General features: G+C 36.7%; 2 protein-coding genes, 1 long non-coding RNA gene and 1 pseudogene across 3 annotated transcripts; 1 reads left to right on the top strand and 3 right to left on the bottom strand.

The window, feature by feature from the left end:
* Positions 1–4,290, bottom strand: part of LOC119537233 — a 9,437-nt pseudogene extending 5,147 nt beyond the window's left edge.
* Positions 4,291–7,024: 2,734 nt separating this feature from the next.
* On the bottom strand, positions 7,025–14,063 carry LOC119537436 (tripartite motif-containing protein 43-like). The gene is made up of 7 exons (XM_037839878.1): positions 13,881–14,063; positions 11,854–12,268; positions 11,106–11,201; positions 9,948–10,178; positions 9,265–9,287; positions 8,723–8,820; positions 7,025–7,617 (listed from the first exon to the last, which is right to left on the bottom strand). Exons 2-7 carry the CDS (start codon positions 12,262–12,264, stop codon positions 7,124–7,126), a joined length of 1,353 nt encoding a protein of 450 aa, XP_037695806.1. The 5' UTR covers positions 12,265–12,268; positions 13,881–14,063; the 3' UTR covers positions 7,025–7,123.
* A 12,995-nt stretch (positions 14,064–27,058) lies between these two features.
* On the bottom strand, positions 27,059–68,061 carry FOLH1B (folate hydrolase 1B). Its single transcript, XM_037841031.1, has 19 exons — positions 67,749–68,061; positions 65,387–65,495; positions 63,651–63,837; positions 61,445–61,546; positions 54,820–54,945; positions 53,875–54,061; positions 50,928–51,021; positions 47,943–48,041; positions 47,588–47,673; positions 45,956–46,075; positions 43,689–43,771; positions 42,541–42,604; positions 38,671–38,738; positions 36,566–36,657; positions 35,649–35,739; positions 33,103–33,367; positions 32,715–32,796; positions 28,919–29,011; positions 27,059–28,007 (listed from the first exon to the last, which is right to left on the bottom strand). The coding sequence occupies exons 1-19, from the start codon at positions 67,864–67,866 to the stop codon at positions 27,818–27,820; spliced, it is 2,256 nt and encodes a 751-aa protein (XP_037696959.1). The 5' UTR covers positions 67,867–68,061; the 3' UTR covers positions 27,059–27,817.
* Positions 67,267–141,089, top strand: LOC119538211. Its single transcript, XR_005217527.1, has 3 exons — positions 67,267–67,373; positions 140,797–140,879; positions 140,962–141,089. It is a non-coding gene; the product is annotated as an uncharacterized LOC119538211 (long non-coding RNA).
* The last annotated feature ends 3,090 nt before the right edge of the window (positions 141,090–144,179 follow it).

The following is a 144,179-nucleotide window of genomic DNA, read 5'->3' as shown; positions in this document are numbered from 1 at the left end:
TTCTAAGTCTCTGATGGTTATTGACTTCTAATTGTATTCCATTGTGGTCAGAGAATGTGCTTTGAATAATTTCAATCTTTTTAAATTTATTGAGGCTTGTTTTATGTCCCAGCATATGATCTATTCTGGAGAAAGTTCCGTGAGCACTAGAAAAGTATGTGTATCCTGTTGATTTGGGATGTAATGTCCTGTAGATGTCTGTTAAATCTAATTCATTTATCAGATTGTTTAGGTTTTCAATTTCCTTATTGGTCTTCTGTCTGGTTGATCTATCTATAGGAGAGAGTGATGTGTTGAAGTCTCCCACAATTATTGTGGAAACATCAATTGCTTCCTTTAGTTTTGCCAATGTTTCTCTCATGTATTTTGTGGCACCTTGATTGGGTGCATAGACATTTACGATTGTTATTTCTTCTTGCTGAATTGCCCCTTTTATTAGTATGTAGTGGCCTTCTTTGTCTCTCAAAACATCCCTGCATTTGAAGTCTATTTTATCTGAGATTAATATTGCTACACCTGCTTTCTTTTGGCTGTAGCTTGCATGAAATATTTTTTTCCATCCTTTCACTTTCAGTTTCTTTGTGTCCCTGTGTCTAAGATGAGTCTCTTGTATGCAACATATTGATGGTTCATTTTTTTTGATCCATTCTGCGAATCTATATCTTTAATTGGGGAGTTTAATCCATTTACATTCAACGTTAAAACCGTGAAGGCATTTCTTGAATCGGCCATCTTATCCTTTGGATTATGTTTGCGATATTTTTCCCTCTCTCTATTAATATCCTTTATTGTACCCATACCGAATCTCTTTAGTACTGAACCTTTCTCCAAGTCTCTCTGTCCTGTCTTTGTTTCTCTGTCTGTAGGGCTCCCTTTAGTATCTCCAGTAGGGCAGGTCTCTTGTTAGCAAATTCTCTCAGCATTTCTTTGTCTGTGAAAAATTTAAGCTCTCCCTCAAATTTGAAGGAGAGCTTTGCTGGATAAAGTATTCTTGGCTGGAAATTCCTCTCACTCAGAATTTTAAATATATCGTGCCACTGCCTTCTTGCCTCCATGGTGGCTGCTGAGTAGTCACTACTTAGTCTTATGCTGTTTCCTTTGTATGTGGTGAATTGCTTTTCTCTTGCTGCTTTCAGAACTTGCTCCTTCTCTTCTATGTTTGACAGTGTGATCAGTATATGTCTCGGAGTGGGTTTTTTTGGATTTATTCTATTTGGAGTTCGCTGAGCATTTATGATTTGTGTATTTATGTTGTTTAGAAGATTTGGGAAGTTTTCCCCAACAATTTCTTTGAATACTCTTCCTAGACCTTTACCCTTTTCTTCCCCTTCTGGGACACCAATGAGTCTTATATTCGGACGTTTCATATTATCTATCATATCCCTGAGGTCCATTTCGAGTTTTTCAATTTTTTTCCCCATTCTTTCTTTTATGTTTTCATTTTCCATTCTGTCATCTTCCAGGTCACTGATTCGTTGTTCAACTTCCTCTAGTCTTGTACTATGAGTGTCCAGAATCTTTTTAATTTGGTCAACAGTTTCTTTAATTTCCATAAGATCATCCATTTTTTTATTTAGTCTTGCAATGTCTTCTTTATGCTCTTCTAGGGTCTTCTTGATTTCCTTCATATCCCGTACTAGGGTCTCATTGTTCATCTTTAGTTCTTTGAGTAGCTGCTCTAGGTGTGTCTCTTCTGGTCTTTTGATTTGGGTGCTTGGGCTTGGGTTATCCATATCGTCTGGTTTTTTCATATGCTTTATAATTTTCTGTTGTTTTTGGCCTCGTGGCATTTGCTGACCTTGATAGGGTTCTTTTAGGGTTTGTAGACCAGTTGAAGTCCTTATCTCTAATTTATCAGATCTACAGCTTCGTGGAGTACACTTTCTCTAACTAACCAGCAGGTGGCGTCCACGAGCCACCTGTTCTCCACAAGCCAGATCTCCCCTGCTTATCCTTTTTGGTGAGTGGGGGAGTGAGCCTTGTGGGGCCCAATTGGTGTCCCAAGCTTGCGTGTGTAGTTGGTGTTGCCTGCCCTGTATGTGGGGCGTGTTTCTGGGCAGTCGGGGAGGGGGGGTGGCCCTAACAATCAAATCTCCCTGATGATCCTAGAGTTTTAAAGCTACTGCAATAGTCTAATCCTTCAGTTCAGTCCTGCCACAGTTTGTCTCTGCCACTGACCCACAAGTCTTTGGTATTGGCGTATGGCTCCTGAGACTTGCAAGTGGGCCCCTCTTCCAGGCTGTGCACCCTGGGTCCTCTGTTGAGGGATGACTGTGCTATGTCGCAGGTGAGTGCCGTCCCCCCAGGGCAGTTCTGGGCTGCTGGGCTGTGTTGGGAGGCTCCCAGTCTGCTCAAATGATGGCTGAATGGGGCTCTGTTAATTCACACTGCTCCCCCTTCCCAGCTCTGGGACATTCAGCTGAGGTTGCAGGGAAGGCTAATGTCCACGCCCAGTTTTGTGGTGTGTGCCTGTTATTTGAAGCACTTCCGTCACACTGGGTTGTCTGGGGCAGCTCTGGGCTATGGGGCTGGCGATGGGCAGGAGTGTTTCCTGTCCACCAGGATGGTGGCTGTGAGCGGACACCCCCCTTTTCTTGGGATGTTGTGTTGTTTAGTGAATTTTCTCAGCCACTGGATTATTGCCTTTTGTCTCAGAGCTCTCTTAGTTCTGCTCTTGACTTGATGTGCCCAAATTTCAATTCTTTGAAGCTTTCTGTATTGAGCTTCTTAGAGTAATTGTTTTAGAAAAAGCAAAAAGGATTTAAAAAAAAAAAAAAAAAAAAAAAAAAAAAACGGCCCTCCTCAGAGATCTAATGGGTTATTGAAATGCTAATAGACAAAGCAACCAGGGCCATTAAGGAAAAGTGCCCAGGGCAGAGAGATCAGCCTTGCTTCGGGATTTGCATATGCGCCTCAAGGCCTGATCTCCGCCCTTCCCCTTTCTGTGTTCACCAGAACTCCAAAAATCCTCTGCTTTTATTTTGGAGTTTTTCGTGTTGTTTTTTTTCTATGCCTGTCTCCTCTCTGCTGGGCTGGCTGCTCTCAGAGTCTCTGGTGTCTGGCCTCAGTCTATCTATGGTTGGAGTTTGAATCAGTAGAATGAGTTTCCGGTAAGAGCAGCCACTGCAATTCTCCCTTCTCCTTCCTGGAGCTGACAGCCCCTCCTCCCCCGGGACTGAGCCTGGCAGGGAGGGGCGCGGGTCCCCTGGCCGCAAAAACTTACAGATTTCGCTGATCTCAGCAGTTCCACGTTTTCATGAGTGTTGTATGAAGTATGCCCAAAGACAGATTGCTCTGTGGTGTCCAGTCCACGCAGTTCCTGGCTTTTTACCTACTTTCCTGGAGGAGTAACTAAAACATACAGCTCACCAGTCTGCCATCTTGCCCCGCCTCCCGCTGTAGCTTCTTGTAGTCTGTTGTGGGGAGAAGAGAGTGGTGGGAAACTGAGCCCCTTTTGTCCTTAGAGTGACCGTGCGATTAGGGTGGCAGTGGGTGACTACTGTGCAACACCTTCTGTTTCTGGGGCGCTGGAGATAAAGACGAAGGAAAGAGATACAGGCAGGTGTACAGGGGCCCAGAACACCACACCTTGAGGCATCCCCTTCCGTCCCCAACCCCACAGGGTGATCAGGGAATGGATCCTCATGGCAGGGGTTCTCAAAGTGTGGTCCTGAGACCCGGGGGGGGGCGGTCCATGAGATCAAACAATTTTTATCACAATACTTAGATGTTACTTGCGTTTGCACTGTTACTTCCTCATGAATGTACAATAAAGGTTTACAGGGGCTGCATGCCAGGTAAAATTACAAAAGATTGAACCGAGAAGCACGTGCAAGAATGTATTCTCTTCAGCCAGGTATTAAGTGTTTGAAAAAAACATAAAGCACTGCCACTCTTCTAGCTTATTTATTGTTGTAGTTTTGGAAAATATATTTATGTTACATGTTAGGGTTTTATAATTATTTTTAATGATTTAATAAGTAAATACTTCAATATTTTTGAGTTTTAATTTTTAAGATGGTACTTATGATATTAAAAACCCACATAGAAAGAACTCTTTGGGGCCCTGAGAATTTTTTGTCACTTTAATTAACGTGTAATTTACATATAAAATTCTCCCAGTTAATGTGTAATTAATTTTGTTTTGTTTTTGTTTTAATTAGTTATTTGTTTTTAATTATCGTAGACTATAATTAACAAAAACCATTTTAGCCATCTTACATGGACAATTCTTTGATGTTAAGTACATTGACCGTACGAAGTAACTTCCACCATTATAAGAGAAATCATACAATCTTTGTCCTTTCGTACCTGGCTTATTTCACTCAACATGATTCTTCAAGTTTCCTCCATGTTGTAGAATATACCAGGACTTCTTTTTATGGCTAAATAATATTCCATTGTATGTATATAACAATTTTGTTTATCTATTCTTCTGTTGGTGGACACTTGGGTTGCTTCCATCTTTTGGCAATTGTGAATAAAGCTGTAATGAGCACTGGTATGCAAATATCTGTCCAAGTCACTATTTTCAATTCTTTGGGGTATATACTTAGGCGTGAAATTACCAGGTGGTATGGTAATCCTGTTTAACTTTCTGAGGAACCACCAAACTGTTTTCCACAGTGGCTGTATCATTTTGCATCGCTACCAACAGTGAATGAATATTCCAATTTCTCCACATCCTTGCCAACACTTTTTATTTTCAGGTTTTCTAATAGTCATCCAGTAGGGTGTGAAGTAGTATTTCATAGTTTAAATTCCATTTCTCCAATGGCTAATGATACTGAGCAACTTTTCACAAGTTTATTGGACATTTGAATATCATCTTTGGAGAATTGCCTATTTAAACTCTTGGCTCATTTTAAAATTGGGTTGTTTGTACTTTTGTTGTTGAATTGTAGGAGTTCTTATTATACTCTCGATATTAAACCCTTATCAGTTATATGGTTTCCAAATCTTTTCCCCATTCTGCAGGTAAAGATTTGATACTCAGAGCTTATAAAGAACTGCTATAACAAAACAACAAAAACACAAACAGCCTAATTTTAAAAATGGGCAAGTAACTTGAATAGATATTTTACCAAAGATATACAAATGGTCAAAATGTACATGAAATGATGTTCAATATCATTACTCTTCAGGGAAATGTAAATCAGAACCACAATGAACTACTACTTCACCCCACTACGATGGCTATTTAAAAAATGGAAAACAAGTGTGGGCAAGAATTCAGAGAAATCGGAACCCTTGAATATTGTTGGCAGGAGTGTAAAATGGGTAGTCACTGTGGAAAACAGTCTGGTGGTGCCTCAGAAAATTAAACATAGAATTACTATTTGACCTGGCAATTCCATTCATAGGTATACACCCAAAGGAATTAGAAAACAGGGAGTCTAATGATATTTGTACACCAATGTTCATAGAAGCATTACTAACAATAGCCAAAAGCTGGAAACTATCCAAGTGTCCACAGACAGATATATGAATAAGCAAAATGTGGTATAAACATACAGTGCAATATTATTCAGCTGATAAAAGAAATGAAATTCTGATACATGCTACAACATCAGGGAATCTTGAAAGCATTACATTGAGTGAAATAAGTCAGATGCAAAAGGACAAATATTGTATGATTCCGCTTATATAAAATATCTAAAATAAGCTAACCAAGGGACAGAAAGAAGATTAGAGACAACAAGGGGCTGAAGAAAGAAATGGAGAATTATTGCTTAATAGGTACAGAGATTCTGCCTGGAGTCATGAAAAAGTCTTGATAAAGGACAGTGGTGATGATAACACGACATTGGGATTGATTATAACAGATTCCAGTGGAATGTGCACTTCAGACTGGTTAAGATGGGAAATTTTGTGCAAATATATATATTTATACAATAAAAGAAATAAAGAATAAATGTATAATTATTTAATATTCCTGAAAGATATATTAAATTTATGATCAGAGTGCTAAAAGCATAGTTTGTTAATCAGATTTGGAGGATTATACTGGACACTATAAATGAATACACTATTTACTTTAAATGCAATTGCAAGTAAAATTGAACACATTCATGCAAAAAATAAATGTGCAGTATATAAATGTAAAAGGTCTTAACTGACTTAAAAGAAAAATATTTCCTTGTAGGCTCAATATATAAGCCCCAACTATGTCCTGTACAGAAGACACACATCGAAAACAATATGATTTATACATGCAAGAAATGAAAGGAAGGGCAAAGTTAAACAGGAAGTTGAAAGCATTAAGAGAGCAGGATCTGTGATATTGGTATTAAACTAGGTAGAATTTAAGCCAGCAAGATTAAATGTGACAAGGAAGCTCACTATTAATTCTGTCATAATTCACAATTAAAAATTTTTAATATGAATATCTATACACTAAAAAATACAGCAACAAAATTTATAAAGCAAAAAGTTGCAAGATATACTAGGACATTTAGCTAGAAACACAGTGGAAACAAGAGACTTTTATACAGCACTGTAAGGATCTGACAGATGAAAAAAAAAATAGACTAAGAATATGGAAGACCTAAAGAATATAACATAGATTGGTTCTGTGTGAATGTTTATCTGTGTGTAATTATTCGACTTAATGATAGAGAATACACATATAAAGAAAGGCCAAATCTGGTCCTGCATCAGGGGAGATTTCCCTTTAAAAGAGATGATTTTTTTTTTCCCTGAGATTTGATGAGTAGGATTTTACTTGTTCAAGATGAGGGAAGAGTATATTTCAGATAGATGTGTACGCTGTAGATAACTGGGTTTGTTTATGATGTGAAAACTATGTTCCTGCGTTAGACTATTAAGATGGAATCACACACCCATACAATCTTGTAGTTCCACAAGCTCACAAGGCAGGTGATCAACCACATCCTCTATTCTAGGTAATAGGCACCAAGAGACGATTTTCATTTAAAAACAACTGAAAAAAAACACAAAATTTTGCATTTCACATCATCTTCATATTTAATAATAAAGTGATGTTACATTAAAGTGCTACAAGCTTAAAAGACAATAATACATGTTATGGATTTGCATCAGTTGAGAGGGGCACCCTCAGATATGGAGTCCCCAGGCACACAGTTTCCTAACTTAGCACTGATCATGTGTGGCCAGTGAAAATGAAAGGCCTGAGAGGGAAATTGAAGGAATCAGGGGGGTAGCGCCATATGAGGGAGTTTTTGGTGACATTAAAAAAACTCACACTTCCACTCTCATAATCAACAAACACACCAACCCGGCCATGAGGTTTCTGGATATACTGACGCCGCATTGGGGTGGTGGTGAAGAGCCTGTATCGATCATACTCCTTCACACATAAAAGAAGGAATATCTCATCAGAGTTAACCAGTGTGCCATTCTTCATTATCCAGGAATCCCTGCAGACTCCTAGAGCCCAGTCCCAAGAGTCATCCACGTCCAGCTCCCAGTAATATTTCCCAGAGGTGAAGGCCTTGGTCCCCCATGCAGCAAAATAGTTAGATCTTTCAGATCTAAAAGATGCATCTTGATGGCCATGTCTAACTCTCCAATGTTTCACATCATCAAACAGCTTGATATTGTGATTGGTAACTTCATCACTGAAGGAAATTTCCACTGTGGAAAAAAGAATATTCCATTCACAATCAGTTTAAAAATTCCTATGAAGGGAGATAATTTGCCTTGAGTCTTGTTGGAAATAATAAGCCAAGACTTCAAGGGCAGTTCTGGCTGGATAATATCAGATTCAAAGGCTACGCGTATAACACAGAAGAAACAAATACCAAACTACAATGGAAAACATTTCTAAAATTTCAGGATTATAAAGAGGAGGAATATATTGCCAACTTCTGGCTGGTTACTACTCATGATAAACTGGATGCCTGCACATGAATGCCAAGCCCACCACAAGATAAGATAAAACACCTCCACTGTCCCTTCCCAGGTTAAAAAGACAAACAAACAAAAAAACTAGACTAAGTAAATGTTGATAATGTTGCCAAAGATAATATGGTACTCCAGTAAAGCAAGCAAATTTGCACTTAAGAGGAAAATCTAAATATGCCTTCTTAGAAGCAATTTCCTACTAAGAATTTTCTGCCTTTTATGCCTGGTTCCATCTCAGTCCAAATCTTTGTGCAAGGCTAATTCCTCTAGGTTTAGGTCTGCCCTGAAGCTGCATATATGGCCTCAGCTACCATCAGAAAGCTTTATTGTTGTTTGTAAATTCTTGTTAGCTTTATTTAGTTAGTTTATGCTTACTCACATGTTTTTTTTTTCAAATTGTGTCAATTAAAAAGCACAGTATTGAAATTCAATTACTAAGAAACTTTCAGGAGAAATATTTAAAAATAAAACACCACCAATTTATCACCATAATTAACTCGACTTAATTTGAAATTGGGATGCCCTTACTTAAAACAGTTCTGTATTGAACAAACTGACATATATAAGAATGGTTCCTCTGGGTTTCAAGAAGCCCTATTTCCAAATGTTTCCTTTTCTCATTTTTTAAGGAATATACTGCAGTCCTGAATCATATTTATCCTGCCACCATCTTTTATTTCTTTTTTCCACACTATGACAGTGCATTTAGGGCCGTAATGCCTCTTCTCAGGCTGCTCTCCTCTGCTAAATGAAACGCTAATAAAAAGGGAAAGAGTGCCATGGGAAACCATTGCTGAGAGACACCATGTGGTCCCACTGATGGGCTGACACTCACCTCGGTAGCGGTTGAACCTGTGTATCAGTCCAGTGATGGGCCCTGCACTGAGCTCTGGGTTCAGAGGCTGGGGCATGTGCAACTGCACCAACTCACTCCTGCAGGGGGAACATTCAGTTAATCTTTAGGTGCAAAGACTTCATCACGGTGGATAAGAAAAGGCATAAGACTTTAACGGAAAATGTTCTGGTGGCTGCTTGCACTCCCTGCTTCTCAGAGGTGCTTTCCTCTCTCACCTGCCACCTGGGAAAAAACAGTCCGTGTACCTCAATATTTACAATCTTGAAATCTAAAATCATAGACAGCTCTAGTGTAGCAAATTCTGCTTTGACTGCTTCAACACAACCTATCTGAGTCAGAGTGGATGATAAAACAATGCTAACTTCTGATAAAGGGAGACAGGGAATCATATTCAGTAAAACACATAAGTATGCAAACATAAACAATATAATTGGATTGATTAGGTCTCTGCTTGGTTAGAAACTACTTGATCCTTTCATAGCCCTCATAGTACCTCAGTTTGATTTGAAGGTCAAACTTACCTTGTCAGGATATCTCCCAAATCCTGTAAACAGAAAAAGAAAAGACGGAGTTCTTAAAATTGTCTATTCATGCACTCTTGGGTTTGAGAAATATTGAAAAAAGTAACAGCCACCATCTCCCTCCACCCTTCTGGAAAATTCATTTTTCCTTTTCTTCTCTAAAGGATAATACCAGTACAACAGAATGATAGGATCTGAATCTTGATAAATGCTGAACCCCAAGGGGGAATGAAGAGAGATAAGTCCCTGGGTGGTTAAACACGACAACAGGCATGGCTGTCTGCAAAGCGGTTTTCCCAGGGTTTGTCCCTGTGAGGTACTGTGCCCGATTAAGGGTAATTCAAATCAAAGACTTCCAAAGATAAGGACTTAAATGTTAGCTTTTCCCAGATTTCTCCTTATTGGCAATTGGGAGACAAAAAAAAGGAATGCCCATATATACATTGTTTCTTCTGTTTTTTAGGAGCATTTTAGAGAATGTTCCCTAAGGAATCCACTCCCACAATCCACTCATGGTGAGGAGAGGAGCTGCAGACCATCTCTGTCTTTCCCAGTTAGGAATTAGCCTCCTCCCCAGATGTAGGATATGAATAAATATTCAGTTGATAGCAAATAATTAAAGGAAGTCAAAGATGGGACTTTAGCTAATAAACATGTATTCCAGGCATGTCCTCAGTTCTCACCTGGAGCATCTCCACATCTGGTTTCTGACACATTTTCATCAGGTCCTCATACATATCTCTTAGGTGTTTTCCCTTTAGAATCATTTCGACTTTACTGTTCTTGAGTTGCCATAAAATCTTCATGCATTCATTTTTCTGTTTCTTCAAATGTTGTTTTTCTTCCCTGAGGAGAACTGGATGCAAATCCTGATACTCGGCTCTGATAAAACATCTCTGTAAGTATGCGTAAACCTGCAGGAACAGGATTTCCTAGATCACAAACCCAGGCTGACTTGATCAACCTCCACTCAAACCTCACATTGTAAACCCTCTACTCTGCAGCCTGACCAGTCACTCATAGCACAAATGTTGCATTTTCCCCTCAGGATTAGAAAGCATCAGAGAGGATCCTCCAAAAATTCATAACCATAGGTCCTCAAACTAATTTCTATTCTCATAGCCCTTTCTCTGCCCTCCTATGAGTGGATTTCCTTCCTCTACCTAAGGTCACAGGCTCCCATATTGTTCTGCCAATTTAAAGACATTAATCCTCATTCTATTTCATATCCCTTCCCAAAATGTACATATTGAACCCATCCCCCATCATTTTCTTTAAGCCTTTCCACAACTTTTCAAAATGTTCTGTATTTTCCTACTTGGTTCAATAGTAATCTCTAGCCACTACACTGTCCATTTTCACTATTACAGGCATGATTCTTAAACTCCTGTTCACACCTCCTTTTACTAGCTATAGGCTTACCGAACTACTCATTATAAAATACCTGCAGCTCCCAATTAGAAATGCTTTAATGTCTAGAATTCATCTCGTACAGAAATTTCAGCTGGAATTACAAATGGATTCCTAATACCTACTCGTCTTTCAGAACTTAATGATTTTGAAACTGAGAAACTTCCTGACTTACGGAACAATTATTACTGAACTCCAAATCCCTGGATATGCCACCATTTAAGCCAGTTGCACTTAATTTTGATGGCCCTTTTTTCAGTTACAGAAATCCTAATCCCAAGTACCCTACTTTGAAAAGGTGGATTCTTTTCCTATTGTCCACCCACTCACAGAATCTCATGGAACTGGAAACTTCAGCTCAAATCCTCCATGTATAAGTTTCCAGCATGTCTGCCTCAAACTGGTTCTGAAGGAAACAGTCTCATACTCACCATCCATTCAGCGGTTATTCTGTTTTCTTCATTTAGATTCCTCTGATTTTCTTGGATCTTTTCCCATAGAGATCCCATCTTCTTTAAGAGCTTCTCCTGTAAAAATAATGATGAATTTGAGCACCAGAGAAGCAAATTTTACACATTTCAGTCTCTAGCTGATAGAGCTAGGGAGAGTATAAGGATGATAATTTTTCCTGTTTATCCTCCATAACCGTCAATGCTGGGAGATTTCAGACTATAGAACCACAAAATTTAATGTAATTATTTGCTTAAGGAAACTGTTGGACAAGGGTTTCATATAATGTGTCTAATTTTCAGAGAAGCATCTTGCCTCAGAATTTAAGTCTACTGATGCTAATCTACTGCTTTTTCTAATGTACCACTATCCTGCTTATTTGCCCAGTATTACTAAATTTATTTCCAATATAAAAGCCTCTTTATCCTTGTAGTTTTGGTCACCAGCTGCTATTTCTGAAAACGAAAACTTTACAGTGACCTGAGCATTATACTGCATAATCAAAATAATCATCCTTAACGTAATCACCCTCCTACAGGAATGCAAGCTCAGGGAAGGCAGGTATATCGGTGTATTTTACCTCAGCTTTATCTCTGGTGCCTAGAAGAGCACCTGGCACATATTAGGTATTCTGTAAAGACAGGATTAGTCATCATCATGTCATTTTCCTTATATTCTCTTAGCTCTACTATCCCCATCTCTCAAAGTGCTCTCAGAGGCCTCACTTACCCGATAATCCTCAGCTGCCCATTCTATGGGAGAGTGTTTGTGAGCTTCGTGCTCCTGAGTCTTTGAGCAGAGCAAACACAGCAGGTTCTTGTCCTCTTCACAGAAGATCTTCCTAGCTTCTTTGTGTGTCCCACACATATGCTCTTCAGAGCTCAGAAATCGGCAGAGATTCGCTTGTCTAATACGGGACACCAGATTCTTCACAAGAATATTGGTTTTGAAGTCTGTGCACTGTGAGGTTTCCCTGCATGTGGGGCATTTGGCAGGAGTTTGGGCTGCTTCCCAGCAAAGATAGAGACAGGGCCTGCAAAAGCTGTGCCCACAGCCTATGGTGACTGGGTCTGTAAGGTACGTCAGGCAGATGGAGCAGGTGAGCTCTCTCTGGAAGTCTTGAGAGATGTCTGAATCCATTTTACTGAAGGAAGAAAATGAGAAAGTTTATTGTTCTGTTCTGGAGAGATACAGCTGAAGCCAAATTTTACTCATCCTGTGATTCAATAATACATTTGTGTCTACTGAAAGATAGGCTTTATCTCAAGCTCTGTATAAAACTTTGTTTATTGTCAGTGCAACACACATTTGCCTTGCCAACCTCTTTCTTACTTTCCTCCATTAGCTTTTGGGCTAGGACTTTGATGATCTCCAGGGGTTAGTCCTGATTGTTCTGAAAACCAATCATTTTGCTCCTTGCCAGTGATTGGTTTATCAAAGGGCATTGGACTAAGCTCTTTTACCTTTAGTAATTAATTCAAATGTCATAATTTTCTCCTTTGATATAAGAATTAATAATAATTAAACTAAACATTATAAAATTGGATCAGATTTCAATCAGAATCTCCTTATACGATTTGAAGATTTGAAAAGCTGCTGAATTTGCCCTGCTGTTTTTCTAATATGAATCCTTGCCTTCAAACAAACCAAAAATTAAGAGAATAGCAAAATCTTCTAAGACCTTTCCTACTACTATCTAGTACCCCCTTTCACATTGTGAAATGATATAATTATCTTGCAATACTAACAATCACTGTTAGAAAATAGGTCTTCCTTTTAAAAATTGATTCTCAAAAAAATTAAGTCTTTATTTACACACTAGGTGAGTAAAGATGGCCCTCCAATTTCTGATGTTCTGCATGGTCACCAGTATCAATTTTCTGCAAGCCCAAACATTTCCAGACGTCTTTAAAATTAAATCAGAAAACTAATGCTACTTAAATAACTCAAATACTTATTTTTCTCAAATAATTAATGCATTATGCATTTATATATTGTAAAACATTCTTTGTCTTTTGTATATATGTATCCCCACTTGTAGAGTTTAATACATCATATTTGGAAAATAAAATATCACTAAACTATTTTAGGATCTATACCAGATACAAATTTACAATATATCTTGTAACTACTTTCTGACTTTTTCAATCCCTATAACAACCAAGGAATAGATAAAATAACAGAACAAAAACTAATCATCATATGAATTCCAAAAATATATAGCAAGAAAAGGTTACCAAAGAGTTTAAACAAATAGGTTAAAGGAATGGAGTCATTTTTACTAACTAGGCCAACAATATCAATTCAAAGAAACTACCTCAGTTAGCTGATGGTTAAATTAAAATTATGCTTTTTTTTTTTTTTTTACAGTTTTTGGGTTCAGGGAAACAACAGGAACTCATCTCTAAACTGATTACTCACTTAAGAACTATGCCAATGGTTTCCCCAATTCTTGCTTTAGCTATCTGGGAGTACTTTCTGAATTCTTATAATCCATGTGAACCAACAACCAAGAAATATATAAAATAACATGCCAAATATTGTCATATTATTTCAAAATATATAACAAGACAAAATGACAAAAAGCTTAATTCATGAACAGTTTAAAGAATTGGGATCATATTTACTAACTAGGCAAATGACATTATTTGATAGAAACAACCTGGGTTTGCTGATTTATAAATTAAAATGAATTTTTGGTTTCTTTTGCTTTGGGAAAGTAGCAGGAACTCATCTGCTCTAAATTGTGTACTCACCCAAGGAATCTTTCAAAGGTTTCACCAATTCTTGCTGTTGAAATACAACTATGAATTCAATTCAAGGATCAGGTCCTCACAACGTGTCCACTTGCAGAAGTGTCCGCAGCCTGGAGAGTTCCAAATGCACTCGGTCTCTTCCTGAGAAGAATGAGTTTGGCTCCTTGGACGCGCGCGCTTTTATTGAATTCAGGAGACCACGCCCACTTCTCGGTGATTACATTTTATGGGTGTTAACGTGGATAATTAGGTTTCTTCAAAACTGTGAAAGGATTGCTTGAACACCTTTTCTAGTCTCCATAAACAGCCTCTACAAACATGATTTTATCAAGAGGCACTGGTTTTTCAACAAGTGAACTACCAACTTGTGACTTTATATCTACTTTTTTCTTCATTGAGGACTTTTATTTTTAATTTATAAATAGCCAGATAGGAGGATGTCATCAGTTAATCTTTTCAGCCAATGTGTTGGAAATTTTGGAAATATTTTACCTGAAGTTAGCTTTAATTATATTTTGTCATGTAGAATGTGTTTTACTGTAGACATTATTTTTGTATTCTATAGCAAGAACTTAATGTAAGAACAGTTTTGGCCACCACTCCAGAATGGAAATTTCTCCTGCTGTCACATTCTACTTCAAGCCTCCCAAGGTGTCTTCCAGCAGCACTCATGGTTCTCTGCTTGGCACTTCCCACCCCAGTTTAGGAAGCTTCAGTTTAGAGACCCCTGGGTTATATCAGAGTCAGAAGGCTTGTAACCAGGTAGATTGCAATTAATTTCTCCTTGAGAAGGTAATGGTGCTGGGGTTATATCTCCAATACGTTTAGTCAGTCCGCTACCTGTGGAGTAGTGTGAGATTTCAACATCTGTCATTGAGAAATCCTCCCTTCTAGTTACAATGACCCCATATATGACCCCATGGAAAGCCAGGCCTTAGATCTGGAGTAGAGGCTCAGTCCTTATCACAAATGCCTAGAGCTTCCATTTCTTGGCACAGAGAGCTTGGGTATCAGGGATGGAGTTTGTTGAGAGGTGGAGGGTGGTTCTGAGGAGCAAAAGAAAGTGTCAAGATGAGAGAAGGGAAGGAGGGAGGCCCGGTTTCCAGGATGCTCCTTTTGTGCTTGTAAGAAGCTGGGTGAGCAGCCATGTGGTCCCCAAACCTTGGGCTGATACCTCTAAGATCTTGGAGTTTCACTGGATTGAGCCTCCAGGGACAGGGCAAGAGGTAAGGTCTGGTTATGTGGTCAAGGGTCAGGGACTTAACAGGGAAAGTGTCATTAAGGGTAGGGTCCCTGCTTAATTGGTGCGTGGCTGCATGTGATGGAGGTGCAGGGTAAGGTGGGAAGTAAACTTTTAGAAACTATAAGCTCCAGAAATCTCCTCCCCCCACCAGTAGATGGAAGCAGTCGGTGAGTGGTGAACAAAAGGAAATATGAGAGGTTAGAAGTGACAGTCTAGAAGTTTTTAGGAAGGCACTTTATCTATTGAAACCAGTGGACAGAACATCCAAACCTCTCAGCCTAAGAAACAAGCAACAGCTCTACTAAGAGGGTGAAAATGTCATTCTGGCCTTGGGTACTTATCTCTGAACCCTTCCATACAAGCCCAGCCCAGCACCACAGTGAGGGAGTTCTGAGCAGTTTCCTGCCTCCTAATGGCCTTCCCATAATATATGCATAGTTGGAGTGAGAGAGAGATAGTGTGCCGGTTTGAATGTATTATGTCCCCCAAACACCATTATCTTTGATGTAATCTTGTGTGGGCAGATGTATCAGTGTTGATTAGATTGTAATTCTTTGAGTGTTTCTGTGGAGATGCGCCCCACCCAGCTGTGGGTGATGACTCTGATTGGATAATTTCCATGGAGGTGTGACCCCACCCATTTAGGGTGGGTCTAAATTAAATCACTGGAGCCATATAAATGAGCTGACAAACAGAACAGCTGCAGCTGTGAGTGACATTTTGAAGAGGAGCTACAGCCAAGAGGGACATTTTGAAGAATGCACAAAAGCTGAGAACCTATCTGCAGATGAGAGACAGTTTAAAGACAGCTGTTGAAAGCGGACTCTTGCTCCGGAGAAGCTAAGAGAGGACAAATGCTCCAAGAGCAACTGAGAGTGACATTTTTGAGGAACTGCAGCCTAGAGAGGAATGTCCTGGGAGAAAGCCATTTTGAAATCAGAACTTTGGAGCAGCTGCCAGCCACATGCCCTCCCAGCTAGCAGAGGTTTTCCTGATGCCGTTGACCATCCTCCAGTGAAGGTACCCAATTGCTGATGTGTTACCTTGGACACATTATGGCCTTCAGACTGTAACTTTGTAACCAAATAAACCCCCATTATAAAAGCCAATCCATTTCTGGTATTTTGCATTCTGGCAGCATTAGCAAACTAGAACAGATAGGTAGGTAGGTAGGTAGGTAGACATATCATCAAGTTGATGATGCTAGTAAGTTTCTACAATTGTTTTTCAAAATGACGTTGAATTCCAAAAGCATAAACACTCTCTTTGAAGGCTCACAGTTACTTAAAAGGCCCCCAAGAACTTTGTTTTTTTTTTTTTTCTATTTATTTTAATTGATTGCCCCCACACCATCCTTTCCTCAGCAAAGTACAGAAATATGTTTATTAATAAAATAATATATGATTACAAAATATTTACAAACACCCTGTAAGAATAAAGAGATTAAAGTGATTTAATTTAATTTTATATTTTGCTTTTCTGTGTTTTACAAAATGTCAGTGAATAGTATGTGGTCCCTGTGTAAGCAGAAAATACAATTTAAACATGACTTTATTTTTGGAGAAAAAGAGGATGGCTAATCCTCACCATGTTCACCATCCTCTGGTTAAACCTCTAGTTCTGCAGAGAAACAAGTACCATCAACTTCACAGTGAAAAATCTACAACAAGAATCTCAGAAAAGAATGGCTCTGGGAGGCAATCTCAAGGTGAGGAGAAAATTTCAGTTCTGCATTTCTCTTTTCTCTGAATTCTTTGCTGGTAACTACAGTCACCATCGAACTGAAAATCAGATGGGCCTATTTGACAGTAAAGTCGAGATTGGTCCCAGATCCGGTATCATTTCCAGTAAAGCTGAGACTGGAAACCCTGAAACCAAGGACTGATAAAGATTCAGGGAAAACTACACGGGTGAGGGTGGGGAGGGGTTGGGGGAAAGAGACTATTCAATGGAGAGTATCACAATAATCTACTTAATAAAGCTCTGTTTTCTCACCTCCAGCTTGTGCCTTTCCGAAACAAACCCAGAGTCCTAATTTGGAGGCCGCTGCTCAAGGAACGTCCCACTTTCAGCATCAGCCTTGGAGACACAGACCTCAAATTTCCACTACAAGTACCCCGCAGTGGCGGTGATGGGGGAGGACGCGTTGGGAAATGCGACCTGCGCTCTCCAGGGCTTCTCAAACCCTCCAGAGGACTGGGAGGCCCTGTGGCTCCCACAGGTTGGAAGAGCACGACATGAAGAAGACACCTGGTATCCAGGGACAGCCCTTCACGTTTACGAACACTTTTATCCAAAAACAGTGTAACAGAGCGCCAGCAAATATAATTATAGTTACTGAATCATTTTCTAAATCCTTTCTCACTTTCTGATGTATTGTATTATAATTTCATCCAGAGGCAAGTATCTGTAACTGTCAAGTAACTCACTGAACTGTAACTCAGATGCCGTGTTTCTTCAATGCCGAAAGCATGCACCAAAACAAGCCTGATCTTAAAACGACCCCAGGACATAAAATACCCGTCCAGCGAAATCAAAGGAGGCAGAAACCGCGGGAAAGAGGAATACCAGACCCGAAAGAAAGAGGTCCACCATCAGAAATTCCGGCAAAACCACAAGCCCACTCCTCCAGATAACAGGACCCATCAATCACTGATAATAAGCAACTTCCAATACTAAATTTGAATATTTTTACTAGTCAATCCCTATCTCCACCTCCCTTTGTTTAATCCAATAAATATCCCTCGCTTTTCCAGCCCGGAAAGACAGACCTGAGGAAAACACTACCCTCCTGTCTTCGCGAGGCTAGCTTTCGCTAAGTAAACCTTTTCTCTTCTCAAAACCCCTGTGTCTACTGATTGGATCTGCGCGCAGTGTGGGAAGACTCGCTTCTGAGCAGCAGCAACAGGTGAGAGGCTCCCACCCCGCAGAGCCGAGTTGGGGCAACAAAAGGGCTCCTCTGACAGATGCACAGCAGACACGGAGGTTCCTGGGCAGGGACCCATACTTTTAAGCAGGAGTTTTGAGGCAGAGCTATTGCTCCTAGAAAGTTAGCCAAGGGCTTGACTTCCACGCAGGGACCAGCCAGACAGCCCGCTCCGTGTGGGTGTGATATGGGAGTGGGGGGGGGGGGCGTGATGGGAAGGGGTTAGGGGACAAGGGGAGTCTAGAATCAGCCTAAGGGCAGACTCAGAACCCTGGGGCTCTGATACAAAAGAGCCTCAAACCCTGAGCACCAGGTTCTAGTTAGAGGGTCCTAAATCCCCCAGACCCTCCTGTATATGGGGCCCCTGTCAGCCCTCAGCCTTCTCACCAGCTACCTGAACCTCTGTACAGACCTCAGTCTTTCTCCTTTCCATACAGGATTTTTTAGGTAAGTACACTTTTTATCATTAGCTTAAGTTTCTTAAAACATCATTTGCCTTTTAAAAAGGACATTGAAAAATAAGCAGAAAACTGCAAAATTTTAAATAACTAAAATACAAAACAATTATGTACAAAAAAATTAACCTGATTTATTTACAAAAACACATTCCAGAAAATAATTTCCTCAAGGGGAACCAGAAACTGTATATAGTCCATAAAAAATAAAATGATTTTTTCTCCACCTATTCTTTAAAACGCATAACTAAACTTTTTTTGTGACAAAAGGGTCATCTAGATATAAGCTCTTGTTAAAATAATAAAATATTTGGAAGATTGTATGTTATGTGAATATATCTCAATAAAATTGCATTAAAAATACTAAAATATTGTCCATCTAATTCACACTTGTGAATCTTGATTTAATATTTCCTTAGAGCTCTTAGCCTAAACCAAGGAATCAAAGGTATTTTCATTTGCAATAGCAATTGAGAAGGAAATAGGTCATTTAAAAAGTATTAAACACAATTGCAGAAATAAAATCTTAGAACATCTTCTTTTCCTTTTTTTAAAATAATATATAAAGATGAAATTCATATAATATAAAATTAACCAATTTATACTGAACAATTCTGTGGCCACATATAATCTACATACACACAGAGGAAGAACTTTGGATTTTCTATTTTGTTTTTTTTTTTATTAAAAACAACCCTCAGGATTTCAGGACAACCCTATTTCATTCTGTTGGATTGTGACTTATACTGAGAGTGGCCAACTCTTAATTTTCTCTGCCTTATTTCCTGTGCTTCCAATTTCTACACTCAGCACCCCAAAGATAGGAAAGCAATAAGGATAAGAAGAATAGCAACTGACATTTATGAATTATTTAGTGCAATGTTAACTCATTCCCCTTCTACACATTTTTATCTGCATTGGGAAGTTTCTCTGCTAGTAGAGAAGATGATAATATAAACAAATGCTGTATATTTAAATGATAAAATCTTGACTTGCCACTCTATGGAAAATGCCACCAGTGAAACCACTATTTGAAATAAACTGAGGATTACAGGGGACTACATATCCACCTATGTTTTCCCTGTGATTTCTATTTGGATTCCATGGGGAAATAAACCCTTGTCAATTCCTTTCTGAAATGCAGGATAATAGAATTTGGTTTAAACTGATGTTTTTATAACTTCATCAGCATATTTCAATCATATCTTTTATAAATGGATTATATAAAACTATTGAATCGGACCTTCCATCTTCGAGTCCTCCATCATAGAAGGTAAAACGTAGAGTATCTTTTAAGATCTGTATTGCAAAATATTATTGGCAAATTCAAATTCACTGTGCATAGTAGCAAGACACCTTCATGTTTTGAAAGGATGAAAAATCTAGCCAGCACTTGTTAATATTTTTTAAAATAAATAAAGTTAAACAATATGATAACACAGAGGGAAAAAAAATCAGGAAATTCCATATGCATATAGTCCTCTGGGTTTCTTTTCAGATCTTGGGCTTTAGTAAAAATTGTAATCTCTTAGCATTCTTTTCAGATACATTTTAAATTTTAACCTCATTTATAGGTAGAAAATTAAGCAGGACAGAACATGCAACAATAAGCAACTTTTGTGGTTAAAAAGAGGATAGTTCTCATAAGTTATAAAAAATAAAACAATGCAATGCCTCTACCCTCCTCTTCAAGACCTCCCAACTCAGTAGAGCAAATAGAACATAGATTGGAGAGGTTTACAACCACTTGGTTCATACATTTTTTTGATAGTAAGGAACTGAATTTTCTGTTTTGTCAACTTTTTTTTAAATTTAAAAATATTTCACAAAATAAAGAAGAGTTTGAATAACTGGAGTTAAATTTATAGGTGGTCAGCTATGGAAACTGTTGCACAAACAAATTTGCAACTAGCGGCTATGTTTCATTAGATCCAACTAATGAAGCACAAATTAGTTGGGGCAACCTAAAAAGATTCCCAAATCACTGAGCACTGCAATGAATTTAAAGATCAAAAGTTTGTAGAGGACTAATTCACTTCTATGAAACACTGTCTAAACCTCCACTAACCAAGAAAAACAACAAAGATTTGAATCAATTTGATCAAATGGGTCAGTCTGGAATGTATCTAGTTAGTATGTGGGTGCTTTTAAGTTTGGCTCAATAAATTATAGAAATGAACTTTTTCTGTGACACTCCTCATCCTTGTTCACTAATCCTCTTGACTCTGCATTTAAGCTTGTCATCATTTGACCCTATGTAAATTTAGTAACACAGAACATTAATTAATTAGCCAATAATATTTATTTAGCATTCATTCACTCTTTTCCATATGCAAATCACTGTTTGGGCTCTTCAGATATCATGGTATCTATCCCAGAACTTAAAATGTTTCAGCATAATAAGTGCAATATTATATATTTGTTATTTAGGTTAAGATACTGCCAGAATTCTAATCAAGAATGCATTGTCCAGTGAATAGATAAGACAGCATTTAATCAGGCAACTCAAGCTTTACAAGCTACTGTTACCAGTCATCTTGTTAGCCAATACTTCATAAATAGTATGGTGACTGTCAGGTAGTAGGTGTTAATTGGTGAAAATATTTTCCTGTTAACTGGAATAATGAATGTCAAAAGTGGGTTTTCACTGGTAAAATTAAAGGCATTCAAATACATGGTTGAACTAAAATACTTTAGAGATACTCCTCTCCTTTAGATGCACAGGGATTAACATCTGCTATAAGCTGTAGCCTTCACATTTTCTAGTGATGCCTTAGTTAAATCCATTAACAATGGGGGATTCTGATTGCTTGATGTTGACTATAAAGGAGGCAGAATTCTGCCTCAGTAATCTTAGTGAGGTGATGGTTGAAGAATTTAAAAGTTCAAGGAACTAAATTTTCTCAAAATCACAGAAGAGTTTGGATGAATTGTTTTAATACTTTGGAGCCTGCTTTTATTATAATCTGACACTGAGTTTGGGGATGGGATGGAGAAAGTGGTTAAATGCCACTCACTTTGAATTTCTTTGGCATCTCTCCTAAATTTCAAGTTTTGCAACCACTACCAAACTTGCTCAGAGTTGGCCTTACCAAACTCTTCAGCAGGAAAGTTTAGGTGAATGACATTGCCTGATGAGTTTATGTCCAAGTTCTGCACTACTGCTTAATCTAGAACCACTAATATTCATTATATTAATACTTCCATAGGACTGAGTATTACAGAAACCATTTTTCTTTCAAATGGAGCTAGCCTAACAAGGTTGCCCATGTGCAAAAGGGCAGTCTCTTGTATTTCTTTTACTAATTTTTGCTTTGATGTGTTGGCATCATCCTGCTTTGAATGGCACTGTAAAAATTAGACCCGTGAAACTCGGAGTTTAGCTAATCTAAAGGTACACGGTTTGAGATTATTTTTCATTGTTTTATACAAGCTCTAGTTTTAAAAAACACAAAACAAACTTTACTTTGGCCTTAGTGTCAAGGTGGTTTTGGTTCTCCTGGGAAATTGATTTATATTTATCTCAAGATGGTCACTCGTTCAAGAGTAGTGGTCTTTACAGCATGCGTTTTCGTACCATACTTCTTTGTGGCTTAGTCTGATGTCCTTATCCTTATTCCCTTCATTTCCGCTCTCCTAATCTGAATGCACAGACACACAGACACAAACACTCAAACATGCACAAACTCCTAAAGGGAGGAAGGTGGAGATTAATTATTAATATTGAACTTAGTGATTTAAAAGAGTTTTTAAGTTACAGTGACACTCTGTCAAATATTTCCCCCAGAATGGTGTTTTTGCTTTACTTACAGATCATTGACTTTGTTATTTCTTCCATTTTTTTTAGACTTAGTAGGTCCTAATTCATCCAGACTGATTAAAACACAACCTCATTTCCTTCTGATTTTATGTTTGTATTCTTCACAGTTAAATGTTTATTTCATTTGGAATTTATTTTGGCATTTGAATTGAATTTTGTGTTATTTGAAAATTTTATTTATTTGGCATTTGGATGTGATTCCTTTCCAAATAAACCCAAATAATTTATTGAAATACCCAGGAGGGTTTGATTTACTCAAGTAAATAAAATGCAAGACAGAATATGCATTGAAACTTGAAAAATCATAATGATAGAGATAATAATTAAAGATAAAATTCAACTTTTTTTTGGATTTTATAACCATTTCAGTTTTCCAAAGCTTCATATGTGCTATAACCTTTCCTATGAGATTAGTAAAACCTGAAGATTAATGAGTGATAGAACTAGATGTGCTGTTCCTTGAGGCTATAAAAGCAACTTTAGTATGTATATATATATATATATATATATACATATATGTATGCAAATATATTTACATATGTGTACCATATGTACACACAATTATCTTTCCATTTATTTTTCTTTATATATAAGATTGCTGTTTGGTAATTAATTTGGGCTATAAACCATCCTATGCTTACTTACCCACATATATTTCTCCTCTAATTACTACTATCTTCAACAATATGGCACAAATTGTAGTTCTGGAATTATCAAAAGAGATTAATGGGAAATAAATATCTATATTGAGGATGTCTGCCAGTATATGGCTCATCTTTAAAGTTCATGCATTTCTTTCCAATTTCACAAACCAAGACTAGCTAACCTTAACTTTAGTACAATCCTTCATGAAATTGCTTTTCAAAATGTAAATAGTATCATTATCCTTTTCCTGTCATTACAGCTTGTTAAATGATTTTTATTAATCACTATCAAATATTCAGATCAATTTATCTGGCACATCCCCTTTGTATGAGATTAATTAGTTAACATCATTGTTAATCAACAAAAAAATTGAAGCTCAAATATAGAGAAAGACATCCTACAACAACATCAACAATAAACAATAAACATGATAGTTATAAAAGAATAAAAATATTTCATAATTTTAGGGCTGGAAGCAATAATAGTTACCTATCTAATCTGTATCTTCGTACAGAAGAAGAGAAAGAAAAAGTGATATTTCATCATTATACTAAGAAATACCGCACATTGAAATGACACTATCAAATACACATTGATTATTAATTAAATGGTAGGCAGTATTCTAAGTGCTTTACATGTACTAACTCATTTAATCCTCACAACAATCATATGAAATAGGTACTATATTTATACACATTTTACAGAATAAGACACTTAAGCACAAAGAGGTTTAATAATTTGCCCACTAAGTGCCCAGTAATTTGCTGCACTAAGTAACTGGGAGAACCAGGGTTTGAACCAAGCAGTCTGGCTCCCAAAACTGTGCTCCTAACTACCAGCATACTACCTCTTGTGAATGAGTTGCGTTAAATGTGTTGCCAAAGTATGACAAGTCAGTCCTTAAGCCATAGAATTCTATAAAATGTTTTTGGGGAAGTTTATTGCATGCTTGCAGAATTGACTGAAAGTTTGCCAACTTTCAAGTATTCTGTGGGGTTTTGTCCAGCTTTTAGAATGGTGAAGTTCACCTCATCCTAAGTCCAATGTATCATCTACAATATTGTTCAACTCTCTATCAACAGCCTCACAAAAGCATGGTCAAACAAATCCCTTTACAAAGGCATTGCTGAAATCCTAGTGCTGAGCACAGTTCTTCTTTGCCAACTACAGTATTTCCCAGTCATAGTCCGATATGCATGCTATACTGACTATTCACAAATATGAGTGCCTACTAGGTAATCTAAATATCTCTAGGGGCTATGGTTCCAATAATAAACAAGATTTAGTTCCTGAATCTAAGGAGTTTTTAATTCAGTGGTCATACCAGGGAAAGGGATGTTATTCTGGAGGTATTCCCAGAAGAGATGAACTCTAATTTGAAATCCAAAGGATAAGTAGGGAATTATTTTCTTTGCTAAAGTGAAGATCACATGACACAACTGCTCTATTGAGAAGAAAATTCAAGTTTGGATCTCTTGCTGGGTTAGTGATCTTCCAATCCATCTATGCTTAGGCCGGAATGCTTAATAAAATGCAAATCTGACCATATTTCTACTTAACCTTACATGAGCAGAAAAATAATTTGATATATACCAGTTACCAGATTACTACTTCTCAGCTCCAAATATATTCTTCATTGCCTGCTCTATAAAATATGGATCTGGGCTTTTCAAATATTTTTTTTCTTTGCCACCTGGCACAATGTTAAGTTTTGTGAGTAGGGGACACAACCAGGAGTTTTCCTTCCTGGTTCCTATGTGCTCCCTTGGCAGGCTCCTACAGTGCAAAGGCTTCTTCAGAATCTGCTCCTGTGGCATGCATGACTTCACCAATGCCCAGTTCCTGTCGTGTGGTCTGCTGCTGTAGCACCTGGTTCTTGCAGTGCATGGTGGCCAGCGGTGCCCAGCAGCCAAGAGCCTTTTCTGACACTCTCTCGGCAATTTTTAAAGCAGAGTGTCTCAGACAAGACACTTCCTCACAAGCAGCTTTCCACAGTGGCCTAGAAGGCAATTTTCTGGGGACCTGTGGAGAGAGGATTCATGGTAGGTTCTGCTAGCATAGCACCACAATAACTTCTCTGCCATTCATTGAGGCCTGGGTGATGGGGGTTACGGGGACTCCCTTCCTCAGCTACTCTATCTCAGCCCTAAGGTTAGTGGTTTCTGTTTATATCTGCCATTCTTACATCCTTTGGAGTTTGATTCACATATTACTAGATAATCTCCCATTGTGCCAATTCTGCTGTAATAATTCTTTATATTAACTTCCCGTTTGTGGCCAGTTTGGATATATCATGTCCCTCAAGGAAAAGCCATGATCTTTTAAGCCAATCTTGTGGGATATTGGGATTAGGTTGTTTCCATGGAGATGTGACTCACCAACTGTGACACCTTTGATTAGGGTGTGACCTCTTGATTGAATGTTTCCATGGAAGTGTGGCCCCGCCCATTCAGCCTGGGTCTTAATTAATTTACCTGAGTACTATAAGAGTCAGACAGAAGGAGCTAAGAGGAGCTGCAGCTAAGAGAGGACAAAATGCCCCAAGAGCAACATTTTGGAGAATGCCATTTTGAAATGCAACCTGAGAGCAAGCAGACATGTCAGCCATGTGCCTTCTGGGCTAACAGAAGCCATCCTTCTGTGAAGGTACCCCTATTGTTGATGCCTTACCTTGAACATTTATGGCCTTAAGACTGTAACTTTGTAACCAAATAAACCCCCTTTATAAAAGCCAATCCATTTCTGGTGTTTGGCATAAGGGCAGCATTAGCAAACCAGAACACTGTTCAAGTTGGTGTGAGTTCTCTCTCTTGAATGGAGCCTGACTGATAAATCCTATATTTATGTAAGTGAATTCTCTGTGTCAGTGAAATGGAGTGAACTATAGCCACAATGTGACATGGGTGAACATTCAATAATAAGTAAAACAAAAATCAAGTATTGGAAAAATGCATATGGTAGGATTTTATTTTTAAAAAGTTCAAAAAACAAACAAAACCAAAACCATGTATGGCATTATGTCTTAGTTTCTTGGTAGCCAAAGCAAATACCAAACAATGGGTTGGCTTAAATATGGGCTCATGGTTTTGAGCCTAGAAGAAGTCCAAAATCAAGGTGTCAGCAAGGCAATGCTTTCTCCCTGAAGTATTTGACCTTCTGGGGCTGGCTGCTGGTGACCTTGGTCCTTGTCTTTCTGATATATGGAAGTGTCTTCTCTTTTCTCCTCTGAGGTTCACTGACTTCACACATCTTCACATAGCTCTCTCTCTGTCTCAATTTCATACTGCTTATAAAGGACTCTGGTAATCTGGATTAAAGCCCAAATCAATTCAGTTCGCTATACCTAAACTAAAAATAACATCTTCAGAAGGTCCTATTTACAATGGGTTCACACACAGAGGGACTGAGAACATGTTTTTCTGGGGTACATAATTCAACTCCAACAGCACGCATGTGGTTGGAAAGATAAATATAAAATTCAAGAAAGTGATTATCTCTGGGAGGAGAGACAGGTACAACTGGTCAGCAATACATGGGGGATTTAAATATATTGGTAATGTTCCATTTCTTAAGTTGGTTATTGGGTTCATGAAAGTTCATTTCATTATTATTTTTCACTGTGTATGCATGTTATATATACCTTTCAATATTTTTAATTATAAAATGCAATTATCGGCTGGAAGCCACAAGTCAGCAGGAACCCAGAAGAGAAAGGAAAGAACCTCACCATGTGAGGAAAGGCAGGGATGCAAGCCGAGGAAGCAGAGTATTTAACTAGGTTGAACTTAAACATTTGGAAATGGATAGAGGTGACAGTAGCACATTTTTGTGAGAATGATTAACAGTACTGACTGGTATGTGAATGCAGTGGAAAGAGGAAGTTTAAGTGTTGTTTGTCACCAGAAGGAAAGTTGGAGGTTAAAACACAGGAATGTATAACACTGTGAATCTTGTGGTGGACGAGAACTGTGATTAATTGTACAAATATGAAAGATATTAAAAAGTTCTTCCATGAACTAGAACAAATATATGACACTATTACAAGGAGTTAACGGAGGGGTATATGTGAAAAAATTGCAAACTATGGACTACAGTTAGTAGTATTTTAATATTCTTTCACTGACAGTAACAAATGTACCACAGCAATACTATAGGTCAACAGTAAGAGGGGATAAGACTTAAGGGAGGATTTGTGTTTTATTTTTTATTCTTATTTCTTTTCTGGAGTAATGCAAATGTTCTAAAATTGATCATGGGGATGTATTATCAACTTTGTGATAATACTGTGAGCCACTGATTGTATACTTTGGATTATTTATATGGTGTATGAATATATCTCAGTAAAATTGCAAAAAAAAAAACCTTAATTATTCCTTAAGGTATAGTGATTCTAATTACTGAAAAATGTAATTAGACCAGGGCTTCCCAACCAGCAAGCTAAGATATTGACCCTCTCAGCCTTGGGACGCCAGGTAGGGCCAGGAGCCCCTGGCTTGGAGCAGGCTTTTCCCCAGTGTGCTCTATCACATACTGATATTTGCTACATGTGAAATGACATGAATAAGTTTGGAAGGATTTTATTCCAATTGATTCCTTCATATACCAGATAAGAATTTTATTATATTAGGCTGTTCTCCTTAGTTTTAACACCTAGTTCAATTTCAGAATAGCCTTCTATAAATATAGAATAAAAACTGTCCATTGTTTTGATCCATAGGGAGAAGAAAAATAAATGCTAAGATTAATGTATATATATCCATCTTCATTTTTAGTTTATTAATGCATCCAGGATGGCTTTTTCTGAATAATTCATCAATTCGATATGGGATCTCTGAAGAACCCACCCTCTTAGGCCACTTCTCTCAGCGTCTCTGCTGCAGCCTGCACCGTGAAGGCTGCAATAGAAATCTGTCTCTTCACTTCTCCCCAGGCCTTAGGAGGGTCCACTTTGTTTTCAATATCAAACAGAGCATCATCAATTCCTGGGAATGACATCCCTGAGTACTTGTTGTGGCTGCTTGGAGCATAGATGACATGCCTGTTAATAGAAATAGTTTGCGGTCTATCAGTTGCCCACATGATATACGGGAGAAAAACAGGAACACTCCGATTCCTCTGCATATTCCTTAGACGTATGATTTGAACAAGCCACTTGTCAACTAAGCTTCTAAGATCTTCTCCAAAGACTTGTCTATGAAACATATATTTATTAATTATATCTTGCATTACAAAAGATGACAAAGTAGTTCAGAGCAACAAAAATAAAAACAATGACAGGAACAATAGCTGATCACTTAATATGGATTATGGACGGTAGTAAAAGACTTTATAATTTCTCTAATCCTTAAAAACAAATTCTGCGAAGTTTCTCATAGTATTTCACAGAGGAGAAAACGGAGGCCTAGAGAGTAAATGAGTTTTCTCGACATACTGAAGTTAAGTGACTGGCTTTTCATTATATCCTGCTACTTGCTAAAATATAGCACAATTTTGATTATTAAAGTCCTGTTTGTGACCAGTCCACCTACTATTGTGCTTCTCTCCTCTTTAAAAAAAAAGTCATACTGATATGTTAGAATACTTAGCTTGAAGTATGAAGAATCATTAAAAACAACAGCGCAGTGTTCAACATAACCTAGGCAGAAAACTGTTGAAGGGGCTAAGCCAGTTCATGCACAGCCCTGGAAGAAAAGGGCAAGTTCAGAAATAAAGAGATAAAAAAGTAAAGAGGCTCAATTAGGCTTCCAACCCTGATTTTTTGATACTTCCTAAAGATAGGGGTCCTTCTAGCTGGTCCATTATCTAACTCATTTTGCAATACTTAGTAAGATGAACCTACATATATTTTGAAATTTCCTACTGGCTTTCAAGAAATCAAGTGTGATATTTTAACCACAATGCTGAAAAACAAGAAAAAATAATGTATTAAGAAGTAATAATTTTTCTTACCTATAGAAAGGTCTGCCTGGTAATCCTAAAGGATCAATGAATGCTCTTTCCAGAAACATTAGCTGATCATTCATAATTCTCAATAAAATTGGACTAAAAAGGGAAATAAATACAATTTCAAGTTCATGAAAATATGCACGCTACCCAAAAAAAATAAAAGTTCATAACAAATTAAGCATAGCTAAATACTTTAAATTTCTGCAGCATGAAAATTAAGAACAAAAGTCACATAGATTTTTTAAAATCCTATAAAATGTTATCCTGTTAAGCACATAAAGCCACAGAAAGTTATATGTGCCAATGAGAAGTTAAAAATAATAGTAATTTTTATTTCCTTTGAAATAATAATTAATTGATAAGCCTAGATGTTTTAAATATAGCCAAATCTTTTTGACCTTAAGTATACTAATGATCTCCTAGGAGTTATCTCAATATTGAAATGAGATGATGCATTAATAGTTGGTAGGATCCCTGGCAAACTATAAATATTTACTAAAGGACAGTTAATAGTACTCTTATTATTATTGAACAAAGCTCTCTCATTAAGTCAAGAGATGGTGTGAACTATGTACTTTCAACAACATTTGAATGTCCTGTATGTATCAGACACTCCCTACTCTAACAGAAAGGTGCAGAATGCTATTGTAATAAGAACGGTTCACTATAATTGAAGATTTATCAAGAAACCTTGAATAGTTCAACAATGAATTATTGAATTCAGCATACTAATTAACTAATGAGGAATAATCATTCCAACAAGGAATAATAAATTGGTTTATTTATTATTTTAATTACTCAATCTATAAAATAATTAAATAATTAATTGGATTATTATTTTGTGATTTAGTTTTAATAGTAACAATTAACATTTACTGATTCTTTCCTACATACCAACACTGTTCTGGATGTTTACCCAGTATGTTATTTTTTAATCTTTAGAGCAATCCTTCAAGCTTGGCAGCATAACACTACCATTTCATAGATCAGATAACCAACATTCAGTAGTCAAATAACTTGCAGGGTGACAACTAGAAAGTTGTGAGTCAGAATAGGAGATCAAAGTGTTCTTTCCCTACTCCATGTTGCCAAAAGGAAAACAGGAACAACTAAAACCTCTGTGATTTGGATTTGAGGTATTTTCAACATTCATTTATTTGGCCCCGTGAACTCAGGTTTTAAGGCACTATAGAGATGAACCAGGCACGGACTTCATCTGTGAGCAGCTCAGATAAACAAGAGAGAAAATTGAATGAAATATAATTTCAGTAAGATTCTACAGGATTCTGAACCAAATTCACAGCACATTGCTACAAATTAAAAAAAGTCATGCAGTTATATATGTGCATATACAAACTCATGTTCATATGCACACACACACATTTCTCTCTGTCTCTCACGGTGGATAGCTGATCTTGTGGCTACCACTGGAAACCCTTGGATGTCCCTCATACATAGAGTTCATATTTGACATAACTCTGGGAGGTAAAGGTTCAGAGGGCAGAGTTAAATAAATCAGATCTCTTCACCGCAGACACAAGCTGGCTTTCCTAGGGATGACTGGGGAACAACAGATCTTCAGATTGAATACTGTGTGAACATGAAGGTAAAGTTCCTGTGCCAAGGAATCAATACCCTGTATCCTTTAATGGGTCAAGGGACTCATCCAAGAAAAGCAGGGTTGGAGAAGTGTCTCTTTCTCAAGTTTCAGTTTGCTTAAGAAATTCAACATTCTATCTAATTTACTTTAGCTAGTATTTACTCCTGCAGCAATGAACTTCTCTGGGTGTTTCCAGGATTGTACATATAATATAGAGGGGCAGATGGTATTTTAACTATCATTTGGAGAGGATAAAGCAAATATGGAAATAAGGAAGGCAAGTCCGAGTGACCTAAGAAAAGCATAACTCAAGCTATGAGGGAATTTTCCAGAGGTAGCAACTTTATCATGTTTTAAAAATGAAGCATTAATTTCATAAAATATATAATTTTTGGAATCTCCTTGAAGTTTATCTATGTTAATTTTTTTGACCTACAGAAAAAAATTGCAAGGAATAAGAAAACAAGCTCCCATATTTACTCCAGAACAACACAATTATTATACTAATTGTTCTTATTCCCTTTAAGTTTTTTCTATGTTTATTTAACATGAATGTAATCAACTATATTTAAAATTTTGCATCATTTTTGTTCACATAAAATTTTAAGTATATTAATTACATTATCTATATAACCATCAAATTTAATGGATACAAAATGTTCAAATGGGCGATATCTAATTTGTACTCATTTCTCTCCTGTTAGGCATTAAGGTTGTTTTGAATTTTTTGGTACTACAATTAAAATCTTTCTCCTCCCAAATAATAGACTCTTTACTTGAGAAAGAATCCAAGAAATGGAAATACTAGGTCACTGAAGTATAAGAATTCTGCTATGTAACTTCGAACTCTTTCAGTATGTATATGCGCTTTTCAAAATTCACAATGCTGCAAGAAAAGTGTGAGAGAACCAGCTTCAGTATATCACCTGTAGCAATGGGTACAACTGAGTTTTACATCATTATTAATTTGGTATGAAAATTGTATAGCATTATTTTCATTGTACTTTTAGATTAATAATGAATTTGGATATTTTTCTGTATGTTTCTTTACAAGTTGCATTTTCTCTTTGTGACTTCTTGGTTGTGTCTATTGTCCATATTTCCAACTTCGTTTGTATGGCTTTTCTTATCAATTTTCATAAAAGCTTTTCATAATGACAATATTTTTCTGCTTTCCATTTTGCTGGAAATAGGTTTTCTGGTTTTTCTTTGTTTTTGATTATTAATTTTAATGTTCTCAAATTTAATTGCATTGTCATTCTCTGTTTTTTCTAACTTAGAGTCTCTCTTTGAATATATTTCCATTTTTCCTAAATAATTATTCCAGCATCTGTAGATTATTTTTGCATACAATGTGAACTGAGATTCTGAATTTACTTCTTTATCTGTTGTTAAAAGAGCTTATGTAATATTATTATTGAATACATCTTTATTTCCCCAATGATTTTTTGATGTATTCTTTATTATAAATACATCCTTATATTTCACTAAGTCTTTTTCTGAACAGTCTATTTTTATATTTATATTTATCCTTTCATCAATTGAAAATAATTTGATATTTGTAGTATCATAATATGTTTACTCTATAGTTCATGTTTGCCCTTAAAATTCAACTTGAAAAGTATTCCATGATAGTCTCACATTTTAAAAATCTCATTTAATTTTTTTCAAGCTCTGTTTTTGCTTTGATATTTTACACAAAATTAATCTAAATGCTTAATATCTGAAGAAAAATAATATCTTTATTTAGTGTTCTGGATAAATAGAATTTTGCCAACTTGAAGTGGAAGTGAGGAACTTGAAGAAGAGTCAATGACATCAACAAGAGGTAGAAAAGAAGGTATGCTTTGGGAATAGGAGAATTTGGTTGAAGTATGATGTACAGCTACTCAAAGAAAAAAAAGATAAAACTCCAAAAAGCTTAGGCTGCATGGTAAAGGACCTTCAGTGCTAAAGTGAGAATTCTGAAATTAATTCATTTGGCAATAAGAAGGTATTGACATTTCTGAATATCACAGTTCCTCTTGAATGTCAGAAATAGGCTTTTAGGAGAGAAGGCAGTCCTGTATAGGATGCATTGGAGTGGAGATACACAAAGCAGCAAGAATTTTCCAAAGGCCTGTCAGCAATAAAGATGTCAATTAGTATTCCCTTTTAATCATATACATTATATGCATAACTTATGAATGTAGAACATACTTGGTTTTGTCCATACGTAGGAGTTTCTCACTGAACTTAGTAGCAATTTCTGTAAAATTATTTATGGCAGAGAAGAGTGAATCTGAAATAGAAAATAGGCCCGTCAAAAGCTCAAGAATATAATTTCCAATGATATTGTTCTACAGATTAAGCAAAGGGAACTATATGGAAAACCATTGTCTACCCTTCTGTATTTTATAAGCTATTTATATTTGTAGATTACAAGATATGAACACCAATAGAAAACAATACTTTAATAGACATAAACTTCTGTTTTGTCCATATGGAATAGCAATAACTAATAAATGAACTAAAGATAGGTCATTATGTTTTAGAGATTAATAAAGGCATATACATAATGAATTTTGAAAAGGGAATTGTAACATACCAAATGATACACTGTACATATGCATTTCTTGAGGATGTTTCAATGAAATATTGTATATTTGGTCAGCATGCTTTCTTAAAAGTATAGCATAATCTCTACAATCAAAAGGAAGCACAATGGAATTGGCTAGTTCAAACACCATTCCTCCTCGAAACTTTGCCACAGTGAGGTGATACTTAAACGTTGGATCATAAAACTTTTCCACCAATTCATATGTTTCATAGATACTGTGATACAGTGGATAGCCACTTAATGTGCTTGTTGCCTACAAAAAAAAAAAATCTTTTATAAGCCAGCCTATAATAAATGTATAATACCGCATTTACTATTAATATGAGTAAGAATGTTTTGGTCAGTAATGAATAAAGGAAAGTACATAAGTGCCTCAATAAGCCACTTACTAAAGGGCTAGTATTATAGCATTTAAACACACTCCAGGTTCGTAGCAATTAAAATGTCTATATATACAATATGAATGATATCATTTTAAAAATTCTCATAAAGACCTAACAGGCTTCCCCTTAAGTACACAAGAGATGTGGAATTGTTTTAAGAGTCTGAAACAAAGACAATGTTGCATTTCAGTAAAAATAATTTAAGAAGACAGAGAATTGTTAGATGCAAACAGGTAAACATTTCATAATATTACATAGGGTAATATAACAAATTCTTCAATCAGTGAAACTCCACGTATGAACAATGCTCCAACAAGCAGTGTGCTGAAGAGTGGAGAATCTGAGGGGTGAAGGTTCAGTGGTGGATACCAAACCTCACAAAGGAGAGAGAGGGAAAGCTCATGCAGGTATAAAGACAACCAAGAGAATACACAAAAAGCAAGAGGGAAGGGCTTTTCAGATCGTGAACTGTTGATTTGCCCATTGTTTGAGGCGCTTACTTTTTTCTTACTGATGTGAAAGATCACTTTATATAGTGGTGTGTTGAAGAGACTGGGTCTCTGGAATTAGCCTGCCAGGGTTTGAATCTAGGGCTCAGGATTTACTAACCAAATAACTTTTGGGGAAGCTTCCCAGGCAAGTGGAAAAAAGCCTTCAAATTTAAAGATGGAGGCCAAATGAACTAACTACAGTAAAGTAAATTAAATTTGGAGTAAAGAGGTACTGTAGGGAACAGAAGAAGACCTAGTAAAAATAATTCAGTAGAAAAATGAATGATTAAGTTGAGAGAAATATTCCAGGAAGTAGAAAAAGACATGGATTAAAACAAATAAAAGACAAAAATATCAGAAGATAATCCCCAGATGCTAAACAAATTAATAATACTTCACAAAAGAGAAAAGAAGGAAGAAATAATCAAAGTGGGGAAAAGTTCCCTAGGATTGAAAAATATTGGATTCCAGACCACTTTGGGCTGAATCCAGTGGGTGAAAAATGACAGTAAACCAAGGTAAACTTATACACCAGGGCACAATACTGGTCATGAAGGGAAGATACGGAATTGGCTTTAAAATCTTTTTTTAAAAATCGGAGACAATGCATCAGGAGTCAAATAGTATTAGATTTCTCAGCAACCCTGAATGCTGGAGAAGAGCCCTAAGGAGGGGGCAGGGGTATGAAATTTGCCAGATGACCTGGTGTGTTTGAATATACTAGGGTTTTATGTAAATTAGTTATCGATACATAGAGAATTAAACATGGTGTTCCAATCAACAAGTGCAGTGCAAACTATAAACTGAGAAAATGCCATGACGGAATGTATTTGGGGTTGGAGGAGAAGGTGACATAAAGATCTGAATGTCTGTCTTCTTTAGTAAGGGGTAAATGGATAATGCATACACTGAAAAATAAAAAGCAGCATAAGCATATTATTTATAAACATGGAGATAGGTATCAGAAGAAACCAATAATAATGCTGAAAAAGTTTTCATCTGATGAATGGAATCAGGGGTGGGATAAGCATGAAGTGGGATCAGGAACCACTGGTTTCCATTATAAACTCTTGTAGAACTATTTGACATTCTATAAACTACATGCCTGTGTTACTGTGATAAAAATGATAAAAGCTAGAAAATCATCAGCATGAACAATAAAAAGGAAAGGATTCATGATGTGTATATGTTTACTATGTATTGTACCCTTTGTTATTTTAAAATGGCCCTCCTTTTCACATTTAATATTGGAGATACAATAAGAGATAAAAATCCAAATATATGCAGGTCTTGATATGGATTAAATTTCAGTGATAATGGGCAGAGAGGAATCAAAGACCTTACATTTCAAAACTTAAATGACTAGTGGAATGAAGGGCCATCAAATGCAACAGAAAATGTGTTTAAGCACGTACATGGAAGTTCAAATTTGCAGACACAGTGAACTGGTGCCAACCGACACTTGAATCCAGGGCACAGGATACCAGATAAGAAATAACCCCGGTAGTAGTAGCATGATCTTAACCATCCAGACTTCTCTCTCTGCTCTCAAACTCCTCTATTCCTTTAGTGCTTGAGTCATTTTATTTTTTTAAGCCAGAATTATTTGCTTAGCTGAAATACATTCATAATCTTAAAGAATTTAGTGATACAGACTTACCCAATGTTTGGTGTAACGTACTCTGCCTGAAGCTATGCCAAGTCTTTGGAAAAAAACTTCAAAATCATTACCAGATCCCAACTTGTTAATCCTTTTAGGGACAAGATAACAGAATTATTTTGGAGTAATCTCATCAGGCACAGATTAAAGGTTTAATTAAACTAAACTCCATTATTATTGCTATATAGTTGTTCAGATATATAGCTTTAGATGTGCAGTGAAAAATTTGAAAGGAATATTAATTCTGATTATAAAATATCAATTTCCATAAGACTTTTTGTGCAGTGGTGACCATTTTATGTCATATTATTTTTAAGATGCATGAACTTGGACAATATTTTCCACTAGATTACTTCATTCAATTTACTTTATTGTCTATAATTGTTATATATGATAAAGGAAAAAAAGAGGCAATAGCTCAGATAAAAAATTTCAGACATAAATCCTGCCCTTAATAATTTAAATTATTCACTATCCTGGTATGAATCTCAAACTCTTGAGATATTGATTCCTCTTCACTTACTTCAAACAATATTCAACTAATTATGCAATGAAAAATATACCTTTATTGGAGTAATCAAAAATATTTCTTAACTGTAAAATAATTACAGTATGATTAGGAGACAAAAATCTGAGGGGGATTGCTTTTCACCATTAATACATATAACCTTGGACTTTCGTATCATGTGTGTATATTACCTATTCAAAAAAGAACCATTTTTTGATGACATACAGATTTAACTTCAAAACCAAGTCACATTTTATTTATGAACCTAAGTATGGGTTTTCTTTATCAGATTTTGGAGCATTTTGAAGAGTTAAATTTTTATTATGAAATACTGAAAGAAAATACCTTTTGAATATCAACACGATCCTATACGGAATTTAGCAGAGTTTTTCTGTTTTGTTTTGTTTACCTGGGCCTGTTATCAAACTCCTGTGAAGGACTCTTTTCCTTCCAGCTCTCATAAAGAGATTTGCCTTCAAAGTCTTTATCCGGGCTTTGGAGCTACATGAATTGAAAAGAAAAAAAGAGAATACTTATAAATCAGATATACTGATACCTAATGTTCATTAACCAGGGAGCAAATAGCTAAATTATGATTCAGAGAAACAAGGGACAGAATCTAAACATTAGCAGGTATTATAAATTATAATACTGAGTTTCTAACAACATGGGCAAATGCTCATGTTATTATGTATGGATACAACTACATTATTTTAAAAACACATCAAGTGTATAGAAAAGAAGGCTACACTGAGTTATTGTCTTTAGATGAATAACAAGTTATTGTCTTTAGATGAATGGTCAAATTAGATGATTTTTTTTTTTTTGGTCTATTTTTCTGAAGTCAGAACGACTACTCTCAAAAACGTGTATTCTTCTTCCTTCCTTATTAAAAGAAACAAGTTGGTTAAGAGAAAATATTCCTTTTAATATTGTTTCTTGCCAGTAAGGCTACCAAGGCCATTAAATAATAAAACACAATTAATATTTTATTTAATTGAGTATTTATTTTTATTGTGTTAAACATACAGTTTTAAATATATTTTGATATTACAGATGAAAAAAATAAGGGACCTGTCATTGAATTCTAGACTCAGAGCATGAGGTACCATGCCAAAAACACTTAGCAAACTATACTTTAATTCATGTTCTATAGTTACTTTCAGATAATTGAATAATATACGATAAAATTTTTATTTTATTAAATAAAAATATTTTATTTTCCAAAAAATTCAATTAAAAATGGTAATAGAAGATCTAAGCCATTCAAGACTTTATGTTGTTGCCAGAGATACAGAGATCAATAAGACATATGGCACATTCTCTACTAGTGGGATCTCTAAAAAAATTTTGGAATTCAGTGTGCTGGGTGCTATAGTAGAGGTCTGAACAAAAGTCTATGGCTATACAAATTTGCATATAGGTGGGGAGTAAGAAGTTATGTCAATATCTTAACTTGAAAAACATGAATAAATAAAGCAACAAAATAATTCCATTCTAGTTTATAAATTGTACATAAAACTTTGATATGAAGGATAGTACAGCTCCATTAATTCCAAAAAAATGCAAATTTGAAATTCTGTGATATAAAAATATAATACTAAATTCCCACTTTATCAATAAATTTTGAAATAATATAAATCATTCTCCCCAAACAAATCAAAATAAAACAAAACAAAAAACTGCCAATCATCATAATTTCAAACTTGACCAAGAGAGTAGTTTTTGCTATTGTGATAGGGTAGCACCAATTGAGCTAGTATACAAAAATAATACTCAAGCTTCCTTAGCATTCATTTATCTTAAATTACATGAATGATAGGAATTATTTGAAATACCATGTTTCAGATATTTAAACTTTTCTATACTATATGTGGGCAAATAATGGAGTCTTAAGTAACTACACAAATGGAATTTTTTTTTCAAATTAATTCTTCTCTTTCTATAGGAGAAGTTAAATTTTAAGACATTGTGATGGTTGGGTTCATGTGTCAACTTGTGTCAACCTGGCCAGGTGATGGTACCCAGCTGTCTGGTCAGGCAAGCACTGGCCTAACTGTTGTTACTGCAATGACAGGACATTTCATGGCTGTCAAATAAACCAGAGGCCGATTTATTAAATCATCAGTCACTTGATTGCAACTGTGGCTGATTACATCTACAATCAACTAAATTCTGCATTGACAGAATCCAATCAGCTGAAGTTAATCCAATCAGTTGAAGACTTTTAAGGGAGAAGAGAGAACGTTCATTTTTAATTCAGCCAGCCAGCCTCTCCAGGGAGTTCATCAAAGATATTCATCAGAGTTGCCAGTTCGTTGCCTATGCTATGGAATTTGGACTTGTGTATCCCCACAGTTGTGTGAGACACTTTTATAAATTCCCATAATTACAGACATCTCCTGTTGGCTCTGTTTCCCTAGAAATCCCTGAGTAATACAGGAGTGAACTACATAAAGGTAAACGATGCAATATATATTAAAAGAATAACTATGTTGAAAAATAATTTTTTACCTCTTTTGCTATGTTGTATACCAATCTATGCATGAGTGGTGTACAGTCAACTCTCAAAGTATAGTTTCCTGAAAGATAAGGAGAGGGCTGATTGTATTTTATTTCATTTGTTTCTTCCATGCTTTCATTCAAAGACTATTGCAACTCCCAAGTCAGACTGGCCCTTTTAAAACAGAAGGCAGATAAAAACTCACCAGTGGTTTTCCATATCACTCAGAATAAAATTCAGCATCCTCACCGTGGCACATAGAAACTTACATGAAACAATCTCAGGCCACCTCTCCAACATCTCCTCCCACTCTGCCCCAAGCATTCTCCCACCTCAGGGTCTTTGCACATACTGTTCCCTCAGCATGGAACAGTGTTCTGCCCTGTGCCTGCATGTCTTACTCCTGCCCTTCATTTAGACATGTGGTCAAATGTCATATTTTCTGAGAAGTGCTGATCAACCTGACTAAAAAAGCACATTCTCCCCACCTCTTATCCTTGCCACTCTCTTTCTCTCCTAATCTTGCTTTATTTTTCTCCGTATCACTTATCTACTTAACACTGTTACATATTTGCTTTTTCATTACCCACCTTCCCCATTAGACTATAAGATGCATGGGAGCAGGTACTCTCCTTTATTCACTTCCATATCTACACAACCTACAACAGTCCAGGCATACAACATTTACCCAATAAACATTTGTAATAAAAATGAATCTGTTAGCAGGCACTCTCTGGATGTTTCTGAATAGACAGCAGAGATGGAGCCCCCATTCCTCAGGAGTTCCCATTGTGGTGGGTGTGAAAGTCAGGCAGACAAGCCTTTGGGGTGCCCTTGGGGAGGAGTGGTAGCACAGAGAGGGACAGCTAACTCAGGATGGGTGCCAGGGGAGGATCGTTAAAATGACTTTAGCAAGGGGATTACTCTTAAACTGAGTCTTCTAGAACTAGAAGGAGTTAGCTGGGCCAAAAAAGAAATGACATTTGCAGCTAAGGGAATAATCTTTACAAATGTCCAAAAATGTAAAAGTGCATGATGCATTTAGAGAATGGAAAGTAGCTTTTATCCTAAAAAATTTGGGCCTTAAAAATAAATAGTGGCGCCTCCACAGAATTGTTCATAGAACTTGAAAAGCTAATTCTAAAATTCTAAAATTCATCTGGAAGAATGAATATGTACAAATAGCCAACGCAATTTTAGAAACAAATATAAATGTAAATTGGCTCAGCTACTTTGGGGGTGGGAGAGATTTGGCAGCATTTATTCCAATTTAAATGCAAATATCCCATGACTAAGCAATTATATTTGTAGCTCTCTACACAACCCTGAACTTATGTAGAAGAAGGCATGTATATGTAGCTATGGCTACTTACTGCAACAAAGAAAGCAATTTGACCAACAATTAGAGAATTGATACATAAATTGTCCTATTGAACATATTTCAGAGTTTCATTTTTAAATGAGGTAGATCTGTACCAACTAACATGGAAAGTAATCCGTAACATGTTGCTGAGTGAAAAGGGCAAGTTGCAGAATGGTTTAGCTAAAATGTGATGCCAAAAGCCTATAAAATACAGTGAGAGATGAGAGTATGAGAGGAGATGAGAGATGAGAGGAGTAAAGTTAAAATAGTCCAGCCCGATTTGAGTTCCATCTCAACCCTTTACTAGCTGTATGACCTTAGGGAACTATTTTACCCCTTTCAGACTCAGTTCATTCTTTTATACAACAGAAATAATAAAAGTATATACCTTACAGGGTTGTTTTGAGGATTAAATACATTTTTAGCTCTGTGTGAGCTATATTATTTATATGAATGTCAATGTGACGGAAATACTCCAAACTGAGGACAGTAGTAGAACATACTAAATTTGAGAGTGATTTTAGTGTCATTTTAGCTTTATTTGTAAATTTTGTATTTTAACATGAGAAATGCAAGAATATATGGCTTCTTGTATTATTTAGGAAATTAAAAATAAACAAAATTTTAAATATACAATAAAGTGAGGAATGTGGTGTCCCAATCTTAGAGAGTACCCTGTTTATCTCTTGTCCTTGATCCAGAAAATTATGCAGAGACAATGGAGCATTTTAACCTGGAGAATGACATAATCAGAAAAACCTAAAGATTAAAAAAAGATTATATTAAAAAATCTAACCCTAAAAAAACTAGCAGTAAAGAGAACAATATATTTTACTTTTGAAGAACATATGTATGAGGTGTTTATGCCATGTGGCATAGGTATTTCATCTTAATACGTATTTCTAAGTGAGAGTAGTAATAAATAAAGCTAACATTTTTAAGCACTTAAGCTGTGCCAGGCATGTGTCTGAGAGCTTTACAAAAATAAACTCCTTTTCTCCTTCTAAGAGCCTTTTTGAGACAGGCTCTCTTAGTAACCCGAGTTAGAAGTGAGGAAATTGAGAAAGTAAGTAACAACGTGAAGTCACACAGCTAGCAATTGGCAGGGGTAAGTGTAAATCAAGGCAGCCTGACATCAAAAGCCAAGCCCTGAGCTACCAACCTAAGAGAAGGAGGAAAAGATCACTGAAACACACTGAAAACACACATAATTTTCCAGACCAAGGACAAGAGACAAACAGGGTACTCTCCAAGATTGGGATACCACATTCCTCACTTTATTATATATTTAAAATTTTGTTTATTTTTAATTTCCCAATCTCTCACATGGAAAATTTACTACTATTCAAAAGAAAATATTCTAAAAGTCTACTCTTCATTCATTTATTCCTTCAGGTAGCCATTTATCCATCCATGCAACAAATGTAATGAAATATTAAGAATCCACTAGTGAACAAGCAACATCGTGTCCATTCCTTGCTAAAGAATACAGTCTAGTAAGGGAGGCAGTTTGTAAAACAAATAATTATTTGCTAATGACAGTGATGAGGACTACACAGACATGGCTTTCCTGAAAAAGTAACATTTCAGAGGAAATTGTAAGGTTGAGAATTAAAGAAGTGGAGAGTGTGCTGAACAGCAATTCAAATTGCAATGGCTGGGAAGTTGCATATGGTGGAAGAAGAGAGAGAAGAGTAGTGTGAAAGGAGTGTAATGACAATGGACTGTGATTTTCCTGGTTATCAACCTGGGAACCTCTTCTAGTGTGGATCTCTGCTTATGGAAACATACCCATTCTTCAGGCCTATCTCAAATGCCTATGTCATTTCAAGCTTTCCTTGAAGTTTGTGATTTCTCTCTCTTCTGAACCCTTACAGCATTTTGATGGTATCTTTCTTAGAGTATCTGCATTTATTATAATTCCAGACTGATTTATTTTATCATCTATACTGGCCTGGCTTGTATACTCCTTAATATAAGCTGTCTAAACTCTGACTCCTTTGACCCCTTGGCAATGTGTACTGTATACAGCAGACATTCAGTAAGTATTTATTCAACTGCAAAAAACTAAAACAAAAAAAATAAAAAAAACTGGGGAAAGATGAAATTTTGGTAATTAGTACCTTGTCAAAATTTTTATGGATTATATGATGATGAAACTGGGGATTTTAAATCTAAGTTTTATATACATATATTTTATCCCATGATTTGCTTATTCATTCAACAGGTATAAACTGAATTCCTACCATAAACAAGTAATCTGCCAGCTGAAGCAAATCACAGTGTGCTGCTCTCCTGAAATAGCACTCTATGATGCAAAGCAAATAAAAAAAAAAAAATCTCTCAACTTGTTTTCAAGTGAGTATGAGTCAGTAATAGTAGCCTGACAAATCAGGGGCAGATTCTCTAGTAACATGTTAATGCATTTTCCTCCTTTTTTAATGCATAAATTATGAAGTAAACTGCTGTTGCTACTAGCGTAACCAACTTCTTTTCCTATGAGACCAATAAAATTCACCTTCTATAGAAGAATCAGCATTAATATAGGCCACAGCACGCTCTTGCAGGAGTTTGGAATTCTCCTATAATAAAGAAGAAAGAAAAACAAAAACATATAGCCATACACTCCCCCCCAAATCCCCTTCATATTAAATTTACTGTACGTAGATATTTAAATTAGACCAGCCAAAATATACCATAAATTTGACACATAAAATTCCCAAAAGAAATGTTTGAAAGAGTTTCAGTAGAAGTTATTGGCAAGGAACAACAAGTAAAACTTGTCTAAGACTAAAATCTAAGATGAAACTAAAATCTAAGATGAAACGACATACTTTTCATATACTTAATTTGCTAAATGGAAAACGTTAATTTCTTAACCATACTATAGTTTACCCTTGCAAACGTGAATGACCCTAGACTTTGCAGTGGAAGTTTTCCCATGAACATCTCATTGTTTAAGTACAGAACCTTGCCTGATTCATAGGGAATGAACTATTTAATGTTTATAGTGTTGACAAATGTATGAAGTTAAATCATGTCTCGAAACCCTGATACCTGAAGTCCAATTCAGTTCAGAGGCTATCTCCTGTAAGATGGTACCACCTAATGGTCAAGATACATAATTGCACATTTTTAGAACTGACAAAAAGAAGTATAGCAAGTTTGAGTATTGATGTGGATTCTGAGTCTCCAAAACATACCATTTCCTAAGCTTTCTGACCATAAGAAAGAAAATGGGAAAAAAATGTGTAACACTAAGTCATGAAAATAAATTGAAATAGAAAATCACACTGTCAAAGTATTTAGGCTCTTCCTGACACCAGCCTGTTGGAGCACTATTTTTTTTTCCCTCAAAGAAAACCAAAGTTTACAAGACTTCTCATAATCCCTGAAGTATAATAGGAGCCAAATAAATATTTACAGCATAACAAAGTTAATGGAACAAATATTAACTTTGCATATATTTATTTTACAGATAATGCTTTTATTATACAAGCCAACAATACATGAAGCTAAAATTACTTTCTGCCTCACTTTTAGCATGATTTAATTTAGATTAGAGCATTATGATATAAGGAAAATAAGTGTGAAAAGTATACCTTTCCATACAAGTTCCACGGGTATTTAAATAAATTTATATTTTGTAGCAAATTATCAACTAACCTCTGCCCACTCAGTAGAACCAAGAAGACCAAATTCTTCTGCATCCCAGCTTGCAAATAAAATTGTTCTTCTAGGCTTCCATCCTAAAATATACATGTGTGTGTATACATATATGTCTCAGAAAATGCATAATATTGTCAAGACATTATTAAGCTTCAAGGAAAAAAATACTTCATTAATTGTGTTAGTTGAATATTGTGGTTAGAATCTTACATAATTTCTCTTTGTAAGAATTTAAATTTTTTATTTTTTAATACAAAAATAGCACAATTGTATTGAAAACAGGAAAAAATATATACAGACATAGGAAAAATCCTGGTAGGTCAAAAAATATTCTAATAGGTTTATAATGATAGGCTATGCATAGGAAGGCATGAGTAGCTAACAGCTGCCTAGAGTGAAAGAAGAAAATGCTAGATGTGATCAGTGTTCTGAGAGCAGCTAAAACTGAGAGAAAATCCTTTAGAACTCTGCCCTGTTACTCCTGCATCATGTAAACAGCTGTTCAGTGTCAGCTGGTTGTGTGATTTCACTCTATTCTCTGCCAGAATTAGTCAACAGGGGCTCAGTTAGCAATATCAGTGTCTGCTGCTGCTGAAAAACTACATCAGCCCAAGTCATATGACTTGGAGGTTACAAACACTGACCTTGCAGTTCAAGAAAGCTCTTGTTTCCAACCCGGATTTTCTCGCATACTAGCAGTGTGACCAAGGGAAAATTATTCAAACTTACTAAGCCTCAGTTTCCTCTCTGTACACCAGGAATTAACACAATGTAATGATGAGTACACTATTTGATTGTTGGAAGGATTAAATGGAATAATGTTCATAAAAGTCTCAATACAGAACTTAATAAATGCTCTAAAAAATGAAAGTTGTCATTATTTAATAAATATTTCAGGTATGCTTTTTAAGAATGTATGCCCTACAGCTGTTGAGCCCAGTGTTTTATTTTTGTATTTTGCTTATAATATTGTTCAAATTTCCTATTGTTATTATTCCTCATCATTTCATTCTTTCAGCATACTCTGTAACTGTTACAGGGATGCTATGTATTTATCACAGATATCTTGCAAAATGATGAAATCTTTTGTAATAAGTTTAAACAGTACCTATTCATGAACTATGTAAACTCAGCTCTCCATAAACCTTTTTTCTTATAATATAAGATGCCTGCGTAAAAAAAGAATTGAGCACCTTTGTATTTTATTTTAAAGAGAGGCATCATGGTTTAGTGGACTGGTAGGCAGAAGTCCAAGATTGAGCCCAGGCTCTGTGACTCTGCCATGCACTAGCTACGTAACCTTGAACAAATACTTTATTCCATAAATTTTGGTTAACTTATCTGTAAAATGAGAAAGGAAATAATAAGGTAAACTTCTCCCTAGTTGCTATGAGTTCAAAATAAGATAACATGTGAAAACACTTTGTTTCACTGAGAAAATAAGCACTGTGCAAACATTTTCTTGTCATTTTTATTGTTACTAAAAAAATATGGATCATGTTTTACGGCCCTTAGACATCATGTTTGCAGGGTCAGTAAACAGAGTGGAGTTTCTGCTATCAATGGATAATGATTATTTTTTAAAGCACCCATTTGAATTAAATTTTATTTTTGTTTTCATAAGAAAATTCTCAAATGACTGAAGTATTTGTGCTAAGAGAATAATCCTCATTTCTGGAACAGCAAACCAGGGCTGTGTGCCTGAGAATGCAGATATCAAACTATTGACAAAACCCTCCATGCAGCTGCACTGGTCTTTTCCTGACTAGCATCCTTACCTCCTCAGTTACTTAGTACATTTGACTTGAAATAAGAGGCTGGAAGAGCCCAAGGAACCAACACTCACAGTTCTCTGACCAGGAAGCTTTGACTTGATAACCCACTTCTGCTGTGCCCTCTACAGTGAAGAAATTCATCATCGCCTTCTCAGTTGCCAAGGCCAACCACTAGCATATAATCCCTTTACTTGAGATGATAATTCAATATATAAATATCAAATCAATAATGTAAATATTATATAAATAATAAAAATAAAAACTATAATTAACCAACCAACATAAATAATCTAACTGCTATTTATTGAAAGTTACCCTATACCACTAAGTACTAGTAAGTCCTCTATGCTACTAAGATGATCTACTTTATATATACCACTTCAATTTACTCTTCACACAAACCTATGAGGCAGTATTATTATACTCACTTTTCAGAAGTCTAAACTGAAATTCAGAGAGATTGATCTTTTTACTCTTTGCTTATATTACCTTTTTTGCTCAGTTTTCCAAAACTCCTCACAATTTCATGAACAACAGAGGCTCCACTCTGAGGGTCAATGCCACCAAACCCCCAGGAGTCACGGTGACCTCCAAGAATGACATATCTGTCTAGAAAGCATCATTACAAGATTACTAGTCATTTTAGGTCAATAATAGAGCAAATTGCAAATGACTCAATATCATCTAAACACAGAACACTCACAATTCAAAAAAAGAAAGCAAGGTTCCCAAAGACTTGTGTAAGTATATGATTTGTCCTGAACTTGATGTATTTTTCCTCTATCTAAAGAAAGTGTGGCTCAAGCCAAGATGCAAACATGTACTTCAATGTATTACAGTAATCACAGTAGCAATTTATTCAAACCTTAGCCCAATAATTATCCTTATCCATATCTTTATATAATACTCTAATACTCTGACTTTACCTTACTTACTACTTTCTGTTTTCCATATCTTCAGAGTAAGACAACATGGTGACAGCATAGTAAGTTCTCTATTTTCATTCCTTCCACTCAGTTTTCAAAGTACAGCTCAAAGATATTCCTGTTTATGAATCCTTCCTAGTTTCTACAGGAAGAGGGAATTACTTTGCCCACCCAGCCCTCAGGGCAACTTTTTCATATCTGATGTATCCTTTAGCAAACTTAAATGTCTGGTTTTGCTCCCTGTGAGCTCTTTGTGCTGATCTGTATCTATTTTATCTCTCCATCCCCAATGCCAAGCACAGAGTTGGCACAAAATAAGTGCCCAGTAAGATTCAATTAATAGTCAGTTATGTATTGTTTAGTACTCGGTGGAAGCATATCAATCACCTGGATCCCTGAAAGAAAGCACTGGCTACTTTAAGAAAGATATGCAATTTAATTGTTTCTGATTTTGTGAGAAGTATGCAAACAAATAGTTCCTAAGGAACTGAAAAACAATGAACTAAGACTTTAATTGGAATATATAAAATGAGCTCTCATTTCAAATATCTTATGAAAAGGATGTGTAGTTTGGGGGAAATCTCTTTATAATTCCCATTTCTTGCCTACAGTTTGGCATTGTGAAAGAGTAGTTGGAATGATAGTATACCTTGTGATATTTAGAGGAAGAGTATTGGTATGTATAACATAACATGAAAAAATATGTGTGTATGTGTGTATCTATTAATCAGCAGGTCATCTGAAATCCCCTGTGGAATCATGTGCCTATATAATTTCATCAATGACTTAGGGTGTGGAAAAGAAAAACTGTACAATATGCAGTAATTCAATGTCAACTTAATTGTCTCAGAGTGTTCTTTTATATAGATATTTATGGTTATATATGTCTCCCTACAAAACATGTGGAGAGTAAATTCAGAAGACTCAGAGAAAACAATTCAAAACAATTTCTCTCTGCCCTTCCTCCCTTGATTCAATTTAAGCATGCACAGTTCACCATTTATCTGGTCAGCTGACCAACCTGACGCCAACATTTAGTTTTTCTTTTCTTCACAAAATTATCTCATATTTATGTATTCTATCCTATAAGGGCAAAGAGTTGCTTTGCCTTGTTCACCTACTCTCCCAGAGCTTGGAGCATGGCTGGTACATACAGTTGCTCAATCAATATTTGTAGAGTGGTTGATTTATTTACCTGGTTCCACTGATCCTTTGAGAGTTCCAATCACATTGTATATTCTTGTCACTTTATTATAAGTATGGATATGCATCTTGACTCGTCTAATGCAAAAATAAAGGACACAGACTCAAAACATTGGTTAACAGATTACCCCCCACAAAGATTGCAAAATCTTACACCTTCTAAAAAGATTTCTAAATTTACACAGACCACAATTATGTTGGCCAATTGTAATGATCTTAGATCTACTCTAATTGGTGGCTTTGTTTCCGCTGGTACTAGAGAGGTTTTACTTTTTCTGTCATCCTCTGTAACTTATTTTTTAAAAAGTTCCCCCTAAAAGCAGTTAAAATTTTAAAAGCCTCTTAGCTGTGTTGAAAAGTTCCCAACAAAACCAGGTCCAACATTGTAGGGCACGCTGAGACTTCCTCTCCAGCTGCTGTCTGGTGGCGCTGATCCGCCCATTTTTCTGTCGGACACAAAATTTATTATTAGATGAGGGAAATCTTTGAAGTCTGCTCCTAACAATTTCTATGGGCCAAGGATAGTGCTAAATGTTTTGCATATATTATGGTATTTAATTCCTTTTATGAGGTAGTTTCTATTATTATTACACATAAGGAGCCTGCAGTTTAGAGAGATTAGGAAACATGCCCAAAGTCACACAGCTAGTCCATGGTAGAGCTGAGATGCAAATCACTGATAAGAAATAGGACTCTGCAGTATCAGTTTTCAGTAGTAATCCATGTTAAAAGTGTTCTCCAGAGCATGAGCTGAAGCAACATCTTGTTGTGTACCTGTGGAAATATCCATTACATTATTTCTACCACTGATAAATACATTTCTGGATATATGGGGGGGGTGTTACCATTTACAAAATACTTTCACACACATTTTGTTAGGGATGAGGAAGAGCAGGGGAAAGGAGTTCAGTTCAACCTGCAACCCCAAATGCTTCATGCCTTTCTTTTATTCACAACGGTAAAATGATCCAGGCAGATCAGTCAGTGCATGTCACTAGCCCCTGTTCATCTCTCAGCAGGTGGCTGAGAAAGAGGATATGATAATGTTTATGGAATGGTGGGATATTTGCACATAAAAGATATCCTTTCCCACACGATATCTTTTACCCAATCTACCTTCAGAATTTGAATCGCCAATTTACAAATTTGCATTTGTGGTTTCACTTCAACATAGCGGCCTTTACTATATATATTGAGCATAAATTGACTTATCCTTGATTGAACTTGGAAACAAGTATAGCTTCACTAAATAGCAGCAGATGGATGAGTGGGGTTCCAAACAAATGTAAGAGACTGGAGCCTCAAAGTGAATAATTTCTACATTAAATACAACTAAATTTTGATGAAAATCCAGCTGTAAGCCAGATACAGACTTATTTGGGCCCACCAGAGCCATTTTGTTCCTGTTACATGAAAATTCCAAACCTTAAATGTGGGTCCAGTTAAAGCCTGTTAAATGTCACTCTTTGAAATTATACTAAGATATTTAAGTATGAAATGTAAAGTGATAAACATCACTCTGTTTTTTACAGTTTTATCTCTGGTCACATATTCCCATGCACCCTTGGTTTTGATGCTTAGCGCACTCTGCAGTTTCCTACTTCTTTTTGTGCCTGGACATGGGATGCTCTTCCCCTGCCTACCTAGTTGAGGAAATATGAATAGCCCAACTTGTCCTAGAATTAACTATACACTCAACACTAAAACATGCCATAAGGTTATCTTCTAATGGCAATATAGCTATTTAAAATATTATACTTTAAAATGCTGTACCATAGACTAAATGGTTATTCTCTTTTTCTTATCTCTCTAGGGAGTTCAGCTTGTAATTTTAAGCAATAGGCTATAAGGTTAATGTTACTTACATTAAAACACACAAATTGGCAAAAAGCATAATCAATAGTCAAAACAGCAGAGTATTAAATATTTAAGCAAAAGAAGTTGCAGAAGGCAAGTGAAGAAGAATATATATATATATACTTAAATATGCATAAAGCATTTCCACAACAATACGCTTAAACTAATAATTGTAAACTAATAATTGATTGTCTTTGGGGTGGAAATAAGAGGGAAAACTTTTACTGTATACTCCTTTGAATTTTGAACTATGTAAATATATTTCCTTTTCAAAATGAAAATGTTAAAATAAAGTAAATTTATCAGAAAGAATACGTAGGCAACTACATATTACAACATAAAAAGGTGATGAATAGTCCATATTCCAACAAAATATTAAAATATGAGTCCTAGTTTGTAGCACTCCCACAAGGACAAGTAAACACATGACTGGAGCCCAACCTAATAAGAACAATTGTATGTAAGAATTTAATATACTGAAGAAGGAACTATCACAAATCTATAGAGAATGGAGGTTTTATTCAATAAATATAATTGAGATAATTTTTCAGGGATATAAATGTCTTTAGGTCCTTCTCTCTAAAATAAAAAAAAATGTGGGAAGATAAATAAATTGAATATTAAAATTTCAAGCTGTAAAAATAACAGAAAATATAAGTAAATGATTTTCAGCAGGAAATGCCCGAGAGGATTTGATAGATGGGAGTTGTTCAATAAATACATATAAACAGTAATGAATTTAAAAATCTTTAATCTGGAGCATATTAATGTAAATTTCACCATTTGGCAAACATTTATTGAGTATCTATTATGTTCATGTCACTGAAATATTCACTAAGGAATAAAAATTGAACTAGACATGATCCTTCCACCAAATAGTTTGTGATGCGCAAGAGACTTATTAGGAGAAAGTCCTCTGCGGGAAATGAAGATAGAGCTAACGAAGGCTGAGAAAGCCATCAGACTTCAATGCAATTCTCACACTAGGTGAAGGGGAAAGGGAAGGAAGAAAAGAAATAAAGAGTGTTGAGCAGATGCATGTAGTTCAGCAAAGCTGTCAGGGAGTCCAGGAGCCAAATTCTCTCATAGAATTGCCCTGTGTCTCCCAGGAATGAACCTGTCTTATATCCCTGCCACATTCAGTCCCTGACTAGAGCAGCCTGAGAGAAGTGTTGCCTTGACACAAACATGCTGATGGATTGTAAAGCACAGTGGCTGAAGCCATTAATCAGTTATGCTTCCTGCTGTCAGAGATATAAGAGACAAATTCACGGCAGCCACACACACAGGATACCAGTATATAAAGTTAAATTTCAGAATTGAACCACTGTTCTATAAAATGGAGATAAAATTACATGCTCCATCCATCTCAAAGAATTTCAGTATCAAGTGATGAAGATGAAAATACAGAAGGTGAAGACTGCTTGTCTAGAGAATAAGCCAAATGGTGATCCCTGTTTTCCTTACAAACTTACTGCAGGAGCTCCTGTGCATCATGGTATCCAATTGGATGAACAGGAATAGTTGGAAGACCAACAGCCTCTGCAATTCCAAATCTGTAAGCATATTCTGAAAAAAAATTGAAAATATTTTCAACAAAAATTCACTCCCTTTAAAAAGCACCTCTGTGAAATACACTAAACATATTCTCATTTCATACCTACTAGAATAGTTAAAATAAAAAAGACTGACAATTCCAAATGTTAGTGATACAGTAGAGCAATTGAAGCTGTCATACACTGCTGGTGAGAGTGTAATATAGTACAGTCACTTTGGAGAAGTCTTTTGAAATTTAAAGTTATACATTGTCACCAGAATTTCACTCTTAGATACTTATTCAAGAAGGATTAAAACCTATATCCACAAAAACACCAGTACAAAATGGTTCATAGAAGCCATATTTATATCAGTAAAATACTGTAAACAGCTTAGATGTCCATCAACAGGAGAATGAATAGACAATTTGTAGTATTACAATAGAATAGAATGTTACACAGCAATTAAAAGGAACAAACCAGTAATACATCCAACACATAGATAAATCTCAAAATCATTACAGTGGATGAAGGAAGCATGACAAAAGAATACATACTGTCTGATTTTCCAGGCAAACTAATTTATGGTGATAGGTATTGGAAAATGGTTGCCTCTGTGAGTAGTAGTGGAAATTGATCAGAAAAGGGCACAAGAGAACTTTTTAGGGTAAAGGAAATGTTATAGATCTTCTTTTGGGTGACATAAATGTATGCAATTTCCAAAATTTATTAACTGAAATTTTAATATCTATGCATTTTATCACATGTAAGTTTTGCCATAAGATGAAACACATTTCTGTAAGATATTCTATCTTTATTTTTAAGCATTTTTACATTATTTATTTTACAAATAAGAAAAAAACATATTTCTGCAGATTTAAGAAAAATAAGAGCTATTTTTCCATTTTTTCTACAGATTTTTAAATGGTCTGGCAAGAAACAAATAATTACAAAAGCTTATTTTTTTACTTGGTAAAGTGACATAATGATATGATATATGGGATTTGTTTTCAAATTCTCTAGGCTTAATAACAAAAACATGCAGGATGGATAAATGAAATAAAATTGACAAAATGTTTATAACTATCTCTACTTCTGTGTATATTAAAAATATTCCATAAGAAGAAGGAAAAGAAAAAAAAAAATAGGACGCAAAAGGGAATTCAACAAATGTTAGCCCCATAGGGAAGGCATGATTTTTTTTCCCCTAAAATACCATCATTTAAAATTGAAGACCATCAATGGAAGTATTCCTGTTAATTTCAAAATTTTCACAATTTTAGCTTTGTATAACTAACAGAACTGGGAAAGAGTTGCATTACTAAAACTTGGGAATAAAGATGGAATTTCAATAAAGCTTAGTTAGATTAGTCTGATGTTATCAGGTAATATGTATTGTTTTTAAAAAATCTCTGACAACGTACTGTGTTCCAAGAAGATTAACAAAGTCAAAAAAAAAAAAAGGCTTTAGAGGAATCTACAATATAGTGGGAAAAGTAAATGGAAGGAATAAATATGTATCAGATACTCTGGTGAACTATTTCATTCAAGTTATACAACCTTGGTTGCATGGTAACCTTGGACAGATTACTTCTCTTAGTCTCACTTTCCTGCTCTGTAAAATAGAGAAAATACTACTACTTATGAGGAACAAAGAAACTAATTAATGCATATAAAGGGCTGGCATATAAAGTTATCACTATTATCTTTATATAGCAAAATGCATGGGGCACTTTCGGACTGCTATAATCTAGATGTGTCCTTTCAGAGGTTCATAGAATTACTAATCTATTATCCCTTAACCACAATTGGGACAGTGTGAAATCATAAATTTTTGGGAACCTTCTTGGCAAGAAAGCCTTTTTTGACCTGAACTCATTAGACAGCAAAATCTGACATGAGCTGACACAGGACCCGATCTATTTGTTTTATTTACTCCCACTTAATATGAATATTCATACATTTTTTTTTCTGATAAATCTTATCTTTTTTTTTTTAATTTTTTTTTAATTTTTTTTTTAATTTTTATTGAGATTGTTCAGATAACATACAATTATCCAAAGATCCAAAGTGTACAATCACTTGCCCCTGGGTACCCTCATACAGCTGTGCATCCATCACACTTAATTTTTGTTCAATTTTTAGAAACTTTTCATTACTCCAGACAAGAAATAAAGTGAAAGATGAAAAAAGAAAAAAAGAAAAGGAAACTCTAAACCTCCTCTATCCCTAACCAACCCCCTCAATTGTTGAGTCCTAGTATTGATATAGTACGTTTCTTACTGTTTATGAAAAAATGTTGAAATACTACTAACTGTAGTATATAGTTTCTAATAGGTATATAGTTCTTCCCTATATGCCCCTCTATTATTAACTTCTAATTGTATTGTCATACATTTGTTCTGGTTCATGAAGTGATTTCTAGTATTTGTATAGTTGATCATGGACATTGCCCACCATAGGATTCAGTTTTATACATTTCCATCTTTTGACCACCAACTTTCCTTCTGGTGACATATATGACTCTGAACTTCCCCTTTTATTCATACATTTTGTCACAAAAATATTTATATTCTTTTTATCATATTTCATTTCAGTCCCCTATATAAGTGCTATGCAATATATGGTATATGCACCATATTACTTTTTCAATATATGAAAAGTCCAAATTCCAAAACCCATCCATACCCAAGGTTTTCAAATAAGGGGTAATGGATTTGAACCATAGTTTTTAGACTTCCAAACTCTTTAATTTACTTCTTAGATAAAAAGAAAGTAAGAAACAAAGACACATTTAGTCCAATTATGTGTCTAAGGAAATACTTTAACAAAAATCACTTAAAATTTTTTTTAGGTTTCCCATGGTGACTGCAGCCTGGTCACTCACCATTTGCTGGGTAACCTGGTGTGAGAGGGTCCCCTGCACCGTTAAGATTTAGGATATTCCCATGCTGGACACCGCCTCCAGGAAGATTCCAACCCTGTGGATAGGCCCCAACACCAGGGGCAAAGTAGTCAGCTGGGTCTGAATACAGAATCACTCCTTTGGCCCCTGCCAGCTGGGCATTTTTAACCTGTAAAACACAGTCATCTTTAGTTACTACAAATTGGTTGTTCTAGATTTTGTAATATCAATTTTCAAAATTACACTTAAAAGATCAGCCAAATTTTCTCTTCAATCCTTTATTGTAAGGCCCACACCAAAGGACATTTTGCTTTTTCTTTTTTCCACTTCAAATTCTAGTAACAGAGTAGAAGGATTGGGAAAACATTTGCCGTGTCCTTCCACTAATCTAGAAGCACAATAAGCAAGTAGATTCCACAAGCCAGACACCTATTTGTTCTATTGCTGAAAAGGTAACACTAGTCTTGAAATTTAATTCTCCATAAAAGAGGGAAGAATAAAAAACAAAAATGTTAACAAACCAAGTGATAATAATGTAAAACAGCTACCCGTAGATTGGTCTCTCTCATTACATATAACAGTGGTTCATATTAAAATTTCATTTCATAAAGATGTTGTGGATAATATTTAAAATAAAGATACTGAATGCTAACAACAACAAACCCAGCGCAAGTTTCTTCCTAGGCCACAGACAAATTTTATAGGTGGAGAAAAAAATCTTTGCTCCCTCTCAATTTCTGCCCTGGCCAAATTCCAATGCTGCCATTGAGAAATGCTGCCTATAAGCTAGTAAATGTGCCCTTCTATAAGGTGGTATGTTAACAGAGAGATTATGGTCCTCAGGAAGTCTCAGGTGGATTGTTCTGCACACATAAGACACAATATAATTTTTTATATTTGGGGAAGAGGGAAAGAGATGATTTTTACCTTATTTCCTCTGAAAATTTTTCCATATCTGGCAATGACAATCTTTCCAGAACAATTGATTTCCATGTCCCGCTCCAGTTTAAAGAAGTCTTCAGTTCGTGCATAGTTAACATACACTAGATCACCCTGTTGAGATTGGGAATGATTTAGCACAAGGAAGATTGAGTGCATGGAAGTTTCTCAGCATGAGGACTGAGTCACATCTTTGGAAAAGGGAAGAGGTAAAAGAACATAGAATTAGCAGGGCATGAGCCTCAGATAAGAGATTCAAGGGAGACTGAACTTGAGGTGAGAAGGCAATTAGATGGCAATTAAGGAAATATGAATTAAATAATCAATTTGTATCTATCTTTCTTCTATATTATGTCTATAAACTATGAAGGTGTTCCTCAGAAAAATGCATATAAACATACACATACCCACACGGCTGCATGAAATTTCAAGAGGTCCAGGCATCCTAGAGCAAGTAGCCCTTAATGAGAACAACACTCTGTTCACAGTGCATTCACAAATAGTAGTTTAATATGTCTTCACAAACAAAGGTAAGATAATATAACTACTTTAAGGGTCGATCTCATACTAGTAATAGTATAATTTTGTACCAGTCTTATAATATCTCTGAGTCTCAATATTTTGATGCGTAATTCTGAAAAGAAATGTACCTCCTCACAATTTGCCACCTAAAATTTTTTATCATACAAGAAACAATTTTATATCACTTTTTGTATGTATCCAAAAGAATTTAAATACTATACTAATTTAATATTCAATATCATCCATTTAAAAAAAAATACCTGGGAAGTTCTCTAACAATCACAATTTTATTACTCCCTTTCCTCCTTCAACTTTATATTTTGTCCCCATTGCCCCACAGCATTTAACTCGAAAGTTAAATATATGTGTGCCGGACATTCAGATGTGCTGTTCAGATTCCCCTTCCATGAAGGACTTACTGCACAGCTACAAGTAGGGATCTCTGCAGATAGCTTTCAGCTGACAGCCTGATTGGCTTTTATAAACGGGGGTTTATTCAGATACAAATTTACAGTCTGAAGGCCATGGAAATGTCCAAATTAAAGCATCAACATACGTATACCTTCACCAGAGCAGGCCAATGGCATCTGGAAAACCTCTGTTAACTGGGAAGGCATGTGGCTGGCATCTGCTGATACCAGGTTGTGTTCCACTCCTCTCTCAGCTCCTGTGCTTTCTTCAAAATGTTGCTCTTGGGGTGTTTTGTCCTCTTTTAGCTTCTCTGGAGTAAACATAGGGCTAGCATCTCCAAAGTGTCAGCAAAAGTGTGCTTTCAGCAGTCATCTCCAAAACGTCTCTCTCAGCTGCTCTCCAAACTGACACTCTTCAGCTGCTCTGTCCTTCCGTTTGTGAGCTCTTTTATAGGACTCCAGTGATTAAATTAAGACCTACCCTGAATGGGTGGGGTCCATATCTCCATGGAAATAATTCAATCAAACATTTCACCCACAGTTGATTGAGTCACATCTCCATGGAAACAATCAAAGGACTCCAAACCAATCAACACTAATACATCTGCCTCCACAAGATGGCACTAAAGAACATGGCAATTTGGGGGACATAATACATCCAAACTGGCACACAGCCCCTTTAGCAATTGTCTCAACTACACACCTCCACCTTGCCCAAGTCATGTCCCTTCTCAGAGTGAAGTTTTAAGGCCTGGATATCTCAGTCCCAACCCAGGACAATTTCAGAAGGGCCATTAGGATTCCAGAGTTAAGCTGTAGTGGCTGGGCTGGCTTTGCAGTGTGACTGCTCTTTTAGCCCAATCCTGCTTCCTTCCCCTGATTTCCACAGATGTGGCTCTCAAGAGAACATTCCTAAATTAACATCTAATACCCTAAACTCCATTTCAGAGTCTGTTACTCAGAATCTGGATATGAATATAAATAGAAAATTGTAAATGCTCATTTCCTGTAACAGACTGTATGTGTTCAAAAAAATTATGAGTAGTATAAAATAGATTCTAACAATAACAACATAACAAATTTTTATATATGATAATAGCTAAGCATAAAATTTTACTAGAAACACATATCTTATTGGAATGAATGGAACTTTAAAAAATTACCTCCTGGATCTGTGGATGAATAAATTGTTGCTAGAATGAGATAGGGTTTAGCATCAGTTCTATGCATATTTCTTGTTTTCATAGATACATGTTTAGAGAAACCTTGGGGTGAAAATGAAAAACGTTTTGCCCTGGAGATTTTCATAACCCAGAGAAATGCTTCATATTATGTTTTAGGATGAGTGGGGCATGGTTTTCATTTGTAAAGTAGGAAAAAATGATTGTAAATAGGGAGGTGGGGACATAGTACCAGTGGGTCATCAGCACAAGCAGTTCTCAATTCCATGAAAGACTACAGTGGGAAACTGATGATGCGGAAACTGATTTCCTTCAAAGTATCCCATGCCTTCCCTTGGAAAGTCTTCACACTCCCAGTCTGAAGCCCCCTGACCTGAATGTATTCTAATATCCTATAATTTTATTTTGGTTACTGGCTTCCTCTTTGACTACATTTCTCATAGCATGTGCACAAGAAATTTATACCAGATACTAAAATAGAGTTGTGATCACGCTGACTGAAGGATTCTTTCGATAAATATTTGTTGAAGACCTATTATTATGTGCCTGGCAGTGTTCTAGGCCCTAGGGATATAACAAATTCCTACCCATGAAAGAATAGAATGCATGAAGAGGGAAGAAAGACAAGATAATAGACAATAAACTTTATAACTAAGCAAATTAGATTATATATTAACAGATAATCAGTGCTATAGAAAAACTCAAAAATGTTTAAATAGAATGAAGTGAACTAATGTTAGGGTAGGTGCAATTTTAACTAAAATGAGGAAAGTCTTACTGTGAAGGTAACATTTGAATATTTGCTTCAGTAAAAGGATTACTTTGAGCTCTTGTATTTCTTCTTACAACCAATACAACATTCGAGCTAGTATTATATGTCTGATTTAGAATTGTTAGCTCTCTCTGGAGCTTACTCTTACTCTGTGGCTTCAAAGTTATTAACCAATTTGGTTTTAGTAAATTTGTTGTTAGTGTACATCTCCTAAATGAAACTTATTCCCAGAAACTTATTTCTAGAGAGATTTTTGTAAATGTCTCTAAATAGTGGCCATCTTTTGATAAATCAGCAATCCTGGCAAAACAAATTATGATGGAGAAGGAACTGGAGAGGATATTAGTTTAAAAATGACAGCGAACTCTGAAAATAAAAACAAGTGTGATAGATACGTCCTCTCAGCACTTTCCAAATCCAAGTTGTCACTGTTCACTAGAAAAAAGCTTTGTTCTCAGACAATGACCTTCTTGTATAATTTACACTGTACCACTGTTCTGTGATAGAACAAATACAATCATGCACTGTTCAACTAAAATTTTCCCTGCTTTCTTTCAAGCTTCCATCTCCCTGTCCTTGTTAATAGAGACGGAATTGGGAGACAAGACCATGGTTCTGAAAGCACGGTCCTTGAACTAGCAGAATCAGCGTCACCTAGGACCTTGTCAGAAATGTAAACTTTCCGTCCCAGACCTAGTGAAACTCACAGGGTAGGACCCAGAATCTGTTTTACATGCCCTCCAGATGATTGTGTTGCATACTAACATCTGAGAACCATAAGATCAGACTATATTTTATGGCCCATTATCAAACTACTAATTTCAAATAGCCCAAAGCAAACCCAGTATTTCACATTTCAGAGACTTCAGATGTAGATACAAATATGACTAATGATGAAATATCCTAAAATATCTACAAACATAGATATTTTAAAACAAAATTAACAAATTGCTGACTGGGTTACAGGTGTTCTAGTGAAGAATTCTCTAATCTTACACCAGCCAGCAAACTCATCTGATTATTGAACACAAACTACAATTCTATAGAGAATCACATGCTCTTTCTCTCCTCCCATTAATCTGGAAAAGTTTAAGTCTATCTGGAAGAAATAAGAGTTAGTGATCTTTATGGCTCTTTGCTATGAATAGAGTGATTTTCAAAGTTGAAACTCCTTTGGATATTTTAATTGGTTATGCAGTCAATCTACACATGAACGGGAGTGTAATTTTCTCCTTACAACATTCTGTCTTCCCATCCAGAAACACAATCCATTTCTTTATACATAATCTTTTTACTGCTCAGTAAGTTTCACAGTATTCTTCAACTAGCTCACACTCATTTTTTTGTTCTTTATTTTTTATTTTTTTTTGTTTCTCTTTTTGCATGCTTTTTCTTCCTTTTTTTTTTGTTCCATTCCCTTTTATTGTTGTTTTTTGCTCACACTCACTTAAGATTTTAAAATGTGTTTTTTATTTTATAGCTATTTTAAATTAAATTTTTTCATTATGTTTCTGCTACAACATACTAGTTGTCCATATATATTTAACTCCAATCTGGTAATATTAAGGACATTTTTTTTTAAATGAAGATTTTTTCATTAATTTTCTTTTTATTTTCTGGTAATACTGACATTGCACTGTAAATAATTAGGAAGGAAGAAATTAGTAAAGAAGACCCAAAGTGCAAAAACATAAGGAGAAAACTTTGACAATATTAAAATTAAAGATTTCTTTTCAGTAAAGGACAACATAGACAAAGTTAACAAGTAGGTGACCAATTAGAAGATATTTGCAGTATCTAAAAACAATATCGGGTGAGTAAATAAAAATAAAAGTAACCCCAACAGGCTGACAAGAAAAAAAAGGGCTGTAATTGATGATTTTATAACCCGAATAGCTAATAAGCACATTTAGAGAGGATCGACCTCATTTGTCATCAGAGGAATGTGAATTAAAACAAATTACAGCAACAGTAAGACAATTAGATGGGCAAAAATTATCAAGTCTTATAATTTTAAGCTTTGATGAAGACATGAGCAAAGAGGAGCACTCATACATCATCAGTGGGAGTATAACTGGCAGAGTCTGGACTTGACTATGTGAAATTAAATACTCCCTACAACCCAAAATCCCTCACCTGGGTTACTGTCCCCAGAAAAACCCTTGAGGCCCAAGGGGACAAGTATGAGGATATTCACGCCAACACTGTCTGTGGTAATGGGGATTCAGAAGCAAATTATGTGTTTGTCACTATGAGATAAATTACATATGTCATGCACACAGGATGGAATATGTAATAGCGAAAAGTAATGAACTACCTGACATAAAGCAACATGGATAAACTTCAAAAAGACCATTAACTGAAAGGAGTAAGAAACTGAGTAAGGCCTAAAGTATAACACTGTTTATATATATTTAAAATATATCAAACATAAAACAAAGTCATGTATTTTCAAGTACACATATACATCTAATGTAAAAAATAAAACAGAGTAGGTGTGAGGTAGAGGGGAATGGGATAGAGAATAGGGATGGGAGATGAAGGGAAAATAAAATAAAGGAGGGATCACATGTGGACCAGTGATGCTAGTGTGCCTTAACCTGAGGAAGAAGTCTAAGAGATTTCAGTACACTTGAAATCTAAGATATATTGTCTCTTCATTTCCAGTTGTTCTATTCCTTATATTTTGCAATAAATCTTAACTGACTGGCTGAGATAGATTTTTAAATATCAATTCAATTTAAGTATAAATATCTTACTTAGGATATTTACAATGATAACCAAGCCCTTGGCTCTCTCTTCAGTGACTGTCCAATATATCCAACCATCGACTAGCAACCCTTTGTGACTATATCGTAGGCACCTCAAACTCAGCACATCAAAAACTGAATTTACTTAATGTTAAATATTACATTAGGAGAGAGGGCTTTAAAAAGATAGTAATAAATTAAATACGGCTTTTTCAAATTCAGCCTTCTTATCAAAATCAGAGTACTACTCAGGAATCTTGGTGCTTGTTTATAAAACTTCAGATAATAGTAATACATATTGCATTACTGAGTAAAACACCTATAATTTTCTAGAATGAAATTCATGCTCTTCATTTGAAAATAGTGACAATACTATTATTCAAACTCTTATAAATTAATCATTGTTATTCAACTAAAGTAAAATATGCAGTATAATCATACAATGGAAATCACTCAACAATAGAAAGGAACACACTACTGATAAATGCTAAAACATGTACATCTCACGGACATTGTGCTTAGTGAAAGCAGAGGGACACAAAAGATTACATGCTATTCTATGCCATTTATATGAATTTCTAGAATAGACAAAGCTAATCTATTACGGCAAAAAAAAAAAATCAGAAGAGTGATTGCCTTGAGGAGTGTGTGGGGTTGGCATGAGGGGACCTTCTGAAATGATGGTAATATTCTACACATTGATGGGGGTTAGGATTACACAGATGTAAGCATTTGTACAAAGTCAATAAATGTACATGTGGGATTTCGGCATTTCATTGTAGTAAAATTTATCTTAAAAAATGTGAACAGAAATAATATACCTTTTTTTATTAAGAAATGCTAGCTTCTTAAATGTGAAAGAGGGTAAATTTAGATTAAGTAAAAAAAATCCCCTTTTATCTTTTAATTATTGTCTGCATGCATGTGGGCTTATTATTTTTTATTTTTGTTGTTTTGTTTTATTTATTTTATTTTTACCTCTGGCATTCCTGTTGGAGAGAAAGCATTGTAAGGTGGCAGAATATCTGATACATTTTCATATCCTGGTGGAGGTGGTTCAAATAATGATGTGTTGAAAATCTAAAGAAAAAACATATAAGAATCAAAAGTAAATTAGTTAAGGTTTGATAAATCTTATACTACTACACTCAAACATGAAAAAATGTCTATTATCTTTTCCACCAGTAGAGAGTTATAATGGGTCCTTCAGTATTTGTGAATACATATTAAATACCCAGCACTGTCCTAGAAATGGTAGATTACATAAGATGAATAAACTATGGTGCTTGTCCTCAAAACAGTACAATCTAGTTAGTGAGACAAAGCTGAAACAAAATACAGCAATCAGAAAATGATTCAATGTCAAACTACAGGAAGTTTCTGAGTAATTGCAAGACTAGTGCAGAAGAGGCAGTAAGTGATCTGAATTAGGAATAGATAGAAAGCTGGCATACATCTTTGATTTAGGAAAGAAATATAAACCCCAAATGAAAATTAACATTGTACAGTAATCTTAGCTACTTGCAATAACACTAAGATAATTACTTAGGGGCAAAGTAAGTATCAAATTCAGTACAATAAAAATTACATATTTGAGGAATCCATATCTGACAGTAGCCAGATACTTGGAACAATATTCACACTGAAAAGAACCAAAAACACTGAACAAAATACAAAACAACTTTTTAAGGATACCACTGAACTGGAAAAAAAATAGGGAATCTTCAGAGGCCTAAATATATATGTATTAATTAATTAAATAAATAACACAAAAGCAGGAACCCTGAGAGATAGCACTAAATCTACTTTTATCTTACTTGGTTCTATCAAAGCCTGGGGTCCTATGAGAGAGACATAAAAGTTAGAAGGCTACAGCTGATCCAATCAATGGAGTCTAACTGGAGGCCACTGAATAAACCTGAGTCTCCAAAAAACAACATCCTTTGGGGGGTAAAGGATGAACTAGAAAGAAACAAACCTGTCTCACAGAGAGATGACTTGAAGTAGAAGGGGAAAAAAAATGCCTGATAATTCAAAATCTTGCAATTTTCTATTCACTAGCCATGTGAAAACATACTATAGGATCTGGACAGTGCAGTAATATATAGGATTTGGGAGAGTGAGTCTGGGCTGATGTTTTGTAATATAAATTAGAGCACCATCTCTTTACCTCTCCTGAGGCTGACAGAACCTAAAATGAAACCAAATCAATTACCACCATCCCCCCCCCAAATCCCCACATCTTCCATATTACCAATAAGTTTTCTGCGATTCACATAGGGTACAAATTCATTTGAGAATTTTTCATTTTCTTTCATTGGGAAAGACTGTAAAAGAAACTGCTAAGGGGCGATAAAAATTCATCTGGAAACAAGGTCTTTATATCAGCAAGTCTTTCAGCCAAGGGAGTGTTCAATTTTGTATCACTTGATTTGTCCTTGTGGTAATCTACAATTTTACAGTAGCACTGTGCAAAGTGAATTTCAGGGCAAGTTTATGAGTTATTCTAATAATTAGGAACAATGTTTTCAGGTCAAGGAAATGACTTTTTTTGGGTGACTTTATCAAAGATGGAGCATACGCTCACTTTCCAAACTTGACTAATAGCCTCGAATTGTGTATTCTGAGGATAACTAAAACAATTTGGGTTTACAAAGCTCTATTTATTTTTTGTGAAATAAAAAACAACATACAGTTCAATTTATATTATTTGTCATCTCTATATACACAAAGGTAAAAAAATGTGTCTTTGAACATTAAAAATATTTCTTGTAGGATTCACAAAAATACTAATCATATTGGCTGCCTCTAGGGAGGGTAACTTGTCTGTCACTGTAACCAAATATGGGGCGGAAATTTTTTACTGCACGTCCTTCTATACTTTTTGAAATTTAAAACATTTGAATTGTTGAAATTTTTGAGATTAATAATGGTCTAAGAAATACAAAACAGCAATTGTCAATAAGCATTAATTTCTCAGAATTTATCTAACATTGTATTAAAATGAATATAAAATAGTCAAAATTGTAGTGGGATATTAAAGTTTCAGTAATACTGATTTCTATCAATGTTTGAAAATGGGATAGGACATTCTTTCACTGAGGCATTTGAAAATAGATTTTGAGAGGGAGATATCTTTGATTACCACCACCACCACCACCACCACCCCCCCTTTTTTTTTTACCTCATTTCCATCTTCATCAATTATTGAGATGTAGTTGGGATGAGTCTCATTGGGGTAGGACAACAGGACATCATAATGGGCTAACTGAACAGAATCCAGGCCAAATTCTTTCCATTGGGATTGAATTTGCTTTGCAAGGTTAAAGTTTTGTTCTGTTCCTGCTACATGTGGTATTCGTGTAAAATTGCTGGTGAACAAAAATTGAAAGTGATTAGAAATCAATCTTTAGTCAGAATTTATCCCAAATAAACAATAAAATAAGGCAGATTTACATGAAAATACTTCTAAAAGTGGTAAGCTGAAATACAAGGTGGTAACATTATTGCAGCAAATGGATTTTCAAAGTTTGTTTGGGGATGTCATACTTAATTTGTACTTATCAAGAAAAAAACTGGAGAAACTGACATTTATAGAGCACCTGCTATATGCAACCCTGAGGCTATAACCCAATTTAGTGGAGAGGAAATATACTCTTTCCTTAAGGGCAACATATTTTGGAACTGTGAGGGAATTATCTGTTTATTTGAACATGCCTAAGAATGAAAACTACGGCTTATCTGTCTGGAGCTCCATTTTTATTATACCTTTCAGGAAACTGACTATAGTGGAATAAATGCAAGAGGCAGAAACAGGTTTTCCACAAAGGTGGAAAAGTTTAAAGTTTCAGGGTCTTTCACTTGAAAGAACCCATCCAATGTGCTGGGGTGTCTAACAATCTTTTATTCATAATTATCTCTACTGTAACTAATACAGATGTATTTACTAATAATCACTAATAAATCCTTCAGTCATTATCAGTGACTTCAAGTATATTTGGACACATGCACTGCTGCTTAAAACTAAGCCAATTTGTTAAAAAAAAAAAAAGAGAGAACTTTATGGTTTGCAAAAAAAACTAGGTATTCTAATCAATCATATGTAATCATCCTATACAAGTGTTTTATTCTTAGTAGCCTTGCAAATATTTCTTAAATTTACACATTTACCTCTTTTGCTTTATGCTGGAGACAGCTATTTCAAGAAGCAGGAAGGTAGCTTTTAAAATATGATATATATTCTATTTTTTCACATGTGTCACAACAGTATCATTAGCCCTATATTACAGATGTGGAAATCAGGGCTCAGCAAAGTATTCACCCAAAGTTATGTTACTATTAATAGACAAAGATGAACTTCAAACTCAAGGCTGTCTGATTCTGAAGTCCAAATATTTTGACTACAACATAATGTCTTCCTCTACAAGTAGCGAGCAAGCTATGGCCTATTGACCAAATCAATTTGGTCTGCTACCTATTTTTATTCAGTCTATGAGCTCAGAATGGTTTTTGCATTTTGAAGTAGTTGAAAAAAATCAAAAGAAGAATATTTTGTAACACATGAATTATAAGAAATTCAAATTTCAGTGGCCATAAAAAAAGGCTTTATCAGCCACACTCATTGATTCATGTATTATTTTTGTGTTACAGCAGCAGAGCTTTGTGTTGCAACATTGGCTGCCTGGCTCATAAAGCCCGGCTGGCCCTTTATTAAAAATGTTTGCTAACTTCTCTAAAACATGTATGAAGATGAAGATCAGCTGAGAGGATATTCCTACACAGAGGGAATGTGATGCAATAAAATTCAACACACAGAACTTAAAAAAAAAAATTTGGTCCCTATATATGAAATTTGGGGTCAAAACAATAATTTTTTTTTCCCAGTGAACTGTCCATGAAAACTTTAAAGTAAATGCTTACTATAAAAACTCCTTAATGTTTTCAGCTTTCAATTCTTCAAAAAATTTCCTCTTTACATTATACTCTGGAACAAAGTTGGTAGCTTCACTGGAGGAATTTATAAGCCATCCTGTAAAATACATCCAAATACAATAATGAAATATGAGCTTATAGGCAGGTCTTGTTTTTCCTTATTATTGTATCCATCATAAGTGAAACACAAATTATCAATTACCTCTGGCATTAACTGAGATTTTCTGAACTTTAATTTCTCTTGCTATGTTCTTTTGAACATAAAAACAGATTTTAAAATTACAAAGCAATTACAGCACGTTAAAAGTTATTTTATCTAAGATATTTTGAAAGTTAAGGCACACAGATCTATCTTCTTTCTTCCATTCCCAATGGCTGTTCTGCTGTTGGCCTAGAATAGGCATTTAGTAAATGTTTATAATGAATTAACTATGAATATATTTAAAGTATATAAATTATTTTTAAGAATTGAAGGAAACTCAAGACTTCTAATTTGCTCTGGTTCCAAAATTAAAACAAAATATTGTAAGATTTTGTATTTCCAATTGAAGTAGGCTTGAGAAATTCAAATTCAGAAAGCTACAGTGAGACTGCAATTCACCCAACATCTCTGCAAGATGCCCACTTTACAGAGGAGGCCAGAGGCAATGGGTAGACAGATCACATTTAGCCACTGTAGGGACTTTGACTTTTAAGGTGAGGGAGATGGGACATCAATACAGGTTTTATGCTGAGAAATAACATGAACTGGTAATAAAATGGTTACCAAAATCGGCACACAGTCAGCTCTTATGGAGCTTCTCATTCATTAATCAAATGATCGCATACATGCATACATACATATACACATACATACAGAAATAAGTGGTGAGAAGCAAAGAGAAACATGATTCCACCAGGGCATAAAGCAAGGGGCTTGGATTAGACTGTGGAATCAGAGAACAACACTCAAAGCATAAAGTCTTTGAAGTGAAATCTGAAAAATGAACAGGATGAAGAGTAGGGAGTCCTGTGGGAAAGGGGAAAGCAGAGAATCCTAGGTAAAAGAAACAAACTTTAATAAAGAACCTATTTTGTGTCAGCCACACAGCAGAGAACATAAGGATAGATGATAGAGCAGGGAGAATCAAATGCCTTTAAGAGTAGCAGAAGATTCTCATCTCCATGTTAGCCCTGCAAAGTCTAATTCCTATGTTTAGAGTTTAGAAAATGGAAGCTCAATTTGAAATGTAACCTTATTGAGCACTCATCCTATTTAAGCTCTACAACAACTCTAGGTGGTTACTGGTATCCACACGTTAGTGATAAGCAGAGTCTGGCTCAAGTCTTTTAACTAGTCCAAAGTCACACTGCAAGCACACCGAAGGGACTGTATTTGAATCAACCCAGCTTGTCCAAGCCCTGGTTTTCTAAATCCCAGGAAGCTGTTCAGATTTCGGACCAAGGTTGGACTACCTCACAATACCTATTCATAAAGGTCCAGCCAGGAGCATCTTCTCACCAAGAAGGAATAAAGTGCCAACACTCAGGCACTGTGCTAGGAGTTTTACATGCTGTTTCACTTACTGTTCCAATAAGTTGCAGATACTATTATCCTCATCATAAAGATAGGGAAACTGAGGCTGAGAGAGACTAGGTAACTTATTCAAGGTCACTGAGAAGTAGCAGTAAAAATCAGAACTTAAAAAATGTCTAGGCTTGCCAGTGCTGTGCCTGATCTTCTTGGAGAATTGAGTTAACTCTCCAAATCAGTACACAGGGCAAAACGTAGAAGATCCGTAGAAGGAATTTGTTTTAGAGCTCTGACAATAATTCTGAGACCAAAGAAATATTAACCCAGTTCCCAAATGTGCTGCTTCTACTTCCAAGGCTGACAGAATACGGAGCAAAACAGCTTTCCGTGCGGCCTGGCTCTGAACTCGACCATGCACGTGAAGCAGTCCCAGGCACACGGATAGATGAAGACCCCAAACAGGTACTTGTTGCTTTGCGCAAAGTTCCCTGGGCCACCTGGTTCATCTGCCTCAGAGATTCGCCGTTAGTCCTAAAACTTAACGTTACTTGCAGAGCTGAGGGATGGGGGAGGGTGGTGGAACATTAAGAAGCCCCGTTCAAAAGGTGAATCCTTCGGTTCTACACCTTACCTTAGGTGACTCTGTCCTCCAAGAAGCTTGTTCAGAAACCAACCCCGCACCGACCCCAATAACCGCCCCACGTAATTAGTAGGGGCTCATTCCCACATTCTTCCAACCCAAATCGTCGTCCCTAGGAGAGGCAAGCAACAGCGCGCAACTCCGCAGTCTGGCCCGCGGAGTCGGCTCCGGGGTGTGGGTGGCAAGCGCGGCCCTACCGAAGAGGAAGCCAAGGAAAAAGAGGCCGACGGCCACCACCAGCGCCCCGGCGCATAACCATTTCGGGCGGCGCGGAGAATCAAAGCTCGAGCTGGTTTCGTGAAGAAGATTCCACATTCTCGCTAGGGTGCAGCGGGGCCTCTCGGGGCGCGCTCCGCAGCCACCTCGCTGGTGCGCTCCTCCTCCAGCGGCTCTGCAGCCGGGCAAAGTCTTCCTCCCCCAAGTGCCTGGCTAATCTGTTACTGGAGGCAGGAATCCGCTCCCTGACCGCTCTAAAAGGATTTCTAGTTTACTTTGTATCAGTCTGGGTGAGAGGGAGGCGAGATCTGTAGCCAGAAGGGGGGGCCGGACCCCTTTCAAGAGGCGCTTAAAAAAAAAAAAAAAAGTTTTTCCTACAAAATTTCCCAGACCCAAATTTTGATTCCCAAAAGGAAAACTAAGGCTTTCCCTGTGTAATTTAATAGACTGATCCTCGCTTGTATTTACCTAGCCACTCCTTGGCAGGAAACCACATCATCCTTTATCTGCCAGTGAAAACACTTAGGGGTCTACAGGCTAGTGGTGAACTCGACTCTGTCATCTCTCAAGAACTTTTTTTCAGCTCTGAAATCCTGCTAAATACTTTACAACATTTTAATGAGTAAAATCAAATAGGAAAAGGTGTTGTTTAGCCCTTGCATTGTTTCAGATAGTCAGGTGAAGCTGGCATCAATGTGAGTTACCACTATACTCTTTCTCCTAATTAACTACATTGTTATTAATAAACATTTAGGGAAATTATGCCTCCTTTACATAACAAACACATTTTGAAAGGAACAATATTGTAACTTGTTGAAGGCAGAGCCTGTCATTTATTCTCATATCCCAAATGTGTTTGGCACTGTCTTTCCTAGTACATATGAAATCAATTTTAGTTGAATTGACTTTAAGAATCTATCATACACAATTCTGTCCTGTTATAAATTCTTAAACATAATAGTAATATCTGGAGGGAGAGAATAACCATATGTTTTAAAACTCTACTGTGTTCATATAATCTATGGGATTTTATGCATGGACTCTAGCTGGAAGTGCTTTATGGAAGCACTGGACGTAACAGAACCATGAAGGCAGGCAGGATTTGAACCAGCCAAGATGAGAAGCAGTAAGCTGAAGGCTGGAGGGGTAGGCAAAGGAAGAAAACTCAGAGTACAGCCAAGGAACAGCAAATAGCTGTAGGAAGATATCTGCTAGATTGTGGAGGGTGTGAGGTACTTTGATAAAGAATTTCTGATCTGCATAAAGAGATGTGGGAAAACTAATCTGGCAATGCTGAACTAGGACAATGCCTAGATGGCAAAGGACAGGAAAGGAGGTAGTTTCCTATTCTCTTTCTAATGATGTCCTATATTTATTAAATCTCTCCTAATGTTTCTATTATGAAATCTAACTAGGCACGGTAGAATAACAATGGCTAATATTTATTGAGTACCTATTATGAACTAGGCACTTTATATACATTATCCTATTTAATCATCATTGCAACCCTTCTAGGTTGGCACTAACACTCTTCCCATTTTACAGATGGGAAAACTGAAATTTAGCAAGATTAAACAAATCACCCAAAGTCACAAAGCTAAGATTTAATACAGTATCTGTCTTACTCCAGATCACCGTACTGCCTCCTTTGTGCATGGGGACATCTGCTGAGTAGTTTGCTTCAAGTATTGGGAGGAACACTGGTCTTGGAATCAGACAACTCAAATTTAAACCTGGAATCTAGTCCTAATCTATGTAACCTTGGGAGTCAAGGATCCAATTTATCTGAATATAGCTTATTATTTGTAAAATACAAAAACACCCAGCAAAATTATTAAATACCCTTGGGTAATAGGGATATTTTGGAAGTTGGATGTGATCATATTGGAGGCCAATTTAAGTCAAATAAAAGGAAGCTTTTTTGAATATTTTTAGAACAGTTTAATTAATAGCCTTTGCGGTAAAGATAACTGCATTTCAATAATTTAGGGAATAGATGAATGATGTTATAGAAAGGATTCTTCCTCCTCTCATGGAGCATACATGTCTTGAGTAGAGAAGACATAACTTTAATAAGTAATTAACAACTAATTAATGTTATAAGAACTTGCTATATGGTAAGCACTGTACAATATATTTTACATTTAATTAATTTACATTTAATTAATTCTCAAGACTTAACCAAAAGGAATTTGAAATCTCTAAAGGGGATTATACAAGCCACCCTAGATTTTTCTTTTGTCACTTTTATTATTACTTCCATTTTACAAATGAGGAAACTAAGGTTTAAATTAGTTGGTTAACTTCCCCAAGAAAACAAAAAAATTGTTTTCTGAATCTCCCTGATAAGCATTAGACCACACTACACATCTTTCTTTAACTATTGGGGAAAGATTGGAGATAACGCTTCATATCAGGACCTACAGAAGCACAATAATGCCAAATCCTTTTGGATATGTTCTTGTTTCTGTGCCTCAACCTTGATTATCATGCTTATCTCGCTATATTGTAACTTTGTTCATTTGTATATCTCCCCAGATAGTCTGATCTTTGTGAGGTTGGAGGCTTTATTTTACGCTTTGTACCATGAATAAATGAATGAACTAAAGAATGTCTTTCCTGTTAAAAAGGAAAGCTACTTACTTGGTAATTCACTATATATTGTATCACATAGTGACAAAGAATCTAGTGTGTGATATTTTGAATTATGTACCAAAACAAGCACATGTTCTTAATGTCAGTCAGGTCCTGCAGATGTGAACCCATCAAAAAGAGGACCTCATGAAGGTGTTATTTTTAGTTAAGATGAGGCTCAACAGAATTAGGATGGGTGTTATTTACTAGAGGCCTTACAGAGAGTAAACCACAGAGAGGAGCCAGAGACAGGAAGTCAATGGAACCCAGAAGAGAAAGGAAAGGGCTTTACCATGTGACGACTGAAAACAGATACAAACCAAGGAACCCCAAGGATCTCTGGCAGCCAGCGTCAGAATGCTATGTATTTTGGGGAGAAAGCATCATCTTGCTGCCACCTTGAGTTTGGACTTCCTCTAGTCTCAAAACCATGAGCCAATAATTTCCCATTCTTTAAGGCAACCCAATGAGTTGTATTTGTCAGAATAGCAGTTAAACTAAGACACTGTACCTTGCCTGAGTGCCTGATAGGGACTTCAAGAACACTGGTTTCATACACACACTCCTTTCTGCCCCTGCACCCCTCCCTTTCCTCATACACTCATCACAATACATGAACTCCAAATGAAAAATGTGTTTAATAATGCTTTATTTGAAAGTATCCAATATGTAAAGATACTCCTTTATGTGAGCTTCTTAGTCCCACCTTCACATGCATAGCTTTTCCTTAATGATCCTGCTTAAATATACCTGTGTTGTGAAGCCTTCTTGATATCCACAGACATTTGATACTCATACACTGATCTCGCTTTTTCTTGAATTTCAGGTGTAGTTTTTTGTTACACATTTACTATTTTATTTCCTTTTAGATTTTAAGCCCCTTTATGTGAAGGGCCATATGTTGTTCCTGTGTATTGTCCACATTATCTCAATGCTTAGCATATAGTAAATGCTTGGAAACATCATTTTAGATAAATTAATGACATTATTCTAAGCAGTTAAGCAATTATGAGGTGTAAGAGATGATTACTGCTGTTGAGGAGCTTTCCTCAAAAAGGGACGAAAGGGCCTAAGTGGAAAGACAAATAATAATACTTGAAAACAGAGATTATGTACCAGAAATGCTGCAGTAATACCTGTTTTCAGAAAAGCATTATGGCCTCCTTGTTTGTGCTTAATGATTCATAATAACCTCTATAGCTCTTGTGAAATATTTCACAGTGCATATGACCATCTATACTTTGTGGGCAGACAGATAAGCTAAAAATGTAACCTGATACTACTTCTCTTCCTCTTTCAGTGCAGGAAAAAGTAGATAAAGAATAGAAATGTTAAATAAAATAAAGACAGTCTACTTGGATCTGTCACTGGCCATAAGCTTCTACAGAATCTCTGTACTGAAAGCTCCAAGAGTGGGGATCATGCCTGGCAGAGCACTTGATATATAGTAGTTACATAATAAATACTTTCAAGTGAATGAATTGTATAGTGACTATTCTGGTGTGCTAAAGCTGCCGGAATGCAAAATACCAGAAATGGATTGGCTTTTATAAAAGGGACTTATTAGGTTACAAATTTGTAGTTCTAAGGCCATAAAAGTGTCCAGATTAAGGCATCAAGAGGTGGATACCTTCTCTGAGGAGAAGACCAGTGGCGCCCAGAACATTTCTGTCAGCTGTGAAGGTACGTGACTGGTGTCTGCTGGTTCTTTGCTTCCAGTTGTGTCGCTTTCAGCTTCTGATTCCAGTGGCTTTCTCTTTAAGCACCTGTGGGTTCTCACTTAGCTTCTCTGGGGCAAACTCTGGGCCTCATCTCTTAGCTTAGCATCTCCAAATGTCTTCCTGTCTGTATCTTCAAGTGTCTGGGTCTGTGTTTGACTCTAAGCTCTCTTAAGGTTTCCAGTAAACTAATTAAATTAATGGGTGGGGTCACATCTCCACGGAAACAACTTAATCAAAAGATCCCACCTACAATACGTCTGTCCCTACAAGATTGCGTTAAAGAACATGGCATTTTGTAGGATACATAAGAGATTCAAACCAGCACAGCAACCATGGTCTGTTGAATTATGTACCCCAGAAAAACAAGTTCTTAATCTTAATCCATTCCTGTGGATGTGCACCCATAGAACCCTTTGAAGATGTTATTTTTATTTAAGTCGTGGCCCAACTGAATCAGGACAGGTCTTAATCCTATTACTGGAAGCCTTACAGAGAAGGCCACAGGGAGAAAGTCATCAGGGATGAATAGAAGCTGGAAGTCAATGGAACATGGAAGAGAAAGGAAAAGTTACTGCCATGTGACTCACCATATGACAGAAAAGTCATGGTCCCAGGGATCCCTGGTAGCCAGCCCCACCCAGAGAGAAAGCATCACCTCACTGACACCTCAATTTGAACTTCTCAGAACTGTGAGCCATAAATTCCTGTTGTTAAGCCAACACATTTTGTGTTATTCATTTGAGTAGCTGGCAAACTAAGCAACTATAGATGTTAGACAAAGAATAGTGATTTCCTACTTACAAAATCCTTTTATACCACAGAACAGTATGATACAGAAGAAAAGTATTTAACTTCAATTCAGTAATGAGGGAAAACTATTTTTGTCCATTCAGCCTAGAAAGCATTTTTTTTTCCAGTTATTTCGATGGGTCAAGTACTTGTGCTAGGTCACAGGAGCACCAAAATAGCAAGATCTTTTTTTGCTTCAACCTGCTTGAGCTCCCAGAAATGAAACTGTTCTGATACAGTATATATAATGCTTGGCACAAAATGCATGCCCAATAAATAGTAGCCATTATCTCCATTATGCCTGGATAGAATTGGCCATATGAAAATCAGAGAAAAATTATGTCAGCTAACAAGACTTAGAGAGATGCATAAAATCTAATCTTATTAGACTAAAATGACTTAAAACAATCTTCCTGACCAAGAAATATATGAATTGTCCTGATAACTCAGGTCAGATAGAAGAAGGTTTGGGGTCTCAAACAGCATACTATTGTTGAATTAATTTTCCAAGAACTCTACTCTACATTTCAATATTACAACTTAGAAACCTGAGTTTCCAGGTAACTATGTAATAATCTAAATTCCTTAACAAGGCACTTTAGCCCCATTCCAGCAGCATCACACTTGTTCAGTTTTCTAAGTCTTGCTAAGTCTCAGCTTATTCATCTATAAAATAGAAATAATAAAAGATCCTGCTCTTTTCAGTGGTCAAAAGTCATTAGCAAAGAAGCTAGACCCTTAGGTACTTGTGAGTGAATGGCAGATGCTGTTATTCTATATTTCAAAACAAATTCATATAAAATCATTAAGTAGAACCTTACATATATACCCAGAAGTCTCCTGTATTTAAAACCAACACATGATCATTCTGGAAATCTAAAGTTGAGGAAAACCCATTATTATTACAACAATAAAGATTCACATTTCAAAGAATAAAACAAGATATGCTACACATACTTCTAAGATTTCTTTCAGCAATTGAAAGGGATGAGATCAATGACAATGAGGACAAGATAATATGCCCTGGGACAGACATGAATTAAAACATAGTATACTCATCTCCATGATCTGTTCTTAGAAGAAAAAATTTTAATTCATTTTAGCCTATCTTACCTCCAGCCTCTAACAGATACTTGCTTTTGAAAAATACTTCGACTTAATCAACAAAAAACACCTATTTCACCATTCCTTAACTTTTTAATATGTAAACAGAGCACTACTGAATGTTGAACTGCATGCTAAATTGATATCTCAGGAAGATAAGAATTCTAGCTTACTTTTCCAATGGATTTGAATGAGAAGAGCATAGATATCTGAATCATTACTTGGAGAAACTGCCAGCCAATCGGGAAAGCCCAAATGGATTTTATAGCAGTAAAAAATGAACTTCTATTTCCTTTTACCCATTGAATTTATATGTTACAGCAATTGATTCACTAAATTCCTCTAATCTCAATGGAAATCTGCATTTTGTAGTACTCATTGTCAATCCAGATTTCCCCCTGGAAATCTAGAATCAAACATTCAATTGCTTCTCAGCTGGAAATCTACCAGGCACCTCAAATGTCACATGGTCAAACAGAAGTTGGGTTACTACCTGTGCTGGTTTGAATCTCTTATGTACCCCATAAAAAGCCAAGTTCTCTTAATTCAGTCCTGTGAGGGCAGACCTATTGTGGGTGGAACTTTTAGATTAGATTGTTTCCTTGGAGATGTGATCTCACCCATTCAAGGTAGGTCTTACTTGTCTTTACTGGCTTCCTCTATGAGAGGACAAAAGGCAGAGACATTGTGAAGAGTCAGAGAAGCTAAGGGAGACTGAAGCCCAGAGACATCTTGGAGAAAGTCACTTTTGAAACCAGAACCAAGGAGAAGGAGTAGCAGATGTTTCCATGTGCCTTTCCATGTGACAAAGGATCCCTAGATGCCATCAGCCTTTCCTAAAAGAAGATATCGACCTCTTGATGCCTTAATTTGGACATTTTCTTGGCCTTAGAACTGTAAATTTGCAACTTAATAAATCTCCATTGTAAAGGCCATTTCATTTCTGGTGTGTTGCATTTGGCAGCTTTAGCAAACCAAACATTACCCAACCCCCAACAAATTTAAACCCCATCTCTCCAATATTGTCTCTTTGCCCCTGCCAGACTTTCCTGTCTGCTCTATATGAATAAATAACAATATTCTCCACTGCTTTTCAGACCAAAAACCTAAAAGTCATTCTTGATTCTTCTTTTTTATTCATACTAAGCTACCACTCCTGTAGTTCTAAAAATTAAATATGGCCTTGTTAGTTTTTGTTTGAAATCTTTTCTCCAACTGTTGATAATTCAGTTCATTGTTTCATTCCTTTTCTGGTGAGGAACTTGATCTGTTGCTCTGGCTCTTTCCTTCCAGAGTGGTAGGTCCAAGGAGAGAAGAGAGTCTGTGGGGAGGTGGATAGACCCTCATGAGAGCAAGGGTTTCAAGGTGGAACTCTCCAGAAAGACTGAACAATTATGTCAACCAATCAAAACAGGTTTTGAGGAGTTAAACTGGGATTAGAAAAGTTTGCTCTATAAATCTTTCTTCTTCCAATTTTTAGAATTGTTTTCCTTTAAAAAATGTTTCTAAGTAAACATTTTATTGAAAAGTTTCAGCCTTGCCTTATCTGAACTGACAGGAAAATGGGTGTTTCCATATCTCAGGTCTGAATGAACAGGGAAACAGCTTGTGCCTAAGGAGGCATGCCAGTGGGTCCTTTTTGGGACATCCAGTAGCAAGAAAGTTGATACAAAGTGGGAACCAGGAGTTTCTCAGCCAAATAACCCTGTACTCTTATGCCCTTAAAAAAAGTACCTAGTCCTTTCAAATGCTCTTATGATTTTGCAGCTACTGCTAACTAAAAAAGGAACAGACTGAGTTTCTAGACAAGGGCAGAGTAAGAGTTTTTGTATAGTTTCACACTCCAGAATAAAAGGGGTCCCTACAATGGTTTACCAATATATACTGTTACAGCTCAGCTTCTGCTTAGAGTGCTCAGACATATTTCTGTTATCCAGTTTCTATCTGGATATTTGACAATTTTTATCATCTTATTAACATATATTACTCATGTATTATTCGATGGGATTTTGTGGTTTAGTAAAAAGAACACTGGACAAGGAATTAAGAGCTCTGGTTTTATACATTTAAAAGACAGTAATAATATAATAATAAATAACAGGTATTACTTATTTTCTTTGTGTCTGGGACTTTGCTAAACACTTCGCATAGACAGCTGAGAAAAATGAAGTTTTAAGGGAGCAACAAACCAAGAAGGTAGATCTATACAGTAAAATTTAGTTTGGTAACAGAATAAAAGATGAAACAAAAATTATTTATGCTATACATGTAATCATTAGTGCACTTTGTGTTTAGACATATGTGGGGAGTATTTCAGATGAATGTTGCTATTTTCACACAGTCAAGCCAAGTAACTAAATAGAACAGAAATCTGCCTTTATTATTATCATTATTAATTTGTCAAGTTTAGGCAGCTCAATATTTTATCACTAGTAAAAAGGACTACACACAGCATGAACACTGAAAGACCAGGATATTTACTGCTAGATACTAAATGCTGCTAAGTAATGCCCTTCATTCAAGAAACCCTGGGAAACTTGGTATTCTATAATGGGGTGAAATATTAAGCAAGGAGAAGAGGAAGCATGGGTTTATTAGGGGTGTGTGTCTAAGATTCTTAAAATGGCAGAATAGCTTTTACATTTCTTAAATTTTATTTTACCTACATTTAACTGAAAAGACTTGGGTATAAATGTTTCTTTTTCATCCCCATTTTCATCATGACTTTATATATAGAGTAAGTTATTGGCAAAAAAGGCCCCCTGTATTCCCAAGTAAATTCTTTAAAACTGCACACGGGAAATGAATTTGGACTAATAAGCAAGTGGGATAGGTATTTGTGCTGGGTCAAATTTTAACAGGTAGTACACTATCATTACTATTCTTATTTTTAATTTTAGTAATTTTACTTTGGGTTTGAACTTTCTGGATATTGGATTCTTGACAGTAAGATTCAGGTGAGGTTGTCTCAGCCCAATACACAGAGGAGTTCTGAAACTCAGGACTTCAGAAAAACAATTAAAGATGGTTTTAAAAGACTGATTAAACAATTCCTTTCCTTTAAAGAAAATAATAAAAACTAAATTCTAGGAGAACCTAAGATAGTGGCTAGGTGAGACAGGGCAAAAAATCACCTACATGAAAAATACTAGATAAAAGCCAGAAAGTGACCCAGAACACCAGTTTCAGCGATGCACCAGCTGGACAAGTTCTGCTAAATCCACAGGGCCCGTGCATTTGGTGAAACCGAGAGTCTGCATTCTGAAACAAGTGAGTGAGCCAGCTGAAAGTCCCGCGGCCACACTGTGGTGTGGGGAAACTGTGGGTTGGCCTTTGTAGATGGACTAGTTCCTTAAAAAAAAAAAAACTGTGAGCAGCTGTGGTTACAACGGTGAGAACCACGCATTGAAGCCCAGCAGGAGCAAGCTGAGCCAACGTCTTGGTGTCTGGCGTGAAGGATAGCCCTTCTCACACCCGCTGCTGATTTTTCTGGGGCCAGAGGGGAAGAGGGGAGCCAAAAGGAGAAAGAAACCACGCCCCTTGCAGCCATCTCCCCAGCGGGCTGGAGACGCTCCTGCCCAGGCAAGAGCTATAGCCCAGAGCCGAGCCAAAGGTCCCAGTGTGACAGGGAGTGATTCCCGCAGCACCGCACACAGGCCACAATGTCAGCCATGGACAGTGGCCTTTAGTGCACCCACAGCTAATTGTCCCAGAGCTGGGAAGGTGGAACTGTGCAAAAAGGGGGAAATTAACATGCCCCATTCAACCATCTTTAAAGCAGGCTGGGAACGCCCCTGCATGGCCCAGCAGCCCAGGGCTTCCCTGGAGGGCTGGCACACACTTGTGATGTGGCATAACCTTCCCTCAGCAGAGGTCCTGGAAGAGCACGGCTGAGAAGAGGGGCCTACTCAGAAATCCCAGGGACCCTACACCAATACCGAGGTCTTGTGGGTAAGCGGCAGAGACAACCTGTGACAAGACTGAAATGAAAGTTTAGACTCTTGCAGCAGCCTTAAATCTCCGGGAACACCTGGGAGGTTTGATTATAAAAGCTGCCCTGCCTCCCTAACCACCCAGACATGCCCCACATTCAGCGCAGACAGCACCAACAACACACCCAAACTTAGTGCACCAATTGAATCCCACAAGAATCAGATCCCCACACACCACAAAGACAAAGTTGGGGAGAACTGACTTGAGGGGAATAAGTGACTCACGGATGCCATCTGCTGATTAGTTAGAGAAAGTGTACACTACCAAGCTGTAGATCTGACAAATTAGAGATCAGTATTTTTTATATCCTGAAAGAATCCTACCAAGTAAAGCAAATGCCAAGAGGCCAGAAACAACAGAAAATCTTAAAGCATATGATAAAACCAGATGATATGGAGAACCCAAACCCAAACACCCAAATCAAAAGATCAGAAGAGACACAGTACTTGGCTCAATTAATCAAAGAACTACAGACAAACGATGAGAGCATGGGACATAAAGGACATGAAGAAGAGCATGGCACAGGAAATAAAGGACATAAAGTAGACCCTAGAAGAGCATAAAGAAGAAATTGCAAGATTAAATTAAAAAATAGAAGGTCTGATGGAAATAAAAGAAACTGTTGGCCAAATTAAAAAAGACTCTGGATACTCATAATACAAGATTAGAGGAAGCTGAACAATGGCTCAGCATCCTCGAGGACCACAGAACAGAAAATGAAAGAACAAAAGAAAGAATGAGGGAAAAAATAAAAAAAATTGAAATGGATTTCAGGGATACACTAGATAAAATAAAACATCCCAATTTAAGACTCATTGGTGTCACAGAAGGCAAAGAGAAGGGTAAAGGTCTAGAAAGAGTGTTCAAAGAAATTGTTGGAGAAAACTTCCCAAACCTTCTATACAATATAAATACACAAAGCGTAAACGCCCAGTGAACTCCAAATGGAATAAATCCAAATAAACCCACTCCAAGACATATTCTGATCAGACTCTCAAATACTGAAGAGAAGGAGCAAGTTCTGAAAGCAGCAAGAGAAAAGTGATTCATCATATACTGGGGAAGCTCAATAAGACTATGTGCAGATTTCTCAACAGAAACCATGGAGCTGAGGAGGCAGTGGTCTGATATGTTTAAAATACCAAAAGGCAAAAAGTGCCAACAAAAAATTCTATAGCTGGTGAAACTCCTTCAAAAATGAGGGGGAGTTTAAAATATTTTCAGATAAATAGACACTGAGAGAGTTTGTGAACAAGATACTTGCTCTGCAAGAAATACTAAAGGGAATGTTATAGGCAGATTGGAAAAGACAAGAGAGGGAGGTTTGGAGAAAAGTGTAGAAATGAAGACTATTAGTAACGGGGTTAGAGAGAGAAAGGGAGGGAGGGAAGGAGGATAAAAATACAATAAAATTTAACAAAAAAAATCCAAAAGACAAAATGGTAGACAGTAGACATTACATTGAGTGAAATTAGCCAGAAACAAAAGAACGGATAGCGTATGTACTCATTAATATGAACTAACATTGATGAGTGAAATTGAGAGTTAAAGTTAAGAACACAAGTTATCAGGTGATAGAAAGAGGTTAGAGATTGGGCATTTGATGCAGAAGGAGTACAGAAGGCTCAAAAGGACTGACTGTACAGATCCAGAAATGGATAGCATAACACTGTGTGTGATGGTAGCACAATATTGTTACTACTCTGAACAAAGCTCAGTGTGACTATGGCTGCAAGAGGAAGGCTAGGGGCATGCATGACACCAGATAAAGACTGGAATTGTATAACTTCACAAAACTTAGAGTGGTCAATCATGGTGAGTGAATGTACAAATATAAGAATATTTTTAAATGAGGGAGAACAAATGAATGTCAACACCACAAAGTGGTGAAAATTGGACAGTACAAGGGAAAAATACAATCAGTGCAAACCAGAGTCTATGGTAACATTGTCAAATGCTTCCTTTAATTGTAACAAAGGCAATATACTAAAACGAAATGTCTATAAAATGGGGATATAAGGGAGTGATATGGGATTCTTGGTGGTGGTGGTGTTGTCTTACCTTTTCACTGAATTTTATTTTATTTTTATTTTTCTTCTATCTTTTATATTTTTATTCTTCATATTTCTCCTCTTCCTCTTTCTTTGTGGAAGAAACTGAAATGTAATCATATAGATTGTGGTGATGAACACATAATTATGTGGTTATATTGGGAATCATTGATGTTAACTTAGGATGGATTGTATAGTATATGAATAAAACTGTTTAAAAAATAAACACAGGGATACACGTGCTGAGGGAAATGTGAAGAGAGGGATGTGCCTATTCAGTGTTGGTAGGGAAGTAGAATGGTGCAGCCTAGCTGGAGGGCAGTGTGGTGGTTCCACAAGAAGCTAACTATGGGGTTGCTATATGGTCCTGCAACCCCATTATTGGGTATATACTTGGAAGAACTGAGAACAGAGACATGAGTGGACATTGCACATTGATGTTTATGGCAGCCGTATTAATGATTTGCAATGGATGGAGGTGGACTAAGGGTACATCAACTGATAAACGGAATGGTGAACTTTGGTGTATACATAAAATGGAATACTGAGTGGCGGCAAGAAGGAATGAAGTTGTGAGGTATGCACCTAGGTGAAAGAACATTGAGGACAGTATGTTGAGTGAAATAAGACAGAATTGAAAAGACAAACATTATAATGCTTCACTAATATGGACCAATTATAGCAGACTCTGAGAATTGAATCTGAGACTGTAGGCTATTAGGGTGTTCTAGTTTGCTAATGTTGCTGGAATGCAAAACACCAGAGATGGATTGGCTTTTATAAAAGGGGGTTTATTTGGTTACACAGTTACAGTCTGAAGGTTATAAAGTGTCCAGGGTAACACATCAGCAATCGGGTACCTTCGCTGGAGGATGGCCAATGGTGTCTGGAAAACCTCTGTTAGCTGGGAAGGCACATGGCTGGCATCTGCTTTCAAGTTCTGGTTTCAAAATGGCTTTCTCCCAGGATGTTCCTCTCTAGACTGCAGTTCCTAAAAAATCTCACTCTTAGTTGCACTTGGGGTATTTGTCCTCTGTCAGCTTCTCCGAAGCAAGAGTGTGCTTTCAACGGCCATCTTCAAACTCTCTCTCATCTGCAGCTCCTATGCTTTCTTCAAAGTGTCCCTCTTGGTTGTGGCTCCTCTTCACAACATCACTCACAGCTGCACTGAGTTCCCTCTGCCCATCAGCTCATTTATATGGCTCCACTGATCAAGGCCCACCCTGAATGGGTAGGGCCATGGCTCCATGGAAATATCTCATCAGAGTTATCACCCACAGTTGGGTGGGGCACATTCCATGGACACACCCAAAGAATTACAATCTAATTAACACTGATAGGTCCACCCACACAAGATTACATCAAAGATAATGGCATTTGGGGGGCCATAATACATTCAAACTGGCACACAGGGGAAGGTTTATGGTAAAGGTTCCTAGATTGTAAGCTTTTATAGCAGTCACAACTATTCATGACTTGTAACAATTATTTCTAAATTCTGAGATGCTGAGCTTTTTGTGTATAACCTGGTCAGTCCTTGGAACTTCGAGTATCTCTGTGATACCAGAGACTCACAGCTAGAGTTCAGCAGCCATTAAAGAAGCTGAAAAAGAGATCAGACTTCAATTAGAAATATGAACAAAATGGACTTGGTTAGGACTAAGCTAAACCAAAATAAAGGGAAAAGGATGATATTGACTGTGTTTTCAAATGTCAACTTCTGTGTGAGAACATAGGAAAAGATTTTTATTTGGTGGAAAATCTATATTTTCTATAGCATGCTGTGATGGTTCGGTTCATGTGTCATCTTGGCCAGGTGATGGTACACAGGTATCTGGTCAAGCAAACATGGGCCTAACCGTTACTGCAAGGACATTTGAGGCTGATTAATAAACCAGAAGACTGGTTTATTAAATCATCAGTCAATTAGCTGCAGCTGTGACTGATTACATCCACGAAGGGCGTGTCTCCCACAATGAGAGAATGCAGTCAGCTGGATTTAATCCAATCAGTTGAAGAGTTCTAAGCAAGACAGATAGAGGATCTTCTTCTTCTTTGGCTAACCAGTGAAGCGTTTCCTGAGGAGTTCATCAAAGTTTCCAGTTCATTCCTGAGGAGTTCATTGAACATGTTCACTGAAGTTGCCAGTTCATTTCCTGAGGAGTTCATCAAACATCTTCATTAGAGTTGACAGTTTGCTGCCTGCCCTATGGATTTTGGACTCATGCATCCCCACAGCTGTGAGAGACATGTCTAAAAATCTTATATTTATAGATATCTCTTGTTGGTCCTGTTTCCCTAGAGAGCCCTAACTAACACACATGCTATATAGTTTAACTTGTAGGGTCAGTTTATTTAAACACCATAATTACATGGAAACTTGAATAGGGGGTGAGATCTGTTTGGTTTGTACAGGTTAATGTAAAACCCTGATACATCCCAGGGAATTTTGGAAAGAGATTGAAAGTATTTGCAAAGCCCCCTTTAGGGACTGGGGAAAATATGGAAATATTAAACTTCCCCACTTGGTGAATTCCCGATATTCTCTCAAGCAATGGGAACTACCAGTGTAGTAGGCTAAGCCCTTGACTTGGGGCTTGACCTTATGAAGCTTGTTACTGCAAAGGAGAGGCTAAGCCTACTTACAATTATGCCTAACAGCCACCCCATAGAACCTCTTTTGTTGCTCAGCTGTGGCCTCTGTCTCTAAGCCAACATTGCAGGTAAACTGGCTGCCCTCCCCTCTATGTGGGACATGACTCCCAGAGGTGTATATGGGTATATATCTCCCTGGCACTATGGTACATGACTCCCAGGTCAGAGTATGGACCTGGCATCATAGGATTGAGAAAGCCTTCTGGACCAAAAAGGGGAAGAGAAATGAAACAAAATAAACTTTCAGTGGCTAAGAGATTTCAAAAGAAGATGAGAGGTCATTCTGGAGATTATTCTTATGCATTATATAGATATCCCTTTTTAGTTTTTAGTATATTAGAATAGCTAGAGGGAAATACCTGAAACTGTTGAACTACAATCCAGTATCCTAGATTCTTGTAGGTGATCATATAACTATATAGTTTATATATGGGGTGACCATGAGATTGTGAAAACTTTGTGGCTCACACTCCCTTTATTCAGGGTATGGACAGATGAGTAGAAAAATGGGGGACAAATAGTAAATGAATAATAGTGGTGGGGGGGTGTGTATGAGATATTTTGCATGTTCTTTTTTAGTTTTATTTTTAGTCATATTTATTTTTATTTTCTGGAGTAATGAAAATGTTCAAAAAAAGGATTGTGGTGATGAATGCACAACTATATGATGATACTGTGAACAACGGATCGTACACTTTGTATGACTGTATGGTATACGAATATATTGCAATAAAATTGCATTAAAATAGATTGCATAAAATAATATGTATATAAAATATTGTTGAGCCTATAAATATAGAACTGCAATATATGTGACATATATTTGCCAACACAGCCCAAAGGAGGTGGGTGGGGCAAGGCTGTGATGGACTAATTAAATGATGTAGATGGTAAAGTAATAAGTGTAACAATGTATTGTTGTGTTTGTAACATTAATCGATATAAGATGTATAATGATGCAACCACAGAAAGTGGGAAAAAGGAATAGGATTTTATTGTAGTAATTTTTCCATTTATCACTGAAATTAAGCTTGTACAAATATCAAGCTGATTCTGATGAGTTAAAATGTATATGGTAAACACTAAAGTAACCACTAAAAAGACATTTAAAATAGTGAAAATCATTAAAGAAATTAAAGTATTATATAGAAAATATTTTCTTAGTGGAAAGGAAAGAATTAAAGGAGGAGTGGAAGAATCAAAAAGAATGAGACACATAGAAAACAAAGAGTAAAATGACAGATGTAAATCACATAGAAAACAAAAACTTCCAGCTTCTACTCTTCCATGTGGATCTTTGTGGCCCTCTTGACAAGGCCTCCAGCACTAGGATTAAGACCCATCCTGATCTGATGGCCACAACTTGTCTAAAAATAGCAACTTTTAAAGGTCCTATTTAAAATGGATACAAACCCATAAGGATGGATCATGATTAAGAACATTTTGGTAGGGTATATAATTCAACCTAACACAACAGTCCTAAATAACCAAGACTCAAAGAAGAAATAAAAAGAGAAATCAGAAAATACTTTGGGGTAAATGAAAAGAAGATACAACATACAAAAACTTATGGGATAGACCTAAAGCAGTGCTTAGAGGAAAATTTATAACTGTAAATGCCTACAGTAAGAAAGAAGAAAGAGCTCATAGCAATAGCCTAAGCTCACATAATAAGACCCTGGAAAAAGAAAAAAAAGTTAAACATAAAGCAAGCAGAAAGAAGTAAATAATAAAGATTGGAGTGGAAATTAATGAAAGAGAATAGAAAAACAATAGAATAACTCATTGTAAATCAATGAAACCAAAAGATTCAACACTATCCCCATCAGAATCTCAGCTGACTTTCTTGTAGAAATTGGCAAGCTTATGCTAAAGTTCATAAGGAATTTAAAGGATCTCAGAATTTCCAAAACAATCTTGAAAAGAAAAACAAACTTCAAGAAGTTACCTTTTATGGTTTCAGAATGTACTACAAAACAACAGTTATCAAGACAGACTGATACTGGCACAAGAATAGACATGCAGATTAATAGACAGAATTTAGAGTCTATAAATAAACCTCCACACCTAAGGCCAACTGATTTCGACAAGGTGCCAAGAGCATCATACAAGGAAAGAATTGTCTTTTCAACAAATTAAATTGGGACAAGTGCAAAAGAAAAACTGGGATCCTTACCTCACACAATATACAAAGATTAACTCAAAATGTGTCAAAGACCTATGAGCTAAACCTATAATACTCTTAGAAGAAAACATAAATCTTCACAGCAGATTCTTGGATTTGATACTGAAATCATGAGCTACAAAAGAAAAATCAGATAAATTAGTATCATAAAAATTATAAACTTTGTAAATCAAAGGGCATTATCAAGAAAGTGAAAAGACAACCCATAGAATGGAAAAAAAAGTTCAAATCATGTATCTCATAAGGGACCCAGAATGTATAATGAATGCTTAGAACTCAATAATCAAAAGACAAATAACTCAAATTAAAAGCTGAGCAAAGGATCTGAATAGACATTTCTCCAAGGAAGTTATACAAATGACCAACAAGCACATGAAAAGCTACCAAACTTAATTAGCGATCAGAGAAATGCAAATCAAACCCACAATGAGATACCACTTCACATCTACCAGCATGTGTAGAATCAAAAAGTCAGGTAATAATAAAGATTGAAGAGGATGTAGAGAAATGGGAACTCTCATGGGAATGTAATATGGTGCAGCTGCTTTGGAAAATAATCTGGTAGCTCTTAAACGATTAAACATAGAGTTACCAAATGACCCAGCAATTCCACTCCTAGGTTTATTCCCAAGAGAAAAAAAAACCATATGTCAACACAAAAACTTGTACATGAATGTTTACAACAGCACTATCATAATAGGCAAAAGGTGGAAACAACCCAACTGTCTATCAGCAGATGAGTGGATCAACAAAATGCGACATAGCCACACAGTGACCTATCTTAACTCCACCCTTGCCTGGGACAGGTCAGCAGTAACAACTGAAAATGCCTGAGGCTTTCTCTAATGAGCTACTTAGAATAGTTAAAAAAGAAAAGAAAAGAACAAGGAAGCCCCCTTTCCAGAGCCAATCCCCAGCCCCCGTTTCACCAGTCAAGAGCCCGAGTTGGTACGTGGCTTTATGTGTCCCTTTTGGGGAGGGACACAGCCCTTTTCCAGTTCTGAGCTCAGCCAAATCCAAAAGCCTCTGTTTTTGTTTATTTATTTATTTTTTTTTTCCATCAGCCCCTGCCTTCCTCTCTGCTGGAGAGGACCTCAGGGTTCCTTCCTGCTTGCTTTGGGTTTATCTGTGCTCATAGCTTACATTCAGTAGCCCAAACTTGTTAGTTAGAACAGCAGTTGGAGCTTGGCTGAACTACCTTCCCCTTTTGCTAGTAGAAACCGCCTTCTTTTTCCCACCGGGGAGTGTTCCAACTCAGCCTGCCATGCCAGTGGGGGTAGGGGCACCAGATCCTCAGGAGCTTATGTATGATTCTACTGCTGAGATCTTGGCCATTCCACCCATTCCAAACTGGTTGTATAATGTTTGTCCAGTCACCGATGTCCCCCAACAGTTGTTCCAAACAGTTCCTGGCTATTTACTAGCTGCTGTAGAGGACCAACTAAATTCCGCATCTCCTGATGCCACCATCTTCCCCACCTTCCTCTGTGGTGGTTGTTTTAAGGAATGCAAAATGCAAATCATAATCCCAGCCTAAGATGCAACTGCATTTATTATTCAACTATTTATTGAGTACCAAATGGTATTATGTAACAGGTCAGACAATGGTGAAACAAGGGATGAGGATTCTTTCTCCCATGGATCAAATTCTCAAGAAGATGGTAGTTGGGGAAGCAGGGGATGGGGGGCATTAAAAAATAAACAAAAGAGTATTTGTGCATTATGATAAGTGGTTTTAAGGAAAAGGAGGTAAATCCTATTTTCTAACAGTAATTTCAGAGAATCCAGATATGTGATAATTACCAAGTAAGAGGGACACAGCTATGTGTAAAGAAAAGAAAGCAATGATCTGTCTTGTCCATGGGATGGTCAGGAAGGCCTCCAAGAGAAGGCATTTGAGCTTGGGCTATAAGGAGCAGTAGATTTAGTAGATGGTTAGGAGAGAGGGCATTTACACTTATCAAGATGGGAGAAAACAAAGACCTCTGGGATGGGACACTAGCAGTTCATTGACTGGAACATAAAGCAGAATAAGGAAGATGATAATGGCATGATGATAAAAACACCTATATATTTTTTAATGCTTACTAATTACCAGGCACTGTAATAAAGATTTACATTATCTTATTTAGTCCTACATTTTTTGATGTGGCCAATGGTATCCCCAATTTACAGATGAAAATGTTGAGGTTTGCTCAATCATAGTTTTGCCACAGATGTCATTATACCATACTACACACTATCCAGAATTATTAATAGGAAAATCTGTGATTTGGACTGCGGTCTTTGACTCCACAAGCTCTGTTCTTTCTACTACAGAGAACTGTCCCCAAAAATATAGAATTGGAAAGCAAAGTTTCAGGCAGATTTTAGTATACTTGGTGTTCTAATTAAAGATTACAAAATTTACTTGGTAACAAAGGGAAAAACGTAACTTCTACCAAGTAGTGACATAATCTGAGACATGATTTGGGAAGATACATGCAGCATTGATTTGAAACATGAAAAAAATAGAGGACATAGGATTGCTTAGTTCTTACTAAAGGGAAGATTCATATAGAAATTGGGGCAGTTTTAGGATTGCTCAGTATACACAGGAAGCAACTGAGTTGCCTGTTACACTTTCCTATTTCCAGGCACCACTCCCAGGGGATGCTGATGTAAGGAGCCTTTTGACAATACTCTGGTCTCACCCAGCCAAAGGCTTAGGGAGGCAATTTGAACCAAGAGTCCTTCACAGCAAGCTTTAGGTCTATAGGGATCAGGTTTCATTCATCTTTTTACTCCCTTTCCCCTTCGGACCTTAATAAGCACATGGATGTATTTAATTGAATTGTCAGCATAAATGACTATAGTCAAAGAAAAATCATTAGGATTGTGCAATTTAAAAACAGAACAAAATTTTTAAAAAAATCGTTTTTGTACATCGTGGAGAGAGAGCATCCAGGGTACAGGGAGAGTGACAAGTGCCCCTCCCTCCCCCCAAAAAATATTAAAATAAAATCTCTTACCAATTATATTTGAGCAGTCTGCTATGTAGGGCACATGACTGAGTTCCTAGCAGGTCTTCTATCCATTCAGCACTTTTCCCTCTGCAAGATATGGAAGTACTTTGAAGAGAGTGTGTCATCATTAGGAGACAATATAAAGCACCACTTGATTGGAGTCCCCCATTCAGGAAACACACAGGCACTGTTCACTCTGCTGAAAGCCATAAGGAAGAATCAGAGAATAGCTTTTTCAACTGAAACATCAGAATGTTATATAGAAAGGTACAATGGAGTTTTCTGAGTTGGAAATTGGCTAGAACACAATAATCTGAAGCCTGTCTTCTCTAAAACATGCTGAAGCTGCAATAGATATGACTTGTATAGAATAAATGATAGAATAATACAGTGTGCTGGAGTCCTTATTTAAGAAGTTCACATTTATTGACCTGAACATCCAATGAATATCTCTTTAAACCAAAATAGAAATAATGAAATTAGGGAATACATGCTCCCAAGTGGGTACTGATTCGTTTCCCATACCTCTCCCACCACTGGTCCTAGACATCGAGGGGTTGGCCTTTTTTTCTCCTATTGACTCTTTCAGATCATTTTCCTCTGTCCTCCTTAAAAGCTCCCAGTCACGGTGCTCATATCATCAGATTATGTTACTATTATCTTTCCCCTATTGCTTCAAGATTTCATCCTGTGTCTCACTGTCAATCTATCAATATCACTGTTGTCAGAAATCTTGGTAAATGTCTATGGATTAAAATTCCAAAACACTGACCTATTATGTACTTGACTTCCTCAGGAAGCTTCCATTTTACTCAGCTACATAGTCCTTTGGTTAATCCTAGAACTTTTCATTATCAACAATTTCATCCCTCCATACTTTAATTTCAAGCATCTCACTTTCCAATCATTACCTCCCAAATTTTCACCTTGTTGCCTCTAGTACTTTGACTCTAAACTTTTACCTCACTGTATTTACAATCATTAAATGTTCCACCTTTTTTCCTCTCCCTTATCCCCCTAAGTTCTCAGTTCTCTCTTACTAAGTAAATATTCCATGATCCTTCATTCTCTTGCAAACACCTTTGAAAAACTTGACCCTTTCTTCCTTTATTGTATTAGCCTCACAAAATCCAGATCATATTTAAATTCAACTCACTCATTATTCTGTGCCTGAACCTATACAGTGAATGTGGCTGAAGAAAAAACAGGGATACTGACTGTTGTCATTTCAAATTCTTGATTCTAAATTGGAAGTGGTCATGGTGGTCCCTGGCAATTCTGCTTTATTTTTCTGGCCTATTCTCTCTCACTTTCATACAAAACATTTTTTACACCTATTCCTCATCCTCCTAAACTGCCTCACCTCTGTACACTTTAGTTTATGTTATGATCTTGCTTCCTATTTCACCAAGGAAAGAGAAGCGATCAGTAGGTAAGTTCCATGTACCTGTCCTATCTGTGTACGCATGTTCTCCCTGCTCCCCACCCCCATGACTATGGATCAACTGTCCATGATCTGACCTGGACTTATTGTGCCCTGGGTCTTATTCTCTTTCATTTCAGTCATAGACATTCTTTTTTCCATAAATATTTCCCTTCCCAACTGGACCATTCCCATAAGCATGCAAACATACTTAATATTTTCCTCCTTTAAAATACCTCTCCTTCTTTAAAATATCCCTCAATTCTCAACCAATTTGTCTACTCTCCTGTACATCAAAACTCTTTGAAAGAGACTTTTTATATTCACTCTTCCCCCTTCCTTTCATCCTATTCACACTAGAATCTGCTCCAAAAGGATTCACCACACTAAAATGTAGCTCTTCTCAAGATTACCCATGACTTTTATAGTGCTAAATTCAACGGTAAATTTTCAGTCTTTGTTTTAATTAACCTACCAGCAGCTTTGATTTATTGGAGCACTCCCTCCTTCTTGAAACACTTACTCCACTTTGCTTCTGGAAGCTGCTGTCTCAGTTCTCCTGCTGCTTACCTTGGCTGCTCTTTCTAGCCTCCTTTGCTGGTCCTTCTCATCATCCCATTAGAGTTCATCAGGGTCCAGTCTTCAGATTCTTTTTCTTCTCCATCACTACTCTCTCCCAAAGTGACCTCACTTAGTCTCATGGCTTTAAATACTATCTTGTGTTGATCATGCTTGAATGTTCTTTCCACTGAACTCCAGATTCAACTGCTACCAGACATCCCTATTTGCATAATTAAAAGGCATCTCAAAGTTAATATATCTTAAGTCAGACTCTTAATACCCACTTCCTTCAAGACTAATCTTCCTTCACATTTACTGATCTCATTAAATGCCAATTTCTTCTTCCAATTGTTTAGGCAACTTGAAGTCTCTTTGGCTTGTCTCTTTTTCTCATGCATATTTGATCCATCAATCAATCCTGTTAATTATACCTTCAAAATGTATAAAGAATCAGGTTACTCCTCTCCCACTGCTAACTCTTCTCTGGGTGGCCATTATCTGTTTCCTGGATAAATTCAGTGTTCTTCTTTTGGTCTCTCTGATTCAGCACTTGCCTCTTTATGGTCAGTTCTGAACATAGCAGCTGGATCAGATGGGGTCATATCACCTCTGTAACCCAAACTCTAAAATAGCTTCCCACTTCACTCTTAACAATGGCCAACCATGTCTTGTATGCACTGGCCCCCGTTTCTTTTTCTGACCGTATTTCCTCTATTCTTGTCACACCTCTCATTCATCGGTCACACTGTCCTCTTTGGTACTCACACTCCAAGCAGGCTCCCAACATGGGGACTTTCCACTTGTTGCTCCCTCTGCTTAGAGCACTCTTCTACAGCTACCTGCATGTCTCCCTCCATCACCTCCTTTAGGTCTTTGCTTAAATGTTAATTTCTCACGGATGCTTTCCCTGACTATCATATTTTAAATTGTGCCCACCCCCTAGAAATTACCTATCCCCCATCCCCGCTCAAGTTTTCTTCATAATAATTGCAATGGGTAGTGTTCTGGTTTGCTAATGCTGCCTTTAAGCAAAATACCAGAAATGGATTGGATTTGGTTACAAAGTTACAGTCTTAAGGCCATAAAAGTGTCCAAGGTAAGGCATCAACAATAGGGTACCTCCGCCGGAGAAAGGCTATTCGAATCCGCAAAACCTCTGTTAGCTGGGAAGGCACGTGGCTGGCATCTGCTTGCTCCCAGGTTGCGTTTCAAAATGGCATTCTCCAAAATATCAGCTTCCAATGGCCGTCTTCAAAATGTTTGTCACAGCTGCAGCTAGCTCCTTCTGTCTGAGCTCTTATATAAGGCTCTAGTAAACTAATCAAAGTCCATACTGAATGGACGGGGCTGCACCTCTATGGAAATTATCTAATCAGAGTTATCACCTACAGTTGAGTTGTCACATCCCCATGGAAACAGCCGAATCCAAAGGTTCCAACCTAATCAACACTAATATGTCTTCCCCCACAAGACTGCATCAAAGAATATGACCTTTTCTGGGGGACATAATACAGCCAAACTGACACAAGCAGCCTTTTTTTTTTTTTTTTGATGGTTAACCTTATATTTCAATGTGACTAAGCTGTAGTACCCAGTTCTTTACTCAAATACTAAGGCGTGGTGTCTTGTAGTGAGGTGTCTTGCAGATTTGATTAACATTTACAATCAGCTAACTTTTAGCAAAGGAGATTACCCTTGAAGAAGGGGCCTCATCTAATCAGGTGAAGGCCTTAAGAGCAAAACCAGGTTTTCCAGAGAAGAATAAATTCTGCCTCAAGACTTCAATATCAACTACTGTTTCAGTTCCCAGGCTGCTGAGCTGCCCTTTAACTTGCTAGTCTGTACAACAGCATGAGCCAATTCCTTAAAATAAATCTCTTTTTACACTCACACACATGTGCATGTGCATATCCTATTCATTCTGTTTCTCTGGAGAACCCTGACTGACACAATACTTGTAGCCAACTGACATAATATATATTTTACTTATTTATTTATTGTCTATCTCCCCTCTGGAATGTGCATTAAGGGCATGGATTTTTTTACTCTGTTATACCTAGCACCAAGAAGAGTACATGGTCTGTGGTAGGTGTGCAATAAGTGACACTCGAATACTATGAAGTCAGACAGTTCTGCGTTCTGGCCCTCCAGCTACTCTACTTATAAGAAATAGAAATGGGGTAAAAAGTGAAAATATTAGGTATATCCCTGTGTTATTGGCCAGAAATGGTAGTATGCCCCTTTTCTCTACAAAGACCAAATTAATCAATAATGAAGAAATGACACTGGCAATCATGTACATGGAACAAAATTTGAAAAAATATGTTTTGTCGTAGGTGCTTTTTTTGGTTATATTTGAGAGACTGAATTGAGAGCTTATGCCTTTTTAGCCAAGTGAACTCCTAATGCTTCTTAAGACTCAGTTAAAATGGTCTCTTCTCTCTGAAGTCTTCCTGACTTCTCAGTCACTTCTTCCTCAATATCCCCATAGTATTTTATACATATCTTAATTATAGCTCTGATCACATTGTATTACAATTACCTGTGATGAGTTTATTTCTCCAGCTAGAAGAGTTTTTTGAAGAAAGGGATCACAGCTATTTATCTTTGCATCCCTAGTGCCTAGAACTGCTTCTGTGAGACAGTAGGTTCTTGTAAATCTCTGTTCAACAGGTTTTAAATTTAGGTTCAGGTTTCATGAGATTATTGATAATTCACTGTTACTACACAAAGAGATTACTATAAAGTCCAGAAATGTTTGGATACACATTAATGAGTAAATAAACCATGAAATATTAAGTGCTATCTTCAAAACTATTAACAAATTTTTGGATGTTAAGTTTTGGATTTAATTACCCTACAAAAATGTTAAAAGTTCAAAGGTACTTGGAAAAAATTCCTATATTTTGTATTACCCTGATTTAGACACCAGATGTCACCAGAAGACTATGGTCCTTATCTCACTTTCTGTAAAGAAGAAAACAAAGACTTGATATTGAAATATGGAGTAAATCTATTTCTTTGTGGAAAATATTCTGAATGTTAGAACTAGTATCTTTTCATTTTATTCATGAGCTGATTTTGAAAAAGCCTATTGCAGGAGAAAGAGCACTGGACTAAGAGTCAAGAATTATGACTACTAGTTCCAACTCTTACTATCTGTCAGTTTCATCACCTTTCTGCTCTCTGAAAGGTTTCTTCATCTGAAAATAAAGGGGATGGAAGGATAAGATGATACCCATAAGCCTTCCAGCTCTAATATCTGACAGTTCAACCCCTCTTCTCGCTAATTCCTTAGAGAACAGCAAAGGTCTCTTCAACCCTAATGGTGACAGGGAAAATCAGGGCAAGCAGAATTCCAGGTACCCATTTCACACTCTATTCTATCCTAAATATAGGCTTCCTTTGATTTTTAGTTACCCTGGAACTGGAAAACCTCTATGTTCTTTCTCATTTTCACACAGTCTCCAGATATTAAAATATTATGCAAGGTCTCTTTCTCATTTAAGGAAAGTTTGATTTTTAACATAATCATATTGTATAAAATTCGTTTAAGATGTTATGTAAATATGATACTTTCAGCGACTGTCATTTTTGGGGTTTTGCATTCGACGGGAAATGATTTATTTACATTATGTATTTCTGAATACCTAATCTGGATATTTTTCCCCCTTATTTCCAGTTCTCTGGCTGCTCACTCATCTGCCTACCTAAAAGCATCACTTATTCATGCTGTTCTATGACCTGTAATCATAAATCCCTTGTAGTAGACTCAGACCCTGTCATTATATGAATGCCTCATTTATCTCTTCCTGTGCATATTCATGCTTCAGTTAGCTGTTTATATTGTATATAGCTCATTCTCTGGTGTGAGTTCTCTCATTCTCAACCCTTTCCTTTGTGATTCTTTCACTCAGAATTAATCCATAGAATAAGTATTTTCAGAATAATCTGAATTAGATGACGCCACTGTCACTTAAAGCAACTATCCTAGTACTTAAATTATATAGCCCCAGTTCACAAATATTTTATAGAATTTATTCATTCCTGGAACTTATACTGAGTATCTCCTAAGTTCTCAACAATACTCGTGTTGTTCAACAAATAAGACACAATGTAGCATGGAGACAACATGAATATGTTTTCCCACAGCAAAGTGATAAATGTTACAATGAAATTACACGTAACATGCAGTGGGAGGCAAGAAGAAGCAAGCTTAACTTCTTTAGGGAACAGAGAAGAATTCACAGAGGATGTGACAGATTCACCCTTGAGCTAACTTTCATAGAAATTCAGGAGGCTTTGAATGGGAAGTTGGAAGACTATTCCAGGCAAAGGGGGGCAGCAGAGGCAAAGAAACAGATGTACAAGAATGCATATTAAGCTGGAGAACTGTACATGGTCCGTACTTACTGTTTGTAAAGTGAGAGAGGTGATTTGCTGGCAGATGAGACTGAATCAATATTACCTATTGATTCTGCTTTCAAATTCACAAAATGTTCTCCTTGCCTCTCCTCTCTTTCCTATATATTTCGTTTTTTTTCAAGAGCCAATTCAGATGATCCTTTTCTTCATGTTCTCTATTAATTTGCATAAAATTACATTATATACAGTCTGTGGCAGATTGATATTCATTTATTCAAATCTTAGATTAACTTCTCTCAGTTAGTTTAGACACATGAACGGACTCTTGCCTCAGCTAGACCTTAAGTTCAGCATAGTCGTGTTTGTGCTTAGCAGCCACATTGAATTATAATTCTATGGAAGGATGGAAGGAAGGTAAGGAGGAAAGAAGGGAGGAAGGGAGGAAAGGAGAGGGGGGAAGGAAAAACATGAAAGGAGGAGCAGAATGAATGTTTGGTACTTAGAAGGTTCTTAAAAGTGGGAGATGAAATTAATGCTTTTCAGGGGTATTTTAGATTCTGAAAAGAATATATAAATAACTAGGAATAGAACTTAGCAGTCTTAACTGCATGAAGGTTTCAGAAAAATATTTGTCATTGTCCAGGAGAAAAATTCTCCTAAGCATTTGAAAAAAAGAAGCCTCGGGGTAGAGTTGAGTATAGCTTTTGAGGTAGAAATTGGGGACAGCAGCCTAACAGAAATACCTGCTACAAAACATTGGGTATGGAATTTAAATTTATCCTGCATGAATTATATAAAATATCACATTCTAATCTTAGGTACCAAAAGAGATCCCTAAAAAAGCAATAGCACAGGTTGTTTCATTGCATTGCCTAGATATTTTTAAGTCAAGCTGCTTTTTGGTTCAAGGAAACCTCCTTGAATGGGCAGCTTCTGAGATAACAACTGCCAGAGATGTATAACCTGCCTAGGGCAGTGGTTAGGAGAGGCTGAAGGCGGGCTGCAGGCTGACATGGGTGTGGGGGCTGGCTCTACCACTTAGTAGCTATGTGACCTTGTCCAAGGTGCTTCTGCTGCCCCCACTATCACCAAGCTCTAGTTCTCCTGCCTGTTCAGTGGGAATAATAATAGTTCCTTATTTCTGGGGTTTGGGTTGATTAAATGAAACGGAGTATCTAAAGAGCTCAGTATGGTGCTTGACACACAGCAAGTGCTAGGTAAATTATAGATATAATTGTTATTGACAAGGGTGGAGCATGAAGAAACCAAAGACTGGACTATTAAGTTAGAAAATATGTCTAGTCCCAGCTTCATCATTTACTTGCTTTTGATCTCAGCCATATCTGTTCATTTTCTCATCTGTATAATAGGGAGTTCTATCTACTTACCTATGTTTGGCAACATGACGTGATAATGTATATAAAGCACTATACAATCTGAAGAATTATTATTTTTATTACAGGGATGATTTTAAAACTACAGCATGCCAGTACCCCAAGATTGAGACCCTGTGCCTTGTTATGCCTGACAGCCTAGGACAGAAGCTACTTTCAGAATGTCAGTGCTCTGGTTGCTGAAAACAGCCTCACGTGGCACTGTGCAAAGTACAGTGCCCATTTCATGGGTTTATGAAGGCATGCATGCCAAAGTTGAGAGTCTAATTGAAAACCTAGCAGACCTACATGGGCTCTTACGATACTTCACATTTTGAAAGAAAATTATATTCAGTTAGCAACCTGGAATTTTGGGTTATCATAAATTCCCAAATCAGTATTGATTATTATTCATCTGCAGGTTATTTGGTCAATCTTTCTGCCCACTATTCTTAGAAACTGATGTTATTTAAAGATACTACTGTTCTCTTTGATTAATCAAGATGCTCTAGCAACACTTTCATTTTTTAACAGCAAATCTCATTTTCAAATGTCAGCTTCCTTCTGAATCTTTTCCTCAAATCATACTTCAGGGCTACAAGGGAATAAAGGGACCACCAACCCGATACCTACACTTTCCAACTAAGGAAAGCGAACCCCAGAGAATTTTAGAGATTTGCATTAGCTTCCACTGTGCTAGGGGGAGAATAAATGAGAATAAAGATAGATCATATTATCCTTAAAAGTAGAGTCATACCATTTTTTATCTGGTTTATTTCATAGAATTCACCTCTATTATTTTGTTAATTAATGTTATAAATATACAAATTTAAGATACTGTGAAAATACAATTCTTTAGAATGTTACCTTTTTATTTTTACCTTTATCCCTGATTATATATGTTCCAGTTTGCTAATGCTGCTGTTTTGCAAAACACCACAAATGGATTGGCTTTTATAAAGGGGGGTTATTTGGTTACAAAGTTACAGTCTTAAGGACATAAAGTGTCCAAAGTAGGGCATCAACAGTAGGGTACCTTCACTGGAGGAAGGTCACTGGCATCAGAAAAACCTCTGTTAGCTGGGAAGGCATGTGGCTGGCATCTGCTTTGTCCCAGGTTGCATTTCAAAATGGCATTCTCCAAAATGTCAGTGTCAGCTTTCAATGGCCATCTTCAAAATGTCTGTCTCAGTTGCAGCAGTGAGCTCCCTCTTTCTGAGCTCTTGTATAGGGCTCTAGTAAACTAATTAAGACCCACGCTGAATGGGCAGGGCCACACTTCCATGGAAATAATCCAGTCAAAAGTTATTACCAACAGTTGGGTGGGTCACATCTCCATGGAAACAACCTAATCCAAAGGTTCCAACCTAATCAACACTAATATGTCTGCCCCCACAAGATTGCATAGAATAACACGGCATTTTGGGGGACATAATACAGCCTAACCAGCACAATATATCAAAACATTATAAAGTTCAATGGTTTGCAAAGTTAATTTCCTTATTCATTATTTTGTTGCATCTTATCCATACCCCTTTGAAAACACAGGGTAGCTTTCACTGTATTATTAATCCCATGTCACAAATGATGACAGTGAGGTTCAAAGTGCGTACAGGACTTGCTCAGTGTCATCTACCTGGGAAAAGGTGATGCCAATGTTGAAACAGGTCTTCTGACCCAGAGCTTACTCTAATCCTCCAAAAGTTAGTGTTATTTAATTCAGAGTATTAAATTGCATAGAGAAAGTAATCTTGAAGAAATAGGTAAGTCAGCTTTAGGCTATTTCTTTGTTTGGAGACACAGGTGATAATTTTCATTCCACTCATAGTGCCGGCTACATGGTGAAACTGGACATTTTTTCCTGTGTTTCCTGTATTAGAATTTCATTATTTTAGTTAGAGGTATTGTTAATCCTTATGACATTAGGCACAGTCACATTTAAGCATAATTTTGTAAGTTCAGTCCAGAGTCAGATATAGCATAATTGCTTCTAAGATTCTCTTGTACTGATGCCTCTCTCCATCAAAACAGATAATTGAGGTCTCCTATATGTGCCATATACATGCATGTTTTCAGATGATCACCAAGGCACTTATTTGGTTTTCTTATTTTGCAAATCTCTTATTTCTTTCATACTACTGAATAATTAAAGCCCAGAGGGAAATGTAATCTTCATGATTTTGTGTTTTTATTAAGTAATAATGGGAGGACCAAAGATGGCAGCTAGGAGAGACAGGGCAAAAAAACATTTCTGAGAAAAATACTACATAAAAGCCAGAGAGTGACCCAGGACACCAGTTCCAGTGATGCAGCAGCTGGACAAGGTCTGCTAAATCCACAGGGACCGTGCACTTGGTGAAACTGGGAGTCTGCATTCTGAAACCAGTGAGTGAACCTGCTGAATGTCTGGCAGGCATGCTGCGGTGTGGGGAAACTGTGGGTTGGCATCTGGAGGCAGACTAGTTTTTTTCTAACAAAAACGCAGGAGCGGCTGCAGATATGGCAACAAGAACCAAACAGTGAAGAGCGACAGGAACAGGCTGTATGAACACCTCATTATCTGGTGTGGAAGATAGCCTTTTGTGGACCCACTGCTAATTGTCTTGGAGCAGGGAGGGCAGAGGTGAGCCAAAAGGAGAAAAAAACCATGCCCCTTGCAGCCATCTTCCCGGTGGGCTTGGAATGCTCCTGCCCAGGGCCGGAGCCCCGGACCAGAGCCACACCAAGGGACCCAGTGTGACAGGAAGTGTTTCCCACAACACCACGCACACGCCACAGTATCAGGCATGGACAGTGGCCTTTTGTGTGCCCACAGCTAGTTGTCCCGGAACTGGGAAGGCAGAGCTGTGCAAAAAGGGGGACTTTAACATGCCCCATTCAGCCATCTTTACAGCAGGCTGAGAATGTCCCTGCATGGCCTGGCAGGCCAAGGGCTTCCCTTGAGGGATGGCGTGCACTTGTGATGTAGCACAGCCTTCCCTCATCAGAGGCACTGGAAGGGCATGGCTGGGAAGAGGGACCCACTCAGAAATCCCAGGGACCCTATGCCAATACCAAGGACTTGTGGGTCAGTGGCAGACCCAATCTGTGGTGAGACTGAAATGAAGGTTTAGACTCTTGCAACAGAAACATCTAGGGTGTTTGATTATTAAAGCTGCCCTGCCTCCCTAGCAGCTCAGACACACGCCCCCCATTCAGGGTGGACAGCACCAACAACACACCCAAATTTGGTGCACCAATTGAACCCCACAAGAACCAGACCCCCACACACCACAAAGACAAAGTTGAGGAGAACTGACTTGAGGGGTATAGGTGACTCACGGATGCCATCTGCTGGTTAGTTACAGAAAGTGTATGCCACAAAGCTACAGATCTGACAAATTAGGGATTGGCATTTCCATAATCCTTCATATCCTAAAAGAACACTATCAAGTAAAGCAAATGCCAAGATCCCAAAAACAACAGAAAATTTTAAAGCATATGAAAAAAACAGAAGATATGGATAACCCAAACCCAAACACCCAAATCAAAGATCAGAGGAGACACAGTACTTGGAGCAATTAATCAAAGAACTAAAGACAAACAATGAGAGCATGGCACAGGGTATAAAGGACATGAAGAAGACCCTAGAAGAACATAAAGAAGAAATTGCAAGAGTAAATTAAAAAAAAGATGACCTTATGGAAATAAAAGAAACTGTTGACCAAATTAAAAAGATTTTGGATATTCATAATACAGGACTAGAGGAAGCTGAACAACAACTCAGCAACTTTGAGAACCACAGAATGGAAAATGAAAGATCAAAAGAAAGAATGGGGAAAAAATTGGAAAAATCGAAATGGATCTCAAGGATATGATAGATATAATAAAATGTCCAAATATAAGACTCATTGGTGTCCCAGAAGGGGAAGAGAAGGGTAAAGGTCTAGAAAGGGAATTCAAAGAAACTGTTGGGGAAAACTTCCCAAACCTTGTACACAATATAAATACACAAAGCATAAATGCCCAGTGAACTCCAAATAGAATAAATCCAAATAAACCCACCCCAAGACATATTCTGATCAGACTGTCAAATACTGAAGAGAAGGAGCTAGTTCTGAAAGCAGCAAGAGAAAAGCAATTCACCACATACAAAGGAAACAACATAAGACTAAGTAGTGACTACTCAGCGGCCACTATGGAGGTGAAAAGGCAGTGGCATGACATATTTAAGATTCTGAGAGAAAAACACTTCCAACCAAGAATACTTTATCCAGCAAAACTCTCCTTCAAATTTGAGGGAGAGCTTAAATTTTTCACAAACAAATGCTGAGAGATTTTGCTAATAAAAGACCTGCTCTACTTCAGATACTAAAGGGAGCCCTACTGACAGAGAAGCAAAGAAAGGAGAGAGAGAGATAGAGAAATTTAACAGACATGTATAGAACATTTCATCCCAAATCACCAGGACACACATTCTTCTCTAGTGATCATGGAACTTTCTCCAGAATAGACCATAGGCTGGGACATAAAACAGGCCTCAATAATTTTTTTTTAAAAATCAATTTTATACAAAGCATATTCTCTGATCACAGTGGAATACAAATAGAAGTCAATAACCATCAGAGACTTGGAGAATTCACAAACTGGAGGGTAAAAATGAGAGGGAGATGAAAACATTCCCAGATAATCAAAAGCTGAGGGACTTCATCACCAGTAGATCAGTCCTATAAGAAATGCTAAAGGGAATTGTGCAGGCTGAATGGAAGGGACACTAAACAACTGACTGAAACCACATGAAGAAATAAAGATTTCCAGTAAAGATCACAGGGTAAATATAAATACCAATACTACTGTATTTTTGATTTGTAACTCCACTATTTACTTCCTACAGGATCTAAAAGACATAAACTGTAATGATAAATCAGTGGTTTTGGACTCAATGTAAAATAGGTAATTTTTGACAAGAACTACATAAAGATGGGGGAATGGAGGAGTATAGGAACATAGTTTATGTGTCCTATTGAAGTTAAGTTGGTATGAAAGAAAACAAGATTGTTATAGACTTAAGATGTTGAATTTAAGCCTCACGGTAAACACAAAGAAAGTATCAAAGAATATGATCATAGAGATGAAAAGTAGAGTATGAGTTACGAGAAGTGGGGGAAGGGACAATGGGGAGTTAATAAGAACTGAGTGTAGGGTTTCTGTTTGAGGTGGAGGGAAATTTCTAGTAATGGATGGTGGGAAGGTGATGGCATAGCAACATTCTAAATGTGATTAATCCCACTAAATGGAATGCTAGGGAGGGGTTGGAATGGGAAGATTTATGCTGTAGATATGTTTCCACAATTGAAAAAAAAAGACAGTCTAAATAGATAACGATGATTAAATGCCATAGAAGATCCTGGACAAGATCTAAGAATAGAGGAGAAAAGGCTCAAAAGGACACAACTGGGACAAAAGGAAAAAAATGAAATATAGAATGTAAGCTTTATATCAATGTTATATGTCTTGAACTTCTTAACTACACTTAATGTGATTACATAAATGAATATTCTGGTTCATAGGAAATGTATATGTGAATTATATTATTTGTTCAAGAATGTGCAACTTGTTCAGAAGACAGAGCAATAGATGATGGATGACAGATAGGGAGGGAGGGAGGGAAAGAAAGAAATGGTAAAGTGATAAAATATTAAAGTTGGTACATCAGGGTATCGGTGGAGGGGGGTTGGGGTATGCTGGAGTTCTGTGTATGGGGTTTATATTATTTTTGCAAGTGTTCCTGTAAGTTTGAATTTATTTCAAAATAAAAAATAAAAAAATAAAAAATAAAAGAAATAATGACCACTATTAAAGTAAATTTTATTTATATTGATTAAATGCTAAAATGTTATATGATGGTTATTTATTTATATGCTGCTTACTTTTTAAAAGACTAAGATGCACTCACATAGGCAATACAATAATAGAATATAAATACCTAGCAAAATTTGACAGTGGTTGAAGAACCATGAGTGGTACTTGAGAAGAAAATCCAGTTAGAAGAAATACGGAATGTCTTCCAAATTCTGTCATTAATTACTTATTTTACAATCACAAAATTCCAGAACTAGAAAGAATCTTTTAGTTCATATTATTCAATATCGTTCTTTTATAGCTAAGGAAACTACAGACCTAAGTGGTTTGCCAAAAACCATAGTCAATTGGGAGCAGCAACAAGGCCAGAACATAGTTATCTTTTAACTTTCAGCCAGAATCCATCCCCACCCCCATATCTGACTTCCTTAATAATGCAATACTTAATAATTTAATTTCACTTTAATTTCTCCTTTGTAATCTCCAAATTAGATTATATGAAGAAATGGCAGAGGTTCTGAGATAATATTTTCATGTTCAAATTTTTAGTCTTCCCTTTTGAGATTTATTCTTATTATTTGTTAAAGCCAGTATCTTGAGTGAAGAATGGCAACTAGCAGTTTCCTCATCCAATGTGGGTTGCATATAACTGCCATAAATATTGTAACCACTAGTAAGACTTTTCTCTTTTCCCACTCCAGACTAGGTAATAGGTGGGCCAGCCAGGTATCGCATCATGCTATGGTTGAATTATTGGCTCGAGTAACTCTGAGCCCTTCTCCCACTCCAGGCACTCTCACCCACAATATTCCATGTTCCAGTAGACAAGATAATGTTCCTGAAATCATGTCGTTTCTCAGAATAAAATCCTCAATGACTCATTTTAAAAAATATTAAATCAAAACTTTTCTAACAGGCATCTACAAAATCTAACCCTTTCCAGTAAGACTGCAATGGGGGGAATGTATTCATGGGAAATTTTTAAATTTTAAATTGGGGAGGGGGAAGATCTGTTTGGGGAGAGATACATGGAGGATTGGATCCTAATATTGAAGTTGGAGGTATGAATGAGGACAGAGGGGAATTGGAAGCAATGGAGGTAGGATGGACTCTTGTCCTCAGAAAAGAAGACAGCTATGAGAACACCCACAAAAGGGGAAAAAGTTATGGATGTTTGTTCCCAGGGGCTCTCTTCCCTATGGTGGCCAAGCAACCTGGCAGTTTCTGGGGGCTGGAACCCCACCAATCCAGTCTGATGGGGTTGCCTCAAGCAAAATGCACATTGAGGTCTCTTACTCTACCTTCCTTCCTAATTTCCAGAGTCTCCTAAACAAGTTTCATTAAATTCTTGTTCAGAGACAGTGTGGAGTTGTTAAAACTGTTCTCTAGGTCTCCATGCTTCTTTGTATACAATTAAGTAGAAGGCACTCCTGATCAATTTTAACACAAGACCAAATATACTTTTTAGGTACATGTCAGAACAGTTCTTCAACTAAGTCACAAAGGAAGGATGACATTTCAGGTCATGAACACCGTGCAAGTGTGATGGGGACAAATTCTTCATGAGGAGACATCTATGGCATTTGGAACCTAACTTAAGAAGACCTCTGCTTCAAAGACACCGTAGGGGATATGCAAGACAACTGATAATAATGTGAAAAGCATCTATTAGAACATCTATTAATACTTATTTTAATCTAAAAGTAAAAAGTAATTCATTTTATTCATATTTAATATATGTATTATAATATATCTATTCATACCTTGAAAGTACATTCTCCAAATTTTCACTGATAGTGATAAATCATCAAAAAATTGGAGAACACTCCTCCTATGTTTATAAACCTTGTAGAGATACACACATCAACATTTTAGAAAGACTCAAGTAGATTAGAGGTGAATCTGCTGAGCTTCCTGGAATAGCTAGGAAATATAGTTATGAAGACAACATGAGTTTGTCAAACTACACAAATTGAAGTGGTAGAGTCTATTAAAATGCCTTGCCTCTTTCCTAGAATATAGAGATTGAATAGATAAGAAAAAATAAAAAGAAGAAAACTGAAGTCTAGAGAGGTTTATTAAATTGCTTAAGAAAACAGAATTTATAACTAGTGGAGAGAGAATTTGTGTCCAGGTCCGTTTTTCTTCAAAGCCCATGTCTTTGTATTAGAACTAGTTGTGTTTGTTCTTATGACAGGTATGTCTCCTCTCTGTCCTTTTCTTTATTAAAATCCCCTCATCCTGCAGGCCCAGGCCTTCTCTTCAATGAGACCTTTACTGATGACACCAGAGCTTACTAATCAGTCTTTTTCTCAAACTTCTATGACACTTACAGCCTATTCTCTAGCAGTTAACACAGGATACTGGATACCATGAGATTTATTTACTGAGGGTTTACTCTATGTCAGATGTATAGGCACTCAAATAACCTTTTCTCCTCACACAACATTATAATTTTGTTTGTGGTAGGCAAAATAATGGCGCCCAAAGATGTCCACACCCCAATTCCTGGAAACTGTGACTTTGTTGCATAGCAAAAGGACTTTTGCAGATGAAATTGAGGTTATGGGCTATGACATGTTGGGACTGAGGTTAAGGATTGTGATGGATGTGTTTCAACTTGGCTAGGTTATGATATCCAGTTGTTTGGTCAAGCAAGCACTAGCCTAATTGCTACTGTGAGGGTATTTTGTGAATTTGAATCATCAGTCAGTTGATTGCATCTGTGACTGATTACATCTACAATTAACAGAGGAGATTGCCTTCAGCAATGAGAGAAGTCCCATCCAATCATTTGAAGGCCTTAAAGAAAAAACCGATGATTTCAGCAACCAGAATGAATAACTTCTATTGCTCCTCCAGCCAGTCAGCTTCTCCTGGGGAATTCAGCAAAACCTTCATTGGAACTTTCCACCTGCCCTGTGGAATTCAGATTCACCAATCCCCATGGTCACATAAGTCAATTTTTATAATCAATCTCTTAACATTTACTTATATATTTACATATATCTATTTACAAATATATATGTTGGTTTTGTTTCTCTGGAGATCCTTGACTAACACATAGCCCTTAAGTTAGGGATATTACCCTGGATTACTTGGATAGGCCCAATCTAATCATGTGAGCCCTTAAAAGAAGAAGAGGAAGATAGAACATCAGACAGAGAGATGATACAGAAGAGGCAGGAGAGATACCAAGCATGAGGGATTTGACACATTGTTACTGGATTTGAAGATGGAAGAAGGAGGCCACAAACAAAGGAATGTAAGTGTCCTCTACAAGCTGAGAATGGCCCTAAGCTGATAGCCAGCAAAGAACTAGGGACTTCAGTCCTACAAGTGCAAGAAACTGAATTCTGCCAACCACCTGAATGAGCAAAGACATGAATTCTCTTTTAGACCCTCTAAAAAGTAATATAGCACTGCTGACCCCTTGATTTCAACCTTGTGGGACCCAGAGCAGAGAAGCCAGCTGATCCCAGAATTGTGAGATAATAAATGTATGCTGGTTAAATGGCCAAGTTTGTTGCAATTTGTTTCAGCAGCAATGGAAAACTAATACAGTTGTTATCTATCATTTCCAAATAAAAATTAAGACATGAAAGCTCACATAATTTGCAAGTGTCAGAACTAGGACTCAAGTCCAAGTTGTCTATCAACTATGCTCTACCTCCTCTAGAATGTGTTACATGGTCTCTTCTACTGAATATAAGCTACTTGAGATAGAGAAACATATCTTAAAAATGTTATTCATCTGTCTTCTCCATGTTTTCTGGCGTAGTGTTGGGCACATAGACATTCTAGACATCTCTGGACACTTTGATGGGATGCCCAGAGCTCTCATCACTGAAGGACTTGATGTCCCTGCAACTGAGAATGCTATCAGCCTGTAGACTTCAGTTATATCTGCCCCTTCATGGATCTCATACCTACATAGCCATCTTATCTAAGCACACTCCATTCCCAGAATGGTTCACACACTGTGATTAATTTGTATTGGAATATAAAAGCCTGGCCATGTCGGCCCAACTGGAACAACTCTGAAGGGTCCTTGTAGCTCCAGAGCTTTTCATGGAGCCCATTGGGGCTGTTGTTGAGTTTGCCTCACAGATCAACTTCTCCTCCTGCTCCATCCTGCATCCTTACCTTTCCTTCCACAGATGTAAATCCCAAGGGCACACATCCTGCAAGCCAAACTGCTTCTCAGAATCTGCTTCACAGGGAACCCAACTTGCAAAATCCCAGCAATAGTTCTTGGCTGGCTAGCATATCTAAATATTAGATGATGTTTATTTTGCCCAGTAGTTTGTGTAAAATATTAACTCCTTGTCACAAATTTCCAAAGTGTGCAGAGGAACTATTTGAATTGTGTTTGTAACTTCTCTTCCTTGTTTAATGAATTTGAAGTTTACAGATTGCAAACTTTCTAAATAATCTCACTTTAGCTAGCATTTTAATAGTGCATGTGCAGTATGTTAAAGTAGTCAGTACTCTTACACCATGCATGCATCAGGCACTATGGGAACAGAGGTCCATTAACATGCTTAAACAAAAATTTTACCATTAACTTAGAGAATGATATAGGAAGTTGTTGAACACATCTCTCCCCATTTTCTTCCCTGCTTCTTCATCCTTGCTGCCATGTTACTGGCCCTATGTGTGAGTTGACTTGAGAATGCGAGAAGAGAGGGAGATCTTTTTTTTCTTGTTAAAATCAGTGGTCACCTTCTTGGCACCCACAGTGAGAACTCTCCCCACTTTACCTTCTTGGTCCTTGTTCTGTGACCTCTGCAACTCCCACCGTCCAGGAATTCACTGACCACTAGGCAGCCATCTGCTATTTTCCAGCTACCTTATGTGCCCCCAAAACATGTGGTCCATAAGGATAAACCTCTCGTGTTACAAGAGAATAGTTAGCTCCTTTTATTTTCATAGTTGTCAACTCCTTTCTTCTTTCCCCTTACAATTTTTTGGTTTTAATAACAAGAGGCGCTTTTGATTTCCTTTGGAATGTTTCTTCTCACTAGCTCCTCAAGAGCCTTTCTTTCTCATAATACAACATTATTAGATTATTGCTGTTTAGAATTAGGTTTTCATTCCATTCACTTTCTGTTGGTATGTGTTTTATCTGTTCACCACTGTTTTATGCCACAAGGAATTAGAAGTACTAAGCAGAATAGCATTTTTAGCTGTAGGAACTCCAAGCTAGCATTGGAATAGATGATGTGGCTTAGAGCAATGAAGAGGAAGTTTAATAACATATATGTCATTAATATAGTGGTGAGGACTTGTCCCTTTGTACAGTCAGGAGGTAGAATCCTCAGACCTCAAGTCAAAGTTCACATTTAAATCCCCAACACTCAGCTTCCCATGATGCATGTGTTGCCCTTTGAACACAATACAACCCATAATAGTTGTTTTGCAGTGAATACACAATTCTTGAAGAATTGTGGCTGCCAGGTATCCTCCTAATGTCCTGTGCTGTGTTTCTATGGTAGGTACTTATTCATGGGCAAAGTTGTTGCCTTGTGTGTCTAGTGTCCAAGCACAGGCAGGGCCATAAGTCATCAGGATAACATCCCCAAGGTACCTCTACTTCTTCCTGTTGGCAGTAGATTTCAGCAGACTAAATTTATCTGTTGTTTCATCTTATTTTTGGCAAGCCCATTCTGCAAGATATATCTCAACAGCAGCCAAGTACAAGCAATCCAACTGAGACTTATTATATTCTTAATCCCACTTCACCCCATGGATACAGCTATTTTGGCCAGATTTAACACTAGCATTGAATGTCTGCTTGTTTTGCATTTGTTTGCCACTGACTCAGTTTATCTATGACTTGAAGATTTAATAAATTGCTTCTGCTCATCTTTCCTATTCACCCTTATGCAGGATGTGTTTCATTAACTCTTGTCCTTACTGGCCCATCTCCTGATAAAAACTGAATGTGCTGTTTCCAAAGGTCATGAATAAATTTGGCCAGCTACCTTATTGCTTTCGTCAAGTTTCCTTATGGGAACTGAATATGTTGGGTACAATCGGCAGTCATTACTGAGTATAGATACCGCCAATTTGCTGGATCCTTGAGACACCAAATTGGTGCTCACTCAAGTCCTCAAAGTCAGTGCCTTGAAATTGGGCCACAGTTCTTCATGGAGAAGTGGGGAGAGTACCTCTCTCTGAATTTTACTATGTCTCTATTCCATGTGAGCATAAAACATTTTTATCTGCGTCATAATAGTTTACAAAGTTGATAGTAAAACAGTTCTTTAATTTTTTTTACATACATGCTCATTTTCCCCACCTATGGGAAATTTGAATAGGGAGCCAATCTGAGGAAAACTAATCAAAGTGTAGTTAGTTAACACTGTTAATGTTTTTGGTAGGGTCTATTTCTGATTAATAGTGAGTCAACATTTTTTACTTAATTCTCTAGTTTTTAGTAAGTCTCACACTAGCCCAACTCCTGAGGGAGACTGGCTGAAAGTCACATGCTGAAAGGTAGAGTTAGAACCAGGAAGAGCTCTGGATAGAGGGTCTTAATTTGCCAGGGCTGCCGTAAAAAAGAACCGCAACATAGTTGGCTTAAACAACAGGAATTTATTGCCTCACAGTTGAGGCTAGAAGTCCAAAGTCAAGGTGTTCGCAGGATCGTGCTTTCTCTGAAGTCTGTAGCTTTCTATTGGTGGCTTGTCGACAAACCATAATTCAATCTATGCCTCTGTCACATGGCCACTTGTCTCCTTCTGTATCTTCCCTACTGTCCAAATTTCCTCTGCTTGTAAGGACTCCAGGCATATTAGTTTAAGGCCCACTGTGATTCTGGGGTTAGAACTTGAACATGTCTTTGTGGGGGCATAATTCAATTCCTAACAGGAGTGACCCTGAAGGAAGTTATAGAGACTGGAGAAGAAGGACCTGTGAGGATGGAGGAGGGAGCATGAAGAGAGGAGCAGAGCTACTATCAAGAGACTGCCAAGCACACGTCAGTTATCAATACCAGGAAGATGTGTGGATACCAGAACAAAGCCTGTAGCTCTGTTGTGACCATTTTTGTGGGTGTTGCACATCACCTGTGCTGAGGTGCTGTGTCAGCTGTTCTCAGCACTTTTGCATAGGTTCTGCTCCATGTGCATCACCTCCCTTCTCCATGTGGGAACCTTAGAACAGAAATGCTGCTCAGCCATGTCAGGAGATTTGCTAAATACAACTGAGCTGTCTGTGCTGCTGATTGTCCTCTCTTAGCATATGCTCTGGTTGCCAATGCTGCCATTATGCAAAATACCAGAAATGGATTGGCTTTTATCAAGGGGATTTAATAGGTTACAAAGTTACATTTCTATGGCCATAGAAGTGTCCAGACTAAGGCATCAACAAGATGATACTTTCACTGAAGAATGGCCTATGGTGTCCAGAACACCTCTGTCAGCTAGGAAGGCACATGGCTGGTATATGCTGGTCCTTTGCTCTTGGATTGTGTTTCAGAATGGCTTTCTCCAAAATGTCTCTGGGTTTCTGTCTTCACTCCTCTCCCTCAGCTCCTGTATGTCCTTGCTTCTTTCTCTCAGGGTGTTTCTCTCTAAGCATCTAGGGGTCCTCTCTTCGCTTCTCCAGGGTAAGCTCGGAGAAGTTTAGTATAGAGTCGCCAAACGTCCTTCTGTCTGTATCTCCAAGCATCTCCAAGCGTCAGCAAGCTTCTGGGTCTGTGTCAGCTCTTAGCTTCTCTCTTCAATACTCCAGTGAACTAATCAAGACCCACCCTGAATGGGTGGGGCCAAACCTCTATTTTGATTAGAATAATCTAATAAAAAATATCACCCACTCAATCAAAAGTTCCCACCCTAATCAAAAGACTGATAAGTCTGCCCCCACATGATTGCCTTAAAGAACATTGCTTTTTGGGGGACATAATATACATAATATATCCAAACTGGCACAGCATACCAGGCCACTCAACCCCTGAAAATAGAGGTTGATGTTCCGAACCAGTAGGGCTTTGGAAGGGATATTTTTGCTCCACTCTCAGCAACTGCATTAGGGTAGGATGAAACCATAATACAAATGAACCCCAACTAGGAGCACTACTTTTCTCTTTTGATTTTAAAGGAATTAAAATTTGTTCTAACAAACATTCATCATGTTCTGTTTGAATGGATAACTTTAGTGTTTGCTTTATCTTCTCTGAATATGAAGTGGTGGTGCTCCTTCAACCTTACCCTCACTGAAAGGAGGAAAACTATGACTATAAAAACAAGTGCAGCATCTCTGTGCTTAGCTGATTAAAATGCCAATATGTATACTCTAAAAAGTCAAAGTGTTTGTAAGTCAAATACAACATAAGGCAAATTAAGCTTTTATTAAAGTTTTATTTGTTGGCAATCAGCACCCCTATCTGGAGAGTTACAGTCTGCTTCTCAAGACTTAACCTAATGCTTCCCAGTTGTTTTATATGTGGACATGCAACTGTTTGTTGTTTGTTGTTTTTGTTTGTTGTTTTTTTCAAATCTGACTGCTTGTTGGACATCACCTCTGCAACTGGAGCCCTGAGGCCTAATTACAGGCAACACACTAGTCTGTGTTGGCCTGAAACGTGTTGTAGTTAAATGAAAATATTACAATGTCATGGTGATTGTTGATTGTGAAAGCACTTTGAAAAGAACAAAATTCTACATAATTTCTCCTTTCTTTCACCTTCTTCGACTGCAAGCCACATATTAGGATAAGTACTACAGAAATTTAAAAGAAATAATAAAAGTAAAAAGTCTAATCTGCCACTTACTACACACTTGAATATCCTCAAAGGAGAAATCAGTATAAAGGAAAAGATAGTCCATCCGTATTTGATCCTGAGCAATGCTCTTATGCTGAGACATTTACTGTGAGTGGCAAATAAGGCCAGAGAGTCCCATCTGAGAGGAAATACTTACAGGGGAAAGGGAAAATTTTACCAAGAGACTGAAAAGCAGGCTGGGGTGATCTGGACATACTGATATTCACAAGATTAGGTGGAGTGACAGTGTAAGTGGTATCAACCAAATCATTCTGTAACATCCAACTAAACACTTAACGTATGGAATAAGCATTTATTTAGTGACTGCTACAAATGCACCAAAGTCATCTTAGAGCTACATGGACACAGCCTGTTTGTGTACCTCTAGGTCTCATCAGACTGTAAGCTCTTTGAAGACAGGGTCTCTTCCTTATTCACTGTGTGTCCTCAGTGTCTTTTTCCAGATGCAATGTAAATTCAGGCATAATAAAATAAATTTTTGTACAACAAATGAATAGATGACTAGGTCTACCTATGGAGATTGACAACAAGTAATAGTTTCATTTAAGTACAACACATTTCAGGCCAACATGGACTAGTGTGATTCATTTGATATGGGCTGCCCCAGAAAGGATGTAACTGTGCAGAGGGTCCTCTGAACTGAGCCACCCCCCACCCTCCAGAAGGGTTGATAGCTGAAGGCTGCCTATGTACAGCTTCCAGCAGTGAGGTCTGCGTGGGGCAACTCCATGCCCATCGCACATGGGCTGGTGATGGCCACACGGGAAAAGCAATACATGCAGAGATTATAGTATTGACTCAGAGATTATGGTATTGACTCTACATAGTCTTGGCTTTGTTACTTACTGTGAAAATTACTGAATTTTCCTATGTCTCTCTTCCTGATCTGAAAAATGGAGATGATGATACAACCTACTTTAAAGGTTATTGTGATAGCAAATGAATACTTATAATCATATCTAACAGTTTAGCCAGCAAAAGTTCTGCATTTTCCCAAGTCAGACAAATTTCTAATAATCTGTTCTGTTTTCAAACCACTTAGACCATCTATCTTAATTCTTGTTTAGAAAATGGTTACCATAGTTACTCTGTACATTTGCTTTAGACCTTTTTCTTGTATTATATACTAAGGCCATTTACTTCCTCTATAGTCAGTTGGAAGCCCAAGATCTCTTCCATTTATAAGAAATTGACATTGCAGTATCTCATATTTACTCTGTGGAATGACATATAAAATGTGACAGCTCCACACTAAGTTAATATGTTGCATATTTTCTTATTATATTTTTCAAAAGATTTCTTGATCTCCTATCATAAATGTTTCATGTATATATATATATGGGGGTGGGAAAGGATTTGTATATTTAGCTTTTCTCTTGAAATCTAGATCCTAAATAACTCAGCCATTGAGTTTTTAGAATGTGTGCCATTCAGATATCCACAAAAAGAACTGGAGCACATCTCTGTTTGTCTCAGTGGACTCCAGATGCAAGCATGTCACAAGAAACTGAGAGTTGTAAATCAATCCTTTTTGGATCCAGGATGAGAAAATGAAATCAACATCTTGGACTTCACTAAAAAGAAGAAAAGAGAAAGGAAAGGGAAGGAAAGGAAGGGAGGGAGGGAGGAAGGAAGGAAGGAAGGAAGGGAAGGGAAGGAGAAGAAAAGAAGAAAGAAAGAAGGAAAGAAAGAAAAAACATAAGAAAGGGAGAGAGAGAAAGGAAGAAAGAAATTTTTTCTCTTCTATATTTCTAGTTTTATATCCTAAGATATTTTTTGGAGACAGGATCAACTAAGAAACTTTTACCAAAGTAGAATCAGGGAATTATATATTGGAAGGAATTTTGAAGGTCATTTATGCCTCTCAATCCAAATTACACTGCAGAGGTGATAACTATCTGTAATTCCATACTCTGGAGAGGGAGAGAAGGAGGACTGAGGGAAGGAGAGGAGCTGCACTGCAGCCACTGTCCGTGAAGAAGTCTCAGTTGTCAGCAGGTGGAGGGAAGTGAAAGTGTGCTTCCTGGCACTCGGCAAACACTGATGTATTGCTCTCATTCAACACAGGAGAAGCCCCTGTGGTGATCATGAAGATGTGTAGCTCAGATCTCCCTTCAAGAAAGGATTTGCATGAGCAAGGTTAGCTGAAAGCCTGCAGTTGTTAGCTTCATGAGGATAGCCTCAGACTTTGAGCTGAGGTCTCACTATTCTCAGGTTGGCCCTTGGCCAATGAGTGTCATGAGGGCTAGCCAATTATGCTCAACACAGGACTATTTTGATGGACAATCTTCGCTCAGGAGTTTCCTGTTGGACTAGCAGACATTTTGTTAGATTAGCCTGTGGTCAGATGGCTCTCCCTGCCCAGTCCTGTTTTTGCCTTTTTCCTTGAACAGGTGTTACGCCCTTTCAAACCTTTGCACTTGTAACTCTTTCTCAGAGAGTTACAGAAAGCCCAACAAGACATCCCTTACAACTTAAACTATAAGCTCTATGAGAGCTAGGACTCTTGGCTGTTTTGTTCAGTGTGCTATCTCCATATCTTTTACTGCAGCTGGCACAAAGTGGGCACTTGATAATGATGTTGAATACTGAATGAATGAACAGCACCCCAGACTTACGGTCAACAAACCTAGTGGCAACAGTGTGCTATAATTAGGGGCAGTTTCTCTGGAGTCTGATCATTTAGTTCAAAGTTTGGCTCTGTTGCTTCCTAACCTGGAACTTCAGACAAGTTCATTAAGTTTTAGTTTGCTTTATTTCTTCATCTGTAAAATCAGGATAATAGTTGTAGACATAAGATAGTATAATTTGTTGTTTGTTTCTTTGCTTTTTTTTTAAGACTAAGGGAGTTGTAAAGCTCTTTGGAGAATGCTGAGCAGGTAGAAAGTGCTCAGTTAATGTTAATAATGATATTCAGGGTGAATGTTCATGTTGAAAGAGTGCTCACTATCCGAGGAAAGAGTTCTTATTAGAGATTTCCATTTGTCTCATAGAGAAATTTCGCAACCTCCACACCAATATATTCTATCACAGAAGCCCATTTGTTTTCTTCATTGAACTTAGCACTGTTTGAAATTATCTTACTTTAGTTTAATTGTTTTATTTTCCTTCTGAAATGTAAAATGTAAAAAGAAAGGGATCTTTTCTGTCTTGTTCAGTGCTGTAACCCTAGTTAAAAAATAATGTTTGGCATATAATAGTTGTTTAATAAATATTTGTTTATTGAATGAATGCATTGAGTACATTTTTTTTAAGTTTTTCTTTATGGTGAGCCAAAATCAACTTCCTCATTTCACTTACTGGTCCTCTGTCACCTCTAGAGAGCAATACATAATAGTTGTAATGCCTTTTCCATGTGACAATCTTCAGACATTTGAAGACAACTATCTTCCCTTTTTATGTTCTTCTTATTGTCTCCCAAAGTCTTTTTTCTGTAGTTGGTTATGGGAGATGATGTGTATATGGAACTAGAGGTAGAGAAAGTCTAAGAGAGAAGCTCCAATCTCAAGAGATGCAAGGTGTCTTGTGAACTCAGGAAGTGAGGAGAATCGTGTTCTGTAATAACACCTGGCCCTTTAGAATAGTCTTAAAAATTATAAAATGATGTGCTGCAGCAACAAGAGGACTAAAGAAAGAAAGAGGAAGATTTGTAACGCAGCAAACAAGGAATGCAACCAAGGAAGTTGCAAGGGGAAATTTCAGGATGGCATCTGGGCATCCACTCCAGACAGCAGGAGGACAGAGGGTTTTGGAGGAAGATGCACCTACCATTTACCTGTTGGTTTTCAGTTCCAAATCTATAGTTTTCTACTCAGCTCTGTGATGCTGGCATGGGACTTTGAAATCCACATTTTCAGAGATTTATTATCCAGCTTGCTTTCTGCTAAAGTCCTGCCATAAAGTGTGTGTGGGGGCGGGGGGTGGGGGGTGGGGAGCAGGGCACTAGAAAAGATTGGAAGGCAGAAAGAGGGAGAAGGGACTTCCTGTTTCTTTGCTGTTTCTATCAATGTCATCCTAGCAGTGGCAATTGTTTCCACATTCAGCAGCTAAACCATCATTGCTAAGTGAAATATATTCATATCTACATTTTAAAAATCATTGCTTGTTGTTTTCTCTATTCATCTATACAGCTCTCAGAGGCCTTTCAAAGCTCATATACCATTAGACAAGCTTCCTTAAAAACATATATGAAAACAAAACAAAACAAGAATTTAGTACATCCAGAAATACTGATTGATTGATATTTCTTGGGCTAAATAATCTGACTTGGCACCAAACTCAAGAGTCTAACTCTCAAGAGTCTATTCTTCATAAAAAGCTTTAAAAAACAAAATAAAATAAAATAAATGTCCAGGAGTTAAATTGATATCAATAAAATAATTGAGTAAATAAATGAGCAGAATAGACTAATCTCCCTTGCAGAAAATTCCAAATAATTTTGTAGTTACTCCACCCTCTTTGAGGTGGAAAGTAACTTTCCACTCAAATGGGGACTAAGCATAATGACTACCTTCCAAAGAGTACAGTAAGAAAAGAGGGAAGAGAGTAATTTTACAATAGAGAAATCTGACAAACAGTACCTCAAAGGTAACATCTACAATTGAGAGACATTGTAAAAAATACCTAATCAGGATTCTTCAAAACTGTCAAGGTCATCAAAAACAACAAAAATCCAAGAAACTATCACAGTCTAGAGGAGAGGAGCCTCAGGAGATGTAAGGACTAAGTGAATGTGACACCCTGGATGGGATCCTGGAGCAGAAAACGGACAGTAGGTAAAATCTAAGGAAATGTAAATAAAGTATGGAGTTTAGTTGATAATAATAATGTAATATTGGCTCATTAGCTGTGACACATGTACCGTATGAATGTAGGATGTTAACAATAGGGGAAACTGGGTGTGAACATATGGGGATACTCTTTACTATCTTCACAACTTTTCTATAAATCTTAAACTATTCTAAAATAGAAATTTAATGAAAAAAATGAAGCTCCCCTCAAATGTATTCTCACATCTGTGCTTTTATTATGCCAACTTTTACAGTCCCTCTTCCCTTATTCCTTACTTGTGATAAATGACTACATTTCCTTTCCCATTAACTTTGGCCTTGGTTAATGGAACGTGAGCAAATGTGTTACATGTCGTGTGCATACATGATGTGGCTCAGCTTCTCTAGTTCCACCCCTCCAACAGAATAGCAGCATGCTCTAGATAGTGGCTGCTACTTCAGCTTGTATTCCAGAATGAAAAGACAGATGGCACCCAACCGAGCTGAGTCAAGTCAAGCTCCACAGAGCTCGTTAGAGCAGGAGACAGACATTCAACAGACCTTGTGTAATGTGAGTAAGAAATAAATGTTTGTTGTTATAAACCAAATGTTTGTTGTTATAATATGGGCATATATTACTTCAGCAAAAGCTTATTAATACAATTGTTGATATCTGACCTTTTCTGTGAAGTTTAGTTCTTGTACTGTCTCCTTCATGAAGTCTTTCCTAAGTATCCCCATAACTCATTGATGGTTTCCAGATTAAGCAAGCAGAAATAGAAGACTTAATAGGGGCATTCAAAAATATGCATAGCCTAATTTCCTAATTTGATAAGCTCCTTATGTCAAGGCCCATCTTTATTCATGCATTCAGCAATTTACATTGCAGCCCTACTATACCAAGAGGTTTATTAGGCTTTGGGGTTATAATGGTCTGAAAATAAACAGGAGCCCTACTTTCTTTAAGCCTTTAAACTCCTGGAGGGGACAGAAATTAAACAAATAATCATGTAATGTAAAAGTCTAATTTTAACCACTGCTATTTAAGAACATTAGTGCATGGTATTCTGAAAATCTATATATGGGAGATCTGACCAAGTCAGGAAGGTAAGGAAAGGCTCTCCTGAAGGAGAGAGCTACTTTTGAAGAGTAAAATGAGTTAAGAGGAAGAAAGATAGGGAAGAATAGACCAAGATCCTCAATAAAGAGGTTCCCAAAAAATGTGTATTGGAAGATAAAAGAGTATTACAAGATTAGTTCACACTCTAATTTTCCCCCAGGAGGACAATATTGTTTTCTATCTTTACTTTGAATCTTCTTAGCTAATATTTTGTTCCCTTAAGTCCTGATGATATGGGAATATGTCTTACTTTTTGTGCATATTACTTGAGAAAATTGCATGCAGCAATATATGCAGAAACTGAGCCAGTGTAGTATTCATTTCATTTAATGAAATTCTCCCCAATCTCTCTAAAATGATCTAATTAGTACCCAAGCGGTGACTTAAAATTTACTCAGGTTTATTACTGCTGTATTCCAGTGGTCATGAGTCTTCAGTCCAGCCCAGACTCATGGGGTAGAGAAAGAAACTCCACCTCTCAGACATGTGGTGAATGAGGGAGGAATGGCAAAAGACTTTCATCCATTTTTAATAAATTACCAGTAACTTGCTTGGGATAGAAGTGGAGGTGGAGAATGGAAGGGGTGGAGAGGTGAGAATCAAAAGCAAAGCTCTCCTCAGGGTCCTTAGAGTGCTGAGTACACTTGGATTTCATGATGGAGACTCCAGATGGATTTAGGAATAAGACAATTACCTAGCGATTAGGAGCAAGATAGATGGACATTTACAGACAGATTTTTATAGTTTGCACACTCAGGCTGCAGGTATAAAATTAGCTTACTATATTGCCTGTTGATCAAACATATTTCTTAACTATGTATTTGTTGAGTTGATAATCCCTAGAGGATTGGGTGGGAACAAAACTGAGAGATTATGATGATCTCAATACTAGTATTATGGGATCCACTGGAATTAAATGTTTTTATTAAATTTAACTTGAACATTAAAATAAATGTTTTATTTCATGTGTATATATTCTTGCATCGACTCTAGAATCTGTACTCTTTATGGCTGGGAGCCCTGCCCCATGTGTTCACAGCACTGTATTTATTCTCAATGCTCAATAAATGAGTTAACTTACCAATAGATTCAACTTTTCTGGACTACTGTAAAAAAATGCTGTTCAAGAGAGGATTTTTCCCTACCCCTCCACTTGGATAACTTCCTAGGCAAGAAGAAACAATAAAATCATCCAACCATTTTATTTCACAAAGATCACTGTCTAGACATTTCAAGCAACAATCTTTACGTTAGTACCCACGGTGCAGAGACCAGGTGAAAAGTTTCATCCCACAGTGACCCGTCTTAGGGACAGGCCAGCTTGCTGAAGAAGCAAGTTCTCATTATTAATTAGTAATTCATTATGGCATGGAGCAAGGAACCTCATGACCTGCAGCAACTGAAAACGGGCAGAATCATCAATGTTTCCATCATTTTAGAATAGGAAATCATTTCAGTCTAAAGGGCATGATTTCTGGAAAGTATGTCTAGATTCTTCTGTTCTTTTAAACACTTTCTGAAAGTCAAGTTAAAAAGAAAAACTTCTGGCTACTTTTAGCCTAAAATGATTACTTTCTCTAATATTGACAATTAAGCAGCATTTATTACATAACTAACAGTTCTTATTCTTTGCTACAAAGACACATTTATTCGAATCAGAAAAGGCAAACAATAAACTCTTAAACTCATTTCTTTGAACTTTTACGGGGTATAAAAATAGGATAAGTTTTATTAAGCTTAGTATATGTGTGGCAGAGTAAAATAAGTGCAAATAAGTGTTTAATTGCTTCTGAGAAAATAATCATAATTATGTGCAAACCTAATAACATGAGTGTAAATGACAAGAAATCATAAGGAAAATATTTGTTATGTTTTTTCATAATTTGAGGGCAAGTGTTGCAATGAGAAGAATAAAGGTACTGATGACTGTATTTTAATATCAACTATCATCATAAAGCATATTAAAAGTGTGGCCATCTGTTCTTCAGTGTCTAAAGCTTAAAAATAGTGCACATTTAAAAAATCAAAAACAAAAGATGAAAGTTATTTATATTGATATACATGTGCATTGATATTTTGATACAAATAATTTCTAAAAATATTATAAAATTTGGTAAAAAAGCCTTATTCAAAAGAACAATTTTCTGATTTCTGCCTCCAAAACCTTAGTGAAATTGTTCTTGCTAATCCATTCCTAGGAGCACTCCTAATCCATTCATCCAATGGTTCAAAAGCTCCTTGCCCTATTTGAGACTTTTCCTTTTACACATCCTCTTGAAATTTTCTCCTCCCTTGACTTGCAGGACACCTGATTATTTTCCTACTCTCTGATTCCTTTATCTGTATCCTTTACAGTCTTCTTTGCTAGATCTTTTTTCTCCCCATCTTGTGTTCCTATTATCTGTCTTCATATCACTCATTTCTACTTCTAACTTCATTTTAACTCTTGGTTTTGTGAATGTACATCTCTGAAAATCCTCTTTACTACATGAAAATTACCTGGAATTCATCGTTTCAAACTTGAACACATTGTCTTCTCACAAAAATATATTCCCTCTTCCTAATTCATTTGTCCCTCTCTTGGCATCACCACTTAACAATCTTCTCAGACAGAAATCTGAGTCATTGAGACACCTCTCTTCTCCTTACCATACTCCAGTATGGAATATATTTCTAAATTTTCACAATTCAACAGCCAGTAATTTCCTTGAATTCATCCCCTCTTTTTTGACTCTCCTTGATTTTAGGCCTTTATTCCATCTCTTTCCTCAGCTATTCTAACATCTACTTTGTCTTCTTGCTCCTAAATTTTGCCACTTCCAGAGTCGTGGGAGCTTCCTCTTTCTAAATTATACTTCAGGGCATAAGAATATCCAAAATCCATGAAAGTGCCTGCTACTTACTCACTGAATGGTACCTACTACTACTACTACTACAGGGCTTAAACTAAATAGAGAAGGAAGTAGAGACCACTGGAATATAACATTAAGAGTTCAAGGGAAGGAACTTTGAATGGAATTTTGGTAGAAACAAAGAAGTGAGAGAACTGGAAGGAAAGGAAGGTGTGATGAGAGAGTGGAATGATATAATATTCTGCTGTAGAACATTTCATTGTGATGAAAATATCCAAAACATGGTCATAGGGAAGGCTAGAGGGACTCAATTGTAACAAAAGATAATCAGAGTTGAGATGAATGAGGAATTGAGTGTTGGGATATTAAACGGTTATCTACAAGGAAATTTCAGACACCAGACAGGCCTTAGGTTAAGAGTTAAGAGAAATAGCATCAACTAATAGTCAGATCCTTCAAAATATGCAGGAGTGACACAGAAATTGGTAGAGGAAAGAGATGAGAATAGGGTAAAGGAAGACTTTTTACACAAAGATGATAGCCCAGTGAATTGGAAAATCAGAAGATTCCTGACTCAACTACTGAATTTTGTGAAATAAAGGGCATGGGACAATGAGCATCCTGTACTTTAGCACAGGGATCAACAAACTACAGCTCCCAAATCCAGCCTGCTGCTTGTTTTGTAAATAAAATTGCTGGAAAACAGATACATTCATTCATTTACATCTTATCTATAGCTGTTTTAGTGCTCCAGTGGCAGAGTTGAGCGATTGTGACAGAAACTGTATGGCCCACAAAGCCTAAACGGTTACTAAGTGTCCTATTACAGAGAAAGTTTGCTGACCCCTGTTCTAGGTCACAGACGAACCAGTGTCCTCAGCTAGGATTCCATTAATGTAAGGGATATAAGGACTGTTTGGTATCTAGTTGGGAACATAAGCAGAGACTGCTTACCATGGAAATTGGGTATCTGAAGGCACAATTAACTTTCTGAGAGGGAAAAAGAGGAGCAGGCAAGTCTGGGTTGGGAGAAGAAGCAATGAGCAATATGGGAATGAAAGTCTACCGGAGTGTGGCTGAGCAGAGAGGCGTATCTTTGGGAGAGTAACTAAGGATTTCTAAGGATGACTAAGGCCTAATGGGATTTTCTGGCTTCGGGATTCCAAAAAGAACCTTGGTGTCAGGATCTATCAGTACCAGGATAAATTGAGACCTCTGGGGATGCTAAAGGCATATAGCATTTTGCTCTCCAACAATAGTGATGTTCTCATTGTGATCATAAGCCTGGTGACATTAGAGGATGGGCAGAAGTGATGCTACAAAAAGAACTTGAAAACCCCTAGGCCACAAGATCTTGCATGTCCTACAGATTACTAGTCAAGGCTGCCAGAAAACGAAGGGAAGAAAAGTTACAGAAATGGGAGCAGAAAATATTTTCAAATACATTGTGTGACACTTCAATGTGGAAAGGAATTAGTTTAGTTAATCAGTTTTGTTTCTAAAAGGTTATTGCACTTATCCCTTTCAAAAAGGAAATTACTGCTGACCTCTAAAGTCTTTTCCAACACTGAGAATCTGTTAATTAATAACTATTAGAAATGTTAAAAATAAACAATATTAAGTTTCACTGGAGTTTAAGCAGTGCTGAGGAAAACTTTTCTCAGACATTGACATGCATTATATAAGAAAACCCTCTATGGTTTAACTAATATCTTTTATTGTATTTTATAAAGCAATTAATTTCAAGTATACATTTTTCTTTCTCTATCAACTTCTGCTGTCCCATAGAAGTGGATAGAGGAAGAGCCAGTAAGCAGTAAATCAGTGGTTAGTGGGATCAACACAGATTTGTGTATTTTAAAACCAAAACTTCTAGGATTCTTAAAATTATTTTTTAAATGTTTTTAAAAAATGCAATTTAATTATTCACATTTTTAGAACATCTACTATGTAGCAGTTATGTATTAATAACAAGATGAATAAGATATGACTTCTGTCCTTGAGGATCTCACAGTCTGGAGTGAAAAAGACCTGCATAAGTATAATGTAGTAAGATAAGTTTAATTTGACAAAACTAATGAAGAGCATTCATTTTTCTGAAGTATACTTTCACACTTAAGAAACACTTAATATCTTCAGTATTGTGCCATCCTCTGCTAACCAAACGAAGGGCTAGTGTTCACCTTGCCATGTTGGCTTACAACATGACCAACCTTATTACCATTTTCCTCTTCACTTTGCATTCAGATTTTTGTGATCTAGCCAATCTGAATTACAATCAACTCTCAGACAAGATTTACTCTTTTCTGTACCCTCATTTGAATTCCTTTCCATCTGGAATTTCCACTTCTTCCATCTCCATCTTTCAAATTCATTTAAGGCCATCAAAAATACTGCCTTTGCCAAGGAACTTTCTCTGGATTCTTCAGGCAAAGGCAATTTCTCCTTGATTTAGACCAACAGAATAAATTCTGTGTTTTTCACTTACTGCTTATAATCATTGAATACTGGCTGCAGTTATGCTTCAATTATCTCTATTCAACTCCTATCACTGGACAATACTCTAGAGACTTATAGCAGTTCCACATCTCTGTCTTTCAATTATTTTTTATCTGCCTCACAGTAACTAACCCAGAGCCCAGTGTATGGAAGGAACTCAAAAATATCATAAATGCCTGAATATAAAGTAATCCCGAAATAGGGTCAGTTTCCACATTCTCAATGAGAATTTTGCATGTAAAAAGATTTTGCCCAAGTAAAATATGTATATACTTATCACCTAAAATGTTTGTGAGGTAGTCCAAGTTACTTGTAATGCTTAATTTTTAAACTTAGTTACACTTACACATTTAAACAACATATTATTTCAAACAATATAATAATTGAGAAATAGCACATGCTTTTATCTCACATTGCATAAAAAAATTTCACTCAAATTCTCACGTTAATTTCCATCATCAAGAATTTTATTTTCATCAGGGATACATTTACAATCACCATACACCATTTTCCAGGCTATATCAACTACACTTCCATCTAAGCATTTTTTGGGATATGTGACTCTTAACATCTGGGAATTTTATTTCAAAGCACAGAATCTATTTGCATATTTTTCAGGTTGTTGTTTTGACATTTGAATGCTAGGTGGGTACTCATGATCTACACAATATAGGCACCTACTTTATTGGCTCTATAAGGGAAGCTTTAAAAAATATATTTATATCAAAAGGTAATATTTACAATTATGAAACTATACTCCCAGGAATAATTACTGAATTGGTTTAACGTGTTTACATATATATATATGCTTTAAACAGATTCTCTCTGCTCACTTCAAATAAGTCTACAGATTCAACATTGGTTGAAGTTGTTTGAGCTATGGAGTTTTCACCTTGGAGTCAGACAGCCTTTAGCTTGTTAGCTGATTGTATCATTTACAAGCTGTATGATCTCATGTTAAGATAATCTTACTGAACGTCAGTTTTCCTATATGTAAAATGGCAATAGCAATGCCTGTATTTCAGGGTGATTGGGAGTTTTAGGGCAATATATGTTCTTGGTAAATGGTAGTTATTTTTATTATAAATAATTTAAACTGACTTTTTCCTAGCATATTCTTCAAAAAGAGCAGGCTTGGGATACTCACTTCTAAAAAGCACTGTAAGCCTCAAAATTGGAGCCCCAAGAGAACATATGGCAGTTTGTGATTGATACCCAAATTCCAAATTTTCACCATGGAAATTCCAACAAAATGGACAGATGTGCATAAATAGATGATTTCAAATTTAGTTTGTGTCAGAAATGTGCAATTTGATGATTACAAAATCATAACACTCCTCAATTCTCAGAGTATTTGTAATCCTTGGGAAAGAACATTTTCCGGTATTAGTTTTAAATATATTAATACTTATATTATATATGAGTTTCTTCATTAACTGTTTCACCCCTGTACTCCCAAACAGATTATAAGCTAATTGCAGAGGATAAGGCATATATAGTGACATCTTGAGAGGCAATTCTTCACAGCAGAATGGAATAATCTTGGGCTTGATAGTCATAATGAGCAGGAGCTGAATCCCAGCTCAGTGACTTACCAATTGCATGACTTCTGTCAATTGATTTAATATTTCTGAATCTCAATTTCCCCCTATGTAAAATTGAGATACTATTTCTTACAATTTTATGGATAATTAATATTTATAAAGTTCCTGATTCATAATAAATGTCTTTGAATGGCAACTCTTTCTTGGATCTCAAATAATCTGAATCCTTGATCCAAGTTCTGCATTCTGTTTTTCAGCAAGATATGTAAGCAGCTTAAGAATATTGGCTCACATGTTAGATTTTTTTAAATCAGATTTTCCTGTATATCCTGTGACTTCATCTTCTAAATCAATTATATCTTATATAACACCACTGAGAATGACATAAATAAGAATAGATTGTGAAAAGCAGAGAATTGTTTTCATATTATTGAAATTTAAAATATTTGGAATAATTCTAGTAAATCAACTAATAGTATAGATTTTTTGTGATATTCCATTGTTCACTAACCTCTTTTACAATAAGCTTTTGTAGCAGGCAAGGAAATATTATTAACATGACAATGCAGAAGAAAAAATTGAGACACTCAAAAGATAAACTGAGTTAGTCTAAGTCACATAATCTATGCTGGAAATACTAGGACAAGACATTCCATCATATCATGCTATGCTGCATCTTATTTAAATGGAACATTGTTGGGACCCTGACTTTTAAATTTTCTGGGAATTGAAAACATTAGGGAAAATTGGAGAAATGAAAGAGCTTCCTTTCAATAGTATATGAGTGTGTATATATCAAATTAAAGAGTTTGTTTTCAATTAAATGACCGGTGCTATTGTGATTGCAGTTGCTAAATTTTTCATAGTGTGCATCTCCATTACCTAACAAAATACTCAGGAAATATTTGTAGAATCAAATAAATGAATCTTACTCTGCAGATTAAAGTATCGAAGTATATAAGTGTAACTTACTAAAGGTTGGAAAAGGAGTTGTAAGTGGCTTCTTGAGAAATAGTCACCAATTGAGAATTGAATGATGTATGGCTGAAGATGACAGTGGATTGTATAAACTAGGGACTGGCAGTGACTGAACAGCATACAATCTATTAAAAACATAAGCAGACAGAATCATAAAGTAATAAAAAATATAAAGGAAATCTGGATTTAAAGAAGATTTCATAAGGAAATTTAGCTGCCATGATTGAAATAGAGATATGTTATGATTTTTTAAAGATCTTTTTAAATTTCAAGGGACAGAAAACCAACTTCAGTGATCTCAGGATAAAAGTAATTGGAAAGATACTGGGTCATGTTATGGAAGACCAAACCAGAGAAAAAGCAAGGCTGTGTCTGGACCTCAGAACAAGAACCAGTCACTCAAATGCCATCAGGAACTCTTGGACTCTTATATCTGCCTTTCTTTGAATGCCCACTTTATTCTTCCCTTCTTTCACACTTTCTGCACTGTTCTGGTTTGCTAATGCTGCTGTTATGCAAAATACCAGAAATGGATTGGCTTTTATAAAGGGGATTTATTTGGTTACAAATTTACAGTCCGAAGGCCATAGAGGTGTCCAAATTAAGGCATCAACACGAGTATACCTTCACTGAAGAAGGGTCATTGGCATCCAGAAAACTTCTGTTAGCTGGGAAGGCACATGGCTGGTGTCTGTTGATCCCTCTTTGTGTTCCAGCTCCTCTCTCAGCTCCTTTGTGTTCTTGGTTCTTTCTCCCAGGACATTTCTCTCTAAGTGCCTGGGGGTCCTTGTCTTAGCATATCCTGAGGCAAACTCTGGGCTTCATCTCTTAGCTAAATGTCCTTCTGTCTGCATGTCCAAGCGTGTCTAAGCATCAGTGTCAGCAAGTGTCTGAGCCTGTGTGGCTCTTTTTAAAGGACTCCAGTAAACTAATCAGGACCCACACCTCCATGGAAATAATCTCATCAAAATTATCACCTACAGTTGGGTAAGTCACATCTCCATGGAAGCATTCAATCAAGAGATTCCAACCTAATCAACATTAATACGTTTGCCCCAACAAGATTGCATTAAAGAATATGGCTTTTTTTCTGGTGGACGAAATATATACAAACCGGCACATGCACAAAGCAGAAAAATTGACATTAGCAGTTTCTAAGCTTTACATCTTACAATTTAACCCCGAGAGAAAGAGAGACTGACCATTGCTATCTCTGGTTCTAAGTGCAAAAATTTCAGAGAAGGGAGCCATTTGTTTGGCTTCAATTAAGTGCTCACAAACCAGACCAACAAATGGGCCAGAGAGATAGGGCCATGTAGGAACATGAAGAATTCCAGATTTCCAGACTGCTGGAACCAGAAGATGATTAAAAATTGCTCTTCAATAATGATTTTATTTTATAGATTAGTCAACTGTGACAATGTATGTTCACAGACTTGCTCAGGTGACAAAACCTGGGTTGGAATAATGATCCAGTGCTTTTTCTAATACTCAAGGATATTAAAGAGACAAATAAAATAGAAGAAGGGGAAGGAAGAAGAGGAAGAGAGGAGTAAGAGAAAGAGAAAATGGAGGAGGAAGGGGAGGAGGGAAGAAAGGGTGAAGGAAGGTCAGTTGGAAAGAGGAAAGGGAAGACTGGAAGGGGAAAGAAAGGGAAGGAAAGAACAACTTCCACTGTAATATTGATGGAATGAGTGGGAAAAGAGGTAATAATATAAGGGGTTGGGTGTTAGGAGAAAGTGCCATAACCACTCTTTATAATTATGTGCACCTATGGGCAACAGACAATGACTTTGGTGGTATGTATAGAAAATAGAACCAATAATTGTTTCCATTTGCCTTAAATTGTCAGGTTTTTTAACTTAACTTTCTTTCAGTTTTGTGCCATATATGCTTCTCCCTTTTGTGTATTCACTCATCCCCCCACCCCCAGCCCCATTTATCTGTTTATCTTAGTATAGATTTCCAGGCTTCTGATGATAAAACTGGCTTTTGGATGGCCTAAACTCTTGGTATCATCACAAAAAGGAAGAAATGATTTGGTTCTGCATAGTTTGTAATGCCAAACAAAAATTTAGTACTTACTGTAATGCATCTCAATTCCTTAACAGGCACTAAACTTCATCAGAAATGTAAATCTCAGATCTTGCTAGCAATATCTTTAGTAACTCCTTGGTATACTAGGTTTTTATTTGGATTACAGAGATGCAGCCATAGAAACCCTGTGTTCTGTCTTTACCAAAACTTACCCCTAAAGTTACAGACCTTTGAGACAGCACTAATAACATATTATGACATTTTCCCTAGGGCTATTTGAGTATGGTGAATGACTTAATCAACAACATTGACTTCTTGCCTACTAAGTGCCAGGCAGGTACTTAGAAGCACAAAGAAAAATAATTCTTAGGTAACTGGTCTAACTGAGGGGAGAAATGCTTCTAAAAGGTAATTACGGACTTTTGGTAACGGGAAACTTTGAACCAGACTTCTTGTTGAGCGTAACAAGAAATATATGAAAATATATATGAAATCTTTTCTTAAAAATACGAGATAGCTAAGAAAGTAGTAAACAATTACAGCACTAGTATCTGAAAGAAAACGAAAATCTAGAGAGAAGAGCCTGGTTTTTGAAATTGCTTTTGCTTTGGCATTTGCCAATCCAGAAAAGGTGGTTGACAGGCTAAGCAGCAATTTTGAAAGATTCCTGGGTCTATGGGGAATTACGCTGTAAGCCAGGGTCACCAAATAGGGAGGTTTTGGTGAACCCCTGTGGGCTGGGACCCAGAAAGTACATACTCTAGCTCTAAAGGTGTGTCAGAAGGAAACCAGCTAGTTTGAGTCATTTGGGTGGCCAAGAAAATTTCAGTTCCTAAAAGTGGATTAAAGTGATTGTCACTGCTACCAAACATGTGACAAATGAAATAAAAATCCTCTCTGGAGGACATTAACATTGCTTTAATCATCAAACTGTTTTTTAAAAATTTGTTCAAATCCAAGGACTGGCTCACAATCAAAAGTAGTACATAAGGAGACCAGATATTATGAATGAGAACCAGCAGAAAACAGCAGGCCCACATGGTTCCAGTTATGGAAGTTAGATTCAGATTTTAAAATAAATGTGCTTACAAAGAGAGGACAGGGATAGAAATTATTCAAAATGACAGAGCAGAGTGGAAAATGAAAAGTTAAAATTTCAGAATTGAATATTTTAATAAGCACAAATAAGAATTACACAAAATTTTTAACAATAGTGTAGATATGCCAGAAGAGAGGATTAATGCTGTAAACTATAAATCAGAAGAAAACATTTAGAATTATACCTTAAAATGATATAAAAAAAGACAGAAGAGAGGAGTAAAGAAAATATATACATGCAGCTTCACATGGAGGGAGTCACAGAAAGGGGGGAAATTATATTTGAAGAGATGATGATTATGAACTTTTCAAAACTGGCTAATGATATCAACTCAAAGAAGTCCAGAAATCCAAGTAAGACAAATAAAAAGAAATACACATCTAGGTACTTACAGTAAAACTGCCAAAGACCAAGCACAAAGATAAAATATCTTAAAAGTGGCCAGATTAAAAAAAGAAGAAAAGAAAAGATTACCCTCCAAGAAGAAGTAACTTTTTTTTCTCAATAGAAAAAAAGGAAGCCAAAGACAATGGAATAATATACTCAACGTGCTGAAAGAAAGCAATTCCTAACTTAGTATTACTACCTATCAAAATATCCCTTAAGAATGCAGATAAAAGAAAGATATTTTCAGACAACTAAAAACAGAGAACACACGTGATTTAAAGAACATACTAACGATATTCTTTAGGTGAATGGAATATGTTCCCAAGTGGAAATTTGAAAATTTAATAAAGAATGTAAAGCAAGGAAAACAGTAAAATATGCAGGTAAACATAACTGAATACTGACTATATAAAACAATAATATATTGTCAGTATAATAATAATAATAACTGTTGAGGTTAAAATATGTACATTATTATAATAAAACTTAAATTTGCAGGCAGGAAAAGGAAGTACGGTATTCTAAGATGCTTGCATTGTCTAAGACAAGGCTAACAGCATCAACTACCTCAAGAACATGTTAAAATCTCAGGAAATCTAATAAAGTATAGTAGAAGAGGTATAATATTGATTTTATAATGGGAAAAATAGAAAAAAAACTTAAAGCAAGAAAGGAGAGAAAAAGTTTTGACTATTTAGGGCAAATGGAAAATACAGAGCAAGATTGTATATTTTAACCCAAATGTGAAAATAATTAAATGTAAACAGACTAAATACTCTGATTGAAAACACTAATAAATTGTAGGGTGGTATATGGGAATTCCGTATTTTATGCAAGATTTTTCTGTAAACCTATAACTTTCTCTAATAAAAAAAATTATTTACTCACACACATACAAAAGATGATATTATCTTCTTGAACAAAAAACCAAATCTCAATTTTACATTGCTTAAAAGAGATATATGTTATATATATATAATTTGAAAGGAAAAAAAAAGATGTTATGAAAGACTTGAAAACACTAACAAGGTATGCACATGTTAACATCAGAAAAATAAATTTTAATTTCAAAAATAGCTTTCCTCTAGAAGAAGAGAATTATTCATAATAATTACATGTTCAGCTTACTGGAAAAATGGAACAAGACTACAGTTGTACAAATTTACAACCATGGTATCCAAAATACATAAAATCAATATTGAAAGAACTATGAGGAAAATTAGTCACTATCTTGGAAGGCAATAATAGCATTCTTCTCTCAGTAACTGATAGAAAAATCAGACATGAAATTATTAAGGGGGCAGGAGATTTTAACAACATGGTAACAAACTTGACTTAATTGACATATGTAGAATATAACACCTAAGTCCTGCAGAAAGAACATTTTTTCATTCCTACAAGGAACACCTAACAGCAATTAATCATTGTTGCTGGTCATAAAACATACTCATTAAACTTTTTTATATATATATTTTTTAATTGAGATTGTTCACATACCATACAACCATCTAAAGATTCAAAGTGTACAATCAACTGCCCATGGCACCACCATACAGCTGTGCATCCATCACCACAATTAATCTTTTTTTCAATTTTTAGAACATTTTCATTATTCCAGAAAAGAAATAAAGACAAAAGAAAAAAGGAAACTCAGATCCTCCCATACCTCTAATCACACCCCCCTCCATTATTAATTCAGTTTTGTTATAGTACATTTGTTACTGTTGATGAAAGAATGTTAAAATACTAACTGTAGTATATAGTTTGCAATAGGTATATATTTTTTCCCTATATGCCTCTCTATCAACTTCTAGTTATACTGTCATACATTTGTCCTAGTTCATGAGAGAGATTTCTAATATTTGTACAGTTAATCACAGACATTGTCCACCACAAGATTTACTGTTTTATACATTCCCATCTTTTAACCTCCAACTTTCTTTCTGGTAACATGCATGACTCTGAGCTTACCCTTTCTACCACCTTCACACATCTTTCAGTACTGTTAGCAATTCTCACAGCATGCTACCATCACCTCTGTCCATTTCCAAACATTTAAGTTCACCCTAGTTGAACATTCTGCTCATAATAAGCAACCACTCCCTATTCTTTAGCCTCATTCTATATCCTGGTAACTTATATTTCATGTCTATGAGTTTATGTATTATAATTAGTTCGTATCAGTGAGACCCTGCAATATTTGCCTTTATGAGTCTGTCTTATTTCACTCAATATAGTGCCCTCAGGGTTTCTTTATCAACCCATTTCTTTTAAGATGGTTTTGTTCACACACCATACATTCCATCCTAAGTAAACAATCATTGGTACCCTGTATAGTCATGTATTTACGTATTCAGCACCATCGCCACTATCTATATGAGGACATCTCCATTTCTTCCACAAAGACAGAAGAAGAGTCAAAGAAGGCAGAGAGGCAAAAGAAAAGGAAAAGAGAAAGAGAGAAAAAACAAACAAACAAACAAAAACAAAACTTGATGGCTAGAAAGCAACAAAAGGAAAGATAGCATTAACCTAAAGTAGAATAAAGAGTCAGACAACATCACCAATGCCAGGAGTCCCATACACTTCCCCTTTTCCTCACCCCACCCCCCATATGCATTTAGCTTTGGTATAGTGCCTTTGTTATGTTAAAGGAAGCATAATACAATGTTTCTGTTAATTCTAGGCTCTAGTTTGCATTGATAGTATTTCCCCCCAATCCCATCCTATTTTTAACACCTTGCAATGTTGACATTCATTTGTTCTCCCTCATGTGGAAACATATTTGTACCTTTTATTAAAATCATTGAGCACCCTAGGTTTCCCTGAGTTATATAGTCCCAGTCTTTATCATTGGTCTTTTGTTCTGATGTCCCACATGGTCCCAGCCTTCATCTTTCAACCATATTCACAGTCATCTTTGTTCAGTATACTTACATTGCTGTGCTACTATCTCCCAAAATTGTGTTCCAAACCTCTCACTCCTGTCTTTTCCTTTCTGTCTGCAGTGCTTCTCTTAGTATTTCCTGTAGAACAGGTATCTTGTTCACAAACTCTGTCATTGTCTGTTTGTCAGAGAATATTTTAAGCTCCCCTCATATTTGAAGGATAGCTTTGCCAGATATCAGATTTTGGGTTGGTGGTTTTTCTCTTTCAGTATCTTAAATATATCATACCACTTCCTTCTTGCCTCCACGGTTTCTATTGAGAAATCCACACATAGTCTTATCAAGCTTCCTTTGAATGTGATGGATTGCTTTTCTCTTGCTGCTTTCAGGATTCTCTCTTTACCTTTGATGTTTGATAATCTGATTATTAAGTGTCTTGGCATAGGCCTATTCAGATATATTCTGTTTGGGGTACACTGTGCTTCCTGGATCTGTAATTTTATGTCTTTCATAGAGATGGGAAATTTTCATTGATTATTTCCTCTATTATTGTTTCTGCCCCTTTTCCCTTCTCTTCTCCTTCTGGGACACCCATGACACACACATTCTTGCTTTTTGTTTTGTCCTTAAGTTCCCAGAGATGTTGCATGTATTTTTCCATTCTTTTCTCTATCTGTTCTTTTTGTGTGTAGGCTTTCAGGTGCCTTGTTCTCCAGTTCCTGGGTGCCTTTGTCTGCCTCTTGAGATCTGCTATTTTATGTTTCCATTGTGTCTTTCATCTCTTGTGTTGTGTCTTTCATTTCCATAGATTCTGCCAGTTGGTTTTTTAAACTTTCAATTTCTACGTTATGTACGTCCAGTGTTTTCATTTCATGTTTCAACTCTTTCACCATATCTTCCCTAAACTTTTTGAATTGACTTATTATTAGTTGTTTCAATTCCTGTATCTCAGTCAAAGTGTAAGTTTTTTCTTTTGACTGGGCCATAACTTCATTTTTCTTAGTGTAGATTGTAGTTTTCTGTTGTCTAGGCATGGTTTCCTTGGTCACCCCAGTCAGGTTTTCCCAGACCAGAATGGGCTCAGGTCCCAGAAGGAAGAAATATTCAGTATCCAGTTTCCCTGAGAGTGTGTCTTAGAAAATTGGTACACCCTGTGATGCTTCAGGTTACTGTGCTTTTCTGCCCACAAGGTGGTGCTTGTCAGCCTGTAATTCCAGACTGGTGTAAGGAGGTGTGGCTCGTGGCTGTTTTCCCCCAGGCTCTGGGGTCTGGTTCTGAATGGAAGGCAGGTAGTAAATCTAGGCCCCACTCCTTTCCTTTTAGAGAAGATAGACCCCCTAAGGAGAGGTCATTAGCATTTCAATAGTCTCTCTCTGCCTGTGCTATCTCCTCCCTTGTGTGGTTCAGAGCACTGGGAACTGAAAATGGCTGAGGCTTTCCCCACTGAGCCAAAAAAGGAACAGAAAATTCCCTTCAGGGCCAGTCTACAGCCACCCTCTGGCTGTCCAAGGTCAGTCATCATCCGCAGCCTCTGTCTGCTTGTTGGGGATTTGTAGCTCATAGTGAGCAGTTCACACTCGCTAATTAAAACCCCAGTTGGAGCTCAGCTGAGCTATATTTGCTCGCTGGGAGAGAGCATCTCTCTAGTACCATGAGGCTTTGCAGCTTGGGCTGTGGGGTGGGAGGGAGGTCCTGGCTTGGATCTGCAGTATTTACTTACAGATTTTATGCTGTAATCTCAGGCATTCCTCCCAATTCAGGTTGGTGTATGATGAGTGGATGGTCACATTTTTCCCCCTGCAGTTATTCTGAATTATTTACTAGTTGTTCCTGGTTTTTTATTAGTTGTTCCAGGGAGTCTAACTAACTTCCACTCCTCTCTATGCTGCCATCTTAGATCCTCCTCCTCATTAAATTTTAAAGGACTGAAATCATATAGGATATATTTTATGGCCACAGTTCAATTAAGCAGGAGATCTATTAAAAAAAACAAGCCAAATTAACAAACAAAACAACTAGAAAATCCATATATACATAGAAAGTAAGCAATACATTCCTATATAATTAATAGAAATAAAAAGAGACCCATCAGAAACCAGAAAATATTTTGAATTACCCTATAATGAAGCTACTATACATTACATTTGTGACACACAACCAAAACAGTATCTAAAGACAATTTCATAGCTCTAAGTGCTGTTAAGTAAAATAAATGGCCACCTGTACAGGCATTTCCAGGAGGGACCTGTTTCTGAGAAAGGATTGCTCAGAAGACAAAATCAAACTGCAGAAATTTCTAAGAAAATAGAACAACGGAACAAATCTTACTGAACTGCAGCAAAACTTGGTGATAAGTCAGTTTTGGTCCAAGAGAGAGCTAATCAGACTAGACATACCATACTAACCAATGTATATCTGTTCCTCCTACATAAGACCCCCCCCCCCAAGTAAAATGGAAACTTAATATCAGCCACAGTATTTCCTTACTTCCTTCCACATTTATCATATATAACCTGCCCCCTTTCTACTCCTTCAGCAGAGCTCCCTTCTATATTCTGAAAAGAATGCTGCCAAATTCAAGAATTGTTCAATAAAGTTGAGAGATCTAAATTGCATGAAAAGTTTTTCTTTTAAAAGTGCATATTTTAGAAAAGAGAAAATTTTGAAAAATCAATAAACTAAACATTCACCTCAAAAGCTAGAAAAGAAATAAAAATTAAAACAAAATATTTAAAGGTAGGTAATAATAAAGATAGGAATAGAAATTAATACCACAGAAGACAAAAATATAGTAGAGAAGATAAAACCAAAAGGTAGTTCTTTACAAAGACTAACTAAATTGATAAATTCCAAGTTAGTCTGGTCAAGGAAAACAGAAAAAGCACAAATATAATCAAAATCAGTAATGAAAGTGGACAATACCACAGGTTCTGCAGGTGTAAGGGGTTATTTTGAACAACTTTATACCTATACATTTGAAAATGTGGATGAAATTAAAATATTCATTTAAAACTGAAGCAAAAACGACAGAAGAAAAAGAAGAGGAAATCCAAATGTAAAAGCTTTGGTAATGTATAGTGGTGATGGTACTACATTGGGAATGTAATTAACACCACTGAACTATATATATCTGAATGTGGTTAAAAGTGAAAATTTTAGGTGGTATTTATGTTTCTAGAATAAATTTAAAAAAAAAAAACATAGGACTGTACAACACAGTGAACCCTTATGTAAACTATGGACTATAGTTAATTGTACAATTACAATAATATTCTCTTATCATTTGTAATGAAGTTACCACATTAATGCAAAATGTTAAAAATGGAAGTGGGTATGTGGGAACTATGTTTCCTGCATGATCTTTTTGCAAACCTACAACTTCTCTAATAAAAAAAAAAATACAATCTCTAATGATTAAAAATAAAAAACCTTCCCATATATCAGTGCAAGGAAAAACTGAAAATGGAACAGAAGAGAGTCCGGAAGCCTGGGGTCATCCAATTTACGACAAAAGGGCAACCTAGTAGGGAAAGATGGTCTTTAAAATGAAAGGTGGACTTCTGGAAGATGGCTGTTAGGAGAGACAGTGTGAAAAAACACCTCCATGAAAAATACTAGGTAAAAGCCAGAAAGTGACCCAGAACACCAGTTCCAGTGATGCACCAGCTGGACAAGGTATGCTAAATCCACAGGGACTGTGCACTTGGTGAAACTGGGAGTCTGCATTCTGAAATGAGTGAGTGAGCCTGCTGAATATCTGGCAGCCACACTGCGGTGTGGGGAAACTGTGGGTTGACGTTTGGAGTCTGACTAGTTCTTTTTTAAAAACCCAAAAGTGGCTGCAGATATAGCAGTGAGAACTGCACAGGGAAGCATGGCAGGAACGGCATCTCCATAACCTGTGAGTACGCCTCAATATCTGGTGTGGACGATAGCCTTTCACTCACTCGCTGCTAATTGTCTCAGAGCTAGGAAGGCAGAAGTTAACCAAAAGGAAAAAAAAACATGCCCCTTACAGCCGTCTTCCCATCCGGCTAGGAACGCTCCTGCCCGGCACTGGAGCCACAGCCCAGAGCTGCTCCAAAAAACCCAATGCGACAGGAAGTGTTTCCAGCAACATGCACACATGCCACAATATCTGGCATGGACAATAGCCTTTCACACACCTGCAGCTAATTGTCCCTGAGCTAAAGAGGCAGAGCAGTGTGAAAAGGGGGAAATTAACACACCCCATTCAGCCATCCTTACAGCAGGCTGGGAACACCCCTACATGGCCTGAGAGTCCAGAACTTCCCTTGAGGGACGGCGCACACTTGTTATGTAGCACAGCCTTCCCTCAGCAGAGGCCCTAAAAGGGCACAGCTTGGAAGAGGGACCCACTCAGAAATCCCAGGGACCATAGGCCAATACCAAGGACTTGTGGGTCAGCAGCAGAGACAATCTGTGGCAAGACCGAACTGAAGGTTTAGACTCTTGGAACAGCCTTAAATCTCCAGGAACATCTAGGGTGTTTGATTATTAAAGCTGCCCTTCCTCCCTAACTGCTCAGACACACACCCCACATTCAGGGTGGACAGCACCAACTACACAGGGAAAACGGGTGCACCAATTGGACCCCACAAGAATCAGACCCCCACACACCACAAAGATAAAGTTGGGGACAACTGGCTTGAAGGGAATAGGTGGCTCTCAGATGCTACCTGCTGGTTAGTTAGAGAAAGTGTATGCCACCAAGCTGTGGATCTGACAAATTAGAGAGAAGTCTTTGAATTAGCATATGTATCCTAAAAGAACCCTACCAAATTAAGCAAATGCCAAGAGGCCAAAAACAACAGAAAATTTTAAAGCATATGAAAAAACCAGACGATATGGATAACACAAACCGAAACACCCAAATCAAAAGATCAGAGGAGATGCAGTACTTGGAGCAATTAATCAAAGAAGTAAAGACAAACAATGAGACCATGGCACAGGAGATAAAGGACACGAAGAAGAGCATGGCACAGGATATAAAAGACAAGAAGAAGAGCCAAGAAGGGCATAAAGAAGAAATTGCAGGAGTAAATAAAAAAAAAAAAATACATGCTCTTATGGAAATAAAAAGATTCTGGATACTCATAGTACAAGACTAGAGGAAGCTGAACAACAAATCAGGTACCTGAAGTACAACAAAACAGAAAATAAAAGAACAAAAGAAAGAATGGGGAAAAAAATCAAAAATATTGAAATGGACCTCAGGGATATGATAGATAAAATAAAACATCAAATATAAGACTCATTGGTGTCCCAGAAGGGGAAGAGAAGGGTAAAGGTCTAGAAAGAGTATTCAAAGAAATTGTTGGGGAAAATTTCCCAAACCTTCTACACAACATAAATATACAAAGCATAAATGCCCAGCGAACTCCAAACAGAATAAATCCAAATAAACCGACTGCAAGACATATTCTGATCAGACTGTCAAATACTGAAGAGAAGGAGCAAGTTCTGAAAGCAGCAAGAGAAAAGCAATTCACCACATACAAAGGAAACAACATAAGACTAAGTAGTGACTACTCAGCAGCCACCATGGAAGCAAGAAGTCATTGGCATGACTTATTTAAAATTTTGAGAGAGAAAAATTGCCAACCAAGAATTCTTTATTCAGCAAAGCTCTCCTTCAAATTTGAGGGAAAGCTTAAATTTTTCACAGACAAACAAATGCTGAGAGATTTTGCTAATAAAAGACCTGCCCTACTTGAGATACTAAAGGGAGCCCTACCGACAGAGAAAGGCTCTGTAATATTAGATGAAGATGCATTTTTTAAGCCATATAGTGACCATTGAATATACGTTTGGCTTTATTATCATCATAGTCATCGTAAGACACAACCCTATATTAAATTATTTTTAATTCCGTATTTCAGAGAGGAATAAACAGACATTGCAGAATGGTGATATTATGAAGGAGAGAATATACTTGGTATCACATCCTATTCGATGCTACTATTTCTTTCACTGTACTTCAAATGGATAACTCAGGTTTATGGTATGACATTCTTTGTGAAACATTAGAGTCGGAAGATGAAGATACTTGTCTCACTTTTCTGACATGCTGATTGTAAATGTGGTCATCTCACTTACCGTGTAAGAAGACTCTTAGTTTCCTGATTGATAAAGCAGGAATTAGACTAAGAATAATTAAAAACTATTAAATTTAAGTCTGAAAATAGACTTCTTCTGAAAATCTAAAGGAATATTCTTATACTTTTTGAGAGCATTGAAAAGTGTGTAATCTCCATTATGTTTTATTGGTTGGTGTAGATTAGATGCCATTGTCTGGAGATAGGCATGGGATACATAGAGCAAAGGCACATAGGGAGCAGTGTTGGTGAAAATGTCTATTTATATATGGAGAGACATCTGTTATCGGAGTCATTGAACCACTACATTTAAGTGGCAATTGTTAACTTCTATTTCATACACTGAAACAAAAGAACATTAATTGTGGACCCATGATTTGCTATTTATTGCATAGTTAGTGGAAAATACTGAACCATTTTAGCTTCTGAGTTCAGATAGAGGGTTTGGCAAAAAAAAAATCTATTTACTCTCTGATCTCTAAGCTTGTATAGTTTACAGTGAGAATTCCTATAAACAAAACAAAATTATCTCAGTGCATTTAGTTCCTTGGTTCAGCTAAAAATAATTTGACTAGAAAGGGTTATGTGTAGGCATGTTTGTAAATACACAAAGAAGGGGAAGTATTGATCTGTATTCAGATTTATTCTGCAACCTATGTATGGTGAGAATAGTGCAACAATATCCTTGTCTGTAAAATTTATAACATGGCCACTATTTTGTGATACCAGATAAGATGACTATAAATATCTGAAAATTAAATACTATTCTGAAACTTAAAAAAAAATAATAGCGGGGCATATATGGAGAAAATGTACTTATTGCAAACTAACTACGGTTAGTAGTATTTTAACGTTCTTTCATCAACAGTAACAAATGTACTATACCAATACTATGAGTCAACAATGGAGGGGGAGGTAGTTAGAGGTATGGGAGGATTTGAGTTTCCTTTTTTTTGTCTATATTTCTTTTCTGGAGTAATGAAAATGTTCTAAAAATTGAAAAAAAATTAATTGTGGTGACGGATGCACAGCTGTATGATGGTATCAGGGGCAATTGACTATACACTTTTGATCTTTGGATAATTGTATGGCACATGAACAATCTCAGTAAATAAAAAAAATAATAAAATAAAATAAAATAAAATAAATGGTTCTAGATTAGTTGGATAGCCAAATTGATAAAATATATTTATCTTGAACCTACCTCCCACCTTCACAAAAATTATTTCCTTATAGATTGCGGATCTAAATGTGAAGGCAAACAATACATCTTTTAAAGGATAATATAGGAGAACATCTTATTGACCTTGGTGTAGGCAAGGATTTCTTTAAAACAAAAAGAGTTAATCATAAAAGAAAATAATTATAAATTAGACTATATTAAAACTAAGAACTTCTCTTTATCAAAAACATACTACCAAGAGAGTGAAAAATCAGCTCATAGAATGAGAGACTATCCAATGATTTATATCCAGAAAACATAAAGAGCTCTTGAAATCAATAAGAAAAAGACAGGCATCCCAACATAGCAATAGGCAAAAGACTGGAACAGATATTCACCAAAGAGGAGATCCTAATGGTGACTAAGAATATGAAAAGATGCTTAACCTTATTAGTCATCAAAAAAATGCATTTTAAAACCATCGTAAGATAATGCTCCACACTTGCCAAAATAGCTAATCTAAGTATTATGAAGCAATGAGAACAAAAAATATACAATTAGATGCAAAAATATAGATTAATCTCATGAATATAACATTGAGCAAAAGAAGCTAGACAAATGAAGAGACCACTTTGTGATTAAATAAAAATTTAAGCAAATCTAATCTGAATTTTAGAAGTCAGGATATGGATTAACTGTCCTACCCCACAGGATGGGATACTGACTGGATGAGGGCATGAGGGGGTTTCTGGGGTGCTGGTAATATTCTATTTCTTAATCTGAGTTCTGGCATCATGAATGTGTTCATCTGTGAACATTTATGAGCTATACACATTAAGCTGTACTTGTATTTTGTAATGTTCATGTGGTTTTCATGTATGCATCTTCCCACAAAGAAAGCTTCAAAGTAAGATGACTTGCTTGATAAATTCTACCAAATATTTAAGAAATAGAAATATTATATAAATTTTTCTAGAGAATATAAAAAATTGGAAATACCCTCCAACTTGTTTCATGAGAACAGAATAATCTTAAAGCCAAAACCAAACAAGAACTTAGGTGAAAGGAAAATAATGGGCAAATTTCATTCACACGTAGAGATGCAACTGCTTAAAATTGTTGGCATACAAATACAGCAATATATAAAAAGTACAATATTATCACAACATTGTTGAATTTATTACAGGACAGGAAAGTTGGTTTAACATTAGAAAATCAATTAATGTTATTTATTGATTATAATAATATTTTTATTACTTTATTTTTATTATAATCAATCAATAAACAATATTTTTTGCGAAATGTAACAAAGTTATCACTCTAATGCAAAGCGTTAATAATGGAGAGTGGGGGGGAGGATATAAGGGATCTCTGTATTTTTAGCATGGCTTTTCTGTGAAAACACAATTTCTCTAATAACAAATTTTAAAAAACATTTCTGTCTGGAAAATAACAAAAAGCTCTCATTAGATGTGAATATGATTATGTATCTAGAATATCCAATGAATCTATAGGTAAATTATAAAGATTAGTAAGAAGGTTAGCAAGATTGTTGGTACTTCAGTCTTGGTTTATACTATAAAACATATATAAACAATAAAAAATAAAAATCTAAAAGATATTATTTATAAGAGCATCAAAATATCATATACCAAAGAGAAAATGTCTAATAGACCTGCAACAATCTCAACACAGAAAACTGTAAAACATTACCGAGAAATCTTTTATATATATTTCTTTATCAGAAAGACCTACATAAAATGAATGGTACACATGTTCGTGGATAGGAAAATTCAATATTGTAAGATGTCAATTCTCCCCAAATTGATCTCCATATTTACTGGAATCCCAGTAAAATCCCAGTAGGTCTTTTGTGGAAACTGATAATCTAATTCTTACATTATAGTGCTTTTTTGACTCAGAATTTGGCTTTCTTTAAATATTTATGGGAAAAAAAAAAGGGAGGTGAAGACAAAGCTTCACTTCTTGAAACTGAGTCAAGTTGCTGGCAGTCCTTTGACTGGCCCTGCCATGCTCCCCACATCTCTAAGGACAGCTATGCTGAGGTGCAATGGGAAGATTTGCTTCTGGATGGATGGCTAGGAATGTTGATTGGAGGCTCTGCAAAACTGCTAAACAGGGAGGAATAAATCCATTAAGTAAGTTCAGATGGGAGCATTGGAAAAGTAGAGAGAGAACCAAAAAAATTTCTCAGTCAAAATTAGCCGGCAAACCAAAATTCCCAAACACATAAAGAAATATAATTTTAAGAAAGATAGTTCATATATTGAGCACTCAAAAATTGTAATTTACTCCATATAAATTCATTTTAAGAATAACTAGAGGAAAATTAAAATAATATGTCCACATCTTAGAGGTGAAAGCAGGGATCAGTCTGGTGAAGTCACTAATTTTGGTGTCAATAATTAAAAGCCTCTGGAAGATGTACTTTCATTTAATGAGTTCAGGAAAATTATGCTTCTCTCTATTTTTAGAAAGTTTTTGGCAGAAAACATTTGGAAAGGCAAAAATACATATCACAGAGTTCAGATGGGATTGTATTGAGATTGAGAGGGAGAGATAAGTGATAGGGTTGGAGTATATCAGCCTTACAAGGAGCTACTCCCCAGGTTCAGATCCAAGAAACCAAGCCAGAAGTCAGAGAGACACAAAATCTTCTCCCTACCATCTACCTAAATAATAGACACTTCTGATAATTTGCCAAGAAAGTATTCAGAGGTTGTTAGCAGATATACCAAAATCTGAACAATGTCAAGAGAAATCATTTGACTTTATATACAACACCACTTTGTGCTGACACCTTGCTTTTACAAAATCTTTCCTTGATCTCATCCAAACCCCTAATTTCTGAATTACCTACTTATCTCCCAGAATATCAACCTCTTCATGACCTTTCTTTTTTTCCCCCACCTTACCCTAATTGTTTCTCCACAATTATCAATTTGAATGAAATGCTTACAATGCATCCTCAAATCTTTTGCCTCTTTGTCCTTCCTACTCATTGCTCCTAAAAACTTCCAACTGGAAATGAATCTAACAATCCGTATATCCTAACATTTACAGGGAAAGAACAGGATCCTTAGAATTCAAGTAATTTTTACAGGGTCATACAGTGGCCAAACCAAGATTGGAATCTACTTTTCTGAGTGAGTCCTACTTCATAATTCTTTCCATTTTAATGAACTTTTGTAATTTGGTTATGTTTGCTCACCAATGAGTTCATTGCAGGGGTTCCTAGACTTTTCTCATCAGAATCAATGACTGGATGGCAGTATGCTGATGTGGAGGTCCATACTGGTCACCAGAGCATATGGATGGGAAACCCAGCTGGAAATCATTGACAGTTTTTGACAAGGCAAGCTCTCTAGTTTCTAACTCAGCAATTCTCCCGATAAGACTGTCTATAGGCTACTGGAAGGTGAACGAAACTAAAGTTTGCAAATCTGGAAATGACTACGTTGAGATCTTGTTTAAATTGGCAGAACTTCCTCCATGCATAAATATGTTACAGATAAAGACACATAAAACTAGACAGTAGCCTGATTATTATTATTAACAGATTTTATTTTCATATCAGAGCAAGGAATGAACACTCAGTTCAATGCAACACTTTTGCAAACAGTAAGATTATTTTATTTCCAGGAATTGATTTTTCTTTTGAGTTATCTTTATGGCTCTGGGGTTTCATCTCCAGGTGTTCAAGCATGTGTTAGTCTGCCAGGCTTATCTCATGTCTCTAACTGATATGTGGAAGTGTGGTGTGTAGTCACTTCAAAATGATGTTCTTTGTTTCTTCACAATCATCTTCTTTGTTACAAATATGAGGTCTAATTACTTAGGTGTTCATTGTCATTGTTTTTCAATCTCCAGTTCTCACTTCATTTCATTTTAATGGTTACTTATCTACTTATAAAATTGCCCTTCTCTAGATTTTTCCTCAAGATTACAGTCAGTGGTGTGTTCACTACTCATTTCTTCAATGAATGCTCATTAGTGCATTCCTACCTGTGTTGGACCATCTAAGAGCAACAATTTTTGCTTCCGCTGTTTTTAAGATTGCCCCAGATTAATTTCTTTATTCACTAATTAAATTTAACAAGCTTATAATATATTAAGGTCCAACTTTGTGCCAGGAACCACGCTAGATGGTAATGGGATATTGAAGATAGAGCAAGGGACTCTTTGACAAGATTATGTTCTAATGATGAAGATAGGATTATAAACAAATAAATAAAACATTCCATACTGGTACTAGTGCCATAAAATTATGGCTGGAGTGTTCTGTTTTGCAAGGGAGAGGCTTCAGAAAAGAGGTCATCTATGTGCTGGAACTTGACAGATAACAAGGGGTTTGCAAAGTGATACTGAGAGGGGAGAGTGTTTGCAGGCAGCACTATCTCATAGACATGAAAGCACTCAGCTTATTTAAGGAGCAACCCATGATCCCATGTGGTTAGCTCTTGGACCTCATGAGGGCAAAAGCTAGAAATAGGGTCAGAAGTACAGACCAAGTTTTGATGAATCTCATAAGCCAGTTAAGTACTTTATGATAACGGTTATAGGGAGAAATCAATGAATTTTTAAACAGAGAAGATATCGGCTGGTTAGTCATGTTGGCAACAGTAGGTGGGAAAGATTGGAAGACGACCAGACTATAGGCAGGGATAATGGGTAAATTATAAAGGGAAACAACCCAGAATCTCTGAAGTTTACAGCTAGATAGAAAATCAGCTTTGGCTCAGTTTCTCTGAGGATCATCTTCTACTTGCCAATGTCTTTCTTCAGTTAACTGCTACCACCACCACACTGTCTTCTCTGCTTTTAACTACTTAGCCCAGACACAGACAAAAAACTCTTTCCCCTTGCTCTTTTTACAACAGCTGAGATAATCTGGAATTTTCAAACACTTTACTAAATATTAAGAAATTGTCTACCAAAGCTTGTATACTCCTGTGCTTCCAAACCTTGTTCTATACTATATACTGTCTTGAGGTGTATTTACTAGCCCCAAAGTACTAAAGCAAATTACAGACTCCTAACCTGATGTTTTTCCCTTCCTACTCTTTTCTAGGTGAAGCAAAGGCACAAGAACTTAAGTACAATGAATACTTGTGGAAGGGGAAGACACAAGGCTCAACCCCTTTGAGGGGTTTCTTTAACCAGAACACCATTGCCACTTGGGAATTGTGATGCTCAGGGTTGGATGCCGGATGCTCCAGAAGCTCCACGACTACTTCCATGGAAGAACATACTGCCCATCAGCACAGCTCTTTCAGTAGATTAAAAGCCTGCCTTTTCTTAAAATTCCTCACTTCTACAAATGATAAATGCCCAGGACATTATAAACAGTGCGGAAGTTAGGGAGAGGTTGGAGAGAGGGAAACTATCAATGACACCATTTTAATGGTTGAGGCATGAGATTAGTCAGTCAAGTCATAAGTGCCTGAACTGGGGGAGTGATAGTGGGAAGGGAAAAGAGGGCAGAGGGAGGAGAGGATGGAAGAGGAGAGAAGGAAAGGGGAGGCAAGGAGAGGATGGGAAGGATGGATGTAAAAATTTCATAGATTGAAACTGATGAGTGCTTGAGTGGGTAGAGAATGAGAAGCCTGGGGGAAAGAGTAGAATGACTACAATAGCCTTGAGTTACCCCAAAATCTTGTTTAGACTGTTGCTAGAAGTAGCTTTCCTAGTCCTCTCCCTCATCCAATGAAATTTTAAATCTTAATTCCTCATGAAAGCTTCCCTGGAATTTAGGCATGGGATGGTTTTTCTCAGGGTCCTATCCTTCTTTTGGCTCCTTCCCTCTTCCACCTCCAAATCTCAATTTCGCTTTCTCATTTCTCTCATGCATTTACACTGTGTTGCTATTGTTTATGGAAGGCTTTATAAGGAAGAACATTAGATTTTAATCAAAATCTAAATTTAGCATGCACCAAGTGAATATAGGTATTTATTAATTAGTACCTGGGATAAGGGTGTCCTAATGCCTAGAGGTTTTGTGAGGAACCCTTTAATCTCAATTACACTCCCCCTGTTGCTATTTCTCTAACCAAATAGGCTCTGCTCAGCACAGAGCATTTCCACTTGTTGTTCCCTAACAGGAATGTTCTTCTCTTAGATATCCACATGGCTCATTCCTTCATGAGCTCCAAAATCACCTTATTACTGACCACCTTGGATAAAAGAGTAAATGCAGTAAAAGCAGTATACTGCTCACCCTCTTGCCATTCCCAAGTTTACTTCACTCTGCTCTGTTATTCTCCATGGCACTTACCAGGATCTACTGCTCACTATATTGGTTTGCTTGTGGTCAGTCTCTCCCATTCAAATGTAAGCTTCACAAGGGCAAGGACTTTGTTTTGTTCACTGCTGGCAATCGTCATTGCCTAGGACAGTGTCTAGCACAGAATAGATGCTTAACTGATATTTATTGAATGAATAAAATG

Source organism: Choloepus didactylus, chromosome 6 (assembly GCF_015220235.1).
Source record: "Choloepus didactylus isolate mChoDid1 chromosome 6, mChoDid1.pri, whole genome shotgun sequence".
Taxonomy (NCBI): Eukaryota; Metazoa; Chordata; class Mammalia; order Pilosa; family Megalonychidae; genus Choloepus; species Choloepus didactylus.
The sequence above is the reverse complement of the archived record's forward strand: the minus strand, read 5'-3'. Positions and strand labels throughout refer to the sequence as shown.

What these genes read in the sequence shown, in the direction of transcription:
- LOC119537436 (XM_037839878.1), bottom strand. Translation starts at nt 12,264, where the DNA reads ATGGATTCAGACATCTCTCAAGACTTCCAGAGAGAGCTCACCTGCTCC. An exon ending in TTGGGAGATATCCTGACAAG is followed by an intron (nt 8,821 to 9,264) that starts GTAAGTTTGACC and finishes TTCCCCCTGCAG; the next exon opens with GAGTGAGTTGGTGCAGTTGC. An exon ending in CAGGTTCAACCGCTACCGAG is followed by an intron (nt 7,618 to 8,722) that starts GTGAGTGTCAGC and finishes TTTTTTCCACAG; the next exon opens with TGGAAATTTCCTTCAGTGAT.
- FOLH1B (XM_037841031.1), bottom strand. Translation starts at nt 67,866, where the DNA reads ATGTGGAATCTTCTTCACGAAACCAGCTCGAGCTTTGATTCTCCGCGC. An exon ending in TTGATGAAGATGGAAATGAG is followed by an intron (nt 61,547 to 63,650) that starts GTAAAAAAAAAA and finishes TTTTTTCTTTAG; the next exon opens with ATTTTCAACACATCATTATT. An exon ending in TATACAACATAGCAAAAGAG is followed by an intron (nt 36,658 to 38,670) that starts GTAAAAAATTAT and finishes CAATTCATGTAG; the next exon opens with CTCCAAAGCCCGGATAAAGA.